Consider the following 144,179-nt stretch of genomic DNA (forward strand, 5'->3'; position numbering starts at 1 on the left):
GCTTCCATTCCCACGCTGTGAAATGACAGCGTGAGCTCGCAGCTGTGATCAGAGGTAAAAAGTTTACCTCCAGTTACTGGCGTCGGCTGATGGGACTACTGGTACCATCATCCTATGCCTGCTGCCGCTAATAACAGTGAGAGCAGGTGGCGGCTGATGAGAGCATTCATCAGCCGCTGCCTGCACTCTAAATAAATAATTAAAAACAAAATGGTGACCCGTGGAAGCGCCTTCTCCGCGCGAAACGATCGTCGTTACTTCCTTTCAGCACCTTTCTAAATTTTTGCAATAAATATATATATAATAATATATAATAATATCTAAAGAAGAATATAATGCTATCTGTTTTTACTGCAGAGTATTTTTGCAAATTTGTAATTTTGTGTTTTCTTGTTGTGTTTCAGCCATTGGGTGGTGTGAGCATTGTCTGATCGACTTGTTCACACTTGTGCATGTCACATATGTTTTTAATCCGTTTTTTCCTTGCTCAGCATGGTTTGGGAGACCCCACCCCTCTCCTGTGTGACATGCACATAAATGAGCTGTCTTACACCACAAGCCCATATACTAGGAGGCGCCTGTCTGTATCCTGTTCATTTAGACACTGTTCACATGTTCAGGTTTTAAATACATTAGATAGGGACTGCTTCATGAAGGGTTACTGTGACGTGGTGAAGCGACTTGGTATACATTATTTGCAAAAAATGTATCGACTAAATACCCTGTATTTGTTATACAGCACTTGCTGATTACTGTCATGTTTTTTACTGCAGAGTATTTTTGCAAATTTGTCATTTTGTGTTTTCTTGTTGTGTATCTGCAGAACCTGCAGGCCATGAATCAGATTAGCTGACAATGGATTAAGGCTTGCAAGAGATGTCAAAAGCAATAAAAAAGTATTTTGGGGATATGTCAAAAGTAAAAGAAAAGTAATAGATGCTATAGGATTTTTACCGGGTGAGAATGATGAAATGGTCAGACAGGATGCTGAGACGGACGAACTTTTAAATTCCTATTTTGCATCTGTTTTCTCTCAGAAAGGAAATGTAACATCAACTGATCTTCACTGTCCTATTAAGGGAATAGAAGAATCCAGGATATCTATAAACAGAAAGATAGTGAGGAAACACTTAGCTAACCTAAATGAATGCAAGTCTCCAGGTCCAGATGAATTACTCCCCTGAGTACTGAAGGAGATAGCAGAAGAAATTTTTGAACCACTCTCCACAATCTTTGAAAATTCGTGGGGAACAGGAGAAGTCCCGGAAGACTGGAGAAGAGCAAATGTTCCTATCTTCAAAAAGGGGAAGAAGGTGGACCCAGGGAACTATAGGCCCGGGAGTCTGACTTCTATACCAGGAAAGATCTTTGAACAAATTATTAAACAACATGTATATAAGTACCTGAATAAGAATAAAGTGATTAAACAGAGTCACCATGGGCTTGTAACTAATAAGTCATGTCAGACTAACTTAATTTCCTATGACAGAATCACTGATTGGGTGGATCAGGGAAATGCTGTAGACAGGGCCGGTCCGAGAGATTACGGCGCCCTAGGCAAAACTATTTTGTTGCGCCCCTACTATTCTTGGCAGTAGATGAAAACTTGGGATATAAATTTAGGAGCAAAATAAACCACAACAACAATGATTAATTAACTCTCTCCTAACTCTTTAATCTTCTGAGAAGTTGTATAGGACAAATATCTACAAAGTAATCAATAACACAAAACAAAAACGACCATAGGTAATTAAAATTTTTGTTTCCTTGCCTTTTTTTTAAAAGGATGACACTAAGTTACCGAGATTAATTTGTTTAGCAACTTCAGATTCTATCGAAATTGTTGCCAACCCAACCAACCTCTCTTGCGTCATATTTGCCCTTAAATATGTTTTAATTAGCTTTAGTTTTGAGAAGCTTCTCTCTCCTGAGGCCACGGACATAGGCAGAGTCAAAAGAATTCTTAGAGCCACCACCAGGTTGGGGACACTTTCTTTCAAGTCAGATTTAAGCAAAAGTTCAAGAACGTCTTTTGGTGATGAATCTTCTGGAACACGTCTTGACATTGCCTGCAGTTCACCACATAGCTCTATGGCATCGATGTATTTTACTTCGTTGTGTGTAAGAGACTTTTCCAGAGATTTACACTTATCCAGAACAAATTTGCTTGGTTTTCCCTGAAGTGAACGGATGTGGTACAAAAATCCAAATTTCAATTCTTTTTTCTCTCGGGCGCCCCCTTAGTGTAGTGTGTGCTAAGTGTGCATTTTTGGTTGTTTTCTTTGCCAACATTTGAAAACTTAGGAGCAAAATAAACGCGCGGGATCAAACACCTGTCAGCAGACGATGCAAACGACTCACGTCCGTAGTTTAGCGCCTCCTTTCCGTGCGTAAATTGAAGCTCAACGGTTTTTCTTTTAAATTTATGGTAAAAAAATTTATGTACACTTTTCTTTCCATTCCTAAAACTTTTTGCCTTTTGAAAAGAATTTTTATAATTTTTTCCATTTTTTCTCTGGCGCCCGCTTTGGGTCGGCGCCCTAGGCGGCCGCCTAGTTCGCCTATACGTTCGGGCCGGCCCTGAGTGTCGGTACACGTAATAAGTGGTGACAGTCTGAGTCCTGCTTCTCCAGTGTCTGTACATGTAATAAGTGGTGACAGCCCCGAGTCCTGCTTCTCCAGTGTCTGTACATGTAATAAGTGGTGACAGCCCCAAGTCCTGCTTCTCCAGTGTCTGTACATGTACTAAGTGGTGACAGCCGGAGTCCTGCTTCTCCAGTGTCTGTACATGTAATAAGTGATGACAGCCTGAGTCCTGCTTCTCCAGTGTCTGTACATGTAATAAGTGATGACAGCCCGAGTCCTGCTTCTCCAGTGTCTGTACATGTAATAAGTGATGACAGCCTGACTCCTGTTTCTCCAGTGTCTGTACATTTAATAAGTGGTGACAGCCCGAGTCCTGCTTCTCCAGTGTCTGTACATGTAATAAGTGGTGACATCCGGAGTCCTGCTTCTCCAGTGTCTGTACATGTAATAAGTGATGACAGCCTGAGTCCTGCTTCTCCAGTGTCTGTACATGTAATAAGTGATGACAGCCCGAGTCCTGCTTCTCCAGTGTCTGTACATGTAATAAGTGATGACAGCCTGACTCCTGTTTCTCCAGTGTCTGTACATTTAATAAGTGGTGACAGCCCGAGTCCTGCTTCTCCAGTGTCTGTACATGTAATAAGTGGTGACAGCCGGAGTCCTGCTTCTCCAGTGTCTGTACATGTAATAAGTGGTGACAGCCCCGAGTCCTGCTTCTCCAGTGTCTGTACATGTAATAAGTGGTGACAGCCCGAGTCCTGCTTCTCCAGTGTCTGTACATGTAATAAGTGGTGACAGCCCCGAGTCCTGCTTCTCCAGTGTCTGTACATTTAATAAGTGGTGACAGCCCGAGTCCTTCTTCTCCAGTGTCTGTACATGTAATAAGTGGTGACAGCCGGAGTCCTGCTTCTCCAGTGTCTGTACATGTAATAAGTGGTGACAGCCCCGAGTCCTGCTTCTCCAGTGTCTGTACATGTAATATGTGGTGACAGCCCGAGTCCTGCTTCTCCAGTGTCTGTACATGTAATAAGTGGTGACAGCCCCGAGTCCTGCTTCTCCAGTGTCTGTACATGTAATAAGTGGTGACAGCCCCGAGTCCTGCTTCTCCAGTGTCTGTACATGTAATAAGTGGTGACAGCCCCGAGTCCTGCTTCTCCAGTGTCTGTACATGTAATAAGTGATGACAGCCGGAGTCCTGCTTCTCCAGTGTCTGTACATGTAATAAGTGGTGACAGCCCCGAGTCCTGCTTCTCCAGTGTCTGTACATGTAATAAGTGGTGACAGCCCGAGTCCTTCTTCTCCAGTGTCTGTACATGTAATAAGTGATGACAGCCCGAGTCCTTCTTCTCCAGTGTCTGTACATGTAATAAGTGGTGACAGCCCGAGTCCTGCTTCTCCAGTGTCTGTACATGTAATAAGTGGTGACAGCCCCGAGTCCTGCTTCTCCAGTGTCTGTACATGTAATAAGTGGTGACAGCCCGAGTCCTGCTTCTCCAGTGTCTGTACATGTAATAAGTGATGACAGCCCGAGTCCTTCTTCTCCAGTGTCTGTACATGTAATAAGTGATGACAGCCCGAGTCCTGCTTCTCCAGTGTCTGTACATGTAATAAGTGGTGACAGCCCCGAGTCCTGCTTCTCCAGTGTCTGTACATGTAATAAGTGGTGACAGCCCGAGTCCTTCTTCTCCAGTGTCTGTACATGTAATAAGTGATGACAGCCCGAGTCCTTCTTCTCCAGTGTCTGTACATGTAATAAGTGATGACAGCCCGAGTCCTTCTTCTCCAGTGTCTGTACATGTAATAAGTGGTGACAGCCCGAGTCCTTCTTCTCCAGTGTCTGTACATGTAATAAGTGGTGACAGCCCGAGTCCTGCTTCTCCAGTGTCTGTACATGTAATAAGTGGTGACAGCCCCGAGTCCTGCTTCTCCAGTGTCTGTACATGTAATAAGTGGTGACAGCCCCGAGTCCTGCTTCTCCAGTGTCTGTACATGTAATAAGTGGTGACAGCCCGAGTCCTGCTTCTCCAGTGTCTATACATGTAATAAGTGGTGACAGCCCCGAGTCCTGCTTCTCCAGTGTCTGTACATGTAATAAGTGGTGACAGCCCCGAGTCCTGCTTCTCCAGTGTCTGTACATGTAATAAGTGATGACAGCCGGAGTCCTGCTTCTCCAGTGTCTGTACATGTAATAAGTGGTGACAGCCCCGAGTCCTGCTTCTCCAGTGTCTGTACATGTAATAAGTGGTGACAGCCCGAGTCCTGCTTCTCCAGTGTCTGTACATGTAATAAGTGGTGACAGCCCCGAGTCCTGCTTCTCCAGTGTCTGTACATGTAATAAGTGGTGACAGCCCCGAGTCCTGCTTCTCCAGTGTCTGTACATGTAATAAGTGATGACAGCCGGAGTCCTGCTTCTCCAGTGTCTGTATATGTAATAAGTGGTGACAGCCCCGAGTCCTGCTTCTCCAGTGTCTGTACATGTAATAAGTGGTGACAGCCCCGAGTCCTGCTTCTCCAGTGTCTGTACATGTAATAAGTGGTGACAGCCCGAGTCCTTCTTCTCCAGTGTCTGTACATGTAATAAGTGATGACAGCCCGAGTCCTTCTTCTCCAGTGTCTGTACATGTAATAAGTGGTGACAGCCCGAGTCCTGCTTCTCCAGTGTCTGTACATGTAATAAGTGGTGACAGCCCCGAGTCCTGCTTCTCCAGTGTCTGTACATGTAATAAGTGGTGACAGCCCGAGTCCTGCTTCTCCAGTGTCTGTACATGTAATAAGTGATGACAGCCCGAGTCCTTCTTCTCCAGTGTCTGTACATGTAATAAGTGATGACAGCCCGAGTCCTGCTTCTCCAGTGTCTGTACATGTAATAAGTGGTGACAGCCCCGAGTCCTGCTTCTCCAGTGTCTGTACATGTAATAAGTGGTGACAGCCCGAGTCCTTCTTCTCCAGTGTCTGTACATGTAATAAGTGATGACAGCCCGAGTCCTTCTTCTCCAGTGTCTGTACATGTAATAAGTGGTGACAGCCCCGAGTCCTGCTTCTCCAGTGTCTGTACATGTAATAAGTGGTGACAGCCCCGAGTCCTGCTTCTCCAGTGTCTGTACATGTAATAAGTGGTGACAGCCCGAGTCCTGCTTCTCCAGTGTCTGTACATGTAATAAGTGGTGACAGCCCGAGTCCTGCTTCTCCAGTGTCTGTACATGTAATAAGTGGTGACAGCCCGAGTCCTGCTTCTCCAGTGTCTGTACATGTAATAAGTGGTGACAGCCCGAGTCCTGCTTCTCCAGTGTCTGTACATGTAATAAGTGGTGACAGCCCGAGTCCTGCTTCTCCAGTGTCTGTACATGTAATAAGTGGTGACAGCCCGAGTCCTGCTTCTCCAGTGTCTGTACACTGAGCCCTCCGGTCCTCACAGCTGACGTCACACACTCTCTACAGCTGATGATGACGTCACGGTAAGTACATAACCCCCTGTTTATGGACGTGGTCTGGAGAAACAAAATATCTGCTACCTATGACGTCACCACGTACTCACCTCCATACCCGCCCCGAGCACCGCAACCTCCAGTCCCCGCCCGTTGCTCTACATGACTCAATCATTGTGATCGAGGGGTGGGAACGATGGAAACGTCCGTCCAATGAGTGCAGCTGTGGGCGGGGCTGAGTAGAGTGCGTGTGCCGGAGAGAAGTGAGTGCGGGTCGAGTAGCTGAAGCGGGGACCGGGCGGCTAGTGCCTGTCTGTCTGCGTCACACGAAAATGCACTCGGATGCTGTCAGTAAGTACAGGCCGCGGCGCCGCAGACTTGTGACCGGAGAAGGTGCGGGCTGCTCCAGCTGAAGTGCGTCATGTGTTATGGAGGCGGTGGCGCCCCCTAGCTGTGATAAGGGTAATAGGGGCATTGTGCAGGAATAGCTGCTGCGTAATAATAGCGGCCGCCATCACCGTCTGGCTCTCCCTCCCCCTCTCGGAGGCTCAGACCTCCTTCTCCCCCCACCCTGCGGGCTGTGAGGCTCCGGGGGTGCGCGGTCCTGCGGGGGGAGAGGTGTTGGCTGTGTTCTTGGTGCTGCCATCTGGTGGCCGGGCAGGGCCGCTCACTGATGGATCCGTCCTTTGTGCGCAGGTTGCTCAGTGTTGATGAGCGCAGGGCACAGGTCGCCTCTCACCAGGGGGCTGTGGGCAGAAATCTGATGTCCAGACACAAGGTGGGGGGCACAGACTGTTACCCTCCATGGAAATGTCACTGTCTGTGGGGGTCCTCCATGGAAATGTCACTGTCTGTGGGGGTCCTCCATGGAAATGTCACTGTCTGTAGGGGGTCCTCCATGGAAATGTCACTGTCTGTAGGGGGTCCTCCACGGGAATGTCACTGTCTGTAGGGGGTCCTCCATGGAAATGTCACTGTCTGTAGGGGGTCCTCCATGGAAATGTCACTGTCTGTAGGGGGTCCTCCACGGGAATGTCACTGTCTGTAGGGGGTCCTCCACGGGAATGTCACTGTCTGTAGGGGGTTCCCCACGGGAATGTCGCTGTCTGTGGGGGTTCCCCACGGGAATGTCGCTTTCTGTAGGGGGTCCTCCACGGGAATGTCACTGTCTGTAGGGGGTCCTCCACGGGAATGTCGCTGTCTGTGGGGGTTCCCCACGGGAATGTCGCTGTCTGTGGGGGTTCCCCACGGGAATGTCGCTGTCTGTGGGGGTCCTCCACGGGAATGTCGCTGTCTGTGGGGGTTCCCCACGGGAATGTCGCTGTCTGTGGGGGTCCTCCACGGGAATGTCGCTGTCTGTGGGGGTTCCCCACGGGAATGTCGCTGTCTGTGGGGGTCCTCCACGGGAATGTCGCTGTCTGTGGGGGTTCCCCACGGGAATGTCGCTGTGTGTTGGGGGTCCTCCACGGGAATGTCGCTGTGTGTGGGGGTTCCCCACGGGAATGTCGCTGTGTGTGGGGGTTCCCCACGGGAATGTCGCTGTCTGTGGGGGTCCTCCACGGGAATGTCGCTGTCTGTGGGGGTCCTCCACGGGAATGTCGCTGTGTGTGGGGGGGTGTCCTCCACGGGAATGTCGCTGTGTGTGGGGGGGGTCCTCCACGGGAATGTCGCTGTGTGTGGGGGGGGTCCTCCACGGGAATGTCGCTGTGTGTGGGGGGGGTCCTCCACGGGAATGTCGCTGTGTGTGGGGGGGTCCTCCACGGGAATGTCGCTGTGTGTGGGGGGGGTCCTCCACGGGAATGTCGCTGTGTGTGGGGGGGGTCCTCCACGGGAATGTCGCTGTGTGTGGGGGGGGTCCTCCACGGGAATGTCGCTGTGTGTGGGGGGGGTCCTCCACGGGAATGTCGCTGTGTGTGGGGGGGGTCCTCCACGGGAATGTCGCTGTGTGTGGGGGGGGTCCTCCACGGGAATGTCGCTGTGTGTGGGGGGGGTCCTCCACGGGAATGTCGCTGTGTGTGGGGGGGGTCCTCCACGGGAATGTCGCTGTGTGTGGGGGGGGTCCTCCACGGGAATGTCGCTGTGTGTGGGGGGGGTCCTCCACGGGAATGTCGCTGTGTGTGGGGGGGGTCCTCCACGGGAATGTCGCTGTGTGTGGGGGGGGGTCCTCCACGGGAATGTCGCTGTGTGTGGGGGGGGGTCCTCCACGGGAATGTCGCTGTGTGTGGGGGGGGGTCCTCCACGGGAATGTCGCTGTGTGTGGTGGGTCCTCCATATAACTGAGGCTGGGCTGGTATAATCACCATTACATTCCTACCTAGTCCTTCCTGTATGACAATCTGAGCAGCTGTCAGTAATGTTACAGCGCAGACATGACGACTCCAGGTCCGGAGAAGTGTGGGTTTTGCCCCTTTATAATGGGGTCTGACCATCGTTGTTACGGTGGACCAAGGCTTGTGTGCCGGGGAGTCTGCCAGTTTATTGAAGGGCAGTTGCCGTGTTCTTATTTGGGGAGAAATGGGGAGTGTTGGTAAAATCTAGTAATTTTGCAATTAAACTCTAACTAAAAATGCTCTGTTCTGAAGAAGTGATTATATTTTTTTTGTTTACTGCTCATTGCCTAGGTTACCGGCCACCTCTGCGGTTTTATTTGCTCGTCTCGTAGGCACGTAGTTGAGCATTTACAAACTCTTTTCTATAGATGCTTGTATGCGCTCTCGTTCCGGTCCTGCTCTGTCGATGCTGTAGAGACCAAGGTGCCTCATGAGAGGGCGCACAGTTCGGGTTGATGCCACTGGTGCCGATTGTCATTCCTGACAACCAAGACGTAACGAGGCAGGGGCGCAATGCACACTCTTTCTGTATATGCTGAGAATAACCCTTTAGGTTTTACCCTGACATTGCTCATCCCACACAAACTGACTTTTGCCAAATTGTCCTCATCTGGTGAATGGAGATCTGTGGCTCCATGTAGCCGATGTGTCGGGAGTCTTCCTGGTGCATCCGATAAGCAGGAATGAAGGACGCCTTGTGGGACCAGCCTGCTGCCATTTCCTAATAGGAGTCCCCAGGGATTCTGACGAGCACGGGGTAGTACTCCGCATTGGCTCTCTATCCGCAGAGTACGGGCTGCTGTTTGTGGTGGTCTATACCTGTCTATTCCACAGCAGGCTAAGGCACAGTGATGGCCTCTGCTAGGACACCACATCATGGAGAACCTGGGAGATCATTGTTCACTGAGATGTCTAAATATTTGTAGGAATATTCCGTCGATTATTTGGTTAGCATTGAATGGATGGAAGGCGCGGCCCACCAGAAGGCACGTGGAGATACTGAATTAGTTTTTAGGATGGGGTCACACTAGAGAGAAATACGGACGAGTGAGAGGCGCAAAAACAACGCATTGCACACGGACCAATGATTCTCTATGGTGCAGCTCCCATCAGCCGTATATTTCTCAGCCATATTTTACGTGCTGAGAGAATTGCAGCATGTCAGCATATTCCTCCAAAAATACGCCAATTCATGTCAATGGGGGCGAGAAAAATATGGATTACACATCGACCAGACGTGTGACTTGCGAGAAATACGCACGGTGTACTTTAGAAAAGCCGGCAATTCAGTGCGCGATACAGTGAAATCACACTGACAGGTTTAATAAAGAATAGAAAAAAAAAAAAAATATATATATATATATATATATATATACACACACACACCAAAAGTTTGGACACACCTCATTCAAAGAGTTTTCTTTATTTTCATGACTGAAAATTGTAGATTCACTCTGAAGGCATCAAAACTATGAATTAACACATATGGAATTATATAATTAACAAAAAAGTGTGAAACAACTGAAAATACTGTATGTCTTATGTTCTAGGTTCTTCAAAGTAGCCACCTTTTGGTTTGATTGCTGCTTTGCACACTCTTGGCATTCTCTTGATGAGCTTCAAGAGGTAGTCACCGGAAATGGTTTTCACTTCACAGGTGTGCCCTGTCAGGTTTAATAAGTGGGATTCCTTGCCTTATAAATGGGGTTGGGACCATCAATTGTGTTGTGCAGAAGTCTGGTGGATACACAGCTGATAGTCCTACTGAATAGACTGTTAGAATTTGTATTATGGCAAGAAAAAAGCAGCTAAGTAAAGAAAAACGAGTGGCCATCATTACTTTAAGAAATGAAGGTCAGTCAGTCCGAAAAATTGGGAAAACTTTGAAAGTGTCCCCAAGTGCATTGGCAAAAACCATCAAGCGCTACAAAGAAACTGGCTCACATGAGGACCGCCCCAGGAAAGGAAGACCGAGTCACCTCTGCGGCGGAGGATAAGTTCATCCGAGTCACCAGCCTCAGAAATCGCAGGTTAACAGCAGCTCAGATTAGAGACCAGGTTAATGCCACACAGAGTTCTAGCTGCAGACACATCTCTACAACAACTGTTAAGAGGAGACTTTGTGCAGCAGGCCTTCATGGTAAAATAGCTGCTAGGAAACCACTGCTAAGGACAGGCAACAAGCAGAAGAGACTTGTTTGGGCTAGAGAACACAAGGAATGGACATTAGACCAGTGGAAATCTGTGCTTTGGTCTGATGAGTCCAAATTTGAGATCTTTGGTTCCAACCACCATGTCTTTGTGCGACGCAGAAAAGGTGAACGGATGGACTCTACATGCCTGGTTCCCACCGTGAAGCATGGAGGAGGAGGTGTGATGGTGTGGGGGTGCTTTGCTGGTGACGCTGTTTGGGATTTATTCAAAATTGAAGGCATACTGAACCAGTATGGCTACCACAGCACCTTGCAGCGGCATGCTATTCCATCCGGTTTGCGTTTAGTTGGACCATCATTTATTTTTCAACAGGACCGTGACCCCAAATACACCTCCAGGCTGTGTAAGGGCTATTTAACCAAGAAGGAGAGTGATGGGGTGCTACGCCAGATGACCTGGCCTCCACAGTCACCAGACCTGACCTAATTGAGATAGTTTGGGGTGAGCTGGACCGCAGAGTGAAGGCAAAAGTGCCAACAAGTGCTAAGCATCTCTGGCAACTCCTTCAAGGCTGTTGGAAGACCATTTCTGGTGACTACCTCTTCAAGCTCATCAAGAGAATGCCAAGAGTGTGCAAAGCAGTAATCAAAGCAAAAGGTGGCTACTTTGAAGAAGTTGAACCTAGAATATGACATATTTTCAGTTGTTTCACACTTTTTGTAAATTATATAATTCCACGTGTTAATTCATAGTTATGATGCCTTCAGAGTGAGTGTACAATTTTCATAGTCATGAAAACAAAACTTTGAATGAGAAGGTGTGTCCAAACTTTTGGTCTGTACTGTGTGTGTGTGTGTGTGTGTGTGTGTGTGTGTGTGTGTGTGTGTGTGTGTGTGTATATATATATATATATATATATATATATATATATATATATGCTCAAAGTGTGTGTGTGTGTTTGTATGTTCGGGATAGGCATCCGCACCGTCGCAGCTACAGCCACAAAATTTGGCACAGTCACACATCTGGACCCCGAGAGCGTCCTAAGCTATGTTGTGAGGCGAAATTTTAACCCCGCGCGTTCCAATTAACCAAACAATGTTGCCCCTATCTACATACTGGGGGAAAAAGTGTGTGCGTCAAACCCCGCCCCTCATTGTGATGTCACAATGCCCCTATTTGCATACTGGGGAAGCAGTGTGTGGGGGCCAAGTCCCGCCCCTCATCATGATGTCACAATGGTTGCCATGGCGACGCTGATGTCATCAAAGGTTGCAAGCTCCGCCGCCGCTCATTATGATGTCATAATGGTTGACTATGAGATGGAGGATGTGTGATGAGTATATGGGCACCGGACTATGGGATGGAGGATATGTATGATGGGTATATGGGAATGGCACTATGGGATGGAGGATATGTATATGGGCACGGGACTATGGGATGGAGGATATGTATGATGGGTATATGGGAACGCGACTATGGGATGGAGGATGTGTGATGGGTTTATGGGCACTGGACTATGGGATGGAGGATATGTATGATGGGTATATGGGCACGGGACTATGGGATGGAGGATGTGTGATGGGTATATGGGCACGGGATTATGGGATGGAGGATGTGTGATGGGTATACGGGCACTGGACTATAGGATGGAGGATATGTATGATGGATATATGGGCATGGGACTATGGGATGGAGAATATGTATGATGGGTATATGGGCATGGGACTATGGGATGGAGGATGTGTGATGGGTGTATGGGCACTCGACTTTGGGATGGAGGATATGTATATGGGCACGGGCCTATGGGATCGTGGATATGTATGATGGGTATATGGGCACGGGACTATGGGATGGAGGATAATTATAATTTGCTACAACTAACCACAGTTAGTTACTATGCCCGGGCAGCGCCGGGCTTTTCAGCTAATATATATATATATATATATATATATATATATATATATATATATATCTCAAAACACGACGTGAAATGGCACATGGTTTACGTACAGTAAATCATTTCATTTAGTTTTATATATGTCTTTGACTAATAATTAGACTAGGGTTTGTGTGTAAAATTTGGGACATGTAGGTGTTAAATTAAGGGGTTAATTCGTTGAGAAAAAAAAATTGCGTGGGCTCCGGCCGTAATTTCTCCACCAGATATTAATAGCCTAGAGAGGGACCATTGTTTTTGCCCCCCCCCCGGCTAAAAAAATCTGCCCCAGCCACCCCAGAAAAGGCGCAATCTTTAACCCTCTTAAAGGTGTGTCTGGGGAATTCTCACATTCTCCCTATTTTAATCGACATATTACTTTTTTTCTCCTTACACGGCGGCACCCTGGATTCCTCCTGCGGGCACTTAGCGCTGTATCTGTTTGCAGAGCCTGCACCTCTAGCGCTGTTAACCCATTCCTGTAGCCCTGCTTTATCCAATCACATTATTCCAACTCCAACCAGTTAGACTTATTAACCCTATAACGGCGACCGCAAAAAAAAAAAAAAAAAAAGCTGCGATTATGCACATTAAATTTCTCTTTCCTCTGATGTGATCGCATATCAGAGGAGAGAGAAATAGGGTCCCCGATCGCCCCCGATACCTCTCCGTGGTCCTCCGTCTCCTCCCGGTGGTCCCGCCGGCATCCTCCGATGGGCGCCGCCATCTTGAATCTGCCGGCTCCGGCTGGCAGATTCCATTAATTATTTCGATCACTATGATAAACGATCATAGTGATCAAAATAAAAAAATAGTACATAAGCCCCCCCCCGTTTATCACCCCCTTATATAGGCAAGCATAATAAAATAAAGAAAATATTTTTTTTTTCAGTTTTCCGCTAGGGTTGGGCTAGGGTTAGGGTTGGGCTAGGGTTAGGGTTGGGGTTAGGGTTGGAGGAAGAATTGAGGGGTTTCCACTATTTACCAACTTTGGGGTCTAAAAATTGGAGTCTAAAAAAATCACTTTTGTGGAAAGATTTTTTATTTTCACGACTCTACGTTATAAACTTCTGTGAAGCACTTGAAGGTTCAAAGTGCTCACCACACATCTAGATAAGTTCCTTAATGGTGGGGTCACTTGTGGGGGTTTCCACTGTTTAGGGTTAGGGTTGGGCTAGGGTTAGGGTTGGGCTAGGGTTAGGGTTGGGTTAGGGTTGGGGTTAGGGTTGGGCTAGGGTTGGGTTAGGGCTAGGGTTGGGTTAGGGCTAGGGTTGGGTTAGGGCTAGGGTTGGGTTAGGGCTAGGGTTGGGTTAGGGCTAGGGTTGGGTTAGGGCTAGGGTTGGGTTAGGGTTGGGTTAGGGTTGGGCTAGGTTTGGGTTAGGGTTGGGCTAGGTTTGGGTTAGGGTTGGGCTAGGTTTGGGTTAGGGTTGGGCTAGGGTTAGGGTTAGGGTTGGGCTAGGTTTGGGCTAGGGTTGGGCTAGGGTTAGGGTTGGGCTAGGTTTGGGCTAGGGTTAGGGTTGGGCTAGGGTTGGGCTAGGGTTAGGGTTGGGCTAAGGTTAGGGTTGGGCTAGTGTTCAGATTTGGGTTAGGGTTGGGTTGGGTTGGGGTTGGGCTAGGGTTAGGGCTCGGATTGGGATTGGGGTTAGGGATTAGGGTTGGGATTGGGGTTAGGGTTATGGTTGGGATTAGGGTTAGGGTTAGGGTTGGGATTAGGGTTAAGGGTGTGTTGGGGTTAGGGTTGGAGGAAGAATTGAGGGGTTTCCACTATTTACCAACTTTGGGGGTCTAAAAATTGGAGTCTAAAAAAATCACTTTTGTGGAAAGATTTTTTATTTTCACGACTCTACGTTATAAACTTCTGTGAAGCACTTGAAGGTTCAAAGTGCTCACCACACATCTAGATAAGTTCCTTAATGGTGGGGTCACTTGTGGGGGTTTCCACTGTTTAGGGTTAGGGTTGGGCTAGGGTTAGGGTTGGGCTAGGGTTAGGGTTGGGCTAGGGTTAGGGTTGGGCTAGGGTTAGGGTTGGGTTAGGGTTGGGGTTAGGGTTGGGCTAGGGTTGGGTTAGGGCTAGGGTTGGGTTAGGGCTAGGGTTGGGTTAGGGTTGGGTTAGGGCTAGGGTTGGGTTAGGGCTAGGGTTGGGTTAGGGTTGGGTTAGGGTTGGGCTAGGTTTGGGTTAGGGTTGGGTTAGGGTTGGGCTAGGTTTGGGTTAGGGTTGGGCTAGGTTTTGGTTAGGGTTGGGCTAGGTTTGGGTTAGGGTTGGGCTAGGGTTAGGGTTAGGTTTGGGCTAGGTTTGGGCTAGGGTTGGGCTAGGGTTAGGGTTGGGCTAGGTTTGGGCTAGGGCTAGGGTTGGGCTAGGGTTAGGGTTGGGCTAAGGTTAGGGTTGGGCTAGTGTTCAGATTTGGGTTAGGGTTGGGTTGGGTTGGGGTTGGGCTAGGGTTAGGGCTCGGATTAGGATTGGGATTGGGGTTAGGGATTAGGGTTGGGATTGGGGTTAGGGTTATGGTTGGGATTAGGGTTAGGGTTAGGGTTGGGATTAGGGTTAAGGGTGTGTTGGGGTTAGGGTTGGAGGAAGAATTGAGGGGTTTCCACTATTTACCAACTTTGGGGGTCTAAAAATTGGAGTCTAAAAAAATCACTTTTGTGGAAAGATTTTTTATTTTCACGACTCTACGTTATAAACTTCTGTGAAGCACTTGAAGGTTCAAAGTGCTCACCACACATCTAGATAAGTTCCTTAATGGTGGGGTCACTTGTGGGAGTTTCCACTGTTTAGGCCCATCAGGGGCTCTGCAAATGCAACATGATGCCCGCAGACCATTCCATCAAAGTCTGCATTCCAAAATGGCACTCCTTCCCTTCCGAGCTTTCCCATGCGCCGAAACAGTGGTTCCCCCCACATATGGGGTATTGGCGTACTCAGAACAAATCTCACAATGACTGTGGGGGTATGATTTCTCCTGTTACCCTTGTAAAAATAAAAGTTTGGGGGCGAAAAGATCATTTTTGTGGAAAAAAAATGGATTTCTTATTTTCACGGCTCTACGTTATAAACTTCTGTGATGCACTTGAAGGTTCAAAGTGCTCACCACACATTTAGATAAGTTCCTTAATGGGTCTAATTTCCAAAATGGGGTCACTTGTTGGAGTTTTCCACTGTTTAGGCACATTAAGGGCTCTCTGAACGCAACATGGCATCCGATCTCAATTCCAGCCAATTCTGCGTTGAAAAAGTCAAACGGCGCTCCATCCCTTACGAGCTCTGCCGTGTGCTGAAAAAGTGGTTTACCCCCACATATGGGGTATCGGCGTATTCAGGAGAAATTGTACAACAAATTTTGTGGTTGATTTTCTCTTTTAACACTTGTAAAAATAAAAAAAATTAGTTCTGAAGTAAATTTTTTGCAAAAAAAAAAAGTTAAATGTTAATTTTTTCCTTTCACATTGCTTTAGTTCTTGTGAAGCACTTAAAGGGTTAATAAACTTCTTGAATGTGGTTTTGAGCACCTTGAGGGGTCTAGTTTTTAGAATGGTGCCACTTTTGGGTATTTTCTGTCATGTACACCCCTCAAAATGACTTTAAATGCGATGTTGTCCCTAAAGAAAAAAAAATGGTTTTGTAAATCTTGTTGTAAAAATGAGAAATCGCTGGTCAACTTCTAACCCTTATAACTTCCTAACAAAAAAAAATTTGCTTCCAAAATTGTGCTGGTGTAAAGTAGACATGTGGGAAATGTTATTTATTAAGAAATTTGTGTGACACATCTCTCTGATTTAAGGGCATAAAAATTTAAAGTTTTAAAATTGCAAAATTTTCGCCATATTTCCGTTTTTTTCATAAATAAACACAAGACTTTTCGAAGAAATTTTATCACTAACATGAAGTACAATATGTCACGAAAAAATCTCAGAATCAGCGGAATCCATTAAAGCGTTCCAGAGTTATAACCTCATAAAGGGACAGTGGTCAGAATTGTAAAAATTGGCCCAGTCATTAAGCTGCAAACTGGCTCTGTCGGTAAGGGGTTAAAAGGCCATGTTTGTCGTGTGCTTTCAGCTGTGCACTATTCTTTGAATTTCTGTAGAAGTGAATGGAGCGAGTGTGGATACAGCTACCTGTCCGTACACAAAAGTAAAATTCTTTAACATAATATGCAAACAAAACAATACAAATATTTTTATAAAATTTGAGAAAGTTATAACGTGGAATACAGACACAGTGACAACATGCAGGATTATACAAGTAAGGCTATGTTCACACGTTGCATTTTTGCTTTTTTACAGTACCAGCAAAAGCTATGAGATATTCATAAATCTCATGCACACGCTTTTTTTTTTTCCTGACTGGTTTGGAAAACTTCGATTTTTGCAAACTGCAGCATGTCTCTTCTTTCGGAGATTTTTCATCCATAGAAAGCAATGAGTAAGTGTAAAAAATGCAGGTATCAGGTTTTTCTACATTTTTTTTTTTTTTTTGTGCCAAAACCTTAAGGAAATTGCTTCACTGTTTTATATTTGTTTTGTTTTTTTTCGTGGGGGGGCGCTAAACTTTAACATCATGCACAAGACAACAGAAACTCAGTAAAACCTTTTTTGAAGCTACTGCTTTACTGCCATGCGAGCAGGTTTTGCCTGCAGAAAGAAAAAAAAAGAAAAAAAACGCAAAGTGTGAATGTCGCCTAAGGCAATCTTGTAACATCTAAAGTATAGTAACCCGGCAATGAGCTGTGTCCCAGTATCACATCTCTAAGCTATAATAACCTCAGGTGCATAAGATTGGATCATGGGTCCATGGTGAAATCATAAATGCATAATAATATATATGATTAGATCATGAATTCATAATGGTTTCTCAATTAACTGTTTATAAGGTTTCACAGAAAATATAGGTTAAACGGTTGACAATGAATGTAGTATATGATCCACCTATATTGTAGGGAATATATCGCACACCTAGTGTTCATATAGTATGGTACATCACGTGTACACGGAACCAAAGGTGATAATGTACCTAATTGCCAGGGCTGAGGAGTCGGTGTTCGTTTTGGTAGAATCGGTATAAAATTGGCTGACTCAAAAAATATATAATACATTGGGTATAATGCAGGATGTCTTGTAAATGTATTCTTAAGAATTTGGGAAAGTTATGAAATGTCCTATAAATGTCTGTTCTGTTCCTGATCTAAGGATCTTGGCTTTTAGCTGAGATCAATCTGTGTTGCACTTTATGTACATGCTCAGTAGTGACCAGTACTGTGGAGTCATAGATGAGATGAATCTGTGCTGCACTTTATGTACATGCTCAGTAGTGACCAGTACTGTGGAGTCATAGATGAGATGAATCTGTGCTGCACTTTATGTACATGCTCAGTAGTGACCAGTGCTGTGGAGTCATAGATGAGATGAATCTGTGCTGCCCTTTATGTACAGTCATGGCCAAAAGTTTTGAGAATGACACAAATATTAATTTTTACAAAGTCTACTGCTTCATTTTTTCTAATGGCAATTTGCATATACTCCAGAATGTTATAAAGAGTGATCAGCTTAACAGCAATTACTTGCAAAGTCAATATTTGCCTAGAAAATGAACTTTATCCCTCAAAACACATTTCAACATCATTGCAGCCCTGCCTTAAAAGGACCAGCTAACATCGTTTCAGTGATTGCTCCATTAACACAGGTGTGGGTGTTGATGAGGACAGGGCTGGAGATCAATCTGTCATGATTAAGTAAGAATGACACCACTGGACACTTTAAAAGGAGGCTGCTGCTTGGCATCATTGTTTCTCTTCTGTTAACCATGGTTATCTCTAAAGAAACACGTGCAGTCATCATTACACTGCACAAAAATGGCCTAACAGGGAAGAGTATCGCAGCTAGAAAGATTGCACCTCAGTCAACAATCTATTGCATTATCAAGAACTTCAAGGAGAGAGGTTCCCTTGTTGCCAAAAAGGCTCCAGGGCGCCCAAGAAAGACCAGCCAGCGCCAGGACCGTCTCTTAAAAGTGTTTCAGCTGCGGGATCGGGCTACCAGCAGTGCAGAGCTTGCTCAGGAATGGCAGCAGGCAGGTGTGAGTGCATCTGCAAGCACTGTGAGACGGAGACTCTTGGAGCAAGGCCTGGTCTCAAGGAGGGCAGCAAAGAAGCCACTTCTCTCCAGGAAAAACATCATGGACAGACTGATATTCTGCAAGAGGTACAGGGAGTGGACTGCTGAGGACTGGGGTAAAGTCATTTTCTCTGATGAATCCCCTTTTTGATTGTTTGGGACATCTGGAAAACGGCTTATTCGGAGAAGACCAGGTGAGCGCTACCACCAGTCTTGTCTCATGCCAACTGTCAAGCATCCTGAAACCATTCATGTGTGGGGTTGCTTCTCAGCCAAGGGAATGGGCTCTCTCTCAGTCTTGCCTAAAAACACAGCCATGAATAAAGAATGGTTCCAGAATGTCCTCCAAGAGCAACTTCTCTCAACCGTCCAAGAGCAGTTTGGCGATCAACAATGCCTTTTTCAACATGATGGAGCACCTTGCCATAAAGCAAAGGTGATACCTAAATGGCTCAGGGAACAAAACACAGAGATTTTTGTTAATCCCATTGAGAACTTGTGGTCAATCATCAAGAGACGGGTGGACAAACAAAAACCTTCAAATTCAGACAAAAGAAAAGCATTGATTTTGCAAGAATGGACTGCTATCAGTCAGGATTTGATCCAGAAGTTGATTGAGAGCATGCCAGGGAGAAATGCTGAGGTCCTGAAGAAGAAGGGTCAACACTGCAAATATTGACTTGCTGCATTAACTCATTCTAACTGTCAATATAACCTTTTGCTACTCATAATATGATTGCAATTATATTTCTGTATGTGATAAAAACATCTGACAAACGCACATAAAAACCAGAGGCCAGCAGATCATGTGAAAATATAATATTTGTGTCATTCTCAAAACTTTTGGCCATGACTGTACATGCTCAGTAGTGACCAGTGCTGTGGAGTCAGAGATGAGATGAATCTGTGCTGCACTTTATGTACATGCTCAGTAGTGACCATTGCTGTGTGGTCGTAGTGGAGATGAATCTGTGCTGCACTTTATGTACATGCTCAGTAGTGACCAGTGCTGTGGAGTCGTAGATGAGATGAATCTGTGCTGCACTTTATGTACATGCTCAGTAGTGACCAGTGCTGTGGGGTCGTAGTGGAGATGAATCTGTGCTGCACTTTATGTACATGCCCAGTAGTGACCAGTACTGTGGAGTCGTAGATGAGATGAATCTGTGCTGCACTTTATGTACATGCTCAGTAGTGACCAGTACTGTGGAGTCATAGATGAGATGAATCTGTGCTGCACTTTATGTACATAATAATAATTTTTATTTTTATAGCGCCGACATATTCCGCAGCACTTTACATTTCAGAGGGGATTTGTACAGACAATAGACATTACAGCATAACAATAATCACATACAGTAGATTATAACAAATACCAAGAGGAATGAGGGCCCTGCTCGCAAGCTTACAGTCTATGGCTGGTTCATACAATCAGGGCAACTGTTACCACCCACCTTTCGTGTCTACCTCTTTCCTCATAAAGTGTGTGACAGTACAGACACAGAGGGCTAATGGATGCATAAAGCATGTGGGAACATGATGCAGGAAATCTGGTTATGGTAAAACTTTTGGCTGTGCCACACAGGGATAGATTAGGTTAATGTGTTGAGGCGATAGGCCAGTCTGAATAAATGCGTTTTCAGGACACGCTTAAAATTGTGGGGATTGGCGACTAATCGTATTGACCTGGGAAGTGCATTCCAAAGAATTGGCGCGGCACGTGTAAAGTCTTGGAGACGGGAGTGGGAGGTTCTGACTATTGAGGATACTAACCTCAGGTCCTCAGCAGAACGGAGGGCGCGGGTAGGGTGGTATACTGAAACAAGGGAGGAGATGTAGAGTGGTGCTGAGCCATGGAGGGCTTTGTGGGTGAGGGTAATAAGTTTATACTGAATTCTGGAGTGGATGGGTAGCCAGTGTAATGACTGGCACAAGGTAGAGGCATCGGTGTAGCGATTGGTGAGGAATATGATCCTGGCTGCAGCATTCAAGACAGATTGGAGAGGGGAGAGTTTGGTAAGAGGGAGACCGATTAGAAGAGAGTTACAATAGTCCAGACGAGAATGAATAAGAGAAACAGTAAGAGTTTTTGCAGAGTCAAAAGTAAGAAAAGGTCGAATTCTAGAAATGTTTTTGAGGTGCAGATGACAAGAGCGAGCCAGTGATCGAATGTGGGGGGCAAAGGAAAGCTCAGAATCAAGTATGACCCCAAGACAACGGGCCTGTTGCTGGGGAGTAATAGTGGAGCCACACACAGAAATAGCAATGTCGGGTATAGGTACATTAGTAGAGGGAGGAAACACCAGGAGTTCAGTCTTTGACAGGTTCAGTTTCAGATATAGTGAGGACATGATATTAGACAAAGCGTTTAGACAATCGCCGGTGTTTTCTAGAAAGGCTGGCGTGATGTCAGGAGAAGAAGCGTATAATTGGGTGTCATCAGCATAGAGATGGTACTGGAAACCAAATCTACTGATTGTTTGACCAATAGGGGCAGTGTACAAGGAGAAGAGGAGGGGGCCTAGAACCGATCCTTGGGAGACCCCAACAGTAAGGGGAAGGTGAGAGGAGGAGGAACCGGCAAAAGATACAGTAAAGGAGCGGTCGGAGAGATAGGAGGAGAACCAGGAGAGAACGGTATCCTTGAGGCCAATGGAACGGAGCATAGTGAGGAGGAGCTGATGATCCACCGTGTCGAATGCTGCAGAGAGATCCAAGAGAATTAGCATGGAGTAATGACCATTTGATTTAGCTGTTAGCAGATCATTAGAGACTTTAGTGAGGGCAGTTTCAGTGGAGTGTAAAGAGCGGAAACCGGATTGGAGAGGGTCGAGAACAGAGTTTTCTGAGAGATAGCGGATAAGACGGGAGTGGACCAGGCGTTCCAGGAGTTTAGAGATGAAGGGAAGATTAGAGACAGGTCTATAGTTAGCGGCACAGTTTTGGTCGAGGGATGGTTTTTTAAGTAGTGGATGTATGATGGCATGCTTAAATGAGGAGGGAAAAATACCTGAAGAGAGAGAGAGGTTAAATATTTTAGTTAGGTGAGGGGTGACAGCAGGGGAAAGGGACTGGAGGAGATGTGACGGAAATGGGTCACTGGTGCAAGTAGTTGGGCGAGAAGATGCAAGGAGCCTGCTTACTTCTTCTGTGACTGGTTCAAAATCAGAGAGTGAGCTAGATGCAGTGGGGGAGGAAGGACAGTGCATGGTATGTGGTGATTGGGAGATAACTTCCTGTCGAATCTGGTCAATTTTTTCTTTGAAGTAATTGGCCAGATCGTCAGCTCGGAGCTCCGTGGTTGGGTCCTGTACTCTTGGATTGAGTAGAGAATGAAAAGTGTCAAAGAGACGTTTCGGGTTATTGGACAGTGAGGTGATGAGGGTGTTGAAATAGGTTTGTTTGGAGAGGTGAAGGGCAGTGTTGTATGTTCTAAGCATAAACTTAAAATGGATGAAATCTTCGTGTAGATTGGATTTTCTCCACAGACGTTCGGCGCACCTGGAGCATCGCTGCAGGAAAAGTGTTTGCACCGTGTGCCAGGGTTGTCGCCGTCTGCGTTGTGGTGTTCTATTTATAGGGGGTGCAAATTCATCCAGGGCACTTTGAAGTGTTTTATTGTAATGCTTCAATGCAGAATCAGGACATGAGAGGGAGGAGATGGGGGGCCAATGAAGACTGCAAGTTCTTCATAAGTTTCTGGGTGTTAATGGCCTGTATGTTTCTATAAGTCTGGACAGTGGGGGTGACCTGAGCAGCCTGGCAGTTCTTTATAGAGAATGAAAGAAGATTATGGTCAGAGAGCGGGAGAGGGGAGTTCGCAAAATCATCCACTGCACAAAGCCAAGAGAAGACCAAGTCGAGGGAATTTCCGTCTTCATGCGTTGGAGAATTAGTAAGCTGCGAAAGGCCAAACGAGGAGGTTAGAGATAAAAGGTGAGTAGAAGATGGGGAGAGGGGAAGAGCAATGGGGATGTTGAAATCGCCCATGATGAGGGTAGGGATGTCACAGGAGAGAAAATGTGGAAGCCAAGTGGCAAAATGATCCAGGAACTGATGGGAGGGGCCGGGAGGACGATACACCACCGCCACTCGCATGGAGAAGGGGGTGTAGAGTCTGACGGCATGGACCTCAAAAGAAGGGAAGACAAGTGAGGGTACTTGAGGGATAACCTGAAAGGTACATTTTGGCGATAGGAGCAGACCAACGCCTCCACCAGCTCTATTGTCTGATCTTGGGGTATGAGAGAAGTGTAGCCCCCTGTATGAAAGAGCAGCATCAGCGGTAGTGTCTGACTGCTGGATCCAGGTTTCAGTAAGAGCCAGGAGGTTAAGAGAATTAGAAAGGAAGAAGTCATGGATGAAGGATAGTTTGTTACACACTGAGCGAGAATTCCAAAGTGCACAATTAAGAGAGACAGATGGCAGGCAGGGAATATTAATAAGATTAGAGGGGTTTCTGAGTGTAGCAGTCGGGGGGTTTGCCTTTCTATAACATGGGGGACCAGGGTTGGGAGCAATGTCTCCTGCGACTAGGAGAAGGAGGATAGAAAGAGTGAGCAGATGGTTAAGTGATTTGTGAGAGCGTCTCTGATGTAGAATGGTGGGACTGACTGGATCTGTGCAATTTAACAACGTGAAAAGAGCGTGAGTGCTATACATAGGAGAGGAAAGAAGCGAGGAGCCAATATGGATGGAGTGTAGAGAGTTAATGCCAGGGCGGTGGATGTGTGTGAATGCAGCGGGCAGAATAAAAATTACACAAATGCATATGGTATATATTTGTTGAACTCCTAATGTACAGGTAGTAGATGTATATAAATGTCTTACCTGTCTCCTGCCCTGTCTAACTGCCATTTTATAACTGCCAATAGTACTTTGATACATGTACTTCGATTACATGTGCATAAATGCTCCCCCTAGCTAGGTCTGAATATATAGGAGGTTAAGGCTAAGTTTTTTGTTTTTTTTTGGCTCTCTCTCTCCTCGTTAATCAATCACACTAAATTGAGACACCAGGACCCAATAAAATGTTGTGGTCAAATAAACACATGTCCAGCACTACATGGATCATAAAGCACTTTGAAAAGTTTCTTGACCTCACAACATAAGGGGACAAGCAGAGTAAGTTGAAAAAACTATATACCAGATATAAGCTTGCAGAGTTGAAAACACAGAGATAGCATTCAGGATTAACTGCTTGCTGACATTGAATGGAGACACAGGAGTGGATTCAGAGCAGAGATTGGAAAAGCTGGTTACATGCTCAGTAGTGACCAGGGCTGTGGGGTCGTAGATGAGATGAATCTGTGCTGCCCTTTATGTACATGCTCAGTAGTGACCAGTGCTGTGGAGTCGTAGATGAGATGAATCTGTGCTGCCCTTTATGTACATGCTCAGTAGTGACCGGTTCTGTGGGGTCTGAGTCAGGGAAATTGAGGAGTCGAAGTCTGAGGTTTGTCTTACCAACGCCACAGCCTTTCTTGTGGCAAACTCTACTGTAAGGAGGATATATGCCCAAGTGGGCATGACTGTATCTTACCATTGTGGTGGTCATAAATACAGAGTGGGCAAGATTAAGTATTACTAAAATAGTAAGTATGACTGTAAGTATAGTAAAAGTGGAAAGGATTACCAAACAGTTGTCAGGCCTTTGACGTGGGTTTTGCTTTGCTTCCTCAGAAGGGGCATCGTGATTAATATGATTTCTTTGGATCATGGTTCAATCTTCTGCACGCGGTATTAGGTCTAATAGAGATTAGGTATGTGATGTTGGGGACACCGCTCATTGATGGGTTATTAAATTTGATATATTGAAAAAACTTGGCAACTGATAACCTGAGATGGGTCAGATATGAAAAAAATCCCTTAAAAATGATCTTTTAATATATCTCTTAGAAGTGTGTATACATATATTCAGTCAAATCTTTTTAAAAAGGGGGAAGATAAGAGAGTTATTCAGAGACTGCCGACGTTGAGCTGGGGCGCCAAGTTGAATCGTTCGGGTGCCAACCTCCGGATAGGCTGGTGAACAGCTAAATGGGGCCTAGGCTAGGGTATGTTAGCCTGTCTATGTTCATATTACCCTGACTTAATTAATCTAACCCATATCTTCATCCTTTTTAAAGCGTTTTGTCTGAATTTATGAATATACACTTTTAAAGGGAATCTGTCACTCCATTTTCGGCCTATGAGCTGCTGGCACCGCCATCAGAGGCTTATCTACAGCATTCTGTAATGCTATAGATAAGCCCCGGATGTAACCTATAAGAGAAGAAAAAGAGTTATATTATACTCACCCGGGGGTCCGGTCCGGTCCGATGGGTGTCACGGTCTGGCGCCTCCCATCTTCTAGAGATGACGTCCTCCTTTTTACTTCTGCCGCGGCTCCTGCGCAGGTTACTTTCTCTGCCCTGTTGAGGGCAGAGTAAAGTACTGTAGTGCGCAGGCGCCGGGAAAGGTCCGAGAGGCCCGGCGCATGCGTCGGAGAAAGTACGCCGGACCACGACACCCATCGGACCCGACCGGATCCCTGGGTGAGTATAATCTAACTCGTTTTTCTTCTCTTTCAGGTTACAACGGGAGGCTTATCTACAGCATTACAGAATGCTGTAGTTATGGCTGTGGCCGCATCTGGTATGACAGATTCCCTTTTAAGAGATATATTAAGTTAATTTTTAGTTGTTTTTTTTTTAATTATATTGGATATATTACATGATTGTCTTATGATCATTCATGTGGTCACTGGGTCTGCATTCCACATTTCATATATAAAGTCTTTTTATTGTATTATGTTATAATAAAGAATTTTGACACCATTGTGCAAGGGAGTCTTTATCGGATTATTCACGGTTTCTATAGATGCTCAGACTTTTGGAAAGGCCAGATAGGATAACGATATAAATCTGGTATCTGTCCAACCGTAATGATTCGCAGAATAAATGTGAAATGTTATTTGAACCATTATAGTGAATTGACATGTGGGAAAAAAACGAAGCAAATAGTGGAATGTTTTTGTTTTTTTTTTCCTTCCAATCTACCCCCCCCCCCCACACCAAAAAAAAAAAAGTGGAACTGTGGACGTGAGAGAAAATAAATATCGTCATTGTTAAAGGGTCATGCCCTCAAAAATATTTATCCATGTGACGGGGGTAATCTTTTTGATCACTGGAGGTTCAATCCCTTGGATAACCAGCGATCCTGAGATTGAGGCTCTGCGGCCTTGTCCTGAATGGAGCAGAATTGTGCATGCTCACCCTTAAGTCCGTTCATTGTGGGTTTACTGGGAATAGACGAGCGCTGTCCCATAAACAATGATTGGAGGGGGGCCGAGCATGTGTCATCCCCATCATTCAAGATGGGCCTGCTCTTGGGGTTAATGTATATGTCCCAATGGCTGTCAGTCGGAGGCCATAAATGTCATGTTGCCAATGACTGAATCTTTGAAGACTTTTCATATTATTAGCAGATCGAAACCTCCCTCCTTTTCTGCAGAAAGAGGTTCTGCAGCAGCAGAGGTGAGAATTTTAAGAAATAATGTTGTCACTAATTTAAATACATGTCAGAAAACATTAGAAGCCATTTTGCAGGTCTGGTGCTTTTACATCATCACTAAACTTGTAGCTTCTTGTAGTTCCGTGATTTACAGCAGAGAGTTCGTTATCTGACATATATTACAGCGTGGTTATAAATGCAGATCACAGGCTGGTGGATATTAACTTGCTCAGATAATCTCACTTCCTTTTGAAAAAATATTTATTTTTCATTGTATCGTAATGTACGAGCTGAGCAGGAATATTCTGAAAGTGAACTCTTGTCTAGTGGGTAAATGTTGTGTGGCCAAGTTACACATCTAGTCCTGTCTGCAATCCAAGTATTTACTCAGGGATAACAATGCAACCTGTAAAGCAGGAATGCACAGCCCCAGCCTCAAAGGGCCTCCATTGTTTTGTGTGGTGATGAGGTGGTTAAAGGGGGTCCCTGCTTTTATGTAGGGACTGGTGATTAAAAGCAACACGTGGGTGTGTGCATCATATGTGGTGTCCATGCGCATCATGTACTGTACGTACAACTCTCTGTACCCACTGCATTCATCAAGTTCCTGTGTATCCACTGCATTCATCATGTTCCTGTGTACCCACTGCATTCATCATGTTCCTGTGTACCCACTGCATTCATCATGTTCCTGTCTACCCACTGCATTCATCATGTTCCTGTCTACCCACTGCATTCATCATGTTCCTGTCTACCCACTGCATTCATCATGTTCCTGTGTACCCGCTTACCAGAATCTCCTCTGGCTTAGTTTCTAGTTTGAATAGAGTGATGGAGGTTGTGCAGGGTATTCTCAGGTTTGGAATTTATCCCCTATCCAAGACAGATCCCAAGGACCGTGGACTCTGAAGAGTCATATGAATGGAGCGGAGGTTGATCATGTGCACTACAGCTCCAGGTATTTATTATAGGAGTGCAGTGTGCTTGGTCAACCACTGCTTGTTTCACATGGGGCTCTTCAGAGTATTCGTTCATGTTTATTTTACCAAAATCATGAAAATGAAGGCCCCGTTACACATAGCGAGATCGCTGAAATGTCACAGATTTTGTGATGCAACAGTGACCTCGCCAGCGATCTCGCTACGTGTGACACATAGCGGCAACCGGCCCCCTGCTGCGATATCGCTGATCGTGCTCGAATGTCTCAGGCCATTTTTTGATTGTTGGTGTCCCGCTGGCCAGCATGCACTGCTGTGTTTGACGCCATACCAACGACGATCAACCTCGTTGGCGACTCAGAACTCGCATCTATCGAGGTCCGAGTCGTCAGAATAGCTGCTGTGTGACAAGGTACCAACAACCGCCAAGGTCGTTATACGGATCGCTGTATTGTTGCTGCGTCGGTGAGTAGATCTGCCTAATAGCTTATTAGCGATCATGTAGCGACGCACCAACGATCCTTACCAGGTCGAATCGTTGTCGGGATTGCTCGAGCGTCGCTATGTGTAACGGTACCCTGATGTACGCGGTTCGTGAATTTGGCACAAAGGTTAATAAAGAAAAACTTCTTTCCTGTCATTTGAAAAGTTTAAACTTTTAGTACCTATAACTACGCCAGGGAGCAGCTGGAGTAGAGTTGAGTCAAATTTTGCGACCTTTTTTAAAAAGTCCCAATTGACGAATCGGCTAAAAACCTCTGGAATGATTACGTGCAACTGTAAAGCGGAAAACATAAAAACAGGCGAGCACATAGAAAATGGACTTAAAAAAAAGGCGCAAATAGAATAAATGGATGAAGAAAAAAAAGTCATAAAGGGATTGTTTTGGCATAAATACGCGGTGGCCAGATGTAGACTGGAACTATATATAGTGAAATACTTAACTCAAGATGTGCGGTACTCTGCAGCTCTGAAGATTTGTGTTTTAATTATGCATTTGTCCGTAGCCATCGCTATAGGAAAATAATGCATATGTGTATTAAAGAAATAACTTTATAAGCAAATGCAATAAAACCATTGATATTTGTAGTGTGGGATTTCTTAAACCGTAAAAACATTGGGATTGCGACTTGTCCTACAAAAATTTTTTTAGCTTTTTTAGTGTCAGATGTGACGCTTGACACCCTTCATGGAAATAATCGTCCACACCGATGTTTTTTCAGTGTGTGTGATGTTTTGAAAAGAACAGCAATAGCAGCTTTGCTTGATGCATACGTCTAAAAGAGGATTTATTTATTTTTTTAATTAAAACCGAGTACCTCATGCAATTGGCACTGCTCCATTCATTCTGGAACAGTCTTTCTTTTGTGATTCTCCATCACAAAGTTGTACCCCCTGGTATAAAGATGCAATTTTTCTGGGCATATACCACAGAACTCCATTTGCTATTTCTCCCCTTTCATATGGCCACATCGTAGGGGGCTTCATCATAGAGGGGAGAAAGCAAACACAGACCCCGCATTTCTGCTATTGGAGTGCCGGAGACCAGAAGAAAAGCAGCACGTTGCTCGTTCCATAGTTGGGTCCATCTCATCTATTCTCCACTGCCGCCATTAGCAGGAAGGGATGCAGTGACTACAGAGTGTGAGCCAGGCTGCAGCTGTGACCTTCTCAGGAAGTTTGCATTTTCCTCTCTATGACATGGCCGTGTTTTCATTGGACAGTGTCGTAGAGGAGAATACATAAATATTCAGAGGGAAGTTCTGTGATTTTTTTTTTTTTTTTTTTTTTTCCCAGTATACGCACAGCACCAGATGAGTGCCTTTTTTTTTTTTTTTTTTGCCAAATAACGTGTACAAAGGCAATCTTTTTTTTTTTTTTTTCTTCCTTTTTTCTTCTCCTGGAATGCAATAGCAAAACTATCCAAAAGTGTAGGCAACAAGCAGGGAGAACTTGTATCTTTCAAGATTACTACTTCTCAACTTTTAATATTTAAAAAGTATGAATCTATTTTAATAGAATCATAGAATGGTAGAGTTGGAAGGGACCTCCTGGGCCATCTGGTCCAACCCCCTGCTCAAAGCAGGATTCACTAAATCATCCCAGACAGATGTCTGTCCAGCCTCTGTTTGAAGACTTCTATTGAAGGAGAAATCATCACCTCTCGTGGCAGCCTGTTCCACTCATTAATCACCCTCACTGTCAAAAAGTTTTTTCTAATATCTAATCTGTGTCTCCTCCCATTCAGTTTCATCCCATTGCTTCTAGTCTTTCCTTGTGCAAATGAGAATAAAGATGATCCTTCTACAATGTGACAGCCCTTGAGATATTTGTAGACAGCTATTAGGTCTCCTCTCAGTCTTCTTTTTCCCAAGCTAAACATACCCAAATCCTTTAACCGTTTCTCATAGGACTTGGTTTGCAGACCGGTCACCATTCTGGTCGCTCTTTTCTGAACTTGCTCCAGTTTGTTGATGTCTTTTTTAAAATGTGGTGCTCAAAACTGGACACAGTATTCCAGATGAGGTCTGATCAATGAGGAGTAGAGGGGGATAATGACTTCACGTGATCTAGACTGCATGCTGCTGTTAATACATCCCAGAATTGCATTTGCCTTTTTTGCTGCTGCATCACACTGTTGACTCATGTTCAGTCTGTGATCTTTTAGTATACCCAAGTCTTTTTCACAGGTGCTGTTGCTTAGCCTTTTTCCTCCCATTCTGTATATGCTTTTCATTTTTATTGCCCAGATATAGTACTTTGCATTTTTCCCTGTTAAAATCCATTCTGCTCCAGTTTATTGATATCTTTTTGAAACCTCTCTTTACTCTAGTATTAGCTATCCCTCCTAGCTTTGCGTCATCAGCATATTTAATCAGTTTCACTGACCCCCCCCCATTGTCAGCTAGGGATTGGCAAAGGGAATGTGTCAGCTCATTTTACCCCCCCACTCTCCAGTCCCATTACTTGTGTAGGTTATAAGAACACAAGTGAATCCGGACCTTTATTAAACCAAAACCCTGCTCTGTCGCATAGGAATCCAGTTTAGACGTGTTCTGTAGTCTCCGAGGAGCAACTGCCTCGGCTCTCAGCTCAATTGTAAGCCTATTTCTGCTGCCTACTTCGCGATTGACGGCTCTGACAAACTGTAGCAGTGCAATCAGTACCCTAGTAGTACAAGGCTAGGAATGAAGCTGGGAGCCAAGGCAGTGAAGGCCTGCAATGCTCATGCATGTGATCTAATAACGCCACGCAAGCAACTGACATTGCTGTTGCCTTTATTTTAATCAAAGAACTCGGGCATTTAAGAAGAGGTTGTCTCAACGGTGGACAATCCCATTAACCAAACCAAGATTTCTGGCAGGGCTGTGAAGTCAGTGTCTGAGTCCATTTTGGTTGAGTCAGTATAAAGTGGACTGACTCCGACTCCTAAAATATATAATAAATTGGGTATAGTAGTTCAATGGAGGATGTGCTGTAAATGTTTTCAGAAATGGGAAAGTTATGAATTGTCCTATAAATGTCTGTTCTGTTCTTGATCTAAGGATCTTGGCTTTTAGTTGAGATGAATCTGTGCTGCACTTTATTCACATGCTCAGTAGTGACCAGTGCTGTGGGGTCGTAGATGAGATGAATCTGTGCTGCACTTTATGTACATGCTCAGTAGTGACCAGTACTGTGGAGTCGTAGTTGAGATGAATCTGTGCTGTACTTTATGTACATACTGAGTAGTGGAGACTGAGTCGGGAGTCAGGGAAATTGAGAAGTCGAAGGTTTGGCTTACTGACTACACAGCCGTGATTTCTCCTTCGCCTCATTGGGGGACACAGACTGTGGGTGTATGCTTCTGCCGCTAGGAGGCTGACACTAAGTGAAAAAGAGGTTAGCTCCTCCTCCACAGTATACACCCTCGCCCCTATTGCGGGCGGAAATCAGTTTTTTGCTTAGTGTCCATGGAGGCACACGTCTTTTTTTTTTTTTTTCTCCAGACTTTTTTCGTCTTTAGCCATGAAGATGTGACAGGGGCAACGGATCCTATTGAAAAGGTCCGATTTCCCCAAACCAACAACGGGCGAGCACGTGCGAGTGTCCCTTCACGTATCCTCTCCCGCGTCGTGAGACACAATGCCGGACTTAAGCCCCCATTACACATAGCGATATCGCTAGCAATATCGCTGTAACGTCACTGGTTTTGTGACGTAGCAGCGATATTGCTAGCAATATCGCTACATGTGATACTTCCGACCGGCTCCCCCGCCGATTAACGCTGATCGCGCGAGAACGTCCTGGACCATTTCTCGTCGGGTGCTACCTGCTGGGCTTCCTGTGGCGACGCGTGGACGCGGGCGGGAGGACGTCAGGATCGCCGCGTCTGACAGGTAAGTAGCATCCCCCGACCCCTGCTATGTCACTGGTGAGATCTGCCTGTGTGGCAGCTCACTAGCGACCACTTAGCGATGCACCAGCGATCCATATCGTTGTCGGGATCGCTGGTGCATCGCTAAGTGTAATGGTACCCTTAGCACTGACTATCGTTAGGTATTGAAACCATGGGCTGTACAGAGGCACAAGACTAGTCCGTGCGGCCCCACTGCTCCACCAATGCTAAGACTGCGGTGCTGCAAGGTGGCGGATGGTCCCTCTCCTCACCCCCTGAAGGGGTTAGATGGAGCTAGGGTGCCTGCACCGTCCTATTTTTAATCAAAGACCTCCTCACATACCTGCGTTCAGGCTGAAGAGGAGCATCGGTGAGAAGAAGGTCTGGGAGGGCTCCTGCGAAGACTTCGGGCTGGAGCCCACAGTGCGGCGACCACTAGCCTTGCAAAGGAGGGCTTGATCCGTCAGGCGGCAGCCTGAGACAAGAACGCCGTGCCAGTCAGTAGCGCCGCCCCCCCCCCCCCCTGGTCAAGGGGGTAAGGGGAAAATTTAGGCCGCTTCTTCGGCTGGAAGTTCCGCCCCCGGGGCCGCACTCTATTCCGGTAAAAATCGAGGCTTCGGAGCACGGCTAGGCCGCAAAGCGGACTTACCGCCCCTAGAGCAGTTTTACAGGCTGGCGTGCACCGGTTTAAAGGAAGCATCCAGGTGGGGGGGCGCAGGACTGGGGTAAGTGATGCCCGAGAGGCCAAGCTACAGGGAAAAGCGAGGTGCTACCTCCTCCCCATATCCCCAGCAGCGGACAGATACAGCATGTCCGAAAAGACAAAGACGCACACGTTCTTTTACGCTGCATGTATCTCTTGTCGGGCTGCGTTTCCGCAGGCGCGGAGCAAGCGGTTATGCAAAGCCTGCGAATCCGAACGTGCCCAGGAGCCCTCCCCTGCGACCAATGTGTCAAATCCCCCGGAGTGCGCCCGATCACTGTCACAGTCCATGACGTCACTTACGAGAGCAATAGAGTCCCTTCAAGCCCCCGATAGGGGCAGGGACAGTGGCTCGCCACCTTTAGAGGGAACCGCCACCTCACTAGAGCCTCCGACCTGCAGGGGCCGCTCTCACTCCAGGCAGACCCGGAGGAAACTAATCCACACGGTGTCGCCCAGTCTATCCGGTGCCTTAGCATCCATAAGCTCTGCTTCTCACTCCCTGTCACCAGTGGTTGATAGCGAGCAGACTTCAGATTGCGACTCAGATGAGCCCCTTGACCTGGACACTCCAGGGTCATGTGAAGCAGTGGACAGCCTCATAGAAGCCGTCAATCAGACCCTGGGGATTGAGGATTATCCCACAGCGGCTACGGGGCATAAGGTGGCATTTAAGCGAGTGAAGCGGCCGCACAGAATCTTTTCCTCTCACCCTGAGTTTGAGGACATAGTGCAGCGGCACAGAGAACATCCAGACTGGCGTTTCTCGGGTCAAAAGGCCCTTTCGAAACGAGATATTCGTTTGCTCCGGACCGCCGTAAAATATGGATGGAATCCCCGATAGTGGATCCTCTGGTTTCACGCCTGGCCATTAAGACCCTGTTATATGTCCCTACTGTTTCCTCGATTAAGGATCTCACAGACCACCTGATTGAGAGCCTAACTCGTTCAGTATATGAGGCATCAGGGTCTGCACTCGCTCCCTCGTTCGCAGCAACTTGGGTAGCTAAGGCTATGATATCATGGTCAGAAACGTTAAGGTCGCGCAGGAGCAGGATCTACCTGCAGAGATTTCGGAGGTCGCAGGTCAGATGGCGATGGCCGGAGACTATATAATTAATGCATCTTTGGATGCGGCCAATTGTTCGGCCCTTGCTGCCGCTAATCAATCTCTATCAGAAGAGCCCTGTGGTTGAGGACATGGTGAGCCGATTCTACTTCCAAGAAGTCCTTGACTTCCCTGCCTTATCAGTGCGGCCACCTATTTGGGGAAAGGTTGGATCAACTTATCTCAGACTCCACAGGAGGAAAGAGTGGGTTTCTCCCTCAACAAAAGGTTAAACCGCTTTTTCGTCACCAGATTCAGGCACGTTTTTGGGCCTTTCGCAACCCCGGATGGACTATTTTGCATCTGTTTTCTCTCAGAAAGGAAATGTAACACCAACTGTTATTCACTGTCCTATTAAGGGAATAGAAGAATCCAGGATATCTATAAACAGAAAGATAGTGAGGAAACACTTAGCTAACCTAAATGAATTCAAGTCTCCAGGTCCAGATGAATTACACCCCAGAGTACTGAAGGAGATAGCAGAAGAAATTTCTGAACCACTCTCCATAATCTTTGAAAATTCTTGGAGAACAGGAGAAGTGCCAGAAGACTGGAGAAGAGCAAATGTTGTTCCTATCTTCAAAAAGGGGAAGAAGGTGGACCCAGGCAACTATAGGCCGGTGAGTCTGACTTCTATACCAGGAAAGATCTTTGAACAAATTATTAAACAACATGTAAGTCAATACCTGGATAAGAATGAAGTGATTAAACAGAGTCAGCATGGGTTTGTAACTAATAAGTCATGTCAGACTAACTTAATTTCCTTCTATGACGGTATCACTGATTGGGTGGATCAAGGAAATGCTGTAGATATAGTATATCTTGACTTCAGCAAAGCATTTGACAAAGTCTCTCATACAATCCTTATTGAAAAAATGACTAAGTATGGAATGGACAAGGCAACTGTTAGGTGGATTCATAGCTGGCTTAGTGATCGGACCCAAAGAGTGGTCGTAAATGGCTTCACATCCAGTTGGAAGAATGTCTCAAGTGGGGTACCACAGGGCTCTGTCCTGGGCCCTGTATTGTTCAACATCTTTATCAACGATTTAGATGAAGGAATTGAGGGTAAACTGATTAAATTTGCTGATGACACAAAGCTAGGAGGGATAGCTAATACTAGAGAAGAGAGAGAGAGGATTCAAAAAGATTTAAATAAACTGGAGAAGTGGGCAGTAACTAACAGAATGGTTTTTAACAGGGAGAAATGCAAAGTACTACATCTGGGCAATAAAAATGAAAAAAGCATATATAGAATGGGAGGAATAGGGCTAAGTGACAGCACATGTGAAAAAGACTTGGGTATACTAATAGATCACAGACTGAATATGAGTCAACAGTGTGATGCAGCAGCAAAAAAGGCAAATGCAGTTCTAGGATGTATTAACAGAAGCATACAGTCTAGATCACGTGAAGTCATTATTTCCCTCTACTCCTCTTTGGTCAGACCTCATCTGGAATATTGTGTCCAGTTTTGGGCACCACATTTTAAAAAAGACATCAACAAACTGGAGCAAGTTCAGAAAAGAGCGACCAGAATGGTGACCGGTCTGCAAACCCTGTCTTATGAGGAAAGGTTGCAGGATTTGGGAATGTTTAGTTTGCAAAAGAGAAGACTGAGAGGAGACTTAATTGCTGTCTACAAATATCTAAAGGGCTGTCACATTGTAGAAGGATCATCTTTATTCTCATTTGCACAAGGAAAGACTAGAAGCAATGGGATGAAACTGAATGGGAGGAGACACAGATTAGATATTAGAAAAAACTTTTTGACAGTTAGAGTGATCAATGAGTGGAACAGGCTGCCACGAGAAGTGGTGAGTTCTCCTTCAATGGAAGTCTTCAAACAGAGGCTGGACAGACATCTGACTGGGATGATTTAGCGAATCCTGCTTTGAGCAGGGGGTTGGACCAGATGTCCCAGGAGGTCCCTTCCAACTCTACGATTCTATGATTCTATGATACAGCGGCCAATTCCGCCGCCTCAGGCCACCCCAAACAGGATAGGGAGTGGCAGGTCTTATATAGAGCCAACCCATTTGGGAGAATGCTTGCTCAACAGGCCAGATCGAGGAGATTCAGATCCCAAAGATCATCGGCCAAATGGCTCGAGGTCTTTACCAGACGACACCAGCAAGGTGGGCGGCCGCCTACTCTGTTTTCACCACGTCTGGGCCAACGTCGCCCACGACGCATGGGTAAAAGAATTGGTGTCCTCAGGTTACAAAATGGAATCTATCAGAGACCCCCCAAAACGTTTTTTCTTTCCCAGCTTCCCAGGGTAGATACCCAGGCAAGGGCTCTATTGGGAGCCATCAAATCGCTCCAGCACAACGGAGTCATTATTCCAGTACCAGAACACGAAAGGGCTGAGGGGTTCTATTCCAACCTTTTTGCAGTTCCCAAAAAGGACGGGTCTGTCAGGCCTGTGTTGGACCTGAAGCTGCGGAACAGATTCATCAGGATCAGACATTTCCAGATGGAGTCTCTCCGTTCAGTCATATCGGCCATGGAGCAGGGAGAATACTTGGCCTCAATAGACATCCAAGATGCATATCTGCATGTTCCCATTTTTCCTCCTCATCAGAGGTTCCTACGCTTCGCCATAAATGGTCATTTTCATTTCATAGCGCTACCCTTTGGGCTAGCCACGGCTCCCAGAGTGTTCACAAAGGTTATGGCAGTTGTTATGGCTATACTGCGTTTTCGAGGCAGTCGTTTTGCCTTATCTGGACGACCTCTTGGTCAAGGGCCCGTCAATACGGGCATGCGAGGAAAATGTCAGCATCACGTTGGATACTCTTGCCCGCTCAGGGTGGTTGGTCAATGCGAAGAAGTCATCCCTTGTGCCAGCTCAGAAGATCTCCTTCTTAGAAATGATCTTCGACACTTGCCGAGGATTGGTGATTCTCCCTCAGGAAAAGGTGCTAGCTCTCCGACAGGGAGTCCGGACACTTCGCCAACCAGTCCCTATGACCATCCGATCTGGGATGAGGATTCTAGGGAAAATGGTGGCAGCGATGGAGGCAATACCATTCGCCCAGTTCCATCTTCGCCCCCTGCAGCACGCCCTCTTGTCAGCCTGGGACAAGAGCCCTTTCACGCTCGATCGGCGGTGTCGTCTGTCCTCTCAAGTCAGGCAGTCGCTCGGATGGTGGATAACCAGTTCCTCTCTGACCCAGGGGAAACCCTTTCCCCCAGACCATTGGCTGGGGAGCGGCGTTTCGCCACCACATGACTTAGGGACGGTGGTCGCCACAGGAGGCACGCCTCCCGATCAATTTATTGGAGATACGAGCAATCCGGCTGGCACTGCAGAAGTTTCATCACTTTCTAGCAGGCCACCCTGTCCGAATTCAATCGGACAATGCCACGGCGGTGGCTTACATAAAACACCGAGGGGGCACTCGCAGCAGAGCAACCATGTGCAAGGTGGGGCACGTTCTTCAGTGGGCCGAAGCAAACCACTCGGTGATTTCGGCAGTTCACATCCCGGGCGTAGAAAACTGTGTGGCAGACTTTCTCAGCTGGGAGGATCTTGCGTCTGGAGAGTGGTCTCTACATCCCGAAGTCTTTCAGCAGATTTGTCAATGGTGGGGAACTCCGGATGTGGACTTGATGGCTTCCAGAGTGAATGCCAAGGTGCCCACATATGTCGCTCGGGCCAGGGACCCGAAGGCATCGCGGTGGATGCGTTGGTTCTACCATGGAGCCAGTTTCGCCTCCCATATCTATTTTCCCCCGCTACCACTACTTCCGAGAGTCGTCAAGAAGATCAAAACGGAAGGGGTCCAGGCAATTCTGCTGGCCCCAGATTGGCCCCATCAAGCGTGGTACGCAGATCTAATGCTGCTGCTTGCCGACGTCCCTTGGCGCCTACCAGAGCGCCCGGATCTACTCTCTCAAGGGCCAACTGAACTCAGGGGCCCTGTGTTTGACAGCATGGCCGTTGAATCTTGGATTCTAACCCAGGCAGGGTTCGGGAGCAAGGCGGTTGCTACAATGATTAGCGCCAGGATGCCTGCTTCAGCACAAATTTACCACCACACCTGGAAGGCGTTCTTCGCTTGGTGTCGAGGCCACGGTGTTTCCCCGCTGAGATTCTCGATCCCCAACATCTTGGCTTTCCTCCAGTCGGGGCTAGATTCGGGCTTGGCCCCAAGTTCCCTCAGGAGACAAATACCAGCCTTATCCGTCCTGTTCGAGCACAGAATTGCTACCAATTTGCAGGTGAAGACTTTTCATTCAGGGTGTCTCCCACTTGGTACCTCCCTATAAGGCGCCTGGGACCTTAACCTGGTCCTAATTGTTCTGCAGGAAGCTCCTTTTGAGCCATTTCAGGATGTCTCTTTGAGGTACCTTTCCTGGAAAGTGGTGGTCCTAGTGGCCATCACTTCTATCAGGCGGGTTTCAGAGCTGGCAGCCCTATCCTGCCGAGCTCCGTTCCTCACTTTTCATAAGGATAAGGTGGTACTCAGACCAGCCCCTCCTTTTCTACCAAAGGTCGTATCCTCTTTTCACATTAATGAAGATGTTGTCTTGCCTTCATTCTGCCCAGCATCGTGTGGAGAAGGCTCTTCACACGTTGGACCTGATAAGAGCCCTCCGGAGGTACGTGTTGAGGACGTCACCCTTTCGTCAGACGGACATGCTGTTCGTGCTCCCCGAAGGGTGCAGGAAGAGACTCGCTGCCTCAAAATCGACCATAGCCAGATGGATTCGTTTGACTATTCAGGAGTCCTACCGCATTAGAGGCACGCCGATTCCAGCAGGAATCAGTGCTTACTCTACTCGGGCAGTGGGCGCCTCTTGGGCGCTTCGGCATCAGGCTTCGACGGAACAGGTTTGCAAGGCAGCAACCTGGTCCAGCCTGCACACATTTGCCAAACATTACAATATCCATACTCAGGCCTCAGCAGATGCGAGCCTGGGTAGAATGATTCTCCAAGCAGCGGTGGCGCACCTTTTAAACAAGAGGTGCATGTAGCTTGGATCGGTGAATTAACTCCCACCCACGGACTTCTTTAGGACGTCCCACAGTCTCTGTGTCCCCCAATGAGGCGAAGGAGAAACATGGATTTTTGTGAAAACTCACCGTAAAATCCTTTTCTCCGAGACGCTCATTGGGGGACACAGCACCCACCCTATTAGCCAGTTGGCTCTTGTTTCGGTTAAATTAATGTGTTTACTTATTTGATATAAGGGTGGTGTGTTCCTTTGGACATGTTGTACCTGTATTGAGGTTAATTTTATTGTCCTCCTACTGCTTTGGTACCAAACTGATTTCCACCCGCAATAGGGGCGAGGGTGTATACTGCGGAGGAGGAGCTAACCTCTTTTTTTTTCACTTAGTGTCAGCCTCCTAGCGGCAGAAGCATACACCACAGTATCTGTGTCCCCCAATGAGCGTCTCGGAGAAAAGGATTTTACGGTGAGTTATCACAAAAATCCATGTTTTTGGTGCATTTAGCTTTAAAAACGGGAGAAACTTACTAATTTACAAGAATCTAAATAGCTCCTGCCATGTTCCCATGTAGTGTAAATACTGTTTTCCCTGTTTTTTTTTTTTTGTTTTTTTTTCTTTTTCAACAGTAATATTTTTGCTTACCTTTAATTGTCCCATGCAAAGCAATGTGATAATTCATGGAATCTCTCTCAGGCAAAACTAACAGATCAAGGAAATTCTTATCCTCTCTTGCTGACAACTTTATCTTCCAAAAGGTAAGGGAGAAAACAAGGGGAACTGCTACCTTGGATCTAATCCTTATAAACAGGGAGGAAATGGTTGAGGAGGTAAAAGTGGCTGGGACCCTAGGAGGTAGCGACCATGCTATTTTAGAATTTTGGATAACTAGAGGCGGAAGACCTGTGAAGACTCAGACGTCAAGGTTAGATTTCAGAAAGGCAGATTTTAAGGGATTCAGAAAGAGAATTGGAGGAATCCAATGGCTGGATATCCTTAAAGACAAAAATGTCCAGGAAGGATGGGAAATCTTGAAAAATGAAATTCTCAAAGCACAGTTGTTAACAATTCCGAAAAGAGGTAAGAATAGGAAGCAGTTAAGGAAACCAGGATGGATGAACACAGAACTTAAGCACATGCTAAAAAGGAAGAAAAAAATGTTTATAAAATGGAAAGAGGGAGGCATATCTAAAGAAGAATATAATGCTGTCTGCAGAACCTGCAGGGCACAAGTCAGATTAGCTAAAGCTGAAAATGAATTGAGGCTTGCAAGAGATGTCAAAAGCAATAATAAAGGATTTTGGGGATATGTCAAAAGTAAAAGAAAAGTCAAAGATGCTATAGGATTTTTACAGGATGAAAATGATGAAATGGTAAGACAGGATGTTGAGAAGGCTGAACTTTTAAATTCCTATTTTGCATCTGTTTTCTCTCAGAAAGGAAATGTAACATCAACTGTTATTCACTGTCCTATTAAGGGAATAGAAGAATCCAGGATATCTATAAACAGAAAGATAGTGAGGAAACACTTAGCTAGCCTAAATGAATTCAAGTCTCCAGGTCCAGATGAATTACACCCCAGAGTACTGAAGGAGATAGCAGAAGAAATTTTTGAACCCCTCTCTATAATCTTTGAAAATTCTTGGAGAACAGGAGAAGTGCCAGAAGACTGGAGAAGAGCAAATGTTGTTCCTATCTTCAAAAAGGGGAAGAAGGTGGACCCAGGAAACTATAGGCCGGTGAGTCTGACTTCTATACCAGGAAAGATCTTTGAACAAATTATTAAACAACATGTATGTCAATACCTGGATAAGAATGAAGTGATTGAACAGAGTCAGCATGGGTTTGTAACTAATAAGTCATGTCAGACTAACTTAATTTCCTTCTATGACGGTATCACTGATTGGGTGGATCAAGGAAATGCTGTAGATATAGTATATCTTGACTTCAGCAAAGCATTTGACAAAGTCTCTCATACAATCCTTATTGAAAAAATGATTAAGTATGGAATGGACAAGGCAACTGTTAGGTGGATTCATAACTGGCTTAGTGATCGGACCCAAAGAGTGGTCGTAAATGGCTGCACATCCAGTTGGAAGAATGTCTCAAGTGGGGTACCACAGGGCTCTGTCCTGGGCCCTGTATTGTTCAACATCTTTATCAACGATTTAGATGAAGGAATTGAGGGTAAACTGATTAAATTTGCTGATGACACAAAGCTAGGAGGGATAGCTAATACTAGAGAAGAGAGAGAGAGGATTCAAAAAGATTTAAATAAACTGGAGAAGTGGGCAGTAACTAACAGAATGGTTTTTAACAGGGAGAAATGCAAAGTACTACATCTGGGCAATAAAAATGGAAAAAGCATATATAGAATGGGAGGAATAGGGCTAAGTGACAGCACATGTGAAAAAGACTTGGGTATACTAATAGATCACAGACTGAATATGAGTCAACAGTGTGATGCAGCAGCAAAAAAGGCAAATGCAATTCTAGGATGTATTAACAGAAGCATACAGTCTAGATCACGTGAAGTCATTATTTCCCTCTACTCCTCTTTGGTCAGACCTCATCTGGAATATTGTGTCCAGTTTTGGGCACCACATTTTAAAAAAGACATCAACAAACTGGAGCAAGTTCAGAAAAGAGCGACCAGAATGGTGACCGGTCTGCAAACCCTGTCTTATGAGGAAAGGTTGCAGGATTTGGGAATGTTTAGTTTGCAAAAGAGAAGACTGAGAGGAGACTTAATAGCTGTCTACAAATATCTAAAGGGCTGTCACATTGTAGAAGGATCAACTTTATTCTCATTTGCACAAGGAAAGACTAGAAGCAATGGGATGAAACTGAATGGGAGGAGACACAGATTAGATATTAGAAAAAACTTTTTGACAGAGTGATCAATGAGTGGAACAGGCTGCCACGAGAAGTGGTGAGTTCTCCTTCAATGGAAGTCTTCAAACAGAGGCTGGACAGACATCTGACTGGGATGATTTAGCGAATCCTGCTTTGAGCAGGGGGTTGGACCAGATGGCCCAGGAGGTCCCTTCCAACTCTAAGATTCTATGATTCTATGCCCAGGGTGCAGCTGATGATACAGTGAACTGTGCGTTTTTTGGGTGCGATTTTTCTTGGTAGAGTGCAGTTGTGTTTTTAAGTGCAGAAACAAAGCTTTTCTGTATTTAAAAATGCATAAACAGCTTTAACCCCTTTACCCCCTGGCCATTTTACATTTTTACGTTTTGTTTTTTGCTCCCCTTCTTCCCAGAGCCGTAACTTTTTTTTTCGGTCATTATGGCCATGTGAGGTCTTGATTTTTGCGGGACAAGTACTTTTGAATTACATCATTGGTTTTAACATATTGTGTACTACTGGAAATCTGGAAAAAAAAATTCCCAGTGCAATGAAATTGCAAAAAAAAAAGTGCAATTCCACAGTTGTGTGAGGTGTTGTTTTTTTTTTTTTTTAGGTTCTTTTTTATTTAAGTGGTGAAAAAAAAAACCCCAAATGGCACCATTTTCCGAGACCTGTAGCGTCTCCATTTGTCGTGATCTCGGGTTGGGTGAGGGATTATTTTGTTTGCGTGCTGAGCTGACCTTTTTATTGATACCATTTTGGTGTAGATACAATTTTTTTGATTGCCTCCCATGCATTCCTATGGCATTCCACACATGCTGTGCTAATGCTGCGCTTTCTTCCGCAGCGGAATTGCATCGCGGAAAAAATCGCAGCTTGCTCATTCTTTTTGCGGAATCGCAAAGAATTGCCGCGATTCCGCACCCATAGGAATGCATGAGAACCGCTTACTTCCCGCATGTGGCTATGCCCACCATGCGCAAAGTTAAGCGTCTCGTGCGGATGGTACCCACGATGTGGAGGAGAGGAGACTGTCCTGGCCCTGGGTACCATAGCCCTGTAAAAAACAAAAAAAAAAATCAAGGTATATTTACCTTCCGGCGTCATGCTCAGCGTTCCCAGTAATGCCTTGCGGCAAGGACCTGTGATGACGTAGTCTCGCGTTACTCTAGCGGTGTCGTGAGATCACTATAGCAATGCGAGACCAACGTCCTCACAGGTCTCGCAAGGCATCGCTGGGAACGGGAGCGTCGCTGAGGCTGCTTGGGACGTCGGAAGGTAAATATACCCCGATTTTTTTATTTTTTTATCATTTTTAACATTCTGTCTTTTACTATTGATGCCGCATAGGTGGCCTCAATAGTAAAAAGCTGGTCACACTTGTCAAACACTATGTTTGACGAGTGTGACCAACCTGTCAATCACTTTCCAAGCGATGCTTCAAATCGCTTGGAAAGTGCTTGAATTTCGCACGCGAAAATTGCGGCAAAAACGCCAACATAATCGTGGTAAAATCGCGTGGAAAAAACGCGCATTTTCTGGGAAGGAGTCCGGTTTTGAGTGTCCGGTTTAAAATGCTACGTGGGCACATAGCCTAAATCTGAATTAAAAATGCATCAAATAAAGGGGAGAATAGATAACAAAAATGCATATTAATGTGTGGGCTCCTGCAGAAAATATGTGGATGAAAACGGCAGTATTTACACTAGATGTGAACATAGCCGTAAGCTATGAAGTCTAAATACTGTTGTTTTTTTTTGTTTTTTTTTATTTAATTCCAAACTGAATTTTTTTTTTTTTTATTATGCAGAAAAGTTGTTTAATTGTCCCAGCAAAGTAGATGTGATTTCATGAAAGCTACTGCCCACAGTGCGGCTAAAGATGCTGCTGAACTGCTTCTTGCTGCATTTTATTCTCTATGGGCTTCTAAGTAGAAACTGGAATAAAAAAAAACACCGACGGTCTTCTTCTATCTCAGTAATTGGAAAATCTGCCTTCACTGAATACAGATTTTACCCCTGAATTGAGAGTAAGAAATCAGTCTGTAGCTTACCTCACCTTTGTTTAAAGGCCAGATTACAAAGGTAAAGTAAATTATTGAAGCCATAGGAAAATAGAAAAGGTGACGGCACACCAAAAAATAAAAAAAACTTTTATTGCGCCAAATCAAGACATTATTAAAACCACAGAGCCTGACGTGTTTCGGGTGCGTCTATTGCACCTTTAGTCCTATGCCTAAGGATGTAATAGACACACCCGAAACACATCAGGCTCTGTGGTTTTAATAATGTCTTGATTTGGCGCAATAAAAGTTTTTTTATTTTTTGGTGTGCCGTCACCTTTTCTATTTTCCAATGGTTACTATGCTTGCTAGTTTGGATGTGCACCCACCCGCTTTGACTATATGGCTTAACTGATGTGATTACATGGACTGAGATGTGGCAGCTGCAAGTCTCCCTTCCTATGCATCAATGATTGAAGCCATGCTGTCTGTGGCCATGTTTCTAATCTTTACCTGCAAACACAGAAGCAGCAGTGTTGCCCTTCAGCCTCTCATCGCCATCATTAACAAGCATGTTGGTAGTGTGTGTCCCCATGAATACTAGTGATAGCAGAGGTTGCGTGTCCCCCACAAATGAGGATGCCAGCAGAATGCTCAGACTTAATAAATCGTGGCATGATTATTGCTTCCCATAAACAATATTTCCAACAGGGTGCCCATTCCTCCATAACCTGGAGCGCCAGTGGTATTGGCTCGCTGAAGAGACACATTCTACCCAGCTCCAATCTGCCACTAGGGGGTGATCAGTACGCGGTAATACAGCTACAGTTCCCATAAGGGTGTGTGCACACGCTGCGGATCCTGCTGCAGATCCGCAGCAGAATCTGCTGCGTTGTACAGTACCATTTTAACCTATGGAAACCGTAGTGCGGACTTTTCCGTGCAGTTTTTGCTGCGGTTTCCAATCCGCAGAAAGAATTGACATGTCAATTCTTTTCTGCAGATTCCGCTGCGGTTTGCCATCTCCATTGTAGAGGTGATAAACCGCAGGGCAAACCCGCAGGCTAATCCACAGATAAACCGCAGGTCTTCTGACCTACGGATTTTTCAAAATCCGCGTGGAAAAATCCGTAGACCAATCCGCAGCGTGTGCACGTACCCTTAATGACACCATTCCATTAGTAGGGATTCTCGGACATCCTATGCACGGTATATCTTTATGGTGTGTACATGGGCTGTATCTAATATCTAGAGTGTAAAACTGTTTTTTCTCATTTCATTGCAGATTTTCAACTGAACTCTCATCTATCAACACTGGCAAATATTCACAAGATATACCACACACTCAACCGGCTGGTAATGACAAGACAGTGGCACGAAGGGATTCTGGAATAGTCGCAGTTTGTTGTCTATGTTGACGGAGAATCCATCCATGTATCCTGTGCATGGATGCCTCGGCATTACACCTGTTACATATGTTGACTACATGTTTCTTATCCATTTGATCTGCTGTTCGATAAAACTATATTGAATTTTGTAGCGCAGCCCCTATAAAATCCCCCTGCCCCATCTGCAATACTGATCCTTCATTGTATGACATGTCAATGGCTGACTATTTTATGTACCATTTCCAGAATTTGACAGAAGACGTGGGTCAAGACGATCACCAGACAGGTAGACCTTCAACTTTTTTATTTTTTTAAGCAAGAAGCACTCACGAGAACTTTTCTTTCTTTCTTTTTTTCCCCCACAGACTTGTGTTTATGTATATACAGTACAGACCAAAAGTTTGGACACCTTCTCATTCAAAGAGTTTTCTTTATTTTCATGACTATGAAAATTGTAGATTCACTCTGAAGGCATCAAAACTATGAATTAATACATGTGGAATTATATAATTAACAAAAAAGTGTGAAACAGCTGAAAATATGTCTTATATTCTAGGTTCTTCAAAGGAGCCACCTTTTGCTTTGATTACTGCTTTGCACACTCTTGGCATTCTCTTGATGAGCTTCAAGAGATAGTCAATGGAAATCATCTTCCAACAGTTTTGAAGGAGTTCCCAGAGATGCTTAGCACTTGTTGGCTCTTTTGCCTTCACTCTGCAGTCCAGCTCACCACAAACCATCTCGATTGGGTTCAGGTCTGGTGACTGTGGAGTCCAGGTCATCTGGCGTAGCACCCCATCACTCTCCTTCTTGGTCAAATAGCCTTTACACAGCCTGGAGGTGTGTTTGGGGTCATTGTCCTGTTGAAAAATAAATGATGGTCCAACTAAACGCAAACCGGATGGAATAACATGCCGCTGCAAGATGCTGTGGTAGCCATGCTGGTTCAGTATGCCTTCAATTTTGAATAAATCCCCAACAGTTTCACCAGCAAAGCACCACCACACCATCACACCTTCTCCTCCATGCTTCACTGTGGGAATCAGGCATGTAGAGTCCATCCATTCACCTTTTCTGCGTCGCACAAAGACACGGTGGTTGGAACCAAAGATCTCAAATTTGGACTCATCAGACCAAAGCACAGATTTCCACTGGTCTAATGTCCATTCCTTGTGTTCTTTAGCTCATACAAGTCTTTTTTGCTTGTTGCCTGTCCTTAGCAGTGATTTCCTATCAGCTATTTTACCATGAAGGCCTGCTGCACAAAGTCTCCTCTTAACAGTTGTTGTAGAGATGTGTCTGCTGCTAGAACTGTGTGGCATTGACCTGGTCTCTAATCTGAGCTGCTGTTAACCTGCGATTTCTGAGGCTGGTGACTCGGATGAACTTATCCTCCGCAGCAGGGGTGACTCTTGGTCTTCCTTTCCTGGGGCGGTCCTCATGTGAGCCAGTTTCTTTGTAGCGCTTGATGGTTTTTGCCACTGCACTTGGGGACACTTTCAAAGTTTTCCCAATTTTTCAGACTAACTGACCTTCATTTCTTAAAGTAATGATGGCCACTCGTTTTTCTTTACTTGGCTGCTTTTTTCTTGCCATAATACAAATTCTAACAGTCTGTTCAGTAGGACTATCAGCTGTGTATCCACCAGACTTCTGCACAACACCACTGATGTTCCCAACCCCATCTATAAGGCTAGAAATCCCACTTATTAAACCTAGGATTTCACTGTGGTTGAGCGCCTTTGCCGGCTGCCGCAGTATTTTCTTTGACTGGTCTCCCTGAGGTCAGTCATTGTTTCGTGATGTTGGTCTACTAGGCATTGCTCCCACCTAGCCAGAATCCTACTCCACACTGATGAGGGGCAACACCACGAAACAGCTGTCTGTGGATGGATACCTGGCCTTGGTATTTCCCTTGTCATATCTGTAAACTCGTAAAGAGCTGGATATTGACTTAAAGGGCCACTTAATATGGTGGTTTCTGAAAGGAGGCACCCCTTGGCTGGGTCCTTCCCTGGAGGATGATCTGGCTAGTACCATGTTTGAGACTCTTAAATGAGGCTCCACGGACTTTATTTGCATATACTTATTAAATCTGACAGGGCACACCTGTGAAGTGAAAATCATTTCCTTTGACTACCTCTTGAAGCTCATCAAGAGTGTGCAAAGCAGTAATCAAAACAAAAGGTGGCTCCTTTGAAGAACCTAGAATATAAGACATATTTTCAGTTGTTTCACACTTTTTTGTTAATTATATAATTCCATATGTGTTAATTCATAGTTTTTGATGCCTTCAGAGTGAATCTACAATTTTCATAGTCATGAAAATAAAGAAAACTCTTTGAATGAGAAGGTGTGTCCAAACTTTTGGTCTGTACTGTATATTGTAGGGTAAGTGTCTTAATTTCCCCGCCTACTGCCACTTTTTCCAGTTTCCAGCGCCGTTCTGCTCCTCTACTCACTGAGACTCCGGATCACGCTGCACTCTCTCTCTGAGACCCAGAAGTAGCTTTTACAATGTAAGTCTTTGGAGAGTCAGAACCAGGCTCCATAGTCTTAAATGGTAAGGGAGATGTCCGGTTCCCACACAGTCTGAACGGTAATGTAAGACAGAAGAGGACCTGAGCAGTGCTGGATCCAGGAGAAGGTGGTAGTTGGACTATATTAACATAACACATGGACAGTACTGATATGCACATGTTTGGGAAAAAAAACAAGTTAATGGGAGTGCTTCACTAATTCTACCACATTGAGATGAATAAAAAACCTGCATAATGCTAGGCTGTGTTCATTCATGTAATGGCTTGTGATATGGTATGAAAGGGGCATTCCTATCTCAGTAAGTGATGACCAGTTTCTAGAATTTTCATCACTTAATTGGTCTGGGTCTGATCGTTAGAGCAAAGGGGATGCAGCGTTAGAGCCCCTGGCCACACGGCTGAGAAGGGAATGGCAGAAAACTGATTCATTTGGAAGGAGCTTTGCCATAGCTGGTAGCTGCGAATGCCCCTTTGAAGATAAAAAAAAAATTTGAGGTTCAAAAGATGAGACTTGAACTGATCGTTTAGTGATGGCATATCCTAGCACAGGGTTTCCCAAACTCCAGTCCTCACGGGCCCACAACAGATCAGGTTTTCAGGATTGCCTCAGTATTGTGCAGGTGGTGGAATTATCAAGCTATCAGAAGCTGTTCAATACGAAGGATTTCCTGAAAACAAGATCTGTTGGGGGCCGTGAGGACTGGAGTTTGGGAAATTGTCCTAGAGAAACACCATCACTTAAGGAGATGGAAATATCTCTACCTTTGTAGTCATAGAGCAAAAGAAACCTTACAAAACTGATCCAAATGTTATGGTGTACCACTGCATATCTTGGCCTTTATAAGGGTCATATAGGGTTTGTGGCTTCTTTGTCAGCAGTTGAAATGTAACGTTCTCCTCAACGTGGCTCAGGAATTGGTGTTGAAAGGAGGAGTTTGGGTTCCTGGCGAACTGGGCCGGGCTTCTCTGTTGACCACAGGCTCTACGCTAAGAATGGGCTGCATATCAAGGCAGCGGGTGCTGCTGGGCTGGCTAGAAGTTTGGAGGAGTGTCTAAACTAGAGACTGGGGAGAGGGAAATTGCTGTACAGGAGGGGAAGATAGTGTAGATGGTGACCTGGGCTTAAGTAATGACATTGTGGGGAGGGATAGAGGTAGAGAGAAATACATGGGAAAATGTGTAACTGGGCTACCAACTGTCTCAGTGATGGGGAGCAAAGAGTTTATTAATGGAAACTGTTAACAGTGGGGTACCACAGGAGTCAGCATTGGACACTCTCTGTAACATTTATTAGTGACCTTGTAGAGCACATATGTCACACTCTGGCCCTCACGGTGACTATATTTGGCCCGCGATGACTCTGGGGTCTATGTGTGACCCATTATATTGTGGTGTAAAGGGCTATGTGGGTCCGTTATACTGTGGTGTAAAGGGCTATGTGGGGCCCATTTTACCGTGATGGTTCAGCACACTTTGCTTAGGGGGGGGGGGGGGGTACAGTAAGGCCGTACATTTGAAGGAATTCACTGTGGGGTATCGTATTGTATTTGGGGGCACTTCTGTTGGCATCATACTTTATCTGTATTCAAGAATGTTTATCCTTTGTTATTACATACTAGATGGTGGCCCGATTCTATCGCATCGGGTATTCTAGAATATGTATGTAGTTTATTTATGAAGTTTTAATAATAATGCACCCCCCCCCCCCCGATCCTGATATGCATGGTCCTCTCACCCCCCCAGTCCTGGTATGCATGGTCCGCTCACCCCCCAATCCTGGTATGCATGATCCCCTCACCCCCCTTTCCTGGTAAGCATCGTACCCCTCCCCCCCTATTCTGGTATGCATGGTCCCTTCACCCCCCAATCCTGATATGCATGGTTCCCTCACCCCCCAATCTTGATAGGCATGGTTCGCTCACCCTCCAATCCTGGTAAGCATGGTCCCCCTCACCTCCCTTTCCTGGTATGCATGGTCCCCCTCACCTCCCTTTCCTGGTATGCATGGTCCCCCTCACCTCCCTTTCCTGGTAAGCATGGTCCCCCTCACCTCCCTTTCCTGGTAAGCATGGTCCCCCTCACCTCCCTTTCCTGGTATGCATGGTCCCCCTCACCTCCCTTTCCTGGTATGCATGGTCCCCCTCACCTCCCTTTCCTGGTATGCATGGTCCCCCTCACCTCCCTTTCCTGGTATGCATGGTCCCCCTCACCTCCCTTTCCTGGTATGCATGGTCACCCCCCCCCCCCCCATTGCTGGTATGCATGGTACTCTCACCCCCCCTTTCCTGGTGTGCGTGGTCCTGTCACTCCCCTCTCCTGGTGTGCATGGTCTCTGTTAAAATAAAAAATAGTTATATACTCACCTTCCGATGGCCCGCGATCTCCACTCCACGGGCGCGGCCTCGCGGTCCCAGTAATGCTTTGCGCGAAACACCGCTAATCGCGAGAGTGACGTCATTTCCGGTCTAAGGCGCAAGGCTTTACTGGGACCGCGAGGTCGGGCGCGTGGAGTGGAGATCGCGGGCCGTCTGAAGGTGAGTATAACCTTTTTTTATTTTAATTCTATTTTTTACAAATGCGCTGCGCCCAACTGCGCCTGCCGCTGATTGGTCGCGGCCTGGCGGCCGGGACCAATCTGCGCAGCGGGATTTCGTTTACAGACAGACATGATAAGATAGATAGATTTAAGTAGGGCCATATGCTTTTACTGCTCTTTTATGACCTATGTTATTCCAGTATTCCCCATTTGTGATTGTGCTAATTTTTATTTTAATTTTATTTTAAGATCTGTTACTGTAATTGAAATGTACTTTGTTCGTAGGACAACCCCTCTGAGTTTGTGTCCATATAAAAAGTTTCATCATTATATTTGATCCGTCAAAATGTCCTCAATTGTAGACTTTTTTTTTTTTTTAATTAATGTCAAGGTTGGCCCTTTGTGCGTCCCTGTTGTAGTGGCATACAGTGTAGAGTTTCAGTATTTGCAGATGATACTAAATTGTGCAATCAAGGTATACAACACAGGAGGATGATATAACATTACAGAGGGATTTATTGAACCTGGAGGCTTGAGCTGAGAAGTTGCAATTAACTTTTATTGTAGATAAATGTAAGATTCTGCAGAGGAAATAAAATGTATTCTGTACTAAATTGTAAAACTCATTGAAAAAGACTTGGGCGTAGGGATGGACAGCAAACTTGACTTTAGTGCCCAGTGCCAGGCAGCTGCTGCTAATGCAAAATAAATAATGGGATGCATTAAAAGAGGCATAGATGCTCATGACAAAAACAAAGTTTGCCTTTATACTAGTCACTAGTGCGGCCACACTTAGAATACTGCGTACAATTTTGGTCTCTGATGTATAAGGAGGACATGACTGATCTAGAGCGGGTGCAGAAAAGAGCGACCAATGTTATTAAGTGAATGGGTGGACTGCAATATCAAGAAAGGTTATCAAACTTGGGATTATTCACTTTTGAAAAATGAATGCTTATTTCAATGTCCAAATATATGACGGGGCAGTGCAGAGATCTTTTTAGATCTAGGCCTGCGATGCGATCAAGGGTCATCCTCTGTCTAGAGGGAAAATGTGTAATTATCACAGACTGCGATTCTTTACTGTAAGAGCAGTGAGATTATTGAACTCTCTGCCACGGTTGATTCACTACAAGTACAAGGAGGCCTGGATGCCTTTCTTGAAAAATATAATATGACAGATTTGGGGTACTAGATTCTGTGAGGAGACATTGATCCAAGGAACTAGTCTGATTGTTGTATATGGAGTCAAAGGATTTGTTACCCTCTATTATGGAGCTATTCGTATCTGCCTGATAGGGTTTTGCCTTCTTCTGGATCAACATGTTACTTTATAGCCTGAATGTATGCCCGTGTTATGTGTTTAGAGAGAGGATTTCTTCTAATTTCCTTTTTCTTGTCAGGGAGTCTGCATTCCTGCAGCACCTCAGACTGTTTTACTAAGACTATGCCCCCACGAAAAAAGAGAAGACCCGCTGCTGGCGACGACCTGTTGGCTAAGAAGAGTAGACATGACGGGTAGGAGATTACCAGCCATATCACTGATGAGCACATTTCTGGTTTGCCGTTTACTACGTTCTGTTACTGAGAATCGGTCATTTGCATGACCCGTATCATTCCGGATTGTTGCTGCTTCTTCCCCCTCTGCTTTTAAGTGGAGGAGTGGACCGCCTGCACCTAGGACCTCCGACTGGTGTCAGAGGAGCTGAGGTGGCGGCATCGTGTGCGTTTGTCCGTCCATCGAGAAGCAACATGCACTTTTTTCTCCTCACCAGGCATTTTTCAAAGTCTTAGGCCTGTTTCACATTTCAGTTATTTGACGTCAGTCAAAATCCGCCAGGTTGTAAAAAAACGGATCCATTTCCGTTGTGGCCCAAACGGATGCCACCGGATTCGTTTTTTGACGGATCCGCTTTAGTAAGTTAGTGACTGAAATTTAAAGGAAAACAAGAGAGAGTTTCGGCGCTTCCAGGACGGTATTTCAGGGTTAAAATGTTTCCTGGAGCAAAGAGTCCGTCCGGGTATGCGCACTAAAAAATAGCGGACCGTCAACCGAAAAAAAAAAAACGTTGCAGGGTCCGTCTGGTCCGCCCGGGAACCGCTAAAATTTTCACGGATCCGTCAAAAAACTGATCCAACGGACAACCGTCAGTCAACATCCGCCACTAATGCAAGTCTATGGGGGGGGGAAAGCGGATCAGCCAGAAAAGGGGCGGATCCGTTTTTTTCAGAAACTGGCGGATTTTGACTAACATCAAATAACTGAAATGTGAAACAGGCCTTAAGCGGCCAAAAAGACATAAAAGACTGAACATATAGCCAAGTGGTTGTACAGTACAGTGGGTTTTTCTTTTTGTTTGTTTTTGATCTGATTGACTGGTCAAAAACACCGCTATAATTCGGCATGCAAATCTGCAACGTGTGCACATACCCTAAGTGGTCAGTTCAGCAAGAAAGCTAACTATAGGCAGCCCCCAGCTATGGTGTTACTGAACATAATCCTTTTTTTTTTTTTTTTTTTTCTTCTTTTTAGAATGTATAAGAAATACGACCCTTCTAGAATACGAGCAGAGGATGAAGTGTTTTCCAGCAAGAGGTGCCTAGAATGGTTTTATGAATATGCAGGTGCGGTCCCATTATTTTATATAGCCTTGTATTTAAAGGGGAAAATGTTTTCTGATGTCTCCTAGGCTCCTGTACTGTGGCCCAACCGCACCACCCCTGGTGGACCCGGCTTATTTCTTTCAACACCATAATCTTTGGGTAGGGTTGTGCTGAAGTTTCTTAGGCCATAAACACGTAGGAGAGTTTATGCACGGAATTAAAAAAGCAAACAAATAAAAGTCCTTGTGACTTTGCACCATGTAAAAGTGAAAAATGTGCATATAACACAGCAGAAGGACTCTGCTTAGCTTTTCTCTAAAGATCAGATGACTGCATTAACCAGTAGGTGCATCGAGCTACAGGAGGGCCCATTAAAAGCCATGTGAGCTTGAAATTGTCAATGTTTATTTCCTGCTACAGGACAGTTATGTCAAAGGAAGTGAAAGGCTTAGAAAAGAAAAAAAAAAATTATTTATATATATATATATATATATATATATATATATATATATATATATATATATATATATATATATATATATATATCACACACACACACCAGCAGAAAAAGAACAATAGAGTCCGGGTGCAGAGCTCCCAAAGGCATGAACCAAACCTTGCAATGCAGGAGTCCAAGAAATAGGAACAGCACACCGGTTTTTCAAAAAAAAGGTTCGTTCTTTGATCCGAAACGTCACACTTGTGGGCTAAATAAAACTGCTCTAATTCACTCTGAAAAAATGGTGCGCTGTTCCTATTTCTTGAATTCCTATAGAATATATAATATATATGTGTGTGTGTGTATATGTGTGTGTGTATATATATATATATATATATATATATATATATATATATATATATATATATATATATATATATATATAGACACATACTAGCTATGAACCCGTTCTACTCCCCGGTGGCGAGCATTTTAGTTGCTATATGGTCTCCCATCCTGGTATGTGCTGCCTCCCTCCTATCCTGGTATGCATGGCACCCCTCATCCCTATCCTTGTTTGCATGGTACCCCATTCCTCATCCTGGTATGCATGGTCCCCTCACCCCCCAATCCTGGTATGCATGGTACTCCCTCATCCCTATCCTGGCATGTATGGTCCCTTCACCCCCTGTCCTGGCATGCGTGGTACCCCTCAGCCCCCAATCCTGGCATGCATGGTACCCCTCAGCCCCCAATCCTGGCATGCATGGTACCCCTCAGCCCCCAATCCTGGCATGCATGGTACCCCTCAGCCCCCAATCCTGGCATGCATGGTACCCCTCAGCCCCCAATCCCGGCATGCATGGTACCCCTTAGCCCCCAATCCTGGTATGCATGGTACTCCTCAGCCCCCAATCCTGGTATGCATGGTACTCCTCTGCCCCCAATCCTGGTATGCATGGTACCCCTCAGCCCCCAATCCTGGTATGCATGGCCCCCTCCCCCCCCCCCCCCAATCTTGGTATGCATGGTCCTCTCACCCCCAATCCTGGTTTGCATGGTCCCCTCACCCCCTCTATCCTGGTATGCATTGTCCTCTCACCCCCCTATCCTGGTATGCATTGTCCTCTCATCCCCCTTTTCCTGGTATGCATGGTCCTCCCATCCCCAAATCCTGCTATGCATGGTCCTCTCACCCCCCCCCCCCATCCTGGTATGCATGGTCCTCTCACCCCCCCCCCCTATCCTGGTATGCATGGTCCTCTCACCCCCCTCTATCCTGGTATGCATGGTCATCTCACCTCCCCCCCCCATCCTGGTATGCATGGTCCTCTCACCCCCCCCCATCCTGGTATGCATGGTCCTCTCACCCCCCCCCCCAACCTGGTATGCATGGTCCTCTCACCCCCCCCCCATCCTGGTATGCATGGTCCTCTCACCCCCCCCCCCCAACCTGGTATGCATGGTCCTCTCACCCCCCCCCCCCAACCTGGTATGCATGGTCCTCTCACCCCCCCCCATCCTGGTATGCATGGTCCTCTCACCCCCCCCCCCCATCCTGGTATGCATGGTCCTCTCACCCCACCCCCATCCTGGTATGCATGGTCCTCTCACCCCCCCCCCCCAACCTGGTATGCATGGTCCTCTCACCTCCCCCCCATCCTGGTATGCATGGTCCTCTCACCCCCCCCCCCATCCTGGTATGCATGGTCCTCTCACCCCACCCCCTATCCTGGTATGCATGGTCCTCTCACCCCCCCTATCCTGGTATGCATGGTCCCCTCACCCCCAATCATGGTTTGCATGGTGCTCTCACCCCTCAATCCTGGTATACGTGCTACCCCTCACCCCCTAATCCTGGTATGCATGGTACCCCTCACCCCCCTTTCCTGGTATGCATGGTCCCCTCACCCACCTATCCTGGTGTGCATGGTCCCCTCACCCCCTAGTCCTGGTATGCATGGTCCCCTCACTCCCCAAACCTGGTGTGCATGGTCCCCTAACCCCTCTTTTCGTGGTATGCGTGGTCCCCTCACTCCCCTTTTGTGGTATGCGTGGTCCCCTCACTCCCCTTTTGTGGTATGCGTGGTCCCCTCACTCCACTTTTGTGGTATGCGTGGTCCCCTCACTCCACTTTTGTGGTATGCGTGGTCCCCTCACTCCCCTTTTGTGGTATGCGTGGTCCCCTCACTCCCCTTTTGTGGTATGCGTGGTCCCCTCACTCCCCTTTTGTGGTATGCGTGGTCCCCTCACTCCCCTTTTGTGGTATGCGTGGTCCCCTCACTCCCCTTTTGTGGCATGCGTGGTCCCCTCACTCCCCTTTTGTGGCATGCGTGGTCCCCTCACTCCCCTTTTGTGGCATGCGTGGTCCCCTCACTCCCCTTTTGTGGCATGCGTGGTCCCCTCACTCCCCTTTTGTGGCATGCGTGGCCCCCTCACTCCCCTTTTGTGGCATGCGTGGCCCCCTCACTCCCCTTTTGTGGCATGCGTGGCCCCCTCACTCCCCTTTTGTGGCATGCGTGGCCCCCTCACTCCCCTTTTGTGGCATGCGTGGCCCCCTCACTCCCCTTTTGTGGCATGCGTGGCCCCCTCACTCCCCTTTTGTGGCATGCGTGGCCCCCTCACTCCCCTTTTGTGGCATGCGTGGCCCCCTCACTCCCCTTTTGTGGCATGCGTGGCCCCCTCACTCCCCTTTTGTGGCATGCGTGGCCCCCTCACTCCCCTTTTGTGGCATGCGTGGCCCCCTCACCCCTATTAAACTACACACATACAAAAAAAACAACATTTATACTCACCCTTCTATCCTGTGCTCCAGCGCTGTCACGTTCTGCTGGAGGCCGGGGGAGGAGTGTGGTGCCGGAGAGCGCGCATGCCCATTGCGCTGTCCGGCGCCATATTGCTGAAGACACACTGCAAATGTGTCGTCAGTAAAATGGCGCCGGATCGCGCTATGCGCATGCGCGATTCCGGCCGCACTCGTGCCCCGGTATCCGGCCGGAGAGAAGCGCCGCGACAACGCTCCTCCCGGTCAGGTAAGTATGGCGCCGGAGATGGCGGTATGCAGTGTGTACGGTACCGCCATCTCCGGCGCAATACACACTCCTCACCGCTGGATGCCTCATTCTATCTGGAGCCAGACTGCGCAGGCGCATCGCGCTTGCGCAGTCTATAAAGGCTTCGGACTGAGTGACGCTTACAGCGCTATACATTAGATGAAGACCTGCACCATGACCTAATAGTGTGGCACACTTATATGTACTACATCCATATAGAAAGGTAAGCTTGTGAAAGGAAGTCTGTCACCTGAAAAAATTAAAATTCCGCTACAGAGCAGCACGTTGGCTCAGTGGTTAGCACTGCAGCCTTGCAGCACTGGAGTCATAGGTACAAATCCCACCAAGGCCAACATCTGCATGGAGTTTGTATATTCTCGCCGAGTTTGCGTGGGTTTCCTCCGGGTACTGTGGTTTCCTCCCACATTCCAAAGACATACTATAGGGAATTTTAAATTGTGAGCCCCATCGGGGACAGCAAAGATAATGTGCGCAAAACTGTACAACGTTGCGGAATATGTTGGCACCCTAAACTCAAATCCTGCGTGGGCGCACTGACACTTGAGCACAGCGGTGCACTCACTTTGTCAGGGGGCCACTCAGTGCGGGAGAGTGCTCGCTTTTATCTCTGGCTCCTGCTTGTTAAACCTGGAAGTGTCGTGATCGAGTGGCTTCAGAGCGGAGCTGGAAATAAGGGTGTATGCAATATCCCCAATGATTAGGCGCTCGCCCTGACCCTGAGTGCGCTGCTTGGCTTCTCCAGTGTCAGTGTGCGTACGCAGGAATTGGAATTTAAGATTAGGGAGCACTCTCTTTGATAAACCCAACACTATCAATAAAGATCAGGGACAGTGCAGGATATGCAAATCTGAGGGCATAATGGTGCACCGAGACATTGACCATGGATTAAAAATGTATTTATTTGCAGCTACAGCACTAAAATATATACTACATGGCTTTGATTTTTATAGCTGCTAAATCATCTTTATAAATGTTTAAAGAGGACCTTTCAATAATTTGAGCATGTTACACTGTCCATATCATGGATTAGTGGATGCAGAGCTGAATAAAACCTTGTACATTTTAGCTTCTAATTTGTGCAAAGACCATAATGGCATTAGCAGAGGTTTGGTTCTGGGGGCATTAATATTTTCTCTCGTTTGTTGTATTTCGTCCAATCATCGGTCAGAAAACGGTCAGAAAAGCTTAAAGAGTTTGTGACCAAACGTTGTGACCAGAAATGTACCAATAAAAACGTCAACTTGTCCCGTAAAAAATAAGCCCTAACATGACTCTGTCATCAGAAATACGGCACAATTATAGCTGCTAGAAAAAAAAAAGCAATGGAAAATCTTGGTTTTGCAAAACAAAAAGCAAACACTTTTGTGGCAGCAACCAAACAGTTTTTTTTTTTTTTTTTTATGAATTTGGTAACGCTGTAATCACACCGACCCAAAGAAGAAAGTCATCCAATCACTTGTACCGCACAAGGAACAGCATAAGAAATGAATAATACCAGGCAGATTTGTCTGCGCTAAACTCAATATTGAGGGGACGACTTACAATGTGGTTAACATTTATGCACCAAATACACCCGATCTCCAGTTTCAGGCCTCTGTGTTGGAATACATTTCAGGTTGGGATACAAACCCTCTCATAGTGGGCGGAGTGTCATGGGGTCCTTCTCTGGTATCACACAATCAACAGAGCAAGCAAAGAGTGAACAATTCCAAGACCTTTATTCAGGCAAAAATACGAAAAGGTCCATATTCAGTCCACCACACAAAGGATAAGATAGTCCAGAATAAGAATGCAGTCCAGTAACAGGATAAAATGTCCAGGGAAACGAGATTCCAAACCTCTAGCACCAGAGGATAAAATGGGTCCTTCTCTCTGAAATGCAGTCTTTACACGATCCTGTCCACTCCGGAACTGACTTGCCCAGCTCCTGTTCTCCCCCGACCCCCTTCCTTGTCCAGGGAAAGTCAACCAAGTTGGGGCGGTTTCCAGGCCTCCCAGAGGAGAACAAAGGGCCTTGGAGATTAATGCACTACAGGGGGTCATTAAGAGACAGATACAGTGAGGCTGTAGACTTACAATGTAATAAGAAAAACACTATGAAAATAACTGGAATTGTTAAAAATAGGAATATACAAAAAATGATATCCACATAACATATCACACCATCACAACCTCTCCCCCCCCATAATAAATGAGCACGCCATGAGGTCTACACAGACCTCTGGCCTGCTCACTTTAGTCCACATTGCTCAGTTATTTATAATTCCTTGTACAGTGGCAGGGGTAGGTCGGCCTGGGGAGCCTATGATTCTTCTTGTCGAGATAGTCCACCGGCGTTCTGGTGTTGGCTTCCCCGCTTGTATTGGATGGAGAAGCTGTAGGGTTGTAAGGACAAGCTCCACCGCAGCAATCTTCCATTGTCCCCTGATACGCGATTCAGCCATGTGAGGGGGTTGTGGTCTGTAACGATTGTAAAGTCTCTGCCATACAAGTATGGCTGCAATTTTTTTAGCGCCCATACGATGGCAAGGCACTCCTTTTCAATGGTGGCATAGGCAACTTCCCGATCCAGTAGTTTCCGACTGGCAAAAGCAACAGGATGTTCTTCTCCGGCGGCGTTCACTTGGCTAAGTACTGCCCCAATCCCAAAGGTGGATGCATCTGTCTGCACGAGGAACCTGCGTTTATAATCCGGGGCAGCCAAGACAGGAGCAGTGACGAGGGCAGTCTTTAATAACGCTGAAAAGGCATCCTCGCATGCCATCGTCCACGTCACATTCCTAGGCATGTTCTTGCGGGTCAGGCCGGTTAGGGGCTTGGCCAAGGTGCTGAAGTTAGAAACAAATTTGCGATAGTATCCAGCAGTTCCTAAAAATGCAAGTACCTGCTTTTTAGTCTGAGGGCTACACCAGTTGCTAATGGCTTCCACCTTGGCAGGCTCAGGCCTTAGTGTCCCACCCCCTACTCTATGCCCGAGGTACTGCACCTCAGCCATCCCTATTTGGCACTTATCAGGGCGAGTGGTCAGTCCTGCAGTAAGGATACAGTCCAGCACTATGCCCAAGTGTTTAAGATGTTCCTCCCAGGTTGTGCTAAAAATGGCAATGTCGGCTAAGTAAGCACAGGCAAAGTCCTGACATTGTTGTAACAGTCGATCCACCAGTCTCTGGAATGTAGCGGGGGCAGTTTTCATCCCAAAGGGCATTCCCAGGAACTCATAAAGCCCAAATGCAGTAATGAAGGCTGAGCGCTCCTGAGTGTCCTCCGTTAGGGGTATCTGCCAGTACCCCTTGCTCAAGTCTAGCGTGGTCACAAATTGGGCACTGGCCAGACGATCCAATAGATCATCAATCCTGGGCATGGGATAAGCATCACTCTTGGTGGCATCATTTAGTTGTCTGTAATCAACGCAGAATTGTGTTGTACCATCCTTCTTGGGGACCAGGACGACAGGAGAGGCCAAAGAACTGTGAGATGGCTGAATAACTCCCAGTTGTTTTATCTCCTCCAGTTCGTTCTTTATCATGCCTTGAACAGCCTCTGGAACCCGGTAGGCAGCCTGCTGGATGGGTCGTTGTCCAGGGGTTTCCACATGGTGACTGGTGAGAGTAGTCTTCCCCGGCTTTGAGGAGAAAGCAGCAGCCCTCGGCCTTAGTACGGCGACAATATCGTCCTTTTGTATATCTGATAAATGGGAGCCCAGGGGCACTTGTTCCAGTGATCCTCCCGCTTGGGCAACCTGGAGGAGATCTGGGAGTTACTCGTCGTCGGCGGTATCACTAGGGGGGTGGCAGACAGCTAGAACAGGCAGAGATCGGTCGTGGTAGTCTTTCAGCATGTTAATGTGGACAGTTTTCTGTCGTCGACCACTAGAGTCCAGGGCAATAACATAGTGTCATTAATTTTCTTGACAACCTGATAAGGGCCTTCCCACACTGCTTGAAGCTTGTTGGCAGGGGAAGCAGTAATCATAAGCACTTGCTGTCCTTCCATAAATTCCCGGTTCCTGGCATTACGGTCATACCAGGTTTTTTGTCTGGACTGGGCCATTCGCTGATGTTCTTTAGCGAAGGTAGCTAGCTGGGCGAGACTGTCTCTGAGCTCTAGAACATAGGGAACGATGGTCATTCCGGTATCTGAGATGTCTCACTCCAAATGTTCTTTCTGAAGAGTGAGAGGCCCACGGACCTTCCGGCTAAACAGTAGTTCGAAGGGAGAGAACCCTGTGGACTCTTGGGGAACCTCCCGATAGGCGAAGAGGAGATGTGGCAGGTAGTTTTCCTAGTCTTTCTCAACGTCAACAAAAGCCCTCAGCATATTTTTTAGGGTTCCATTAAAGCGTTCACATAGTCCGTTGGTCTGCGGGTGGTATGGGGTGGTGCGAATGGCTCGAACACCACAGGTATGCCATAGGGACTGGACCAGATCTGACATGAACTGAGTGCCTTGATCCGACAATATTTCACTAGGAAACCCTACCCCGGTAAAGATGGTAACAAGGGCCTCGGCTACCTATACTGCTAGAATACTGGACAGGGCCACAGCTTCAGGATACCTAGTGGCATAGTCCACCACGGTCAGGATATATTTTTTCCCTGACCTGCTGGGGTGGGCCAGAGGACCTATGATGTCGACGGCTACACGTTGAAATGGTTTCTCAATTATGGGCAGGGATTGCAGGGGTACCTTATGTCGAGCTCCTGGATGCCGCATTCGCTGGCACACATCACAGGTGCGGCAATAATGGGCTACCGACTGCGAGACGCCCGGCCAGTAAAAACTTTGGGTGAGTCTCTTTTCAGTCCTTTTTCTCCCTTGATGCCCAGCCAAGGGGATGTCATGGGCCAGTTGAAGTAGCTGTGCCCTGTACTTCTGAGGGACAATGAGTTGCCTGGTCGTTGCGTCAGGGTTGCCCTGATCACTGCCCTTTGTTACACTATAATACAGTCCGTTTTCTCGAGTGAAGCCATCCCCATTATCTCCCATGTGCCCAGTTTCTGCCTTTCGCCTAAGGGCTGCTAAGGTACTGTCACCCTCTATTTCTCTCCTAAACTCCTCTCTGTCCCAAGACTCTCCCAATGTAGTGGCAGCGAAAGTATTGCTTACCGACTCTGATGCGGTTCGTGGTGGTTGCTCCCCGGTGGGGTCTGGATGATGTAGTGCTTGAAGGGCCTGTAGTCGGGTGACTGCTCCCACAAATTGGCACTGTAACTCCCCAATGTCGTTCCCAAGGAGGATATCTGCAGGAAGTCCTCCCATAACTCCAATCCAACACAACTTTTCTCCACAACCATAATCCAAACGCACAGAAGCTCGCTGTATATATTTGCGGGCACCCCCCGCCAGGACAATGGGAATTCCCGGACCCTGGTAAATTGCCTCGGGTCGAACCACACGGGAGTCAGTGATAGTCAAGAATGCCCCCGTGTCTCTAAATCCTGACACTTTGTATCCATCAATAACGACATCCTGCAGGTGGCGTTGCCGTTGCTCTGAGTAGCTAAAGGACAGAGGCCGGAGTCCGTACACTCCAGGAGGGGTATCTATGGTGCCGTGGTCGGTGGTCCACTCTGGTGGGGGTGGTGGTAGCTCTTCCTCAGGTGTGGTGGCGTGTACAAGATGCACTGGACGAGGTGTGGCTGCGTGGGGCTCCCTCCGAATCCTGGAGGGACAGCCAGACTGCAAATGTCCAGGTTGCCCACACCCATAACACCTCCTCTCTGTGATACCCCCAGGTTGTGGTCGGAACTGTTGGGGCCTAGGATTGTGAGGCGTGATTGTCATCGGCTTGCGACTAGGTGGAAGGGCAGATATAATTGGAGGGGGACGGGGCGCGGTAGCAGGCCGTGGTTCATTGTCCAGAAGCCTCCTCCATTGCGGCCGGATAGTAAGGGCTTCATCGGCCAGGGCTGCAGCTCTATCCATGGTACACAGCGTGCGCTCCCGGACCCATTCCCGTACCTCTGCAGGGCACTTGGCAAGAAATTGTTCTATAAGGAACGCCTGTATAACATCTTCCACAGTAAAGGCGTTTTCTGCTTCCAGCCATCTTCGACATGCCTCTGACATCTTATGTGCATACATCCTAAACGATCCCCCCCCATGGTGCATGGGAGGTCTCGGAACTTGGCCCTATATGAGTCTGGGGTGATAGCATGGTAATCCAGGATAGTCCGCTTTACAATGTTATAATCCTGATTCCGCAGTGCATCAATGGTTCGGTAAGCCTCAGCCATGCTTCCGTTCAGGAGCCCCACTAACAAACGCATCCAGCTAGAGTGGGGCACCTCCATCACAGCACACTGCTGCTCAAAGTCCTTGAAGAACCCCTCCACATCTCCGGAAGCCTCATCAAATGGCTTAAACTCTGTCCGGGTGATCCTTACAGGCTCCCGGATTGTTGGGGTTACACTCCACATTGCGTTGCTCCATTGCTTCCTGTCTCCGCTGTGCCCGGCGGGCAGACTCCTCCTTGTACTCCTGAGAGATGCCGGGGCCCAGAACCGCCATCTCTTCTTCGTACCACACCAACCACTGGCTTTTCTGGAAGAGGATCCCTTTCTCCAGTGCTCGTCCTTCAGACATCTGGGAGGAGGTGGCCGGGCTAGCGCCCACTAGTAGATCGATTAAGGCATCTTTAGTCAGTCCCTGGTAGTCCAGGCCCAGGTCTTTGGCTCTCTCCTGTAAACTGCATACAGTCCAATTTCTGTACTCACTCTGTGGGTGGTTCTCCATTGGGTTACGCTCTGTTGATCCCACTGCTGCCACCAGTTGTCACGGGGTCCTTCTCTGGTATCACACAATCAACAGAGCAAGCGAAGAGTGAACAATTCCAAGACCTTTATTCAGGCAAAAATACGAAAAGGTCCATATTCAGTCCACCACACAAAGGATAAGATAGTCCAGAATAAGAATGCAGTCCAGTAACAGGATACAATGTCCAGGGAAACGAGATTCCAAAACTCTAGCACCAGAGGATAAAATGGGTCCTTCTCCCTGAAATGCAGTCTTTACACGATCCTGTCCACTCCGGAACTGACTTGCCCAGCTCCTGTTCTCCCCCGACCTCCTTCCTTATCCAGGGAAAGTCAACCAAGTTGGGGCGGTCTCCAGGCCTCCCAGAGGAGAACAAAGGGCCTTAGGGGTTAATGCACTACAGGGGGTCATCAAGAGACAGATACAGTGAGGCTGTAGACTTACAATGTAATAAGAAAAACACTATGAAAATAACTGGAATTGTTAAAAATAGGAATATACAAAAAATGATATCCACATATCACACCATCACACAGGGATTTTAACGAGGTATATGATGTAGACTTGGATAAATCTAAACACCAAGCGCCACCTACACGGTCCTCGGGGAGCTTCCTACAGTCTCTCTCTCTGATCATCTAGATCTAGTGGATGTATGGAGGTTACAGCATCCGCTGGAAAAGGATTTTTCCCATTATTCACATGCACAGGACTCCCACGCCAGAATTGACTATTGGTTGTTGAGCACTACACTTTTGTCTCTCATTCAACAGACAAAAATATTAGATATTTACATCTCAGACCACGCACCAGTCACCTTTCACCTCAAACTAAAGCAGCCTGTTCATTATAATAGAAGATGGAGATTCCCCTCATATTTATATCAGTCGGATCACTTCAAGAAACATCTACATTTTGCTTGGAACACATTTAAAGCAGACAACTCAGAACACATTGAAACACCACATTTGTTTTGGGACACCTCCAAAGCAGTTATGCGAGGACAAATAATATCCTTTGTGAGCAATAAAAGAAAAAACCTATTACGCTTAACTTTAGAATCACAAACCGCATTGACTCTTGCATACAAAAGATTTAAAGCCAATAATACGCCCCTCACGAGAAGCCAATACCTAGAAGCGAAGAGAGCAGCGGACGTTCTTGCCCATGAGAGAGCAGTCTTTAATCTTGACTACCAAAAACAAAATATTTCAAGTGGGACAACAAACCTGGCAAACTGCTCGCATCACTTGCTAGGCCATACCGTAAAGCCACAAGAATTCACAAAATTAAAAACAAGCATGGCATCGTCTGGACTGGCAATGAGGAAATTATTGAAGAGTTTAGAGCCTTTTTTGAGTCTCTCTATAGTGCAGCGCCAAAGACGGGGAATGGTGCCTCTGAGTTTTTGAAGCCGGATGTACTACCTAAATTGACAGAGGAGCACAGAGAAACCCTGAATGCTCCGATATCCATAGCGGAGGTCGTCCAAACCATAAGTACCTTAAAAATATCTAAGTCCCCTGGCCCCGACGGATATAGTAATGAGTACTACAGAAAACTGGGTGGAGCACTAGGCCCTCACTTGTGTGCGGGTTTTAATCAAATTGTCCAAATAGGACGGCTACCCAACGGGTTTACTGATGCAGATGTAATTGTACTTCGCAAACCGGGCAGGGACCCATTGCGAGTAGATGGATACCGTCCGATCTCGCTGCTGAACTCTGATTTCAAAATGTTCACGAAAATATTAGCAAACAGAGTCCAAAAACTAATTCCCCAATTAATATCACCACAACAGATTGGCTTTGTCCATGGGAAATCAATAACGTATAATATACGCATGGCTCTGGGGGCTATTTCTTATGGGAGGGTGAGTGGAGATTTGGGGGCTATTGTGGTCAGCCTGGATGCCGACAAGGCATTCTACAGGGTCGCTTGGGACTATCTCCATGATGTCTTGGCACTTAGAGGCTTTGGGTCATGGTTCTGTAAGGCAATCACTATGATATATCATGAACCAGTGTCCAGGCTGGCCATAAATGGGTCGCTATCATCGGCTTTCAGGATTCACCCCTATTATTTAACATAGCCTTGGATCCATTGATTAGGACCTTGCAGGGTATGTCGGAGTATGAGGGAATGACCGTAGGGAACGCTACAGTTAAAATTGCTGCGTTTGCCGATGATATCCTATTTATTTCCAACCCAGCCAAGGCACTTCCCATAATAATGGACGCACTCAAAAACTTTAGCCACTGTTCTGTTTTTAAAATTAACTTTACTAAATCCGAGGCATTGGCCTTGTTCAAACAAGGAAGATCGATCCCTCCCTTCCTTTCAGATGGTGCACGTCCTCTATAAAATATTTAGGAATCCATCTTCCGGCTGATTTAGCTGACTTATACCAAATAAATATAAAACCACTGATTGCTTCGATACTTGGTCTTTTAACCTCTTGAAAACATTACACTCTGTCCTTCTCCGGATGATGCCATCTGATCAAAATGGTTATATTTCCTTTTCCAAACATTTTATTGGGGTTTTAACAATATAAAGGAAGGGAAAGGAGAGAGGGGGAGGGGGAAATTAGGAAATGGGGAAAAGGACCAGGTGGCCCAAAATGTCAAAATAGACAAAAGATAACAAGTCATATAAAACACTTGTAACATATAACAAAATGGTTATATTTCCCAAACTCATGTATTTATTTCAGACCTTGCCTTTATTATCTAGCGCGGATGTTCATCTGCTGAATAAAGCATTCCGTTCATTCATCTGGGGAGCGGGGAAGAGGGCTAGAATTGGTCTGCCAAAATTACAAGCCCCCAAGAAAGAGGGAGGTATCAACTTTCCAGATATTGGGCGGTATAATTTGGCTGCAAATTTACAATATGCTATTGATTGGTTGCGGGGAACTTCTCACTTTGCTAATGTGGATCTGGACCAGCAGTTCTCCCCACACATTGCGCTCTCTGCCTTGTTACACTTAAGAAACGACAGCCTTCCTACCGACGTAGATCAACACCAATCCATATGGCACACTATACGGGTATGGCGAAAATGTAGGAAAATATGTCATATGCACACTGATTCTTCACCTTTCATGCCATTTTTGGGCAACCCCAGATTTCTGCACGTAATCCGCCCTTACTTTATGCAGCTCTGGCCAGACAGGGGTGTGCGAGGGCACTGGACTTGCTGGACGATAAGTTTTCCTTACTTACGTTTAGTAACGCAGTACATTGATTCCCTATATTTGCTAATAGGACTTTCCTCTTCCTTCTGGCTCAAAGTCTAGCCCAAAAGAGCTTGACGGATGGTTAATAGGGGAAGGGGAGCTACAAAATGAACAACTTTCTAAGGAACACTAAGACACAAACCTCATCAACTAGCAGCATCTACGCTCTGATACGTAACAGATGGTCATGAGAGAGTAGAACCACGGGTCTGGCGAGATGGGCGGGGGACATACATGAGAACGGTTGGCGATATTTTGGAAGCCACCAACATACAGAGACAGGTTGTTTCATCTAGTAGTTATACAGACATGGCCCTTTTGCTCCTTCATAGAGCCTATGTCACCCCATATACTAAATCCAAGATGTCGCCCCCAGGGCACGTTCGCTTGTTATTTATCCCGACACTACCTCAGGACACTAGGGACCAGCTCAGATCCCAATTTAAAAATACTCCATGGTACCTTTTTAAAAGAATTGGTGGTCATACACCAATACCATAAACATCTTCTAACCAATCAGAGTGCAGAGGATTATGAAGGGGGTTAGGGTGGGAGGATGGAGGGAAAAGATTGGGTATTTGGGGAATTTATAAGATACTAATGTCTGGCATGTCCAAATGAATTGTATACCTTGAACTTGTATACCTTGAACTTGTTTTGAAATGCCATTTCCTTTCGATTCTGTATGTTATTGAAACCAATAAAATATAATTTGAAAAAATTGATTAAAACCAATTGTTCACATGCTGTTGACTTGTTCATTCTGCCTCCAAAAAATCGCAGTAAGGCTCGATTCCATGTAAATCTCTGAAATACACAGAATCAGATTGAACTCTCTGGCGGAAGATTCCCTCTAATGATACAACTGGAAACTCCGATATAAGTGTTCAGCGTAGAGCACCGGATAAATGTGATCCCGAGCGTTACGTAAAATTTTCCCAATAAAAGCTTCAACTTAATCCCCACAAAGAAAAGCAAGTCCCTACTCAGGTCTCTCATCTGTTAACAGAAATATAGGGGGGCTTCCATGTTGCTGGTAGCACAAAGGCTCTGGAAAGGCAAAATGGCCCTTGCTCCCCAAAAGAAATTTGGCAAATCCAAATGCCCCCTGTCCCTTTTGTGCCCCACAGTGTACCTAAACCACATTTAGTGTCCACATGTTTGGTATTTCTGTGGTGATGAGAGCCCGCCTAATTTACAGATGCGTGTCTCCAGAAACATGAGCTGGGCACTACAATGTACAGTCACTACAATGTACTGGTCACTACTAGAGTTGAGCGACTTTGGTCGGATCGGGTTTCGTGAAACCCGAATGAAACAAAATAAGTTTCAGATGAAACTCGTCCGACTAGAGCAAAACAAAGTCGGAGTTTCGTCCGAAACCCGACCCCAATGCAAGTCAATGGGAAATAAAAGTCGGACGAAACTCCGACTTTTTTTGCTCTAGTCGGACGAGTTTCATCTGAAACTTATTTTGTTTCATTCGGGTTTCACGAAACCCGATCCGCCCAAAGTCGCTCAACTCTAGTCACTACAATGGCAGATTTGCAAGTTTCACTCGGCAACATCCACTGCTGCTTGTTTCTCAAAAACGCCATGAAGTCAAATCGGCGCTACACCTGTAGATAAATTCCCAAAGGGGTATAATTTCCAACATGAGGAAGGTATTCTGCTCTTTTAGCACTGTATATTGCTCTGTACTCTGTCGAGTCCGCAAATTATTCTAGGACAATCTGTGCTCCAGGAGGAAAATAGCGCTCCGTCCCTCGAGTCTCGTGAGTCTCAGTATCTGGATAAGCAGTGGTACTTTACAGACACATATGGGGTATTTCTACTTTCAGCAGACATTGTGTGACAAATTTTGGTGCCATTTTTCCTCATATCTTGCGTGAAAATGTAAAATCTGGGGCTAAAACAACATTTTTTTACTGCCAACGATACCTGTGGTGTCAGTATGTTCACTGGACCCCTAGATAAATTGGGAAGTGTAGTTTGTAAAATGGGGTATCTTATTTGGGTTTCTGTTGTTCTTGCACCTCAGGGGCTCTACCAATGTGACATGGCACCCGCAAACCATAAAAGCAAAATCTGCGTTCCAGTATTCCTTACAAAGCTTTGCACGGTGCCTCAAAAGTAGTTTTCGATTTACTCAGGAGAAATTGCACAACAAACTTTCTATTCCATTTTCTCCTGCTATCTTGGTGAAAATTAAAAAAAAAACAAAAAAAAACAACTTTTGGCTAAAACATTTTTGTGGGAAAAATATACAGGTGCATCTCACAAAATTAGAATATCATCAAAAAGTTAATTTATTTCAGTTCTTCAATACAAAAAGTGAAATTCATATATTCTATAGTCATTACAAACATAGTGATCTATTTCACGTGTTTATTTCTGTTAATGTTGATGATTATGGTTTGCAGTCAATGAAAACCCAAAAGTCATTATCTCGGTAAATTAGAAATTTATAACACCAGCTTGAAAAATTATTTTAAAATCCGAAATGTTGGCCTACCGAAATGTATGTTCAGTAAATGCACTCAATACTTGGTCGGGGCTCCTTTTGCATCAATTATTGCATCAATGCGGCGTTGCATGCAGGCGATCCGCCTGTGGCGCTGCTGAGGCGTTATGGAAGCCCAGGTTGCTTTGATAGAAGCCTTCAGCTCGTCTGCATTGTTGGGTCTGGTGTCTCTCATCTTCCTCTTGACAATACCTCATAGATTCTCTATGTGGTTAAGGTCAGGTGAGTTTGCTGGCGAATCAAGCACAGTGATACTGTCTTTAAACCAGGTATTGGTACTTTTGGCAGTGTGGACAGGTGCCAAGTCCTGCTGGAGAATTAAATTTCCATCTCCAAAAAGCTTGTCGGTAGAGGGGAAGCATGAAGTGCTCTAAAATATCCTGGTAGACGGCTGCGCTGACTTTGATCTTGATAAAACACAGTGGACCTACACCAGCAGATGACATGGCTCCCCAAACCATCACTGATTGTGGAAACTTCACACTAGACCTCCAGCAGCTTGGATTATGTGTCTCTCCACTCTTCCTACAGACTCTGGGATCTTGATTTCCAAATTAAATGCAAAATTTACTTTCATCTGAAAACAACACCTTGGACCACTGAGCAACAGACCAGTTATTTTTCTCCTTGGCCCAGGTAAGACGCTTCTGGCGCTGTCTATTGGTCATGACTGGCATGACACAAGGAATTCAACACTTGTAGCCCATGTCCTTGTGGAGTCAATGATTGCCTTCTGGACATCTGTCAAGTCAGCAGTTTTCCCCTTGATTGTGGAGCATACTGAAACAGACTAAGGGACCTTCTAAAACACTTAGGAAGCCTTTGCAGGTGTTTTTTTTTTTAAATTATTCTAATTAACTGAGATAATGGCTTTTGGGTTTCCACTGGCTATAAGCCATAATCATCAACATTAACAGAAAAATAATTTAAATAGATCACTGTTTCTAATGACTCTATATAATGAGTTTCACTTTACAGTTCAACTTTGTAAAATTCTGTGAAGCACCTGTAGGTTCAAGGTGCTCGCCACACATCTAGATACATTCCTTGAGGGGTCTAGTTTCCAAAATGGGGTCACTTGAGGGGGGTTTCCACTGTTTAGGCACATCAGGGACTCTCCAAATGCAACATTGCATCTGCTTTCGATTCCAGCCATTTTTGTGCTCAAAAAGTCTCTGAGCCCTGCCATGTGCCCAAACAGTAGTATTTCCCCACAAATGGGGTGTATTGGGGTCCATTTTCTCCTGTTACCCTTGTGAAAATAAATTTTACTTTAGCCCCAAATTTTTTTTGTTGGGGGGGGGGGGGGACGTCTTGGATGTGGTTTTGAGGGCTGCAGGTTTTAGAATGTCGTCACTTTTGGATATTTTATTTTATATAGGCCCCCCAAAGTAACTTCAAATGTGATGTGATCCCTAAAAAATTAGTTTTGTTAATTTGGTTGGAAAAATGAGAAATTGCTGGTCAACTTTAAACCCTTCTAACTTCATAACAAAAAATTATGTTTGAAACAAAACTGATGCAGATGTAAAGTAGACATTTTGAAAATTTTATTTATGAAATATTTTGTGTGACATTGCTCTTTGGTTTAAGTGTATAAGAATTAAAAGTTTGAAAATTTCAAAATTTTCAGCAAATTCCCAATATTTTCACAAACGCAGTTCATACTGAACAAATTATCATGAAGTACAATATGTCGCGTTGTAGCGTTCCATAATGTGACACTGGTCAGAATTGTAAAATTTGGCCTGATCATGAAGGTGAAAACAGGCTCGGGGGTGAAGGGGGTTAATATGCTCAAACTTTTGAAAGGTCCTCTTTAAGTGGCTACATTTGCATTTTGTGAGTGACACAAAGTTTTGGCACTGAAGTTTTGTAATGACAATGCCATGCTTTCCTTTTCAGGAACTGATGATATAGTAGGTCCTGAAGGCATGGAGAAGTTCTGTGAAGATATCTGTGTAGAACCTGAAAATGTAAGTCTTTCTATTGTATGGACGTAATTTACTAATGGGGGGACCACATACATAAAGTAGTGTAGGTAAGAGCAGACAACTGTGATTCCAGCTGTTAATCTGATGCTAAACATTGGGAGCAGCCATCTGCTGTAGTTCTTAGAAATGCCCCCACCCCTTGTGCAGAATAATAGAAAAAGAAGCTGTCTTGTAATGGCTTGTAAGTCAGTGGTCCCCTGCCTTTCTCTGAAAGCCACATTAACGTCTGAGAGATGGACGGCAGCCGCATTCAGGCCCTCTTCTCTCCCTATAGTAGTGACACCCAGAGCCCCACATTACCGGTATATTGACAGCCAAAGCTCCCTTGTTGGCAGTATATTTAAATCTAGGGGCTCCCACTTTACACCCATTCGGTATTCTTCCCTCAAGCACTCCCATCACCCTATTGCATATTCTTCAAAACCACCTTTAACTGGCAGTATACTCCTAACCCAAGCTTACCATATTACACAGTTACATAGGTAGAAAAAAAGATCTGGGTCCATCAAGTTCAATCTTTCTCCACCAATTATACAATTATTTTGTCACCAAATTATAAGCCACAATGTTGTATACTAAAGAAATCATAGTACAAAAGAAGCGGGCGGCACCGCTGTTACCGTGCTTGGATCCGTGACTTGCAGCCGGCGGTGAGCTCACATCCAGGATCCCGGGTGCTTGACCTCGTAGCAAACAACTAAGGCAATCCAGAAGAAAAGGGTCGCACTCAACGGGACCCGTGGAAGCGCTCGAGTAGCGCGAAACGGCCGTTGTCAGCCCTTTGACACTCTTGATATCACATCCCCAACGTGACATGTAATTTTGTGTCATTAAATACTCACATTAATCCCGTTGAGTGCGACCCTTTTCTTCTGGATTGCCATACTAAAGAAATCATCCAGCCCTATTTTTTTTAAAGATATTATAGTGTCTGCCATTACTAGCCCTTGTTGTTGGGCTTTCCACAGTCTGGCTGCTCTAACTGTAAAGATCACTTTCCTATTTAGCTGCCGGTATCGCCTTCCACCCGAAATGAGTGCCCTCTGGTCCTTTGTATGGTCTTTGGAAGGAATAAGAACAAAACCGTTGGCACAACCCTGAGAATTGTAGGTGGTGCCCAAGTAGGATCCCAATCCGTGAACTAAATATATATAAACTTGGCACACACCAAAGGTTTCTGATGCAGAAAGGTGATTTTTAATTATACAACAGTACATACATACACAGACGTTTCGGTCTAGGACCTTTATCAATGTACGATATATTGTACTGTGAGATTCTTAGTGACTGGGCTTTGTGAGATAGACCAATCCTGTGAGGAGGCACATGAAGCCGTCCCACTGCGTGGTGGTTTGTGGAGTGTGGACGCAGTATCCGCCGCGAATCCCAATGTACATTGATGAAGGTCCTAGACCGAAACGTCTGTGTATGTATGTACTGTTGTATAATTAAAAATCACCTTTCTGCATCAGAAACCTTTGGTGTGTGCCAAGTTTATATATATTTGGAAGGAATAAGTCATGTAACAGTCCTTTGTATTGACAACACATTTAATCCCCGCATACCCTCAGATCTGTTCTTATGTGCAGGACTACTCACAAAACTCACCATCTGGAGTCCTTCTCTTCATAACTGTTTGATACAATCCACAGGTTGAGGACCGCCGATATAAGGGATCGCATTGGTCATGACCAATAGCTTTGTTTGACATTGTCTTTTACAGATTGCCTTACCATAGTTCTGGTAGTCTGCTGTATACATGGTGTTACGTTAGGGCAGTGACGGCGAACCTATTGCACATATGCCAGAGGGAGCACACAGAGCCCTCCCCGTGGGCATGTGCACCATCTCCTCAGGACGAGTGCCGCCACCACTCTTCTAAGCCCACTCGCCATCTCCCTCATCACTAGCACTGTGGCCATTCTCCTATGCGTGCTCCCATCAGGTCACGCATCCTCCCATCAGTCTGCGTGTGGGCTGAGTGGTGGCGCTTGTGCACACAGGTACGATTCTGATATATAAAGAGACCAGATCAGTGTTGGAACGGGCTGAAGTGAGTAGTTACTGTATATACTTGTGTATAAGCCGAGTTTTTCAGCACATTTTTTGTCCCAGAAGACAGCGGGGAAGGGGGAGCGATGGAGCAGAGGGTCACAGGAGGCTGAAGCTGCGGCTAAAGCCTGTGCCCACTGCTAAAGAGAAATGAATTTTCACTGCACTGGCAGTGAAAATTTTTTTCTCGTAGCGCGATCAGTGTCAGCAGCAGTCGCCGGCTTCAAAGCAGCTGCCGGGCTATCATGGGTACCCGCTCATTAAGGTAATGAATATTCACCTCTCCACTCCCATGCTTTTCTCATGGGGGCCATACATACAATTATGGGGTTGAGGAGCCATGCAGACACGGAATGGGGATGAGGAAGCGGTGCAGACACGGAATGTGGATGAGGAAGCGGTGCAGACACGGAATGTGGATGAGGAAGCGGTGCAGACACGGAATGTGGATGAGGAAGCGGTGCAGACACGGAATGTGGATGAGGAAGCGGTGCAGACACGGAATGGGGATGAGGAAGCGGTGCAAACACGGAATGGGGATGAGGAAGCGGTGCAGGCAAGGATGGGGATGAGGAAGCGGTGCAGGCAAGGATGGGGATGAGGAAGCAGTGCAGGCAAGGATGGGGATGAGGAAGCAGTGCAGGCAAGGATGGGGATGAGGATCCAGTGCAGGCAAGGATGGGGATTAGGGGACAATGCATACCTGACTTATACTCAAGTCAATAAGTTTTCCCAGTTTTTCGAGACAAAATTATGTGCCTCGGCTTATACTCGGGTTGGCTTATACACGAGTATATACGGTTGTTTTTTTGTTTTTTAATGTGAGGCCATTATACTGTATGAAGCACTATGTGGGCACATTATATAGTATGGAGCATCATGTGAGGCCATTATACCGCATGGAGGATCACATGGGGCCATTATACATTATGGAGCATTGTGTGGGGCCATTATGCAGTATGAAACTCTGTGGGGCCATTATATGAGTTAAAATATGGAGCATCACGTGGGGCCATTATATGAGTTAAAGTATGGAGCATCACGTGGGGCCATTATACAGTATAGGGCACCAAGTTGGGCCATTATACTACATGGAGCACTATGTGGGGCCCATTACACTTTATGCAGGACTATGTGGGGGGCCATTAAACTGTATGGAGGACTATGTGGACCCATTGTAAAGGATGGAGGACTTTCTGTGCCCGTTATGCTATATGGAGGACTGTGTGGTGATTACAGTTGGAAAATCATACTGTGATGGGGTCACCATTCTTTGTTAGTGGAACTGAGGGAGGGGGATAAAGTAGGGTCATCTACTGTGCGTGTGGAGGAGTTCACTGTGGGGGTATCATACTTTGTCTGGGAGCACTTTTGTTTGCATCATACTATATTATCTAACTTAAATAGGTACAGTTGGGCTTCAGTGCATAAGAGTTTCAGCAGCATAAACTAGACATTTGTCACCCCAAATGTCAAAATGATAAATCAAGTAAAACCCAAAACAGCATGCGCATAAAACACGAATATAATGGGGTAATATCACACATAAATGCACAGTAATTAGCAAGAGAATAAAATTTCCATAAAAAAACTGCCAAATAGTGCCACAAAAGTTCAGGTATAGTGCGCTTATGTTTAGTCCCAAAAGCGGAGTATGAGTCCAAAAGACGTTAGTCATGTAAACTGGTTTAGAAACTATGCGTCTTCTATACAGCGAAGACTCAACTTCATATCCTAAGGAGGACTTCTGCTGCACCACCAATAAAGGTACATTTCATTAAAAAAACCTCTGGTATGACTACCTGAGGTTCACTCTAATGTGCAAGACGCATTGTTTCTAAACCAGTTTACATGACTAACGTCTTTTGGACTCATACTCCGCTCTATACCTGAACTTTTGTGGGACTATTTGGCAGTTTTTTATGGAAATTTTATTCTCTTGCTAATTACTGTGCATTTATGTGTGATATTACCCCATTATATTAATAAGTGTTTTATGCGCATGCTGTTTTGGGTTATACTTTATGATCTGTTTTATTGAAGATTTTTTATCCTTTATTACATATTTAATTTAGGCCATTGGGCCATATACTTTTCACTGCTTTTACATAACATTATATTTTTCCACTATAATTCCAAAAGTTAATTGTTTCATTTGATAAGGAAAAACGTCCTCAATTGTAGACTTTTTATTAACAAATATCAAGGTTGGCCTGCAACTTTCTGCAAGCTTTTAACTTTGGCCCTTTGTGTATTTGAGTTTGATATCCCTGCCTTAAAGGGTTTGTTCTCATCATGATAAAGGGTTACAATTGCAAAGAGGTTGTAAAAACAACTCTACAATTTTACTTTTGATTAAAAATCCGCTACATTCTCAAGAACCGACCTTCGCTACAATTGGTGGCTAGTATCTTAGGCTTGGAGTGCAGCGCTTACAAGCTCTTTGATATTGACTCTCTAGCTAATGTACGAGTTGTCTTTCTAATCTAAAATCTCAGTATTCAGGGCACTTTGCGAAAAATAAGTGGGTTTTGGATTGTAGTTTGGGCACTCTGTCTCTAAAAGGTTCTCCATCACTGCCTTAGGGGCATGTCAAGGGGGTTTGTGTGTTTTAGAATTGGCTCCCTTATGTGGGTATAAGTCTTTATTCTGTGAGCAGCCCATCACTGTAATTTTTTATTCTCCCACAGGTAGTGATGCTTGTTCTAGCCTGGAAATTGGATGCACAGAATATGGGCTACTTTACATTACAAGAATGGTTGAAAGGAATGACTTCCCTACAGTAAGTCCTTATCTATACATGACCTGTCAAAATGAAATTGCCCACTACTCTGCACTCACAGCTCAGTCTGAGTGGTTGTAATAAATATACCATTACCAAATTGTGCCAAAGCTGGATATATTTATTTTACACAACTGCCTATAAAATGAGAAACTTGCTTAATGTTAAATGACAACTTTTTTTTTCTTTAACTACTTAGGCCCTCAGTTTTATTTTTTTGCGTTTGTTTTTTCTTTCCAATAGCGATAACTTTATTTTTTGCTTTTTTTCCATCAGCATTAGCTAGATGGCATTTTATTTTTTGAAGGAGGCAAAGGGAGTAATTTAGACTTTTATATAAGGGTATTGATATATAGTTGGCCCAGTCTAGACTAAGGGTCCTGTTACACATAGCGACGCTCCAGCGATCCCGACAACGATACGACCTGGTAAGGATCGCTGGTACATCGCTACATGGTCGCTAGTAAGCTGTCAAACAGGCAGATCTATTCAACGACGCAGCAACGATCCGGCGATCCGTATAACGACCTCGGCGGTCGTTGGGACCTTGTCACACAGCAGCTATTCTGACGACTCAGACCTCGATAATCGTGCTTCAGCATTGCCTTTTCCACGCCCCTCTGCTCCAATTGGTGGCCACTACTGCGCTATCACTACTCGGTTTGCTTCAGCGTCCATATGGGTCTGAGTCGCTAGTGCGCTGTTTATAGTCTAGAGTCTGTGTAATACTAAGGAAACCCTAAAAACATGATCTCTCAATGGGTCTAGACTGTAGACCCATTGAGAGATCATGTTTTTAGGGTTTCATTAGTATTACACAGCTGATTAAATGATCGCATGTGAAATATTTAGGACATGCTGAAATCATGATCTATTATTGGTCCATGAGGGCTGGAAAACATGAGAGTTGGGGTGCATTGCTCTATCGAATATGTACGTCAGTTAACCCCTTCTGTGAACAACATTAAAAAAAAAAGCCAAACAATGTTTTATCATACCGCCGAGCAAAAAGTGCAATAAAGCGTGAACAAAAAGACAGATATAAATAAAAAAAGTCATCTTGTCCCGCAAAAACAAGCTGCCATAGAGCTCCAGCAGCAGAAAAATAAAAAAAAGTTTTAACTCTCAGAATAAAGATATGCAAAAATAATTTTTTCTATAAAAGTTTTTATTGTGTAAAAGCGCCAAAACATATAAAAAGGAGGTATCGCTGTAATCATACTGACCCGAAAAATAAAATTGCCTTACCAATCTTACCACATGCGGTATAAACGGAAAATAAAAAGCAATTCCTGAATTGCTGGTTTTTGTTCATTCTGTCTCCCAAACATAAAAACCCGATATAAATCTGGTATCGCTGTAATCTCACTGACCCGAAGAATAAAGTCACCTAATCACGTATACCGCACGAGGAACGTCATAAAAAATAAACCAATTCTTCACATGCTGCCTCCCAAAGAGTGCAGTAAGGCTCGGCGCACATTTATCCTGCGCTCTGCGCTGAGCGCTTACACGGGGGTTTCCGTGTAAATCGCTGAAATACGTGATTCAGACAGAACCTCTGGCTGAAGTTTCCCTATAGTGAGGCAGATTGGAGGTACTGTGGCCACCGTTTGGCCTATGATCTGGCGGTGTCCGTCTTTTTAGGACTGCATAAAAGTGCCATCAGCCACAGTTTTGTGCACTTCTGAAAAGGACACCGTGAAACAGAGGCCAGACAGAGTCCAGAGTAACTCTGCTGCCTCATTATAGTGAATGGATCCATCGGGGGGTTTCATCTGTCTTGTCACTCAGAGATTTAGATGGAAACCCCAAAGTAAGTGGTCAGCATAGAGCGCCGGATAAATGTGATCCCAAACGTTATGTAAAATGTTCCCAATAAAAGCTTCCACTCAATCCACAAGAAAAGCAAGTCCCCGGACTCAGATCTGTCATCTGTTAACGGAAATATAGGGGACTTCCACATTACTGGTAGCACAAAGGCTCTGGAAAAGCGAAATGGCTCTTCACCCAACAAAAGAAATTCAGCAAATTCTTCTATCCCAAATCCAAATGCTCCCTCCCTTCTGAAGACCAGTGTGCCTAAACCACATATAGAGCCCATATGTTTGGCATTTCTGTAGTGATGAGAGCTCACCTAATTGGAAACCACCATGGAGTCAATCGTCACTACATCTGTAGATAAATTCCTAAAGGGTTATATTTTCCAAAATGGGGTCACTTGAGGGTGGATTCTGCTTTTCCAGCACTTAGGGGCTCTTTATATGGAATCCACAAACTAGTCTAGGAAAATCTGCGCTCCAGGAGGCAAATAGCGCTCTGTCTCTCCTGAGTCACTCCGTATGGCAAAGTAGTACTTTACAGCCAAATATGGGGTAGTTCTACATTCATCAGAAATTGCAGGACAAATTCTATTTATATTTTTACCCAATTTCCCAGTGTGAAAATGTAAAACTTGGGGCTAACACACAATTTTAGTGGTAAAAATGTAATTATTTTTTCTTCACTGCCCAATGGTATTAAAGTTTGTGACACACTTGTGGTGTCAGTATAATCACTGCAGCCCTAGATTAATTCATTGAGAGGTTTAATTGGTAAAATGGGGTCACTTATGGGGGGTTCTGCTGTTCTGGCACCTCAGGGGCGCTCTATAAATGTAACATGGCGCCGTCAAACAAGTGCAGTTAAATCTGCACTGTAATATGGTGCTACTTCCCTTCTGAGCTTTGCACTGTGCCTCAAAAGTAGTTTTCGACAACATATGGGTGTACTCAGGAGAAATTGCACAGCAAAATTTGGGGTCCATTTTCTCCTTTTGCCCTTGTGAAAGTACAAAATTAGTATGTAAAGATTTTTGTGGGAAAAATGTATTTTGTTTTTTTTTTATTTTTTTTTCACGTCTTAAAATCATAAACTTCTGTGAAACACCTGGGGGTTCAAGGTGCTCAATACACATCTAGATAACATCCTAAAGGGGTCTAGTTTCCAAAATGGTGTCACTTGTTGGGGGTTTCTACTATTTAGGCACATCAGTGGCTCTCCAGACGCGACATGGGGCCCGCTAATTATTCTAGCATATTTTACATTCAAAAAGTCAAATGCCGCTTCTTCCCTTCAGAGCCCTGTAGATTCCCCCACATATGGGGTATCGGCATGCTCAGGAGAAATTGCTCAACAAAATGTATGGTCCTTTTTCTCCTGTTACCCTTCCGAAAGTGTAAAAAAAAAAAAAAAATTAGGAAAACTTTTTTTGTGAAAGAAAAGTACTGTATATATTAGTGTATAAACAGAGTTTTTAAGCACATTTTTTTTTTGCTGAAAACGCCCCGTTCGGCTTATAGACGAGTTAATTGTCCCAGAAATACGTCGGGGGAGGGGGAGCGGCGGAGCAGCAGATCAGAGGCAGGAGCCGTTGGCTGTGGCTAAAGCCTGTGCCACTGCTAAAGAGAAATAAATATTTGTTTCTATGTAATAGCGCACAGTGACAGCCACAGCCGCCGGCTTCCAGCACACATCCTACTTGCCTTACTGCGCTCCCTCGCTGCATCTCGTTCGTTCCGGCACCAGCAGCTTTTCTGGCCGAGCGATCACGTGGCCCCGCTCATTAAGGTTATGAATATTCATGCCTCTCCACTTCCATAGGCATGGAGTGAATATTCATTACCTTAATGAGCGGAGCCACGTGATCGCTCGGCAGGAAGAGCTGCTGGCTGGTTCTGCAATGAGATGCTGCAAGGGCGCGCAGGCAAGGTAAGTGTTTTTTTTTTTGTTTTTTTTTTTAATGTAGGAACCACGCATACAAGGATAGGGGGGATAAGGTGCCATGCATACAAGGACAGGGATAGGAGAGCCATGCATGCCAGGATAGGAATGAGGGGACAATGCGTACCCGGCTTATACTCGAGTCAATAAGTTTACCCAGTTTTTCGGGGCAAAATTAGGTGCCTCGGCTTATAATCAGGTCGACTTATACTCTAGTATATACGGCAAAAGTTTATTTTTCCTTCCACTTTCCAAAAATTCCTGTGAAGCACCTGAAGGGTTAATAAACTTGAATGTGGTATTGAGCACCTTGAGGGGTGCAGTTTTTAGAATGGTGTCATTTTTGTGTATTTTCTGTCTTATAGGCACCTCAGTCACCAAGTGTGAGGTGGTCCCTAAAAAAATAGTTTTGCAAATTTTTTTGTAAAAATGAGAAGTCGCTGGTCAACTTTTAACCCTTATAACTTACAAAGAAAAATTGTTTCCAAAATTGTGCTGATGTAAAGTAGACATGTGGGAAATGTTATTTATTAACTATTTTGTGCGATATGACTCTGATTTAAAGGCATAAAAATTAGAAGTTTGAAAATTGCAAAATTTTCAAACATTTTTGCCCAATTTCTATTTTTTTTTTTTTTTACAAATGAACGCAAGTCATATCAAAAAAATATTACCGCTATCCTAAAGTACAATATGTCATGAGAAAACACTCAGAACCAGTGGCATCTATTGAAGTGTTCCAGAGTTATTACGTCATAAGGTGACAGTGGTCAGAATTGTAAAAATTGGCCCGGTCAGGAAGGTGAAAACAGGCTTCGGGGTGAAGGGGTTGATGTACTCGCCACTCCCTCCAAGGTCCAGTGCCGGTCTGCTCTGCATCTTGGTGACATTACGGCTCTGCAGACTGTCAGAATCACACTGCGCTCTGTGTGACCTGGAAATCTTTTACAAGGAAAGCCTATGAAGGGTCACCTGAGGGGAATCCTGACAGTGTGACCATTACACACTGCCCCAATTTGGTAATTTGCAGTCAAAAAACTCCCTTAATGGTTTTGATGTCTTTGATTTCTCTGTAGTGGTCGTAAGTAATATGTTCAAATGAAAATGCTCAAATATCCATTTAAAGCTATACCATGCACTGATCCTTGACTTTCCTGTGGCTTTTTTCCCTAAAGCTGGATTCACACCTTGTGCACGTGGTGCTGGTTTTTACACGCAAATTTTTAAACTGAAATCTACATAGTGTCTACGACAGAAATCCATTCATGTTTTCTGATTTTATTCATGTATTTGTATGTGCAATTTTTTTGTTGCGGAAACCACAGGCATAGAAACAAAGCCAAAGGTGGGATTGTTTCTGCTGAAGAAATGGACATGCTAAGGTTTTTAAAAAGTGATGCAAAAATTAACATGTAACAAACATGTGGACGAGATTGAGATAAAACTCATCCACTTTGTGGCTTTAACGAGTGTAAAATCCGCACCAAGTTCGCAATTTGTGCTCCAGTACAGCATGATTGCATGCAAAATCCATGTGATTTCATGTATTCTCCAAATAGGTTTTTTAAGACTGATTTGTAAAAACCAATGCCAAGATATCCCATTCATTAACATACGGACAGTGTAATTTCTTAATGCAAAGAATGTTTCTCTGCTGGTTGTGTTCGTCATTATTGGTATTAGTGAGGTACAACATGAAATGCTTATCTGGGCTCGTTGGCATAGTTGTTTGGCCACCTTTTCTGTGTGGACTTTTCCCATGTTTTCTTGTGGTGTAGTAATGGTGGGGCCCTCATCACATCACCATCGCCGGGTCCCCACACTGTAACTGCTCATATATGACTGTCTCACATTTCATCAGACAAAACTCAGACTGTGCCTTCTCTTTCAGATGTGACGCCACTGAGAAACTTAGGAATACTTTGGATTACTTGAGATCTTTGTTAAATGAGCCAGCTAATTTTAAACTTATTTATAGATATGCTTTTGATTTTGCACGGGTAAGTAACATTTTTTTAGAAGGGTCACATTAGCCATAGATATGCAGGACTGCAATCTAGTGTAGAATTTCACAAGGCTAGGAGCAGAAGACTGAGCGGAGACGGCTAATGATCAGCTTCATGTGATACTGTAATATGTAACATGGATCTGATTGTGCACACGGCACACCTACTGCAACAGCGACCGCAACGTGCTCCGATCCCTGTTGGGTAGCAACGTCTGACAATGACATTTCCTTGTCTCAATCGTGTGGCGTAATCATTCTAGCGCCCATCAGCTTCCCCTACTACGGGGTGACTAATAGTCGATGGGCTGTCAAGATATCTGCAGCTCAGCTTCACAGGAGCCAGTACTACGGTATTACTATATACTGCAATTGCAGTATAGCACACAAACTGTCGCAGCTTCAAGTCCCCTGTAGAAATTAAAAATGTATAATCGGCCCCCTTTTTACAGATCACGTGTTTGTCTTGTTGTAGTAGTCCAATCTATCAAAATGCACAAAATATATACTACACACACATACACGTGTGTGTGTGTGTGTATATATATATATATATATATATATATATATATATATATATATATATATATATATATATATATATATATATATATATATATAATATATTACATACATATAAGACCTGCATGTCCACTGACTGAAAAACAACTAGTCACCCAACGTTTGAATATCATAAAGAAAGCTATTATCACAACTTGAGATGGATCAACTGCACTGCAGATCCACCCCATATGAAGACCTGGAAGAATAACAACCCCCTGAAGATCCTGATCCAATCCTGCAACTAGACAGCACTGTAGCTGATCTGAAAGAGAAGATCTTAGATAAACTAAATACCATCAATACCAGAGATCAACTGCCAAGGCCTAGCAAAGAAACGCCAGCAGACAGTAGAAGAGTAGAAGATGCCAATAGAGCACTTGCATCAATACCTACCACCACCACAACTCAAACTAATAAACTGATCTATGCTACTGCCTCAGAATCATGGAATTGCTTGGCTATATAACCAGCAAGAACAACATAAGTATGTGGGAAAAAAAGACTGGAGACAAAAATCAAGGTGACACGAAGGGAAGTCAGCCAACTAACTGAAATACAGAAGGGTGGAAAAATCAAGAATAAGACCAAACTGGAGAAGTACAAAGGCCTGACCCCAGCTGAAGCCCTAGCGACTGTTAAACAAAGGCTCACAGCACTCACTGCAGGATTAGGGAGATACACTAGAGATGCTGAGACCAAGAAGATAAATGCCCTGTTCTTCAAAGAACCATCCAAAGTGTACTCCCAACTACAGCACAATAGCTGCAACTCCACCAATAGCAGAGGCTGAACAATACTAGAGGAACATATAGGTGAAGGAAAAAACACACAACACCAGTGCAATGTGGCTGCAAGATCTGAGAATGAAACCCAGCAACCATCTAGAACAAGAACCAGTCACCATTACAGAAGCAGACATACAACAGCGGGTTAAGAACATGAAGAGCTGGACAGCACCTGGCCCAGACATGATCCACACCTACTGGCTAAAGAAATTAACAGTGGTACGTGAACGCATGGCAAAGCAGATGAACCAACTGCTAGAAGAAGGCCACCACCCAGCTTGGCTAACACAAAGTAGAACAGTGTTGTTCTTGAAGGATCCTCACAAAGGAACACTTCCATCCAACTACCGCCCAATAACCTGCCTTACAACAACATGGAAACTCCTGTCAGGCCACCAAGCTACAGAACCATATGAACCAGTACCTGAATCCAGCTCAGAAAGGCATTGGGACTGACACCAGAGGCTCTAAGCACCAGCTCCTTTTATAGAGCAGTCACTCAGGACTCAAGATCCAAACAGACCAAACTCAGCACAGCCTGAATTGACTACAAGAAAGCATATGACTCAATGCCACACACATGGATCTGTATATGCTTGGCTCTCTACAATGTCAACAGGAAATAAAGAACCTTCCTCAGAAACAATGGGACAATGGAGAACAACATGGGAAGTCAACTCAAGACAACTAGCTCAAGTGACCATCAAATGCAGCATATAACAAGGTGATGCACTGTCCCCATTGCTGTTCTGCATAGGCTTGAACCCTCTCAGGTAATTAGAGTGTGGCTATGGATACAAGTTCAAGAGTAGACGCACCATCAGCCACCTCCTCTACATGGATGACACCAAGTTGTATGCAAAAACGAACGAGACATCGATTCATTGATCCACCTGACAAGGATCTACAGTGAAGACATCGGGATGTCCTTCAGAATGGAAAAGTGCTGTTGGTTGGTAATAAAGAGAGGCACGGTAGTCAAGACTGATGGAGTGGAATTACCAGCAGGGTACATAGCAGGTTTACAGACATGCTACAAGTACCTCGGCATCCCACAGGGACACGGTAACCATTATGAGGAGGCAAAGAAAGCAGTAATATCCAAATATCATCAAAGGGTAAGGCAGGTCCTGAAGAGCCAGCTCAGTGGGAAGAATAAAAATGTGCGCCATTAATACATATGCCCTGCCAGTTATCAGATTCCCTGCTGCCATAGTGTGCTGGCCAAAAGAAGAGATGGAAGCTGCAGATGTGAAGACATGAAAGCTCCTCACAATGCATGGAGGTCTCCACCCTAAATCTAGCACCCAAAGATTGTATACCAACAGAAAGGAGGGTGGTCGAGGCTTGATAAGCATCCAAGCCACCATCACAAATGAAACAAGGAGTATCCAGGAATGCATCAGAAAAATGGCACCAAAAGATGAGATGCTGAGAGAATGCCTAAGGCAGCAACAACAACAGATCTGGAAGGAAGAACAGGAACATGAAGCGCCATGGCAAGACAAGCCGCTGCATGGGATGTACCATCGACAGATAATGGAGGTGGCTGACATGGAGAAATCCTACCAATGGCTGGAGAAAGCTGGACTCCGAGACAGCACAGAGGCACTACTCATAGCGGCACAAGAGCAAGCACTAAGTAAGACAAGACCCAAGGTGCAGACTATGCAAAGAAACCTCAGAAACCGTCCAACACATAGTGGCAGGATGCAAATTGCAAGCAGGAACAGCGTATACCGAACGCTACAACCCAGTAGCGGGAATTGTATACAGGAACATCTGCACAGCATATGGGCTAAGCCCTCCTAAGTCCAGGTGGGAGACCGCAGAAAAAAGTGGTAGAGAATGAAAGGGCAAAAATCCTGTGGGACTTAAAGATCCAGACGGATAAGCAGATGTTGGCTAACCAACCAGACATTGTGATAGTAGACAAGGATCAGAAGACTGCATTGGATGTGGCAGTGCCAAGTGACAGCAACATCAGAAAGAAGGAATATAAGCATCTGGAGAAATACCAGGGCCTCAAAGGCTGTTTTCTGATCCTTGTCTACTATCACAATGTTTGGTTGGTTAGCCAACACCTATATATGCGTTTTTATAGTGTAGGTATCTTTATTTTGTAAGATTGGATGTTTACAACATGACAACCACCAACTGTGTTTAAATTTTGTTATTTTAATAAAGGGAACCTGTCACCACCCCAGGGCGTTTTTCACTTTAAAGAGCCACCTTCAGCAGCACTAAGGCTGCATTCTGTGAAGGGGGCTCTTCTTTTTCTGACCCCTAGTAACACTGAAATATCTACTTTTATAAATAGCTCCTCATACCTGTAATGTGTCCCATAGGTATGCTGTGTCCCCCTGTATCAGCCACCTACCCATCCGTCCATCATGCCTGTCCGGTGTCTCGGCGCCGCACACCATCTGTCCATCATGATGCCCCTCTGTGCGTCGCTGCCTCCTTCTGTTTTGAATGCAGGCACCTGCGCTGTGACTAGAGTTCTCGGGCATGCGCAGTGCGCGCTGCCCGAGAACCGACATTAGGCTATTGCGCCTGCGTGTTGTATAGGCCCCAGATCCTGCCCCGCAGTGTGTTATGATGTATTCACACTGTGGGGCTGGGGCCTCCGCAACACGCAGGCGCAATAGCCTGATGTCTGTTCTCGGACAGCGCGCACTGCGCATGCCCGAGAACTCTTGTCACAGCGCAGGCGCCGGGATTCAAAACAGGAGGATGCAGCGACGCACAAGGGCATCATGATGGACAGATGGTGGGCGGCGCCCACGCACAGGACAGAGGCATGATGGACGGATGGTAGTCAGCTGATACAGGGGGAAAAACGCCCTGGGGGGGTGACTGTTTCCCTTTAATACAAATGTGTTAAAAGATTCAAAATAGGTCGAGGGGCTAGGACCTTGCCAATTTCTAATTCTCATTTTAATGTAGTAACAAGTAGGATTAGGTTTCTTGATCATGCCATCTACAGACTTTATTTCTTTTCTATTAAGCCCATGTAATAGTAAGATGACTGGTCGTTAGTGGTAATCTGTACTTTTTATTTCTGCCGTAAGTCAATAATTATAAGTAAGATGCTTATTCTGCACATCACTTACTAGGGAATACTGTGAATGCATCTCTAGCTGTCTTAGTTTTATACGTGTAAGATTTTGTTTTCTCTCCTTATTTCTTACATTGTTTTCTCTTTTTTATATTGTTTTTTTTTTAGGAAAAAGATCAGCGGAGTTTAGATATGAATACAGCAAAGTGTATGTTGGGACTCTTATTAGGAAAAACATGGCCTCTGTTTCCAGTGTTTCATCAGTTTCTAGAGGTATGATGCTGTTTTTGAAATCGATAATCTACAAAGTTTTGTTAAGACTGGGTTCACACATTGTGATAGTTGTGCGTGGACATAAAAACACACATTGCTATGTTTGGGTGATGTAGGCAGTGTTCACACTTAGGGCCCCGTCACACATAGCGATGCAACAGTGATCCCGACAAGGATATGACCTTGTCAGGATCGCTGGTGTGTCGCTACATGATCGCTGGTGAGCTGCCAAACAGGCAGCTTCACCAGCGATCAGCACCAATGGCACGCGGGTAACTAGCGACGCATGTCGCTTAGTTACCCACTGTGTACCTTGGTTACCAGCGCGCTGGTGCAGGGAGATGGTAACCAAGGTACACATCGGGTTTCTAAGCGGCGCGCGGCTCTTAGAAACCCAATGTGTACCATGGTTACCAGCTCCCTGCACACATCGGCTTTCTAAGCACTGCACGCCGCTTAGAAACCCTCTGTTTACTTTAGTTGCCAGCGCCTGATCGCTGGTCTCCTGCCTGTCACGCACAGCGATGCGTGCTGGCCAGCGGGAGACCAGTGATCAAAAAAATGTCCTGGCCATTCCAGGATGATCAGCGATAACCGGCAAGGAGGCCGGTCGCTGATAAGTGTCAGTTCACATCGGGTTTCTAAGCACTGCATGCCGCTTAGAAACCCTCTGTTTACTTTAGTTACCAGCGCGCTGATCGCTGGTCTCCCGCCTGTCACACTCAGCGATGCGTGCTGGCCAGCGGTAGACCAGCGATCAAAAAAAATGTCCTCTCCATTCCAGGACGATCAGCGATAACCGGCAGGGAGGCTGGTCGCTGGTAAGTGTCACACACACAGCGATCTCGCTGGTGAGATCGCTGTTGCGTCACAAAACTTGTGACTCGGCAGCAATCTCGCTAGCGAGATCGCTGTGTGTGACGGGGGCCTTAGGAGTTGCGCCGCAGCTTGAAACCGCGACACCCCTGTGCTGCAGGGGTCTTATCACTGTTTCCCTGCACAATCACTTACTTATACAGGGAAACTGCTGTCTATCATAACAGACCGCATAGCCTGTTGTAACGACCACACAAATTTTCAGCTGAATGAGCTGTGTGCCTGCAAGATTGTGATTGTGCAGGGACACTGTATATTCCCCCAAAAAATTTTTTGAAACTCTCCTACGAGCTATGTAAATCCTGCCTGTCCGGTCCCTTAGGCGTCCTTGCTGAGATCCCTCCTCCCAGCCGCTGATCGCTGTCCTCGTGCCCAAGAGCTGTGGTATGATCAGACTATGTCCCTGTACGGTCAGACACAGCCATTACACAGTACACAGCAGGGGCACATTTATAAGATTATCTCGGCACAGGAACATTTTATTTAAACACATCCAATTGTGGAAGTTATCATTCTTCCAAAATATATTGATTAAAATTAACTTGGGAATACCTCTTTATATTAATAAAGAATCATAAAAAAAAATCTTGAACCAGGAGGTGGAAGTGGTGGTGGAGGAGGTAGCCAACACTGTTTTTGTGGGGTGTTTTTTTTTTTTTTTTTTTAATTTGGGTAAGCCCCAAAACTTTGGGAATGGCAAACACAATGAACAAACTGTGGTGGAGTATAACAATGGCTGGATGCGACTGGTATACTTCTCTATTCAGCCAAGGACAAGTCCTGTGGGATCCACGCCTGGTTCCTTTTCATGAATGTTAGGTTACCCACGTTGGCTGTGGACAGGCGGATGCAAAGTTTCAGAACTTTCTATGCTGGATAAAATTCTTAATGGGAAAAAAGAAAATTAAAGTTACTCTTTAAATGTTATGGAGTAAAAGAAAAAACACTATAAAAAGTCATCAATTGCAAACTCTTTTCAAAGGCATTTAAAAAAAAAAAAAAAGTAGAAAAAATGGTGTGAAGCCTGCAAAATCTCCGCTTCCTTGGTTGAGAGTGGGGAATTGGGATTAACTGCGGTTACATTGGGATTTTTGGGTCATATTTATCAGCAACCGGAAACGTGAGCAGCAGACCTCTATGTAACCATAAATGCTGTGACTGTTACGCAGCTTGAGAAAGGCTCATCCAGAGCTGAAATGTCACGCAAACATGGGAGCATCAATGTCCACTTTGTTCCCAGTGACTTGCCTGGAGCAATTCTTGCCTGCATTGCTTTGCTTCCATGAACCTAGATTTCGAGCTCAACTACTGTGTCCTGTCGTGCCTGTGAAAGTCTGAGACTTCAATAGAAAAGATAGATCATCTATAGATAATACCCAATGAACGTTCATGGCTTAGGCCAGTGTTCTGGAGCACAGACCAGAGATGTACGAAGTGTCACTATGCTTACACGTCTGTTCAGCAAAATCTGATCGTAGGACATTAGTTAGGAAATGCGTGATCAGGAATTACTCATGTAATGGATGATAGTACTGTGCCTAAAGCCAGCGATGTACTGCCCTTTGTCCTGACATTTTCATAAAAAAAAAAAAGATCTAAGCGCAGATCTTGTACTATCATGTTACCAGCACTCGCCGGTCTTGTCCGTTTTGCTGCATGTAATACATTTTACCTGACATGGTCACTGCCTGGTTTAATGATCAATTTTTGTTTTCAGCAATCAAAATACAAAGTTATTAACAAGGACCAATGGTGCAATGTTCTAGAGTTCAGCCGCACAATTAACCTGGACCTCAGCAACTATGACGAAGATGGGGCTTGTAAGTACATGACTTTCTTCATACTCCTGATCGTATTAGTAGTTGTAGTAGTGTTTCCTCCATTATAAGTGATCACCTATCACTGTTTTATGAGGTCAGTTTTGGATTAGACGAGGTAAATTCTGCTTAGAGTAGTCAAATAATTGTCTCTTTAATATTCTGTTGATACATCAACTGCTTTATATGCGGAGGATATTTTTTTAGTGAAGAAGGGAATTTAATTTCCGTCTGCACAATATAATTTCTTAGATGATTTCCTTCCAGCCAGTAAACCAGTTTCACGTGCCCAACAATAACTGTCGAGTATGGGCTGCAATGACCCGACCATCTACAGGTCTCCTGACCGAAACCCAACAGACTCAGAGGCCTGTGAACCTCTTGAGTTTGTCAGGAGACCCGCTGCCAGTCCAGATATCATGGTTTGTATTAAAACCGTGAATTCTGGATTTGTTAAACTGGCATAAATTTGTTTAACTAATCAGCATTTTATGATATGAAGTGTAAAAAGGATCCATTCAGCTGTACGCTCCAGACAGTTCAGCACTAAGCCTGTTGGCCTCAATGTGTAGGTGGGCCTTTGGGCCAAAAGCTCCCAGAACCTGTAGCAACTCCTATAAATGCAGCCCATGTATCTCTGACTCTGGTGTTGATACCCCACGGTTGTTTTTTCCCTCTATTGGCTCCATAGATTTTTTTCTTAATAGAACATTAGTGCCCATGCTCAGTTTCTGACTCATTTCAAACATCTCACTTTGGCTGTATAGTGAGGAGGAACGACTTCCTGTCTGTTAACTTTCCAATTCAATTAAGCTTAGATGAGCATTCAGAAGATGGGAGAAAACGAAAACGGAAGGAGCAGAAAGAGTGTGGACTGTTGTGATTTACACTGAGCAGGATTGAGCAGCTTGCAGTGTATCCTAATTCATGCACACTACAGGATTCAAGTTAAAACAAATTAGAGATTTTATTTTGGTTACATAATGCACCTAAAAAAAAAAAAAAAAATCTACATGGGGTCTTAATATTTTACAATGAATTTTAATGCGCTGTTGTTTTTCCCCACAGGGCCAGTATTGTTGGATGAGTTTGTGGAATGGTATAAAGAAAAGCAGATGGCATAACAGATCCACTATGCATTGCAGCTGAAGAGTCCATTGTTAACACACTTGCGTCAACCATTAGCCATAAATTGCTGTTTGTATCAAATGCATGTTGCTTATTTGCACATTATACCCCTCCGGCCGGGTCCCCCCATCCCGGTGTGTTAGCTGTTGGACAGGCCTGGCTTTACGTGTAGCACTGTACTCTTTACAGGCTGCTCTGCAGTTCGTATTCACACTACAGATTGGCGAATATGCCAACGTCCTCACTGTGATAATGTGTATATTGCTGTTCATTTTTTTTGTATATGCTTGTACATAAATGCTTATCTTTTAAACCTTTTTGGTTGCTCACAGGACGTTGTACAAATAGCTTTTTGCCATATTTTGGTTACATTTTTTTATTTTCTTCCAGTTTTCCTTGATGGGGAAAAAAAAATCTTTAAGTTGTTAGAATGTTTATCAGTCTCTTCATATGTTAGAAACCATTCTCTCAGAAGTCCTTAAATTCTTTAACAAATATATTTTTACAGGAGACATACGTAGCGGAAGGAAAATTGGTTGAATAGGGTTAAGTAGGCTGTGTGGCACAGATGCATGGGGAAGGGATTGTCTCACTGCTGAACTGGGCACATTTTCTGGAAAAACTGTGCAGGAACAGTAAAGCTGCAGCTACTGAGATGGGTCTGAAATGCAGCAAGAGCCACTCTGACATATAGTTTTACTTCACATCGACATGGATGTAAAAACGAAAGTGTCTGTTACTTTAATATTGATGGCCTGTCCTTGGATATGGCCTGTCCTTGGATGTGGCTGGAAGGGCGCAGTTGTGGAGCTGGATGGCGGTCTACTCTAGTTGCTGTGGTCCCAGGTTCTGCACGTCTGCTCCTGTTCTAATGAATAAGGGTGGCTCTGCGGTGACCTCTGTGGCCACTATGCAGTAAGCATATCCAGGCGGCATTGGAACAGCTGATCCGTGGTGGTGCTGGATGTCGCACCCCCACCCATCTGGTTTTGATTACCTTTTCTTAGGATAGACCATCAGTATCCCAAGTCCCGGAAGACCCCCTGAATATTAATGGCTGTGTATGGTATCGGTAAAACTACTGTTCACCTGCAAAATTGTGCGACGTTAACAATAAGTTTGAAAAAAGGCAAAACAAGTTTTTGCAGTAAAATCATATATCTGTTTCTTGCGGCTGCTACAAGTGCTGCCATATTAAGTGCTACCCAGATTTGCCTGAATGTCTTATGAAGGCCTTATTCATGCAAACACTTCTTTTTTTGTGTCATCCATTTTTAACAGAGACTGATATACTCCAATTCTGATACAAAGTTTTAAGACCTTATTGTGTAAGAATAGCTCCATTGAATTGTTTGGGTCTGTGTGCTGTCGGTTATTAAAATTGGCAATGCATGGATAAGAAATACTGAGTGTGGACAAGGAGGTCCTGAATGTCTCCTGCCATGGCCCCTGCAGAAAACATTGTATTGTACGGCAGCCATTCACATGCTCACAGGGGGAAAAGCTCAGACTTTGCTCTGTCTCATACAGAAGGATCTTCCAGTTATATTCATCTGCCCTAATTTCCATCTTGTGAAACCACCCAATTGAACAAATCTTTTACGGTTCGGTCTTGAGAATAAATTCAGGATTTCTATGTACCGTCCTTTTTGTTTTGTTTTTTACTGTAAATGCTCTAAGTCACAACAGCCTATGTTTCCAACATATTGAATTAAAGCACTGTGGCACAATATGACACTGAATCTGTAGACCTTTGGATATGCGAAACCTTGTAGTTTTGTTCTGTGCAATTAGTTACTTGTCTTTTCTAACACCCTGCAAAAAGTGCTCTTGTTCTTTGCATACACATTAATACATTTTCCAGATTTAAAGCTGGTCATCCACATTAGGTGGCTGTCGGCCGAACGATGTTTCGACCAGTCATTTAGCTTACAACCATCTCAGCCGATACACCATATTCTCCCATACCCTGGAGTGTTTGTTCAGCCACGCGCTCCTGTGTTCTCTATGAGAAAGCCGCCGGCTGGCATCTTTGACGGTGGCTTAGCTCCAAGAGAACAATGCAGTCGGGACTCGGAGATGTGCAATCAACATTTCCCCTGAGAATCATTCAGGTGGCGCCCTCATACACGTTAGACCATTGGCTCAATCCCATCTATATCGGCTCGGCCACCATTAGCCTATAATGTATATGGGGGGTCTTAACACTGTTACATAGTTTATCAATATGAGACCAATCTGGGCTCGGCACTCCCTCTGATTATCCGATTGCTTACATCCTGCTGCTCCCGAAGCAGATAATCACTTGAATGGGAGATAAACTGCCGCAGCCATTAAATAATAGATGGAGCTGTGGTAATTCGTTCTGTAAATACCAGCTCCATATGTAAGAGATCCTGCCGCCAGATGGAAGCAATCATGTGCATAGGTCAATAGTTGTTTAGTCCCGGACAATTCCTATTAAAGGAGCCATTTCACGAGTTGACCGTTTATTCAGCTTTTGGGTTCGTAAGAAATACATAATTTCTATAGCTAGCCAAAGACCTAGGAAAGTGGAGCTGATCCTGCATGTTCATTCTGCTGGTGAGTAGACTCCCAGAGACTATATTGCGGAAGAAAATAAAGCATGGCTAGGATTCAGAGTTTTTCTTTAGTTTGAGTAACTAGAAACCTCTATGCTGTGATCTGCCATCTAAAATATATACGGTAATTTAAAGAGTGATCCTTTTAAAAGGAACCCGTCATGTGAAAAAACGCCTATTAACCTGCAGGGTAATAGCATTCATACACCTGCCCGTTGCTGGCTTTTAGAGCCCCAGTGTTGGGAGGAAATCAAGTTGTGCAAGCATTGGACAAGTTCAACCTGCAGGTTAATGGCGTTTTTTTTTTTTTTCACGTGACAGGTTCCCTTTATTTAACATCTAATGAATTACTTGGATTAACCTGGTGAACATCCAGATTAGAGGAAAATAGTTGTCCAGACTGAGCAAAATGCAAGGCCGCAAATTTTTTTTTTTTAATATGGCTGTGTGAGGGCTTATTTTTTGCGGGACAAGTTGTATGTTTAAACAACACCATTGGTTTTACCATGTCATGTACTCGAAAACGGGAAAAAATTCCAAGTGTGGTAAAGTGCAATCTCACACTTGTTTTTTGTTTGGCTTTTTTGCTAGGTTCACTAAATAATAAAACTGACCTGCCATTATGATTCTCCAGGTCATTACGAGTTCATAGACACCAAACATGTCTAGGTTCTCTTTTATGTAAGTGGTGAAAAAAAATCCAAAATTTGCTAAAAAAATAATTGCGCAATTTCCCAAGACCCGTAGCGTCTCCATTTTTAGTGATCTTGGGTTGGGAGCGGGCCTATTTTTTTGCGTGCTGAGCTGACGTTTTTAATGATACCACTTTTGTGCAGAAAAGTTCTTCTGATCGCCCGTTATTGCATTTTAATGCAATGTCTCGGCGCCGGAAGTGCATTTAAATGCCCGCTGTCAGAGTTTGACAGTGGCATTTAACTACTTAATAGATGCGGGTGGATCGAGATTCTGCTCGCGCCTATTGGGGAAACACGTCAGCTGTTAAAAACGGATAACATGTCGCGGCTTTGAGGTGGGCTCACCGCCGGAGCCCACCTCAAAGCGGGGGATACTGCCAGCTGACGTACTATTCTGTCAGCTGGCAGTAAGGGGTTAAGAAACAACAGTTTATACATTATGACGTCCGAGACACTACATACATATGCACCGATGTAAGTAGCAAAAGCAATTGTTCAAAAGTGTTTTGCAGACGACTTTCGATTATAATCCGTGTCAGATGCTTCTCGAATAAGATTCCAGCAATAGTCAGCCAGCATTGACGTACTCCACTTTCCCTGGTACCTTTTCTCCATTCGCGCAATGTCTTGGTGAAAACTTTAACCCTGTTCATCGCTAACGGCACCAAGATTGCCTGGAAAAAAGTCCAAGTGAGAATGTAGAAAATGCATGTTTAGTGACATATTTCATTTCATCAAATGATGTGCTGTGAGCATGTTGTTCAAAGTTTGGTGCCCTGCTGTTGCCAAGGAAGTTGAAGGTCACATCTCCATGCCACTTGTTCAGCACCTTGCAAAAGACCATCAAAGCTACTGCCATTCATTATATCTCTGATCTGTGGGCCAATGAAAATACCTTCTTTAATCTTTGTTTACTAAATACCCTTATTATTATTATTATTACCTTTATGCATTATTTGCAGTTTATTTTTTACATTTTATTTGTGTTTGCTTTTTGTTTTCTTCTTTAATCTTTGCATCACTTATTCTTGGAAATTTCTGTTGCAAGTAAGAAAAGGCTTCAGATTCTTTATTCATTTCTTTGACAAAATTCTTCATAAACCCAAGTTTAATATGCAAACAAGAGAGAAATATCTTTGCTGGATCAATGAGAGGATTGTTTAACATTCTTCTGTCCAGCAACCAGGTTTTTGCGGAGTGGCCAGTCCTTTCTGAAATAGTGCACTTCTCGTGCACGACTGTCCCACTCACAAACAAAACAACAATACTTGGTATATCCAAGCTGCAGTCCAAGAAGAAGTGCAACAACTTTAGATCACCACATATGTTCCAGTTATAATTTCTATAATTAATGTGGGTCAACAGTAACTCCATATTCTCGTACCTTTCTTTGATGTGTATGGCATGTCTAATAGGTACAGAAGGATAGATATTTCCGTTGTGTAGTAAAACAGCCTTCAGACTTAAAACTGAGGCATCAATGAACAGTCGTCATTCCTTCGGGTCATGTTCTCATCCAAGAGCACCAAACAACTCCAAGATGTCGTTGCAAAAGGTTAAACTGTCGACATGGTTGAAAAATTGATTAAGGTCTTCTTGACGACTACGAAACACAGAAACTCTTGTTCCTGGTAATATGAGATTCCATTCTTGTAGCCTTGGTCCCAATAATTCTGCCTGCCTCTTTTACAATTTCAAATATCTGACCAAGTCACTCAGATCAGCTTGACTGAACAGATGTGCATTAGATGTAGAAGGCTCAAAGTCTAGGTCTGCAGCTGTTTCATTTCCATTAACATTGTTAGTTCATCTTCGTCGTCCTCCATTGTCCATACTTTGGGCGGCTTTGGAACACGAAGACTTTCATTGTGTGGCTGCAGGAAGATTAGGATATTCTATTGATTTCTTGTTCTTTGCTGAATATCCTGTTGCATTTGTAAGGCAGAAGTAGCAATCTGTTACATGATCTCTGCTCTCTCCATGTCATTGGGACAGCGAACGGCATTGAAGGTCATGATCCATTCAGCCATGCTCTAAGTATGTCAGTATTGTCTTTTGATTCCTCCCCTGCCCATGAGATGTGGTATGCTCCGTACATGGTCAGCCGAATGATTCACTGCGCCTGCGTGGAATTCGCATAATAAATGTTTGCATATGTGTAGATCAGCGATTTGTAAATTTTAGTGGAAAATTCAGAATATACTGTTTCAGAAAAAGTTCACATATAAGTTTTTAGAATTGTAACAGAATATTATGTTTCTTATCATTTCTCAAAAACCTTACGTGATAGGAAACATCTAGTTATTTGTGAAATCCGCATGAAAAAAATCTATCAGGAACACTCAAAATTGTCCGAGGAACAAAACCTTGGTAACACAGTGAATTGATGGTGTAAACTTAAACTGGAGCCTCAGTGATGAATTTGACGGTCTAGTCTAAATTTACACTGTTGAGGGGAAAAAGATTGTTTTACATAAACATTTCTTTGTAAAGTACAAGTTTAAAAATCTACAGGGAGTGGGAGAAGTGGCCCTTGTGTGATTCTCCTCTCTTAACCACACCCAACCTGGCCTGGCTTCATTGACTGATTTTTTTGAATATCAGGTGTGATCAGTTGATCTAGCTGAGTCGGGTGCTGGATGCTTCTCCCGCTGTCCAGCTCATTTTTAGGGTGCAGTCAGAGGGCCGTATTACTCGTGCAAGGATAGCACCGCAATCCTCACACTGGCTGTTGGCTCTCCTGACCTGAGCGTGACCACTGCATAGAAATATATGCGGTCAGATTCCAGTCAGGAGAGCCAACAACCAGTCCAAGGATTGCAATGTGATCCTAGCGCGAGTAATGCTGCTGTCTGACTGCACCCTTAAACTTTTTTTTAGGATGCACAGCAGCGTTGCTGAATAAAACGTAGCTCTTTGTAACAAGGAACCTTCTTGAGGTTTTGTGCTTCTTGAGGTTTCGGCAGCATGGACTGGTCCCCTTTAGGCTTGAAGCTACACGTTAACCGATAAACACATTACATTTGTTTTGTTTCTTTTGGTTTGTTTATGTCATTCATATAATTAACCCCTTAAACGACCAGGGGTATTTTTGGTTTTACATTTTCATTTTTCCCGCCCCTTCTTTCCAGAGCCATAACTTTTTTATTTTTCTGTCTATATGGCCATGTGAGGGCTTATTTTTTGCAGGACGAGTTGTACTTTTAAATGACATCATTGGTTTTACCATATCGTGTACTCGAAAACGGGAAAAAAATTCCAAGTGCAGTGAAATTGCAAAAAAAGTGCAATCCCACACTTGTTTTTTGCTTGGCTTTTTTGTTAGGTTCACTAGATGCTAAATCTGACCTGCCATTATGATTCTCCAGGTCATTACGAGTTCATAGACACCAAACATGTCTATGTCCTCTTTTATCTAAGCGGTGAAAAAAAATTCCAAAGTTTGCTAAAAAAAAAAAAAAATTGCGCAATTTTCCGAGACCCGTAGCGTCTCCATTTTTCATGATCTGGGGTCGGGTGAGGGCTTATTTTTTCCGTGCCGGACTGACGTTTTTAATGATACCACATTTGTGCAGATACATTCTTTTGATCGCCTGTTATTGCATTTTAATGCAATGTCTTGGTGACCAAAAAAACGTAATTCTGGCGTTTTGAATTTTTTTCTCGCTACGCTGTTTAGCGATCGGGTTAATGCTTTTTTTTTTTGATAGATCGGGCGATTCTGAACGCGGCGATACCTAATATGTGTATGTGGGATTTTTTTTTTACTGTTTTATTTTGATTGGGGCGAAAGGGGGGTGATTTGAACGTTTAGTTTTTTTTAATTTTTTTTTTCATTTTTAAACATTTTTTTTTTTTTTTTTTTTTTTTTACTTTTGGCATGCTTCAATAGCCTCCATAGGAGGCTAGAAGCTTGCGCAACCCGATCGGCTCTGCTACATATGGGCGATGAGCAGATCGCCCATATGTAGCAGATTTACTGCTGTGCTTTCAGTGCCGACCACCGTCACGTGACGGGGGTCGGCGATGACGTCATTTCCGGCCCGGCGGCCGGAAATGCTATTTAAATGCCCGCAGTCAGCTTTGACAGCGGCATTTAACTAGTTAATAGGCGCGGGCGGACGGCGATTCCGCTCGCGCCTATTGCGGGCACATGTCAGCTGTTCATAACAGCTGACATGTCCCGGCTTTGAGGCGGGCTCAGCGCCGGAGCCCTCATCAAAGCAGGGGAAGTGTCTGATGACGGACTGTGTCCGTCATTGGACATTAAGGGGTTAATTAAAATACAGAATAACTGATGCGGTATTGAAATTGAAAATGTATTTGCTTTGACAAAAAAAAAAAAATGTTCAGCTAAATTTACATGGCCTTCTATTGTCAGCTTGTTTCTGAAGACTTATAAGACTTACTGGTTTGTTAAATGGATGGTGAGGTCAGAATAATATTGATGACCTATCCTTGCAATAGGTCATTAATATCAAGTCAGTGGGTGGTTGTATACCTGGCACCCCCACTGATCAGCTGTTTCCAACTCAGGCTATATGTTGAAAGGAGCTTCCACAGCAGATTGGTGGGGAAGCCAAGTGTTGAACTCCCACCAGTCTTATATTCGTCACCTGTCATCAATATATTGTAATGGGTACAAAGTATGTTTTCTGCCATTGTCAGGTGCATATGCTCAGGAGATAGGAGTCTGTCGATGGCCACTGTCAGGCTGAATGCCTTGGCATCCAACCACCTTAGTGACCCACTGTAAAGAAACCTGTACCCCATGCTATACGTTTTTTTTTTTTCAGTGTCTTTCTGTCGTTCTTTCCTATACAGTTAGACTGTTTAGCACATGTTGTACCGTATATGGAGTCAACGTTACAGTACACATCACAAAACGTTCTCGTCATATACTGTATGACAAGTGAAACAAACGCGGTGTGCACCACCTAGCCTAGGCGGGTTCAGCTCCTGTCTGTACAGTGCCACGAGGCGAGTTTGCTAGAGTGATTGGTCTTCCACATGTGCTCTGCTGGCATTTACTAACAGTGTAGCAACATTTAATTTATAGAGTCTTTAGAATTTTTTTCACGCATTGATTGTTTTCATTTTATTTATTTGTACATCAAAGTAATGAATCATAAATGTAAGGTGTAATGGCTGTTTTGGTGATCGTATTTTTCCTGGGTATTTCATGAAGTTCTGTCTCCTTCAGTGGCAATGCAGTTGCCACCAAAAGGCAGTTAATTTTTCGATAATGTGATCTACTATTAAGATAAATATAAATGTAATCTGTAACATTGGTGTAAGCGTCATCAATGTGCTAGATTCAATCTTCAAATTCTATGGAAGCTATACAGGAAAGATATATATCTTTGTACCGTGTTAGCCAGTAGATAGAAGAATATTTAGAATTGAGAGTCCTCAGTGGTTGATACCTTTTAATGGCTAACTATAAAGATGGTAACACATTGCAAGCTTTCGAGACTACTCTGGTCTCATCAGGCTAGACTAAGGGTACCCTTCCACCTAGCGATGCACCAGCGATCCCGACTAGCGATATGACGCGGTCAGGATCGCTGGTGCATCGTTAGGTGGTCGCTAGTGAGCTGCCACACAGGCAGATCTCACCAGTGACATCGCTGGGGACGGGGATCGCTACTTACCTGTCAGACGAGGCGATCCTGCATCTGCCCGTGTCCACGCGTCGCTCGTCGACGCCACAGGAAGCCCCAGCAGGAAGTGGCCGACGAGGAATGGTCCAGGAGCTTCTCGCGCGATCAGCGATAACCAGCGGGGGAGCCGGTCTGAGGTAAGCATCACATGCAGCGATATCGCTGCAACGTCACAATATCGGTGACTTTACAGCGATATTGCTAGCGATATCGCAGTGTGTAACGGGGGCTTAATACAACATCTGTAGAATCACATATTTATGCACAAAACAGCACAGAAATAACGCAATAGATAAGACAAGTGATGTGAAGCAGAATTGTCATTATGGGAGAGAGATAAGCATAAATATTGAAACAATTCATAGATAAGGAGTGTGAAAGCTATATTCTCCTCTGATTGGTGTCTGGTTCTCTGTTGTGTGATGACCCCAGAAGGTCTGAAGAGCAAATTCCTTAATTGATGTAAAAAGACAAATCCATGCGACACATTCATTCCTGCACTGAGTGTCAAAGGTCGTCATAAATTTATACTCCCAGACTCTGAGACTTGAAGTTGCCTTTTAATACAAGTAATTTAATGTCCATCATGCTATGACCGGGGATACGAACTGGTAGATCCATTCTTTGCATAGATCCATTGCATGTCTCACACAGATCTGTGTCCGGCCCGTAGATCTTAACTGCTCATTTAGATATAAGGAAAACATGGACGTCTCTCTGGAATAAGGCAACTGATCATAAATATCAAGGTATAATTTAAGTCAGCTTTTTATGACCTACATATAGATGGCTTAGTAGGGTTGATCCCACTGACAAAATCCCTTTTAAGTGCGGATTGAAGAAAGTAGTTAAGGCCCCCCCCATACATTTTAGACTAAAGTTTACAAACCTTCCCAAGTCAGGCTACTAGACAGATGTCTAGGGATGGAAAGATAGAATTCTGAGTCAATCGGCCAGTCAATTTCTTCTCTCCTGCTCCTGTGTATGGGGTATTTGGGAGAGATGACTATCAGCCACAGGATTGTTCGTCTGTCTATATACATATTAGATAGTTGTCAATCGGTTGCAGAATGTGGTCAATAATCGACTATTTTACTATGGAACCCTGACTATTTATGTGCATGGTTAGGCCAGAAGCGTATAGCTGCAGCGCTAGTAATGCAAACGTCTGTATACGGTAGTAGGAATACTTTTCCTGTAGCGGTTTAGTGAATGGGTCAGGCCTGCACATCCATTCTTGTATTCAGTAGTTTTTCTCTTTGTATGAATGTGTGTTGGATATATAACAGCTCAAAATGGAGTTCTGAAGGAAATGGGGAACCGCTGCGGTCACTGACTAACCAAATAATGGCTCTGTAATTTTGGTCAGAAAAGCTATTTTTTTTATGATTGGAAGGTCTATTCGAATAGGTGTATTTTAGAAGAATTGTGTCTATTTTGGATTTTTATTCTCCTGGTAAAGCAATTAAAGGGACACAACTTATATTTGTAATCATATCCACCATTTTTCACTAATTGTGATGTTTAGTGCATCTCCGCTTTGTTGAGCTCGTTATAGGATGAGTCCCTATAATAGTCAAAGTTCTGTTCAAAATGGCTAGCAGTAGCAAGTCCATCAGATCTCTACCTTTAGTCTCAAAATAATTGTTGGAGACATGTTAATACATGTGGGCTCTTTGAATCAGGACATATCTGAAAATGTCGACATATAGAAACTTCCATAGGTCTCAGTGAGACCAGAGCTTTGTGTTCATGTACATTATCTACATGCAATCTTAGCAGATGGGGTAACAATTTTATTGGACGATGTTTCACTTCTATCTTCTGAAGTTTAAGAGTGTGAAAATGGTAATAAACAAAACCTATTTCTTTTTTTTTTTAAACTGGTGACATTATTTACTGATAACTTTAAAAAAAAAAAAAAAAAAAAAAACCTCATCTGCCTAGGGATATTCTTCAGATAATCCTGGTTACTGCTGTATTCTCATGTTGAATGTACTTGTAATTGGGTCTTTCATGCCTCTGCTGTATTGTAGGTGTCAGATAGACCTTATCTCTAGCCCAGACCTAGGTTACTTACAAGTTTAGGATTGACTCACAGTACTGTATACACTGGGCAAAGGGTGTCTGTCAGCACAAAAAGACTGTTCAAACCAAGCACAGGCGCTTGTGCATCCTTGCCATGGCAAAATCGGTCAGTACACTTTCTCCCTCCCTACTTGGTTTCCATCTCTTGATTGACCGCTCTGGCTTCACAGGAGATGGGCTGAGTGGGATGGAAATAAAGTAGGTGGAAAAGATGTAGTGAACTATTTTGCCACGTCAAGGAAACGCCAAACACCTGTAGTTGGTTTGAACAGTCTTTATGCTGATAGGAAAAGATGCAGTTAAAGGAAGCTATATGACCCACAAGACCCAAGATGCAGTTAAAGGAAGCTATATGACCCACTACATCTACTACTACTACTCTCTACTATGACCCACTACATCTACCCACTACATAATATGACCCACTACATCTAGACCCACAAAAGCTAACTGTTGGACAAACATGTTTTACTTTTTGGAAGTGATTGCACATAATCTAATTTTCCATCCCATTAGTTTTCTGCCATCAGTGGTCAGTCAAGACGCCCCTATGCACATTCACTGAAATTGTAATATTCCTGCTATATTAAAGTTAAAATGGATGTTTTGGGCTATAGTAAATGTTGGTTGTGTGGCAGGTAACGTAACGTAATGCCATTTTAACCATCACCGTCTATAAAGTTGGTTAAATTTTACATTTTGTTTTGGCTTATAGTCAGCTGAAAGATCGTGGCTCTGATCTGTTAAGACTGGCATTTCACACACCAGTCTTAATGAACAGGGGCGACTGGATAACATGCGCCTACTACTTCATTAAGAGGTGTACCACACTTATTGAATTATTCCCACCTTAGAAGTGCCAGGCGCCTCCGGCAGAAGTGTCACAGGCTGGAGTACAATTCTGGAGCATGTGACGCCTTAGTGACGTGACTTTTCATTAATATGATGGGTGGGTGTAGCTATGCGCCGTCTCGCCCTTGTGCCACCAATATTGGTGTAGCTGATCCAGGCTGGCGTATAAAGACAAAAGTTGGAATACTTCATCACAGCTTCCATGTTCTGGAATTTTGGCTTAAATGCCTTCATAAATTGTCTCCTTTATGTTTATAAACATTCCTAGAAAGATTTTTTTTTTTTGACCTTCACTTGTCCCAAATGTTTATGACCAGAGTCGATCGACTGTAATAGCCAATGGACTATAATGTGCATTGCTGCATCTGCAAAATGTTTGTGACCTACCCTTGTGTAACACTCATCGCCACCTGTGTGGTTTCTATTTCTCCAGCTGGAAGACTGTTCACACATTCAGGATTTGACATCAGTATTTCTAAGCCAAAACCAGTAGTGGGACAATCAGAGGAAACGTATAATAGACACACTTCTGCATTTCTCGCCCACTCCTGGTTTTGTGAACGTGGCCTAACACTCACAAAGTAGAGCTCTTCGTTTAATCTATACAGTAAAGAGAACATCACATGGGTGCAACTTATTCTCGGTGCTTCTGTCACCAGTTCCATCCCTGGTTCATAGTTTTGCACCACAAGACCAATAGCATACTATATGTTGGACTATAGCTGTAGGACATGTGCTTCAGTGTGCCCACATATATGGAACAAATAGCCGATACCTTATACGAGTGACGTACATATGATCGTATGGTTCTCTATGTCTGAGATTGTTGACTGGTGCTGGTCTAGCTACCTCAACACCTTCTGTCAAACGTGTACAACCAATCTCTATATCATGTTACACATTTTATCAGTTTCTTAGTAAAGTTTCCATCAGTGCAAATATAAGGGACCAAAGTTTCACCTAAATGTTAAGGAGTGGACTCTTCTTGCGTCACAAATTAAAAACTCAAGGGTTTTTCTCCTAAATGGGTGGCTAATGTTAGAGTTTTGGCACTCCAGACAATCTTCCGGTCAGGTAACCCCAGTTGACTTGTGCCCATGAGTTGAATGAGCAGTGTGTAATCCTTTGCACTCGCCATATATCTCTCGAGAGATGCAGCTGTTGGTTTGGGTTTTTATTTTATCTTTCTGAGTTTGTATGGTCTATATAAGGGAAATCGCTTGACAACCTACTAATGGAAGCTATTACAATGGTCACTGTGGTAGTCACCCAGATTTCCAGACACTGAATCACACACACCTTTACATTCAGGTCTTTCTACAAGGGGTATTCGTTGTTGAATACAGTCATTCTTTTACTTGCATGCTTTTTGCTGTTGGACCCTCTAACTGTATGGAAGTAACACTTTAGAAATAGTCATTTTAAGATGATGTAACCCTCTGTGAAGTCTTCCCTATCCTTGTTCTCCTGTTATTACGATAGCTGCTACTTCCCCACACGCCTTAGAAGTACTTTAGCCTTATGACAGAATGTGTATCCGGTGTAAATACAGGATTTTTTTCTACCTGCAAAGCTGTCTAAAAATGAACCAAAATGTTGTTGGATTTTTACAATTCTATATAACCGTTTCTTCCAAAGCTGCTACATTGTTGCTGTGGAAAGCAGTTCCATGCTTCCGTGTCGAGTCCCCTTCATCGAGTACACATTGTGGGCCAACGTAATGCGACTTGAAAACTGTTCATCATGATATTGGCAGCTTTAGTTTTATTTCCAAAACTGTTCATTGTACCCACAAATAAACTATATTTGTGAATGCTGTTCTCATGTAGTTTTTATTTGCGGTTTTCTCAGGTCATACACCTGCTAGAATTTATCCTTTCATCATGACTGTTGAAATACATTGTAGCCAAATACAGCACATTCTAGAGGTTGTCTGAGTTGTAAAATTCACTTTTAAATGTCCTATTACACTATTTTTAGTTAATGGAAAGGAGTCCCTAATTCAGGACCCTCATCTATTAAATGGAGAGTAAATTGGTTCCAAAAGACATAACTCATCCAAGCATTGCATATATGGCTCTATTGTTTAATACTTCAATTTCTCTTTCCCCTATGACGGCACTACGGAGAGAGGGGATCCACCCCACAGGGACAGGAAACCTACAGATAAAAAGGCGGTACCTCTCTCCCGCATCAGTTGGTTTCCTGTCCTCATAGGGAACCTGCAGACTTACCAGTCGTTGTGATGCCGGGGCCGACCAGTTTGGAGGACGCCAGCGGGAACCCCCTGTCCCAGCTGGGGTGGTTACTCGAGGCGCCACCGCTGGGGTCAGCGGGCCTCCAGGGTGTGCGGGGGGGAGAGGCGGCAGAAGACACTCCAGAAGACTGCTTCTCCCGAAGATAGTGTCCCCCCTCAGAAGGCGATATAGTGGCCCGAGGCAGGTACTGGAGGCCAGTGGGTGCCGAACGTGCGGGGCAACATAGGAGGCTGCACCAGCCTCGGCGCAGGCGTGAGGCGGAGCGGCGGCCGGCCACGTGGGGCGGAGCGCTGCTAGTCACGTGGGGCGGCGCAAGGCATTACTGGGAGGCCCGGGAGTGCGCACGCGTGGGGCGCCGCTGGGTCGCGTGGGGGTAGCGCTAGGCATCGGTGCCAGGGAAAGGGAAAAAAAACGCCGACCGCTAGGTTAAAGGGCACAGGATGCACCACGTTGTGCAGGAAGAGCAGCAGCTGCTGGATATGTCCTCGGACGCAGGACCCCAGCAGCAACAGCGGCAATCGCCGCAAAAAACAGCATGAAGGATCCCACGGGGAACCACTCACAGCAACGCAGTAGCAGCCGCTCGGAGTCCCGACGCAGCAAGGAGTATACGACGTGAACGTATATACTGTAACCAGGGCCTGTCCTCTTATAGGGGAAGACGTGCAGGATGCACCACGCTGTGCTGTTCCTCAGAAGATGAGTTTGGCACAGGAAGAGCAGCAGCTGCTGGATATGTCCTCGGACGCAGGACCCCAGCAGCAGCAGCGGCAATCACCGCAAGAAGGATCCCACGGGGAACCACTCACAGCAACGCAGTAGCAGCCGCTCGGAATCCCGACGCAGCAAGGAGTCTGGTGGGACAGGGGACCCAAAAGACAAGCCTCTTGCAGATCCGGGAGCCCCTTCAGACTCGGTATCCTTCGGTCTGGTGGGTAAGTGGACTACGTGAACGTATATACTGTAACCAGGGCCTGTCCTCTTATAGGGGAAGAAGTGCACGCAAAAGGCCAACCACAAGATTTGCCCACTTTGTAAAGAGGAGCTTCCCGCAGGGTGGGGGAAAAGGCTCTGCCAATCCTGCATTGAGCACACTATATGCAAGGAATCTTCAGGTTTCGCCTCTAACCTTAGAAACCTAATTAAACATCATGTAGAGAACACCCTCAAATCCCTCGATGGAGAAGGTAAAAAGCATAGAAAGCCTAAAAGCACGGACCCCGAGTCAGATCACAGCGATAGGGAGAGCGATTCTTCTGCATCAGACACAGACAGCCAGTCATCCGACTCCTCGTCCTCTGCTGAGGGAGGTCGCAGCTGTTTCCTTTTAGAAGAAACAGATAATTTAATAAAAGCAATCAACCACTATGGGACTAGTAGACACCAGGCCCAAAAGGACCATTCAGGATGCTATGTTCCGTGGGTTAGAGCAGAAGAAGAGATCATGCCCTATGAATGATAAAATTCAGGTGCTAATACAGAGGGAGTGGAAAAGACCAGAGAAAAAAGGCCTCCTAGCCCCCCCAAAAATACCCCTTTGAAGACCCTAGCTGTTCATTTTGGGACAAAGCACCAAAGGTAGACGTAGCCATCGCAAAAGCATCAAAAAAATTCTCTCTGCCGATTGAGGACATGGGGACACTGAAAAACCCCATGGACAAAAAAGCGGATACGTTCCTGAAGGGTTCCTGGGAGGCAGCTGGAGGAGGGCTGAAACCTGCCATTGCCGCCACTTGCACAGCTAGAGCCCTTATGGTGTGGCTAGATCAGTTGGAGGACCAGCTAAAAAACAAAACCCAGAGAGGCACAATTTTAGACTCCGTCTCATTGATGAGAGGAGCGGCGGCCATTTTAGCGTACGCATCCGCAGATTCAATCAGGCTAACAGCCAGGGCAGCCTATTTCTCGAACGCAGCTAGAAGGGCTTTATGGCTAAAATGCTGGACGGGAGACCTACAAACAATCAAAACTTTGCTCCATTCCCTGTGAAGGTGAATTCCTTTTCGGACCTACGCTAGACGACATACTTGACAAAGCGGGGGATAAAAAGAAGTCTTTCCCTAACCCATCCAATTTCCCCTTCAAGTGCTTTCGGAGTAGGAAATTTATCCAGAGGAAGCCACCTAAAAATTCCCAGGACAAGAGGGAAAACAGAAGAGGTAAAGGAAAGAGTTTCAGGTTTTGCAAACCAGCAGACAAGAAGCCACCCCAATGAAGGTGTCTCCCAGGTAGGAGGAAGATTGGCCCTCTTATTCCCAACCTGGGAAAACATATCAAACAGTCAGTGGATCTTAAACATCATAAAAACAGGCCTCAAATTAAATTTAACAAGTGCCTGATACTCCACCCATTCAAAATGGAAACAATAAAATCTGCAGTGAAGATGCTGTTTCCGCCCTGTTACATGACTGTACTTGACCTAAAGGATGCGTACTATCACGTCCCCATACCCACGGACTATCGCCAATTTCTCAGGATAGCAGTAACCATGGGGGAGAAATAAAACACTATCAATTCAAAGCTCTCCCATTCGGGCTGGCCATCGCCCTGAGAGTATTCACAAAAATCATAGCAGAGGTCATGGCACATCTAAGGGAGCAGGACGTCCTAATAGTCCCATATTTGGATGATTTCCTGGTAATAGGCAACTCCCCGTCACACTGCAGGGACCTGTTGAGCAGGACTATGAATTCTCTGACCGACCTAGGTTGGCTGCTAAACCTACCAAAATCCCGGACGGTCCCGAGTCAAGTACAAGAGTATTTGGGCATAACCATAGATTCCCTCAGGCAGGAGTGTCGACTCCCAGAAAGGAAAATGCTACACACAAAGCAAATAGCAACAGGGGCAATAACTCACACGGTAACAACACTGAGGAAGGCCATGTCCCTGTTTGGGTCAATGACTGCCTGTATACCAGCCATACAGTGGGCTCAAGCCCATACAAGGGATCTACAGTTGGAAACACTAGCGGCAGAAATTTCCCTTCACTGAGTTTTAGAAGGGCGGTTAGACATATCACCCGAAACAGCTCATTCACTACAGTGGTGGACGGAATCATCCAACCTATCCAGGGGGGTCCCTTGGGTAATACCGGTATCTCGAGTCCTCACCACAGACGCAAGCCCCAGGGGGTGGGGGGCTCACTTGGACAATCAGGGGTCTGGACAGAGGACGAAAGGGCAGCCTCCTCGAACATGAAGGAGCTGCTAGCGGTAAAGCTCGCCCTCCTGTACTTTGTGGAATCTCTCAGATCCCAACACGTAAGGGTGTTTTCAGACAACAGCACGGTAGTGGCTTAAACCATCAGGGGGCACAAGATTCCGCGCCCTAATGACAGTGACAAGATCAATCCTCCAGTTTGCAGAGGGAAACCTAGGCTCACTGACTGCACTCCACATAAAAGGGACAGACGTCACGGCGGACTTTCTAAGTCGCACACAGCTGAGACAGGGCGAGTGGGAGTTGAACCAGGAAATTTTCAACCAGATCACGAAACTATGGGGGAAACCCGATATAGATCTGTTCGCCAACAGGACGAATCGGAAGGTGGAAACCTTCTGTTCCATTGACCCCTCCGGGAATCCCGTAGCCCTGGATGCCCTCATGATCCCCTGGCACTTTCCTCTTGCTTATGCGTTTCCACCAATAGCCCTAATTCCATCAGTTCTGAGGAAGATTCGGGAGGACAAAGCAAGGGTAATATAGCCCCCTTCTGGCCGAGAAGGACGTGGTTCTCGTGGTTGAGGAGAATGTCCATCTCCGATCCTTGGGTCCTCCTGGATATCCCGAACCTACTCTCTCAGGGGCCGGTACTACACCCTCAGGTGGAGAACCTACATATGACGGCCTGGAATTTGAAAGGGCTCTATTAAGCAACAGGGGCTTCTCCCAAAATTTAGTATCCACTCTCCTACGAAGTAGAAAACCAATAACCACTAAACAGTACGGGAGGGTCTGGAGGAAGTTCCTTTCAGTATCAAAGGCCAGTCCAAAGGGGAAGGTACCCGTACCAAAGATCTTAGAGTTCCTGCAAAAGGGTTTAGAGCAAGGTCTAGCTACCAGCACATTAAAGGTTCAAGTGGCGGCCCTAGGGGCCCTATACAACTGTGACTTGGCAGGGAATCATTGGGTGTCCAGATTCATTAAGGCAGCCGGTAGATCCAGGCCTGTGTCTTCCCTGGGATCTAAACTTGGTGCTCTCAGTCCTGACCAAGCCCCCCTTTGAGCCTTTGCAAGAAGCACCGCTAAAATTAATATCTCTCAAGACCTTCCTCTTGATAGCCCTCATATCGGCCCGTAGAATTAGTGACATCCAGGCCCTGTCAGCCTTCCCTCCATTTACACAGATCCTGGATGACCGGGTGGTACTTAGGACAGACCCAGCCTATCTGCCGAAGGTAGCGTCTCAATTCCACATAACTCAAGAAATCTCCCTCCCCTCCTTTTGCCCCAATCCCAAAAACAAGGGAGAAGAGACCCTACACACACTAGACAGGAGATGCCTAATGGAATACCTAGCGGCCACCAGGGAGTGTAGAAAGGATAGGTCTCTTTTTGTCTGCTTCCAGGGGCCAAAGAAAGGGCGAAAGGCATCAAAGAGCACGCTGGCGAGGTGGATAAGAGATGCCATCACCTTGTCGTACTCGTCACAGGGTGCGGACATTCCAGGCAGAATAACAGCCCATTCCACAAGAGCGGTGTCAACTTCCTGGGCAGAGAGAGAGCAGGCGTCTCCATTGAACAGATATGTAGAGCCGCCACTTGGTCCTCTCCTTCGACTTTCTTTAACCACTATCGGCTGGATCTAGTCACATCCTCAGACCTAACCTTTGGTAGAAGGGTACTGGAGGCAGTGGTCCCCCCCTAATAGATAGTCTCTGCAATTCTCTCCGTGGTGCCGTCATTGGGGAGAGAGAAAAGTGTAGTTACCGTTAACGGTATTTCTCTCAGCGCATGACGGCACCCGTATAATTCCCTCCCTACACGCGTGGGGTGCGCACTTATTGTAAATACAGTTTAGTCAAAAAGTCACGTGGTGTCTCCTCTACGCAGTATTAATGATCATAAAAAAAAAAATTCTCTAAGTTGTTGTGTTAGTATTAGGCTGAAGTTCCGTTAAATGCTCTGTAAAACAACTTATGCTGGAGAGAGGTACCGCATTTTTATCTGTAGGTTTCCTGTTCCCATGGGGCGGATCCCCTCTCTCTCCGTGGTACCGTCATGGGCTCAGAGAAATAAAGTTAACGATAAGTAACTGCGCTTTTCACTGTAGAGAGTGAACACATGATTCACACACAGAATACAGCTGATTAGTGACGGTCTAATCAATGGGATGCCTCATGTTTAGCTCGTCTAGGCTCCCTTTCTAACGCTGTGTGCACACGCTGCGGATTGCTCTGCGGAATTTTCCGCGCGGATTTAATGAAAACCTGCGGTTTATCTGCAGTTTTTCTGCGGTTTTCCCCTGCGGTTTGACACCTGTTATGGAACAGGTGCCAAACCGCTGCGGAATCCACACAAAGAATTGACATGCTGTGGTTTTGCAACCGCAGCAAATCCACGCGGAAAAATCCGCAGTGTCTGCACTGCGGTTTTCATTTTACATAGGTTATAATGGTACTGTACACCACAGCAAAAACTGCTGCGGATCCGCAGGACCAAAACCGCTGCGGATCCACAGCAGAATCTGCAGCGTGTGCACACACCCTTAGGACTCGCTCACATGAGACTATAACACAGCTGAGTGCTAAAACCTTGCATAGCATGGAGACCAGTGTTATTCTATGGGGAAGCTCAGATCTGCAATTATTTTCTCATATGGAATCGGCATGAGAAAACAATTGCAGGATGGTGTGATCGCATCCGGAAATCGGATCAGACGCACCCGTGCAAGCCTATAACTGCGTGAAACATTAGACTTCCCATCGTATATCATCCGAGTGCAGACTGATTACGACGGAAGTTAGCAATGGAGAAGTATGCTGACACTCGGTTCTCGAGTCAAGTATCATTTGTATAAATGACCCCAATTCTGTCGCACAAGACAACATACACTCGTGTGACTGCAGCCTAATAAGAATAAGGGACTGTCCAAGCAGAAATTTTTTTTTTTAGATCACGTTTCGCGCATCCAGCATTCATGGTCCGAGTATGGACCACATTGCTCGACTGGCCATTGGTCTCTTTACCTGAACTCAACAGCTTAATTTATGCTTATCAGACTGTTGAGTTCAGGTCAGGAGGCCATCATATGGTCCATAGTTGCACTGTGAATGTTGGATGAGTAAAACCAGCCTTAGTTTGATCTTTGGTCATTGAGAATGACTGTATTCCGTGTGTTCTAATCTAAATCTGTATTCTAAGTACTGAACATGATAACAGTTAATGAATACAGATATTTTGTTTCTTCAAAATAACTATTCTAGGTTATGCCCATGCTCCGGCAACTATTAGGATCTAAAATTGATAATATTCTTATTCTTGAGTTGACCAAGCTAAGAACTAGAGATGAGCGACTTTGCCTTTTTTAGGGTCGAGTCGGGTTTCATGAAACCCGACTTTCTCAAAAGTCGAGTCGAACGAAATCGGACGACTATCAGGTAAAGTCGAAGGTCCGACTGAAACACGAAACCCAATGCAAGTCAATGGGGAAGCAAAGTCGGCAGGGAGTGGAGGATAGGAAACACACCTACATGTCGGACCGCTTTTTTAAAGTGCGCAAAATCCCTCTCGACGCTGCACATGTCATCTCGTTGCAAGCATTTATGGAAATCCGACTTTGCCGCTCGTTTTGCCGACCGCATGACCGACTTCACGCTGTTGTCTGCTTTCGGTCGGCGAAACCCGACTTTGCCATAAGTCGGCGACTTAAGAATCTGGCCAACCTGTTTCACTCAACTCTACTAAGGACATTTATGTATACTGTGGCCCAATTCATCATTTGCGTTCTTTAAGTCTCTCCTTTTTTGTGTTTCAGTATTAATTGTCATTTTTAGTATCAAATTCATCAAAATGATGCACACGATTCATGAAATTGGAACACAATAAAAAATTAGCTTTACTTCCTGTCAATTTGGGTAAAAAAAAAACAAATTGACAGAAAAAAAAAGCTAATTTTTTACAATTTTTGGAGCCAATAATTGCACCAAAGTACTTGCATATTGGAAATAAACCAGGGGGGGATATTGAAGTGACATTGCACCAAGGTTTGCAAATGTTTAAAAAGTTGCTATTGAGGAATCAGCCGAAAACAAAAGGAACTGCTAGACTCTGCCTAAGAAGAATGCGCAAATGGAATAAAGAATTGCGTGCAAACAAAAAAAATAAACAGCCATGAAGACGATGAATTGAGGCCTGGTCTAAATATCAAGAATATTGTAAGTTGGATTCATGGACAAGAACCATTACACACAATTTTCCACTTTTCCTTGAAATTTAATGCTGAAAACTCATCATCCATATATTACAGATGAAATCTGAACTCTACAGGTCAAAACTAGAAAGGCCACAAGAAATGATAGAACTGAATAGTGGAAGGAGCATTACTAAAATTAAAAAAAAAATAACCCATAAAATAATTTTACTTAACATAAACCTATCAGACTATAAGCTGACGGCAGTATAAGGTAGCTACGGACTCTTGATGTCAGCTTTCTATCGCTTAGTGGTTTATATGCAATAGTTTAGGACTTGCATCTTAGGCCTGTTTCACACATCCGTTTGTGCCCATCAGTCAAAATCCGCCGTTTTGCAAAAAAAGGATCCGCCATTTTTCTTGGCGGATCTTTTTTTTTTCACATTGAGTTGCATTACCGGCGGAGCTTGACGGATGGCCATCCTTTGGATCTGTTTTTTTGCAGATCCGCCAAAATTTTGACGTCCGCCGACATGCCCGAACGGACCATGCAACGTTTTTTCAGGCTGCAGGATCCGCACTTCTCACTGCGCATGCCTGAAAGATTTCACTCAGCCGGAAATTTAACCCTAAACTCTGTTCTGGCGGCTGAAAAATTCTCTCTCACTCTCTCGGCAGCGGTTCCTTTAAAATTCTTCCTTTGATGGATCCGTTAAAATAACGGTCCGGTGACAAATGTTATGGTCAGTACAGGAACGGATCCGCTATCCGCCATTTTAGCGGATTTTGACTGAAGAAAAAAATTGATGTGTGAAACAGGCCTTATGCCTCGCGGTGTCTATGAGAGTGCTATACCACTCAAGTCCAATGATTTATCTCTATGTTCATTAATATCTATAAACGTGTAATTTAGCAACATGAGGGCATTGGATGCCTTAGAAGTAGACCCCCAATGCAGTGCAAGGCATAAGAGGTAATTCATGTGACTACTTTATGTCGAGGAATATACCTTTAAAATAAAGCCATCACAAAAATGTAATTGCCACTTGCTGTGCAATCAATTCAATCTTTGTCTAAGCAGCTGTTTCAAGCTGACTGCAGTGTTCAATGAGCAAGGTCAGAAAAATATCCATTCCCTTCCATTTTGTTATGTTCACTTATTTTTTCAGCTTATCTTCAGTCCTGAGAATCTTCAGAAATAAGCAAATTTCCTCTTCAGAGAAGAAGAGGACTTGAACTTCATCACCACCTGCTGGAAATGTCAATATCGACCCTTTAACGAGCCTTGCTATATGACTTTAGGCTGCTTTCACATATCAGTTTTTTGGCGTCAGTCACAATCTGTCGGATCAATGGATCGCAGATTGTGAAAAACTGATGCGACTGATCCATTTTTTCACTGGATCCGACTGCCGGATCCATAAAAAAAATGGATCAGTCGCATCCGTTTTTCATTCGTTTCTTCCGTTTTTTGACGGATTCGTTTTTAAAAACGCCCACAGACAGATAGACAGATCTATAGATAGATAGATATATCTATGGATATATCCATAAATATAACTACCTTTGATATATCTATGGATAGATATAAATAGATAAATAATATCAAGGCCGATGTTTATTAATGAACAATATTTTTCATTTAAAAAAAACAAATGTCGTGGGCTCCCGCGCATTTATCTGCGCCAGAAGGGGAAAGTCGACGGCCAGGGGGTCAATATTTTTTTAGCCTGGGAAGGGGATAATACCCATGGCCCCTTCCCAGGCTATGAATATCAGCCCACAGCTGTCTGCATAGCCTTTACTGGCTATTAAAATAGGGGGACCCTCCAAAAAAATGATGTCAGGTCCCCCTATATTTTATAGCCAGAAAGGCTATGCAGACAGCTGCGGGCTAATATTCATAGCCTATGAAGGGGCCCCCACCTGGCTTCAAATACCATCCCGCAGCCGCCCCTGAAATGGCGCATCTTAGATTTCTGGCACTTATCCCCTCTCTTCCCACTGCCGTGTAGCGGTGCCATATGGGGTAATAAGGGCTTAATGTCACCTTGCTATTGTAAGGTGTCATTAAGCCCGATTAATAATGGAGAGGCATCAATAAGACACCTATCCATTATTAATCCTATAGTAATAAAGGGTTAAAAAAACACACATAAGAATAAAGTATTTTAATGAAATAAAATACAACACATTTTTTCAAAATTTTTATTTTACGCCTATCCAGTCAAAGCCCTCGATCACCTGCAAAAAAAATAAAAAAACAAACCATTAATATACTCCCTGTCTGACGTAATCCCATTAATAACGATTGTCCCACGACAATCTCCCCTATAGAGCTGTCACATCAGCAGATGCGACCTCTCTATAGGCCTCTGATGACACACTGACCAGAGATAACCCTCCGTCAGTGTGTCATTGGAGATAAGCCTCTCTCTTTACGGCACTACAGCGTGAGAAAATTCCACGGGAGATCGTCGAGGGACAATCGTATTAATTGGATTACGTCGGACACAGGGAGTATATTGCTGGTTTATTATTTTTTTTTTTTCAGGTGGTCAATGGCTTCGGGGATTAGTATATGGTGAGTATGAACTATATGTGTACTGTATGTTTTTTTTTTGCTGTTTTTTTACATTCAACACATTAGCCGGATGATGGGACTACTACTGTCCCATTATTGGCTAATGTGTCATTCACTGTCATTGCAGGAGGCATAGACCAATGGGACTTGAAGTCCCATCGGACGATGCCTGCATACACACACACAAACACATACATGCAGGCCCCCACACAGCCTTACATACCCCCGCACAGACCCCCCCGCACACACCCCCACACACCATACAGGCACACAGTGTTGGCGCATGCGCAGTTAAAAAAAAATGGAATCCAGTGACGGATTCCATCATTTGTCGGACAGCAATGGATCCGTTGCCCATAGGCTTCTATTCTAGCAAAAAATCGGACAGCATCGGATCTGTTGCTGTCCGATTTTTCAACGTAGACAAAAAACATTCCTATATTCATTGTCTCCGGCCGACGGACAAAGAATTTCCAACGGATCTGTCGAACGATGGATGAAACGTGCGGCCATCCGTCGCTAACACAAGTCTATGAGAAAAAAACAGATCCAGTGGATCCAGTGGAATCAATCGCTGGATCCGTTTTTTTGTGACTGATGGCAAAAAACTGATAAGTGAAAGGGGCCTTAGGCTTGTTAAAGGGTCGATATTGACTTTTAGGATTGCTATTTCCAATAGGTGGCACTAGAGTTCAAGTTCTCTTCATCACTAAAGATGCAATTGGCATATTTAATTTCCCAGAGGAGCATTGCATGACTTATAAGCCTCCTTACACTGGCATGTCAAGCATCTCACTCTCCACAAGGAGAAACATTACCCCTTGGATTCCATAAAATATGAGCTTCAATATGTGAATGACCTTAGTAGCTTTTCATAAACTTTGCATTTCACTATTTGGTGATTGATCATAAGTAGCAAATATTAACAATTTGAGTGGCGAAGAGATTAATATACAGGTTTATGATATCATACTTTACAATATATCTACATATACTATAGTGTCCAATATGATGGAGTTGGAATATACTTTGCATTAGATTTTTTTTTTCATTCAAGGATTCAGAAAATAAATAAAGCTTTCTTATGTTTGAAAGCACTGCCTTTGAAAAGTTGGGATGGAATAGTCCATTGTGGGTGAAACCTCCTTTTGTACAGATATATCCAAGTATTGTCATGTGTCATTGGTAAAATCAATCAAATTTCCATCGGTGCTTGTTTCACCAAAATCTGGTAAGAAATAAGTTGGCATGGAAAGGTTCTCTTTTTTAACAATAGTCCTTGTTGTCCATCCTTGGTTGTTCAGGTCCAGCACAAGTTCTTGCTCCGATGTTTGTTTGGTAGGGGTTTTTCTTCTTGTGAATTCAGTATTTGGTCTGTCATTTGTATTAGTGTTTAACCAATGAAGAACATCCTTAGCTTTATTTGGTTCATATTCACCACCAGCAAAGTCTTTAAGCTTTTCATCCCTGTAGACCATATCAGTTTTGGGGTATGTTGTACCATGTTTTCCACTTTTTGCAACCTTTCCTTTGTCCATCTCTTTTTTGCTATTGCGTTTGACTGCCTTTGTATCTATCCTCTCAGATTCATTTGATAATGAGTTGGATTGACTGAAGCTGAAGAAGGAACCATCATCTGATGAACTATCATTGATGGTGTCTGTGTAATATTCAGAAACGGTATTATGTGATAGTCGTTCTGATACTGGTACTTTTGCTGGACTCATCACTGCGTCAGTTGATAAGTAGTCTGGAACTGCAATGCTAATTGGTTTTAACAGGGACATTACATGTCTGAGGTTCAGTTTGTGGCTTGTGTTGTCCCTTTTGGCTGAAGCTGTCCATCTTGGAAGTGGAGCTGAATCTTTTATATCACCCATGTATGAAATGTGACTTAACTCATCTACGGGGAACCTGTTGTAGAAAGAAAAGGCTTCTTCTGAATTAGAGCTATTGAGGCCTTTATAACTTGTATTGTTTAGTTGTTTTTTAGAACTGTCTCCATCAAATTTATAGTCTTGATCATGGTGATGATATGTATAGGCATTTTCCATTCCTTCTCGTGGTTGATAGATGTTAGAAAAATATGTCTGCTCAAGGTTATTCACAGCCACAGTAGTGGTGAAATCTGGAGCTACAATATTAATGGGTTTAAGAAGAGACATTTTATATTTTAGGTTTACTTTCTGATTCGGATTTTCACTATTTTCCCATGTTAACAGCTTTGGATTAACTTTAGTGGCATCAAAATCCTGATTTATCTCATAAACAAAATGTTTTGATTCATTGTCGCTCATTGACTCAGGGCTTTCGAGTTTAGGTACAGGAGGATCGTTATATGTTTCATTATGTAACTGGCTTACTGCTTTATATCTACGTACTTCAACATTATACTTTTCCTGAAAACGTCTTAGCGCTTCAGTCACAGTGCTGTCTGGAGCTTTAATGTTAATGGGTTTCACCAGAGACATTACGTACTTGAGGTTCACATTTGGACTAATATTTTCTGTGTTTTCCCATGTACCACTCATTGTTAGAAGTAAATCAGAATTCATTCCACCATCCTGATTGGAAATGTTATCTTCTCCATTATCGGAGTCATCATCAGATGAAGTGCTGTTAGACAGTACTTCTTTATATCCTTCGTGTTTTGTAGGTTGCCTGGAAATTTCTGAATAAAGGTTTTCATAGTTTGAATCTTGAGGTTGAATTTCAACTCCTCCTTGCTGTTTGATATACTCATGATGATGTGGATAGTATAATTTCACATCTGTCATTGACTCTGGAAATATCATATTAATAGGTTTTAAAAGAGACATTACATACTTGAGGTTTACTGTACGGCTAACATTTTGTTGCTTTTCCCAAGTTGCTTCTTTTATTAAAGAAACAGTAGGAATTCTTCCTCCATCATCTGTACTGTGATCCTCCTTTGATTCATTGTCTGATGAACTGCTGTCAAAAGATGTTTGCTCATCTTCCACATAGTTTGTTTGCCTTGTGGATGGCACAAAACTGTTTTCATTTTCTATATCTTCCTTTCTGTGATCTGGATATCTAGAAATACTTCCTGGTAAACAGTCTGATTGTGAAGGTCTGTTTACTAGATCAGATTTTGGAGATTCTGAAATTGTGATATTAATAGGTTTTAAAAGAGACATTAGATACTTAAGGTTTATAGTAGGGCTAACTTTCTGTCTTGTCCAAGTTTCTTGTGTTGTAAGTGAAACAGAAGGAATTATACTTCGATCATCTGAACTGTGAGCCTCGTTTGATTCCTCATCTGATGAACTGCTGTCTGAAGATGTTTCCTTACTTTTCAAATAGTGTGTTGGACTTGTGGATGATACAAAATGGTTTTCATTTCCTAGATCTTCACTTGAGGGTTCTGGAACTTTAGAAATGCTCCCTGGGAAAAAAAGGATTTCTGAAGGTCTGCTTCTTAGATCTGATTTTGGAGATTCTGGAAATGTGACAATAATAGGTTTTATAAGAGACATTACATGCTTGAGGTTCACTGTGGGACTAACATTTTGCTGCTTGGCCCAAGTTTCTTGTTTTACAAGTGAAACCGAAGGAATTATAAATCCATCATCTAAACGGTAATCCTCCTTTGATTCATCGTCTGATGAACTGCTGTCAGAAGATGTTTCCTTACTTTCTATATAGTCTGTTGGACTTGTGGATGAAACAAATCTGTTTTCATGTTCTTCATCTTCACTTGTGTGTTTTGGAAATTTAGAAATGCTTCCTGGGAGAAACGGTATTTGTGAAGGTCTGATTATTTGATCAGGCTTTGGAGAGTCTGGAATTGTGACATTAATAGGTTTTAAAAGAGACATTACATGCTTGAGGTTCACTGTGGGACTAACATTTTGTTGGTTTGACCAAGTTTCTTGTTTTACAAGTGAAACTGAAGGAATTATAAATCCATCATCTAAACGGTAATCCTCCTTTGATTCATTGTCTGATGAACTGCTGTCAGAAGATGTTTCCTTACTTTCTATATAGTCTGTTGGACTTGTGGATGAAGCAAATCTGTTGTCAGGTTCTTGATCTTCACTTATGTGTTCTGGAAATTTAGAAATGTTTCCTGGGAAAAACTGTATTTGTGAAGGTCCACTTATTAGATCAGATTTAGGAGATTCTGGAATTGTGACATTAATAGGTTTTAAAAGAGACATTAAATGCTTGAGGTTCACTGTGGGACTAACATTTTGTTGGTTTGACCAAGTTTCTTGTTTTACAAGTGAAACCGAAGGAACTATAACTACATCATCTAAATGGTAATCCTCCTTTGATTCATCATCTGATGAACTGCTGTCAGAAGATGTTTCCTTACTTTCTATATATTCTGTTGGACTTGTGGATGAAACCAATCTGTTTTCATGTTCTTCATCTTCACTTGTGTGTTCTGGAACTTTAGAAATGCTTCCTGGGAGAAATGGTATTTGTGAAGGTCTGTTTATTAGATCAGACTTTGGAGATTCTGGAATTGTGACATTAATAGGTTTTAAAAGAGACATTACATGCTTGAGGTTCACTGTGGGGCTAACATTTTGTTGGTTTTCCCAAGTTTCTTGTTTTACAAGTGAAACCGAAGGAATTATAAATCCATCATCTAAATGGTAATCATCCTTTGATTCATTGTCTAATGAGCTGCTGTCAGAAGATGTTTCCTTACTTTCTATATTGTCTGTTGGTATTGTGGATGAAACAAATCTGTTGTCAGGTTCTTGATCTTCACTTATGTGTTCTGGAAATTTAGAAATGTTTCCTGGGAAAAACTGTATTTGTGAAGGTCCACTTATTAGATCAGATTTTGGAGATTCTGGAATTGTGACATTAATAGGTTTTAAAAGAGACATTAAATGCTTGAGGTTCACTGTGGGACTAACATTTTGTTGGTTTGACCAAGTTTCTTGTTTTATAACTGAAACCGAAGGAATTATAAATCCATCATCTAAACGGTATTCCTCCTTTGAGTCATCATCTGATGAACTGCTGTCAGAAGATGTTTCCTCACTTTCTATATATTCTGTTGGACTTGTGGATGAAACAAATCTGTATTCATGTTTTTCATCTTCACTTGTGTGTTCTGGAAATTTAGAAATGCTTCCTGGGAGAAACGGTATTTGTAAAGGTCTATTTATTAGATCAGACTTTGGAGATTCTGGAATTGTGACATTAATAGGTTTTAAAAGAGACATTACATGCTTGAGGTTCACTGTGGGACTAACATTTTGTTGGTTTGACCAAGTTTCTTGTTTTACAAGTGAAACTGAAGGAATTATAAATCCATCATCTAAACGGTAATGCTCCTTTGATTCATTGTCTGATGAACTGCTGTCAGAAGATGTTTCCTTACTTTCTATATAGTCTGTTGGACTTGTGGATGAAGCAAATCTGTTGTCAGGTTCTTGATCTTCACTTATGTGTTCTGGAAATTTAGAAATGTTTCCTGGGAAAAACTGTATTTGTGAAGGTCCACTTATTAGATCAGACTTTGGAGATTCTGGAATTGTGACATTAATAGGTTTTAAAAGAGACATTACATGCTTGAGGTTCACTGTGGGACTAACAGTTTGTTGGTTTTCCCAAGTTTCTTGTTTTACAAGTGAAACCAAAGGAATTATAAATCCATCATCTAAACGGTATTCCTCCTTTGATTCATCATCTGATGAACTGTTGTCAGAAGATGTTTCCTCACTTTCTATACATTCTGTTGGACTTGTGGATGAAACAAATCTGTTTTCACGTTCTTCATCTTCACGTGTGTGTTCTGGAAATTTAGAAATGCTTCCTGGGAGAAACGGTATTTGTAAAGGTCTGTTTATTAGATCAGACTTTGGAGATTCTGGAATTGTGACATTAATAGGTTTTAAAAGAGACATTACATGCTTGAGGTTCACTGTGGGACTAACAGTTTGTTGGTTTTCCCAAGTTTCTTGTTTTACAAGTGAAACCGAAGGAATTATAAATCCATCATCTAAACGGTATTCCTCCTTTGATTCATCATCTGATGAACTGTTGTCAGAAGATGTTTCCTCACTTTCTATACATTCTGTTGGACTTGTGGATGAAACAAATCTGTTTTCACGTTCTTCATCTTCACTTGTGTGTTCTGGAAATTTAGAAATGCTTCCTGGGAGAAACGGTATTTGTAAAGGTCTGTTTATTAGATCAGACTTTGGAGATTCTGGAATTGTGACATTAATAGGTTTTAAAAGAGACATTACATGCTTGAGGTTCACTGTGGGACTAACAGTTTGTTGGTTTTCCCAAGTTTCTTGTTTTACAACTGAAACCGAAGGAATTATAAATCCATCATCTAAACGGTATTCCTCCTTTGATTCATCGTCTGATGAACTGCTGTCAGAAGATGTTTCCTTACTTTCTATATAGTCTGGTGGACTTGTGGATGAAACAAATCTATTTTCAGGTTCTTGATCTTCACTCGTGTGTTCTGGAAATTTAGAAATGCTTCCTGGGAGAAACGGTATTTGTGAAGGTCCGCTTATTAGATCAGATTTTGAAGATTCTGGAATTGTGACATTAATAGGTTTTAAAAGAGACATTACATGCTTGAGGTTGACTGTGGGACTAACAGTTTGTTGGTTTGACCAAGTTTCTTGTTTTACAAGTGAAACCGAAGGAATTATAAATCCATCATCTAAACGGTAATCCTCCTTTGATTCATCGTCTGATGAACTGCTGTCTGAAGATGTTTGCTTATCTTCAAAATCATTGGTTGGTTTTGTAGATGTCAAATTGTTTTCATATTTTGGATAGGGTGACTGATATCCAGGTTCTTGAAGATCTTTATCTTCCATTTTCTTTTCAAAATCTGGAGCTATGATACTGATAGGTTTAAGAAGAGACATGGCCTGTGAGAGGTTTACTGTAGGTCTAGTATCAATGTTGTGTGTCCAAGATTCTTCCTTTCTTGGAAGCAAAACAGGAGTCATTTTAACCCCCTCATTGAAAATGTCATCATAGTCAAAATCTGACCCATCATCTGATGAACTACTGTCAGTAGACTTCTTTTCTTCCCTATCATATATGAGAAGAGTTGGAGGTTTATTGTTTTGTTTGTTTTCTGGTTCTACTTTGAAATCGTCTGTACTGTGCCCTGGATATCTAGGTACACTGGTTGGGAAGAACGGTATTTGTGAAGGTCTTTTCACTAGATCAATAGCAGTAGATTCAGGAATTATAATATTAATAGGTTTTAAAAGAGACATTACATGTTTAAGGTTCACTGTAGGAGCAGTTTTTTCCATTTTTGCCCAAGCTTCTTGTTTTGTAATCGAAACATAAGGAACTAAACTTCCTTCATCTGAACTGTGATCCTTATTTGATTCATCTTCTGAACAACTGCTGTCAGAAGATGTTTGATTACCATCCAAATCTATTGTTGGTCTTGTGGAAGATACAAAATTGTCTTCATGTGTTGGATTTGTTGACAGATTCCCAGGATCCTGATACTCTTTAAGAACAATATCTCTTTCTTCCATTTTTATGTCAAATTCTGGAGCTATGATGCTAATTGGTTCTAGAAGAGAAATGACTTGTTGAAGATTCACTGTAGGTCTAGTATCAATAGTGTTCGTCCATGATGCTTGCTGTGTTGGAGACCAGCCAGAATTCAGTTTAACCTCCTCATCTGAACTGTCATCATAATCAAAAGATGACCCCTCATCTGATGAAGTGCTTTCTTCCTTTATATCCTTTGGTGGTCTTGATTCATATGGGTAAAACATATCCTGTGAAAGATTTCTTTCTACCTCACTTACTGTAGATGGGACTATGATGTTAATAGGTTTCAGTAGAGACATTACTTTTTGAAGGTTCACTGTAGGACTAGTATCTGTTTTGGTTTTCTGTGGTGCTCGCATTGTTGGGAGCAAAACAGGACGTAATGTAAATGCCTCATCTGAACTATCATCATAATCAATCGACCCATCATCTGACGAAGTGCTGTCATAAAATGTCTTTTTACCTGCTGTATCCTTTGTGGCTTGATTTTCAGGAGCTTGATTAGAATAATAATCCATATTATATTTAGGATATCTTGGTAAAACAAAAGGAAACATTTGCTTCTTTGTTGGACTTTTTACTATGTCGTATGCTGTAAATTCTGGTACTATTATATTAATAGGTTTCAGCAGAGACATTGCATGTTTAAGATTGATTAAACAGCTGTTGTTTTCTTTGTTTGCCCTTATGATGAGTATAGATTCTTTTTTGGAGTTGTGATCATCAACAGAACTACTAGATCCATCATCAGACAAACTATTATCATATAAGTCTTGATCACTTAACTGACTAGAACTATTTGAAAAATCTTCATAATGGTTTTTAGCTATCTCTGGTTCTGTAGTTACTGGAACAATAAAGTTGATAGGTTTCAATAAAGACATGACGTGTCGGAGGTTTACTGTAGGAATAACATGTTCTTTACTTGTAGATCCTACTTGCTGTGTGGAAACATATTTCACTATAATATCTTCATCTGGAAGCCGATCTTCTGCATCCCAAAACTCCGAATCATTGGAAGAAATGCTGTCTGAAAAACTTCCTTTAGTTTTTTTGAGAATGTCAGATGGCATTGTGTTTTGATAATGGTTATCTGTATTCTCCATTTCACTTGCTGGAACTATGATTTTAATAGGCTTTAGTAATAATATTACACTTCTAAGGTTGACTTTAGGGCTACTCTCTTTATCACTTGCCCATGTTACTGTTTTTGAATGTGAATTACTTGTGGAATGGACATTTTTATGTTTAACCACCACAATTTCAGGTGCGTCACTTCTCTTTTGAACTTCACTATGTGTGGGTATCTGAGTGTCGAGATCATACGGTTCATCTTTGTAGTAGATTTCTCTTTCGTTATATGTAACGTTCTCATGTTTACTACCGTCTGGCTCTTCAAAATCTGAATCACTTCCAGAAGACTTTTCTTTAGGCACGTGCATGGGCAACCTACTACCTGCACTATTTGAAGAGTGCCTCCTTGATACATTTTCCTCTGAAAAACCTTCATTGTCATAAGCCTCGTCTGAGGTCTTATTCTTTGAGGCTTTGGATTTGCAAAGCTTATTCCATAATTTTTCCAAGCAAGGTCTAAGAAACACACCAAGTACAAAGGCACATATAAATGAGATGACTACAGAGAGGACAACTGCCCGAGTGAAATCTTCGTCTGTTCGTATTCTGGTGTCCAGTTGTAGCACATCACGTGGCCTCCTTATAGGTGTCTCTGCTTCTGTCTGGAAATGTACCTGGTACACAATTCTTTCCATGCCAGCAATGCAGATATAATGCCCTTCACGAGAACGGTCAGGCCTAGTTAGTATGAAGTTATTCATGTTGTCAATGTAGTGGTTTGTTACAGAGGGTTCTCCTGAGATAATACCTTGTGGTGTCCACCAAAATGTTTTCATACATCCTGCAAAACAAAAACGTATAAATACATTCGATCATACATTTTTACTTTCAGAAACTTAAAAAACAGGGTGATCCATTTCTATGGATACACCTAAATAAAATGGGAATGGTTGGTGATATCAACTTCCTGTTTGTGGTACATTAGTATATGGGGGGGGAACTTTTCAAGATGGGTGGTGACCATGGCGGCCACTTTGAAGTTGGCCATTTTGGATTCAAGTTTATTTTTTCCAATGAGAAGAGGGTCATGTGACACATCAAACTTATTGTGAATTTCACAAGGAAAACAATGGTGTGCTTGGCTTTAATGTAACTTTATTCTTTCATGAGTTATTTACAAATTTAGGACCACTTATAAAATGTGTTCAAAGTGCTGCCCATTGTGTAGCATTGTCAATGCAACCCTCTTCTCTCACTCTTGACACACTGATAGCAACACCGCAGAAGAAATGCTAGTCTAAGAGGGTCAGATTCCTTGTAGGAATGCTCCAACCTGACACCCATAATGTGGTGGTGCACCATCTTGCTGGAAAAACTCAGGGAACGTGCCATCTTCAGTGCATAAAGAGGGCAACACATCATCATGTCAGTAGCGTTGAGGATTCCCATTCAAAATAAAACATAACCTTTAATAATTCATTAAAACCTGAGACATCACATAAACAACACATAAACAGGCATAATAGTGCTCGTGCATATCAGTGCTCATTTAAAAAAATGGTTAGGTCTCACCATTACTCATGGACATAGACGCCCTGCGTATTTTTCAGAGGTCCCCTGCCGGGTATTCGGGTCCATATAGCAGCACAAGACAGCGTGTGGAAAAGGAGGTTAAAGGGTTACAGGTGTGCAGTTTTCCCTATCCTCCCTGTCGTGCCCAGGTATTACTCCTGCCCTTACAAGGACAGGGCCCAAATGGACCCTATAGTGTCACCCCCATTTGTCAGAAGGGGTATTTGCTCCCTACGCGTTTCCTCCCCAATAGCGGGGATTCATCAGGGGAGTTATACAAATAGATATAAGGTGTTTTTTGGCAGTGATATGGACAGTCACTCTGCTAGTTGAGGCACCCAGCCATTGCGGGGCCTTCTCTTTTTCTTTATGGACAAATATATATAAACCCCCTTATATCTATTTGTATAACTCCCCTGATGAATCCCCGTTATTGGGGAGGAAACGCGTAGGAGCAAATACCCCTTCTGACGACTGAGGGTGACACTATAGAGTCCATTTGGGGCCTGTCCTTGTAAGGGCAGGAGTAATACCTGGGCACGACAGGGAGGATAGAGAAAACTGCACACCTGTAACCCTTTGACCTCCTTTTCCACACGCTGTCTTGTGCTGCTATATGAACCCGAATACCCAGCAGGGGACCTCTGAAAAATACGCCGGGGCGTCTATGTCCATGAGTAATGGTGAGACCGAACCATTTTTTTAAATGAGCACTGATACGCACGAGCACTATTATGTCTGTTTATGTGTTGTTTATGTGATGTCTCAGGTTTTAATGAATTATTAAAGGTTATGTTTTGTTCTGTCCAGCCATATAATTGCTGTCTAGAAGGTCTAGTCATTTTTTATGTCTTCGATTATTACAGACATTGTATTTTTGTGTGTATTAATCCTTCATATATTTTATACTGTAAGGTAACAGCACCACCTGCTGGCCGTTTAATGCATAGATGCTAGTTTAATTTGCAATGTATTGTGGGATTGTTCCTGTTACATCATAGTCTTGTTTATGACACTGTGAGGGGAACAGCAGCCATTATTCCTCCATGTGTTTTAGGAGAAACTACACCATTCGTCTTCTTCATGCTTCTTAAACAGCCTGCTCTAAGCATAGTTGGTAAGCACTAGCTAGGTGTTATAATCCTGTGTTTATGATGTTTGTTGTATTAAATAGGTAATCATCAGCTATGTATTACCTCATGGTACCTATGTATTACCTCATGTTACCTATGTATTACCTCATGGTACCTATGTATTACCTCATGTTACCTATGTATTACCTCATGGAACCTATGTATTACCTCATGGTACCTATGTATTACCTCATGTTACTGTGTATTGCAGACTATCTGTATTTTATGCTCTGTGCAGTTATATATTCTGAAATGCTCCTGTTATTGCATCCTATAGTTTCACCCTTTCCTGTCACATCTGCAATCAATAAAAGAAGGTAACAATTTTACAGCCTCTTTTTTTAAAGAAGACAGGGGGTTTAGCTACATGTCTCATTGCACACCCTGCTAACGTGTATGAGGACAGTATAGTGAAACAACTGCTGAGAACAAGCTCAGAAGATCTGACATTACAGAGCCCGCCATTATCTAAGCATATGGTTATTGCATACGGATATTGCAGCAACCTCCTAACGGTCGGACCGAATAATCGGACCATACGGAGCCCGCCATTATCCACGCAGAGCCGACAAAGGGATATCACAGCGGTCGCCTAACTGTTGAATCATGTCTCAAGGACGAGCATCCTCTTTCAAGATGGGATCATGAGTTGGTTCCTCCAAGACATCATCTGTCAGCAATGCTGCCGCTATTGCCCACGCAAAAGCAAGAAGCAACTTTGCTGAGCAAGAGATAGAATTGAAACTACAACAATCATGCCTGGATGCAGAAAAAGTACGCCAACAAGCATGCCTGGATGCAGAGAAAGTGCGCCTTGAAGCAACATTACAGAAACTTGCTATTGAAAAAGAAACAGCAGTTGCCATAGCAGAAGCCTTAGAAGCTGCCGTATATTCTGACGACGAACACAGCAGACGCAGCAGTGTGCTAGGCCTACAACAAGTTACTCACGATCCATTGCAGCGTACTGCAGAGTACGTCCATCAGCATTCCAAATCAAATGACGATCCAGACCCACAGGCGAAGACAGAGCATTTTGTCAACAAGTCAAGCCAACCAGATAATTCGGACCCCCAGAAAGCCAACTATCAGTCTCCCTACCAAAAGCAAGGAAATACACATTGGGATGATACTGACTACAATAATCTTTCTCCAGAACAGAAGATCCGGAATCTGTCCCGGCTTAAAGAGAATCCCTTCGCTTCAGAAAGGTACTACAGCAGTTGGACCAAACCAGAGACATCTAACAGGTATGATTGCACAGCACACATGTACTCTGACAACACTCCATCAGCTGGCATCAGTGCCAATCAAGCCACGATGGACTTTGCCAAGTTCCTTGCTCGACGTGAGTTGGTCACTAAGGGACTTGTAAAGTTCAGCGATCGCGCTGAAAACTACATGGCTTGGCGAGCCTCCTTCAAAAATACCATAAGAGACATAGGTCTATCATGTAGTGAAGAAGTGGATCTCTTTTTAAAATGGCTAGGAAGTGAGTCTGCCGAACACGCAAAGAGAATCAGAGACACTAATGTAAATTATCCAGATGTCGGCCTCAAAAGAATTTGGAATAGACTTGATGAATGCTATGGCTCAGTAGAGGTTATAGAAAGTGCCTTGTTTAAAAGAATAGAGGACTTTCCTAGAATAGCGAACAAGGATTATTCAAAGCTCAGAGAATTAACTGACTTGTTAATGGAGTTGTGTGTAGCAAAAGCAGAAGGAGATCTTGTGGGGTTGACATATCTCAACACTGCTAGAGGTGTGAACCCCATAGTTCAAAAACTCCCATATAACCTGCAAGACAAATGGGTTACATATGGTTCTAGGTATAAACAGACTTACAATGTACCATTTCCTCCATTCAATGTGTTTGTAGATTTTGTCTCAGAACAAGCAAAAATTAGAAATGATCCTAGCTTTGATTTCATGCTGTCATGTGCCAATAACTCTGTTAGTAAACCTCGTAGAACAACTGTAGAGGTCCACAAAAGTGTCAGCCATCATAAACGCCAGACCGTTGACTTTAATTTCCAGTGATCCTGATGACCCAACTGTTCTCACCCCAGCCTTGCTGCTTACGCAGAAGACCGACCCTAATTGCTCTCCACCTGGAGAATTTAATGTTAAAGACTGTTACAGGAGTCGATGGAGACAAGTACAGAGTCACTCCAATGCCTTTTGGGACAAGTGGAAAAAAAAACAGTACCTGCCTACTCTGCAACAGAGGAGAAAGTGGCAAACCAGCAAGCCTAACCTCCAGCTTGGCGGTATACACTGTGTTCCAAATTATTATGCAAATGATATTTTTCTATGATTTTCCTAACTAGTCAGTGCAAATGACAGTCAGTCTAATAAAAGTCATCACCCGTTAGAGTATACATCAAATTTTATTGAAGAAACCTCCCAATGATAACAGTATAATCTCCAAAATGAATAAAAACTCAAATTGCACTGTTCCAAATTATTAGGCACAGTAGAATTTCTAAACATTTGATCTGTTTTAAAGAACTGAAAATGTTCATTTGTGGAATTTGCAGCATTAGGAGGTCACATTCACTGAACAAAAAGCTATTTAACTCCAAAACATCCTAACAGGCCAAGTTACATGCTATCATAGGAACCCTTCTGTGACATCACCTTCACAATTCTTGCATCCATTGAACTTGGGAGTTTTTGGAGAGTTTCTGCTTGGATTTCTTTGCATGAAGTCGGAATAGCCTCCCAGAGTTGCTGTTTTGATGTGAACTGCCTCCCACCCTCATAGATCTTTTGCTTGATGATACTCCAAAGGTTCTCAACAGGGTTGAGGTCAGGGGAAGATGGTGGCCACACCATGAGTTTATCTCCTTTTATGCCTATAGCAGTCAATGACTCAGAGGTATTCTTTGCAGCATGAGATGGTGCATTGTCATGCATGAAAAGGATTTTGCTCCTGAACGCACATTTCTGCTTTTTATACCATGGAAGACAGCTGTCAGTCAGAAACTCTATATACAGTACTTTGCAGAGGTCATTTTCACACCTTCAGGAACCTTAAAGAGCCCTACCAGCTGTTTCCTCATGATTCCGGCCCAAAACATGACTTCTCCTCCTCCTTGCTGAAGTCGCAGCCTTGTTGGGACATAGTGGCCATCCACCAACCATCCATCTGGACCATCCAGGGTTGCTCGACACTCATCAGTAAACAAGACTGTATGAAAAATAGTCTTCATGTATGTCTGGACCCACTGCTACAATTTCTGCTTGTGAACACTTTTTAGGGGTGGCCGAATAGTAGGTTTATGCACCACAGCAAGCCTTTGAAGGATCCTACACCATGAGGTTCGAGGGACTCCAGAGGCACCAGCAGCATTAAATATCTGTTTGCTGGTTTGTAATGGCTATTTAGCAGCCGCTCTCCTAATCCGATGAACTTGCCTGGCAGAAACCTTCCTCATTCTGCCTTTATCAGCACAAACATGTCTGTGCTCAGAATCAACCACAAATCTCTTAACAGTACGATGGTCACGTTTAAATTTTTGGGAAATATCTAATGTTTTCATCTCTTGACCAAGGCATTGCACTATTTGATGTTTTTCAGCAGCAGAGAGGTCTTTTTTCTTTCCTAAATTCCTTGAAACCTGTGCCCTGCTTAATAATGTGGAACATCATAAGTAGTTTTCCTTTAATTGGGCTCACCTGGTAAACTAATTATCACAGGAATTTGAGATTGATTTCAGTGATCCAAAGAGCCCTGATACACAATACCATCTATGAGTTTATTTGAAAAACAAAAAATAACATCTTTATGACACTTAATAATAATAATAATAATAAATTTATTTTTATAGCGCCGACATATTCCGCAGCACTTTACATTTCAGAGGGGATTTGTACAGACAATAGACATTACAGCATAACAATAATCACATACAGTAGATTATAACAAATAACAAGAGGAGTGAGGGCCCTGCTCGCAAGCTTACAGTCTATGAGGACTGTAAGCACTTAAATCCAATTTGCATAATAATTTGGAACGCAGTGTAGTACTAATGAAAGACTGTCCGTCTCGAAGAAATGAATGGCCATTAGGTCTCATTACCCAGACATTCCCAAGTAAGGATGGAATCGTACGTAAGGTGGAAGTAAAAATAGGAAAACAAGGCGAGACCAAATTGTTCCTCAGGCCAGTAGGGGAATTCGTTCTGCTGTTCTCGTCCAACAAACACAATAGTGACGTCAGCTGACGTCAAGCGGGGAGTGTTCTATCCAGCCATATAATTGCTGTCTAGAAGGTCTAGTCATTTTCTATGTCTTCGATTATTACAGACATTGTATTTTTTTGTGTATTAATCCTTTATATATTTCATACTGTAAGGTAACAGCACCACCTGCTGGCCGTTTAATGCATAGATTCTAGTTTAATTTGCAATGTATTGTGGGATTGTTCCTGTTACATCATAGTCTTGTTTATGACACTGTGAGGGGAACAGCAGCCATTATTCCTCCATGTGTTTTAGGAGAAACTACACCATTCGTCTTCTTCATGCTTCTTAAACAGCCTGCTCTAAGCATAGTTGGTAAGCACTATCTAGGTGTTATAATCCTGTGTTTATAACGTTTGTTGTATTAAATAGGTAATCATCAGCTATGTATTACCTCATGGTACCTATGTATTACCTCATGTTACCTATGTATTACCTCATGGAACCTATGTATTACCTCATGGTACCTATGTAATACCTCATGGTACCTATGTATTACCTCATGTTACCTATGTATTACCTCATGGTACCTATGTATTACCTCATGGTACCTATGTATTACCTCATGATACCTATGTATTACCTCATGTTACTGTGTATTGCAGACTATCTGTATTTTATGCTCTGTCCAGTTATATATTTTGAAATGCTCCTGTTATTGCATCCTATAGTTTCACCCTTTCCTGTCACATCTGCAATCAATAAAAGAAGGTAACAATTTTACAGCCTCTTTTCTTAAAGAAGACAGGGGGTTTAGCTACATGTCTCATTGCACACCCTGCTAACGTGTATGAGGACAGTATATGTTTTATTTTGAATGGGAATCCTCCAAGCTACTGACATTTAACCCCTGAGGGTTGTACATGTGGTATTAAGCATTCTTTGCCACAGCTGATCTTGTCAACACATCATCATGTAGCAATTACAGATCTCCAATGGCATTGAGGTTTCCATTGATGAAGAATGGCCCCACTATCTTTGTACCCGATATACCACACCATACCATCAATTATGGGTGTCAGGTCCAAGCATTCCTACATGAACAGCTTCCTGGAAAGTGGATTGGTCATTGTGGACCAGTTGAATGGCCACCAAAGTCTCCCGATCTGACCCCATTAGACTTTTATCTTTGGGGTCATCTAAAGGCAATTGTCTATGCTGTGAAGATACGAGATGTGCAGCATCTAAAACAACGGATACTGGAAGCCTGTGCTAGCATTTCATCTGCGGTGTTGCTATCAGTGTGTCAAGAGTGGGAGAAGAGGGTTGCATTGACAATCCAACACAATGGGCAGCACTTTGAACACATTTTATAAGTGGTCATAAACTTGTAAATAATGCATGAAAGTATAAAGTTACATTAAAACCAAGCACACCATTGTTTTTCTTGTGAAATTCTCAATAAGTTTGATGTGTCACATGACCCTCTTCCCATTGAAAAAAATAAAGTTGGATCCAAAATGTCCGACTTCAAAATGGCCACCATGGTCACCACCCATCTTGAAAAGTTTCCCTCTCCCATACACTAATGTGCCACAAACAGGAAGATGATATCACCAACCATTCCCATTTTATTTAGATGTATCTATATAACTTGCCCACCCTGTAGATTATTTTACAACTTTCCCATTATTTAAAAAAATCTATTTCCCTTTTTGTGCAATAATACTTGTATTCTGCATTATGAATTAAGCAATAAATGCTGTATCTTTAAAGATATGGACATGATTGGAGGCATTGCGTTTTACCTAAATGCATGTATTATTGTCTGAAAGGCAATTTGCAATAAAGTTTTATGATACATTTTGATTTGCCTGGGATCTGCAGCTTCTATGTATCACAGTACATAGTAAACTGTAGAGCACTCATCTGATGGCAGGATTTGTCATCTTTATCCCTTTTCCCCTGATCCATCTTCCAACTTTATTTATTAACAAATCAGAGTTGAACCTTGATTTGGGAAGAATCAGCATAGAAGATCATTCAGGAGAGGAGAGAAAGAAATGACCCCCAAACCTATACATAGTAAATAGAATGAAGATCATAGGATTTCACAGGGAATTTGTCAGCAGGTTTTCACCATGTAATCTGAGAGCAGCATGATGTAGGGGCTGAGACCCTGATTCCAGTTATTTCTTGCTTAGTAAGGCTAGTTTCACACTAGCGTTCTCAGGCACAGCGCAGGGCCACTGCTTAGCTCCGCCCCCGGCTGCGCCCCCTCCGGTCAGCTCCTCCTAGGACCGCATGACGCTGCATGTTATCAGCATACTGTATATTTAGCGTTGGGTACGCTGACCTTGCGTTGGTCGTGCGCTGGTCTGATTTTGCTGGCCCTGCGCCCTTTTGGCGCCGCGCCCAGCACACAAAAACGCGCTGTGTTGCATTTTTGTGCGCTGGGCGCAGCGCCAGCAAAATCAGACCAGCGCACGGTCAGCGTACCCATCGCTAAATATACGGTACGCTGATCGCATGCAGCGTCATGCGATCCTAGGAGGAGCTGACCAGAGGAGGCGTGGCCGAGGGCGGAGGTAAGCGGCGGCCCTGCGCTGCGCCCAAGAACGCTAGTGTGAAACTAGCCTAAACTGTGAGCAAAAAAGCACAAAAAGTTAAATGAGAGTGGTACTCGCCACTGTTATGTGGAAAAAAGCAGCGCTTTATTGTGGTCGTCACATGAGGAGAGGAGACATAGGAAGTTAAGTTTCCCATAAACTATGCTTCTTCCAGCTAAATACAACATAGAATACACACCCGTTTTATATTCTACTCCCAATGCTGTGTGCAGAAAAGAAAAAAAAGGGGAGGTAGGGGGGGGAAAAGGGAAAATCAAAACAGAATAAGTAAAAAAGAAATTTGAATAAACAAACATAAAAACATTCGATATCAAGTACTAAGCACAATAAAAAAAATTCAAGAAAAAAATGGACTTAAATCATGTCAGTCATTTAGTTAGTGCCTCTGTGATACAGAGATGCTTTAAATCAAGAAGAATAGCACAAAAAAAAGATTACTGGTGTAAAAGTACTGAAAGGAAACTATATGTGTAAACACTGAAATTAGTGCAAATATATGTTTTCAGGTAACCAAATTAAATTAGGCAGGTATGTTCATAATATTAATGACTTTTTCAGCTGTCAAAGCAAATATGTGTTTTATGCTGTTATTTGTGATCGAGGGAGATTTTACATAGGTAACATTATTCTTCCTCTACGTCAGGGATGGGGAACCTCAGGCCCCAGGGCCATTTACGGCCCTCGATGACCTTTTATCAGGCCCCCGAGCAGATTCTCAGGGACAGCATTCTTGGGCAGGGAGCTGTATTTTGTTTGCCACAAGCTCATTAATTTCTTCTTGCTCTGTGAGCAGACATACGCAGTGTTCACTACTGAACACTGAAGGGCATGCAATGAAAGATTAAGTCATGAAACCAGAGCCAGAGTCAGGATCTACTTTGTGGGCGGAGTTTGTACGACCCCCGAAGGATGGTATAAATATCCAAATGGCCCTTGGCAGAAAAAAGATTCCCCACCCCTGCTCTACGTAAACATTTTAGTGAATATGTACATTTGCTGGCCTCAGATAAAGGATCTGCCAGACTTATTGCACACATGAGAACCTTAGTAATCCTAACTGCATGCGGTTCCCAGGCTTGTGGTCTAACCCGGCACCTATAACGGGCTCTAGAACCTAAAGGTTTAATAACTGTCATGATTTAAGTCCAATTCTATCTTGAATCTTTGAATTGATAATATAGAATGTTTTTATGTTTGTATATATTATGTTCTCAAATTCCTTTTGTACTTATTGGGTTTTGATTTTCCCTGCTCTCTGATCTTTTTTCTTTTCTGCGCTTAGAATTGGGAGTAGAGTATAAAAGTGGTGAGTATTTTATGGTATTTTATGGTGTAATTAGCTTGAAGAAGCGAAGTTTATGCGAAACAGCTATCGCTTACTTACCTCCCTTTGTCTCCTCTCCTCATGTGACGACCATAATAAAGTGCGGCTTTTTCCACATACCAGTGGTGAGTGCTGCTCTCGTTTACTTTTTCATGCTTTTTGCACACAATTTTGTACTGCTTTATCTCAGGCTGAGCACCACTATATCCGGTAATCCTCAATTAATGTTTGCCTTAACGCATTCCTGGAGGGAGTGTTAGCAGTGCCAGCATTTCTGCTTTTTATTCTTTATGTGCTGGACTTTGACATTGCATGCTAGGGCACGGGAAGGACAATACGGGAGCAAATTTCGACTATTGCAGATGATCTGGCAAACAATGCGGGAGCACTAATAAAAGGTCGTGAGGATGTGGAGACTTTTTCAAACTAAGAGGAATTGCAAGTTTTAAGCACAAAAGCATTGGAATTTCGGGTAATGACTCTAGCAGAAAAAAAAAGAAGTCCGATTATTTTGGACTACAAAGTCCTTAAAATCATACTGTGATGGCAGAAGATCTCCACGTGGATTAAGAAAATATAAAGAAATTAGCAATTTCAGGATGATATGGATTTTGTAGCAGAGTGGATGGAAGCACATGTGCATTTTTTTGTTGGAATTAGCACAACTCATCCTAAGATGCACTGAAATCTAATAGACTATGATAACAGAGGAGCGAATCGAAACCAAAATGGAACATCTGAGATTCATTACAATACCATTCTAAAAAAAAAAAAAAGGATAAAAAGCCGATTGTGGTACAAGCTGAAGTTAAAGAAAATAAAAAAGACACATTTTTGCATAGCAAACGAGATTTTTGGATTCTAATAAGATCTTTCAATGGCAAAATAATAAACACAATAACACTATAAAGTAGGAAAAAAAACAGGAAAATGGATATTTGACCACTGACTCAGGATCCGACTCTAGTACTACAGAGTATTTGTCTCACTATATTCAAAAAAATGGACATCACAGATAATGTGAACTGTGGCAGACGAGATATCCCATTAGAAAATCCATTAGAAAGGGGTGCCAAAGGCAAAAGAGGCAACAGAGGGGGCACCAAACGCAAACAAGTGTCTTAGAGGCATTAAATTATCGTATGCATTCTGTGCAGCCTTTTAAGCATATTGAAAATATACAATCTTCTGTTGTGAGTTCATTTTCCCCTCCGTCACTGAGGCCTGGTGAACTCCCTATTCTGATGAGGGAAGGTAGTGAGCCTGATTATCAGGTACCTGGGACTAATGAAGACGATTGGCTGAGTGGAGTCACTGACTGGATTTAAGGCAGCCTACGCCCTTTCTGCCCTGCGGGTGATTTCTCTTTGGACTCTTGGACACCAGTCTGATTCCTGCTCTCCTAAAGCTAAGTTTTCTGTTTTGCCTTTTTGCATTTAAGATTTGTTTTTGTTTTTCTTGCTTTTTGGATTCTGCCACTCCCTGCTGGAGTGTGCAGTGTTCCGTTAGCTCTGTCTTCTGAAAGTACCTTAGTGCTGATTTAGTTTTTGAAGCTTAGTTGCTTCAGGGCCATTTTTATATCAGCTTGTTGGCTTTTGTCTCTGATAGGGTTTTGGCAGATTGCAGACAGCAGCCTTCCTATCCGTTCCTATCTAGGTAGTTTTTGGGCCCCGTCTTTGCTCAGCCTGTCTTTCTGTCTGTGTGAGTGTTTTTGTCTTGCTTCGCCGTCATTGTGTGTGGGGGGCTGCCTATTGCTTTGGGGTTTGCTCTGGGGCAGTTAGATTTCCCCTTTCCTTCTTTAGGCCTATGTATCTCTCCGGCTGTAATCGAGAGGTCTGGGTCATCGTGGGGGCCCCCCATGGCTACTGCTAGTTGTGTTGATAGGTTCAGGGGTCTGCAATCTGATAGTTGCCAACTTCTCTGGTTTTCTGGACTTAGCTAGCATTTCTGTTTTTGCCTCCTACGGTGACTCAATCATAACAGAATCACCCGCCAAACCGCAGATCCTGGGGTACTCAATAGCAGGAAAGAATTGTGTTTAAAAAAAAAAAAAAAAGTGTGTATTTTCTTTCCTCTATATCTCTGAGGCCGTAGGGGGAATTTTTTTTTTCTCTCAATGGAGATAAAGCAAGTGTCTGATCGTGTGGAGCAGCTCGCTGCTGAAGTGCGAGGAATTTCCGCCTATCTTGCTCGTTCACATGCTGTTGAACCAAAGATCCCCACACCTGATGTATTTTTTGGGGATCGATCTAAATTTTTGAGTTTCAAAAATAATTGTAAATTATTTTTTGCTTTGAAGCCTAACTCGTCAGGGAGCCCCGCACAGCAGGTTAAAATTGTCATCTCTTTGCTGCGCGGCGATCCCCAGGATTGGGCGTTTTCTTTGAAACCAGATGACCCTATTCTGACTAATGTGAACGCATTTTTTCAAGCCTTGGGGTTGCTGTACGACGAACCTAATGCTATTGATCAGGCTGAAAAGACCCTGTTAGCATTGAACCAGGGTCGAGAATCTGCAGGGTTGTACTGTCAAAAGTTCCGAAAGTGGGCGGTCCTTACTGCCTGGAATGATAGTGCCTTGGCTGCTCTCTTTCGGAAGGGTTTGTCAGAAGCCGTAAAAGATACTATGGTGGGATTTCCTGTTCCCTCTGGTCTGGACGATTCTATGTCTTTAGCCATTCAGGTTGATCGGCGTTTGCGTGAACGCAGGATTACACGAGAGGTGTTGCCACCGGTTGAACAGACGTCTGAACCTATGCAATGTGATAGAGTTTTGTCTAATGCGCAACGTCAGGAATTCAGAAGGCGCAATAAGCTGTGTTTTTTCTGTGGAGATGCCTCACATATTATTTCTGTTTGTCCTAAAAGTGAGAAACGCTTTGCACAAACGTTTTCTGTTGGTGGGGTTCAGCCTAAGTTTCTTTTGGCGATTACTCTGATCTGTTCCCTGTCCACATTTTCCGCCAAGGCTTTTGTGGATTCGGGAGCAGCGCTAAACCTAATGGACTTGGATTTTGCTAAACGTTGTGGATTTCCGTTGACACCTCTGCAGACGCCTATCCCTTTGAGGGGGATTGATGCTACCCCTCTGGCTAAAAATAAACCTCAGTTTTGGACCCAGTTGGTCATGCGGGTCGCCCCAGACCACCAAGAAAATTGCAGATTTTTGGTGTTGTATGGTCTGCATGATGCCGTTGTTCTGGGGTTTCCCTGGTTGCAGATTCATAATCCAGTTTTGGATTGGAAGTCTGTGTCTGTGGTGAGTTGGGGTTGCCGGTGTACCTTTAGTGAGGCTCCGTTTTTTTCCACCTCTCCTCAGTCGCATGAGGTTCCTGACTATTTGGCGGACTTCTATGATGTATTTAGTGAGAATGAGTCTGCATCCTTGCCTCCTCATAGGAGTTATGACTGTGCAATTGAACTAAGCCCGGGGTGTAAATTTCCTAAGGGTCGGCTCTTCAATTTATCTGTACCCGAGCACGAGGCTATGCGGTCCTATATTAAGGAGGCGTTGGAGAAGGGTCATATTAGACCATCCTCTTCACCCTTAGGTGCCGGTTTTTTTTTTTTGTGGCCAAGAAGGATGGTTCTTTAAGGCCTTGTATTGATTATCGTGCCCTCAATAAAATTACTATTAAATATCAGTATCCGTTACCCCTGATTTCGGATCTATTCTCTAGAGTCAGAGGTGCTTGCTGGTTTACCAAGCTTGACTTCAGGGGGGCGTATAATCTTTTCCGCATTAAGCAGGGGGATGAATGGAAGATGGCGTTTAATACTCCGGAGGGACATTTTGAGTACCTGGTGATGCCTTTTGGGCTCACTAATGCCCCTTCTGTCTTCCAGTGCTTCATGAACGATATTTTCCGAGACTTTGTCGATAAAATTTTGATTATCTATCTGGACGATATTTTGATCTTCTCCAAGGATTGGGATGCTCATGTGGAACATATTCGGACTGTGTTCCGGATCTTGAGAGAGAATTCTCTGTATGTCAAAGGATCAAAATGCCTTTTTGGAGTACAGAGGATTTCTTTTTTGGGATTTATTTTGTCTCCGTCAACTATTGAAATGGACCCGGCCAAGGTACAGGCCATTTATGATTGGGTTCAGCCCACTTCTTTGAAGGCCCTCCAGAAGTTTTTGGGTTTTGCTAATTTTTATCGGAAATTTATAGCAAAATTTTCTAGTATTGCCAAACCATTGACTGACCTGACCAGGAAGGGTGCGGATGTGTTGAATTGGTCTCAGGAGGCGGTTGCTTCCTTTCAGGAGCTGAAGCGTAGATTTACCTCCGCCCCGGTTCTGCGGCAACCTGATGTCTCCCTCCCGTTTCAGGTAGAGGTGGATGCTTCTGAGATTGGTGCAGGAGCAGTGTTGTCCCAAAAGGATCCGGTAACATCTAAAATGAATCCCTGTGCTTTCTTTTCCCGAAAGTTCTCTTCATCTGAACGTAACTATGATGTGGGGAATCGGGAACTGTTGGCCATGAAATGGGCATTTGAGGAGTGGAGACATTGGTTGGAGGGAGCTAAACATCAAGTTGTGGTCCTCACTGACCACAAGAATTTGATTTACCTAGAGTCGGCTAAACGCTTGAACCCTAGACAGGCTAGGTGGGCCTTGTTTTTTACACGTTTTGATTTTGTAGTCTCTTTCCTTCCTGGAACTAAGAATGTCAAGGCAGACGCCCTCTCTAGGAGTTTCTTTGCTGATTCTCCTGTGGTGACCAAGCCTGCTACCATCTTAGGCGAAGGGGTAGTTCTTTCTGCCATCTCGCCCGATTTGAGACTTGCTCTGCAAGAGTTCCAGGAGGACAAACCTGAGCGTTGTCCCAGTGGAAAGTTGTATGTTCCTGACCAGTGGAAGAAGAGAGTGATGTCTGAAGTTCATTGCTCTGCATTGGCTGGTCATCCGGGTATTTTTGGTACTAGAGATCCGGTGAGTCGCTCTTTTTGGTGGTCCACCTTGTCTCATGATGTCAGGAATTTTGTGCAGTCCTGTGGGACTTGCTCCCGGTCTAAATCTTGTTCTCGCTCTAGTGGGTTGTTGATGCCTTTGCCGGTCCCCAGGAGGCCATGGACCCATATTTCAATGGATTTCATCTCTGATATGCCGGTCTCTCAAAGAATGACTGTTATTTGGGTGATTTGTGATAGGTTCTCTAAGATGTTTCATCTTGTACCACTCCCTAAGTTGCCATCTTCCTCTGAGTTGGTGCCCCTGTTTTTGCAACAGGTGGTTCGCTTGCACGGGATTCCTGAGAACATTGTATCTGACAGAGGAGTTCAGTTTGTTTCTAGATTTTGGAGGACGCTCTGTTCCAAGTTGGGAATTCAGTTGTCCTTCTCCTCTGCTTTTCACCCTCAGACCAATGGGCAGACAGAGAGAACAAACCAGACCTTGGAGTCGTATTTGAGATGTTTTATTTCCGCTGATCAGGATGATTGGGTTTCATTTTTGCCCTTGGCCGAATTTGCTTTAAATAATAGAGCTAGTTCTGCCACTTTGATGTCACCTTTTTTTTGTAACTTTGGGTTTCAGCCTCGATTTTCTTCAGGGCAGGTGGAGCCCTCTGCCTGCCCAGGTGTTGACACTGTGGTGGAGAGAATGCACCAGATCTGGGACCAAGTGGTGGATAAGTTATCTCTCTCCCAGGAAAAGGCCCAGCGGTTTTCCAATCGACATAGGACCATTGGTCCCCAGTTTAAGATTGGTGATATGGTGTGGTTATCATCAAAAAATATTGCTATGAAGGTGGCTTCTCCTAAGTTTAAGCCTAGATTTATTGGACCTTACAAGATTTTGGAGATTATTAATCCGGTCTCTTTTCGTTTGGCCCTTCCTGTCACATTTAAGATCCATAATGTGTTCCATAAGTCCTTGTTGAAGAGGTTTGTTGAGCCAGTTGTGCCTGAGGTGGCACCTCCGGACCCTGTATTGGTTGAAGGTAACTTGGAATATGAGGTAGAGAAAATTCTGGATTCCCGTGTGGCTAGACAGAGACTCCAGTATTTGGTTAAGTGGAAGGGTTATGGTCAGGAGGATAATTCCTGGGTCTCTGCCTCTGATATTCATGCCAAAAGATTGGTGCGTGCCTTTCATCGGGCTCACACTGATCGTCCTGGTAGCATTGTTGAGGGTTCGGTGACCCCTCCTCAAGGGGGGGTACTGTTGTGAGTTCATTTTCCCCTCCGTCACTGAGGCCTGGTGAACTCCCTATTCTGGTGAGGGAAGGTAGTGAGCCTGATTATCAGGCACCTGGGACTAATGAAGACGATTGGCTGAGTGGAGTCACTGACTGGATTTAAGGCAGCCTACGCCCTTTCTGCCCTGCGGGTGATTTCTCTTTGGACTCTTGGACACCAGTCTGATTCCTGCTCTCCTAAAGCTAAGTTTTCTGTTTTGCCTTTTTGCATTTAAGATTTGTTTTTGTTTTTCTTGCTTTTTGGATTCTGCCACTCCCTGCTGTAGAGTGCAGTGTTCCGTTAGCTCTGTCTTCTGAAAGTACCTGAGTGCTGATTTAGTTTTTGAAGCTTAGTTGCTTCAGGGCCATTTTTATATCAGCTTGTTGGCTTTTGTCTCTGATAGGGTTTTGGCAGATTGCAGACAGCAGCCTTCCTATCCGTTCCTATCTAGGTAGTTTTTGGGCCCCGTCTTTGCTCAGCCTGTCTTTCTGTCTGTGTGAGTGTTTTCGTCTTGCTTCGCCGTCATTGTGTGTGGGGGGCTGCCTATTGCTTTGGGGTCTGCTCTGGGGCAGTTAGATTTCCCCTTTCCTTCTTTAGGCCTATGTATCTCTCCGGCTGTGATCGAGGGGTCTGGGTCATCGTGGGGGCCCCCCACGGCTACTGCTAGTTGTGTTGATAGGTTCAGGGGTCTGCAATCTGATAGTTGCCAACTTCTCTGGTTTTCTGGACTTAGCTAGCATTTCTGTTTTTGCCTCCTACGGTGACTCAATCATAACAATCTTCTATTGTAAATATATTAGTGACACATTGCTTGAATCAGGGTCTCTGTTTCTACAACATGCTGCTCTTAGATTACATAGCAAAAATCTGATCATAGATTCCCTTTAAACCTCTGACTTTATCATTTTATATGTGTATAATAATGTTAGTAATAATAGTATCTATAATTGATTTCCTTACATGAAACTATTGTTTTAGTTTCGTTAAACAGGGTGATTCACTCGCTACTTTAGCCAGAAAAATTGCTGTAACTTCTAAAAGTCATGGTCGACCATTCTGAAATTTGGACTGTACATACTTCGGTTCATGAGACGTGAGAGTGCAATGAACCTCAGCAACAGTGATGAGAAACATCCTATCGCCGAGGGTCTCGCTGACTTGTCACCCCACCGGTCGTTTCCACTATGAGGTAGACTTGCTGCACGCCTTTCTGCACATCGGTAGTTTGTGTGTGGTGCTTGCATTTCCTGCCAAATTCTTTCTTCATTTGTTTACAATGTACAGATACAGTTTGGAGGAGCGTGTTTTCATTGTGAAAATTTATTGGAAAACTGAGTCCTTAAAGAAGTGCCAAAGTGAGTTTCTAAAGAAGTTTGGAGGTCAAAATCCAGCATTCAAGTCGTGTATTCTGTCATTGGTGAATAAGCTAGAATGTACAGGAACATTACTGGATAGGCTTGATGGAGGACATTCCCTTTTGGGTCAGGAGTACGGTAAGAAGCCATGAACATTACAGGTGCTATGAGAGAACATACAGTGAGAAATTCAGGCTACGACCCCAGACTTGCTGTTGAAGACATTCAACAATATGGAACAGCGCCTGCAGGCGTGCTTGGATGCAAAAGGTGGACATTTTTAACACCTGCTTTAAAACATCAGTGTGTCATGTACCAAGGTATATACTGTCCAAATTTCAGTACAATAGATGGTGTCTTTTAGAAGTTACAGTAATTTTTCCAGGTAAAGTAGTGAGGGAATAATCACCCTGTACAACATGCAATCATTGTAATATACACAAAACTAGCTTTTTTTTAAAGGCAATATTAAATACATACCAGTTTTGTCTGTGATGTTACAGGGCAAATATATATTTTCCATTTTCTTAACTACAATTTTTCTGGCGTAGATATATTTGTCCACAGGCAATCGGCAGGATCCATTTATATAGTCTATTGAAAGAAGATGAGTTCCTGCCCTTGATAGCGGTGTATTGCATGTCACGTTCCACTCTTTGCTTATACCCACAGGCAAAGTAGTAAGTAAATGCTTCAAAGGCAGAATTCTACAATCACAAGCCCAGCGATTGTAAGATAGATCAATATCTGCCCTTAAAATGTGGCCGTACAAGAAGACCAATGGGGTAATGCTGACCAGCGCATTGTTGCTAAGCCTCAGGATCTGAAAAGTAGAGATGAATAATATAAATTAATATTTAAAGACATATAACACTTATTTATTGCGCATTTCTACTAGATTTGTGCAAAAAAAAAGTTTTTAATGCATTCAAAAATTTTAATTTATTTCTTAAAGGTGTTGTCCACTCCTGAAAATTAGCAGCACACTGTTAAACAAAGAAGTAAAACGTGCTCACTAGTGTTGAGCATTCCGATACCGCAAGTATCGGGTATCGGCCGATACTTGCTGTATCGGAATTCCGATACCGACTTCCGATATTTTTTCAATATCGGAATTCGGCATCGGAATCGGAAGTTCAAAATGATTGACAGCCTGACGTCATCATGATGCGCGGTGTGTGCGCATCATGATGCGCCGTCATTTCGGGCCTTCCGGGGGTCTCTGCCGGCCTGCCGGGGGGCTGTGCCGGCCTGCCGGGGGGCTGTGTGGACTGCCCGGGGTCTGTACCGGCCTGCCGGGGGGCTGTGCCGGCCTGCCGGTGGTCTGTGCACCCTGTGGGGGTCTGTACCGGCCTGCCGGGGGGCTGTGCCGGCCTGCCGGTGGTCTGTGCACCCTGTGGGGGTCTGTACCGGCCTGCCGGGGGGCTGTGCCGGCCTGCCGGGGGGCTGTGCTGATGTCCGGGGGTCTGTGCAAGCATCGTCCGATGGGACTACAAGTCCCATCTGGCGATGCCTGCTACCATGACAGTGATTGACACATTAGCCAATGATGGGACAGTAGTAGTCCCATCATCCGGCTAATGTGTTAAATGTTAAAAAAAAAAAAAAAAAAATACTACATACATACTACATACATACTACATGCATGCTACATACATACTACATGCTACATACATACTGCATGCTACATACATACTACATGCATACTACATGCATGCTACATACATACTACATACATACTACATATATACTACATGCATGCTACATACATACTACATGCTACATACATACTACATGCTACATACATACTACATGCTACATACATACTACATATATACTACATACATGCTACATACATGCTACATACATACTGCATACTACATACATACTACATACATACTACATGCATACTACATACATACTACATGCTACATACATACTACATGCATGCTACATGCATGCTACATACATACTACATGCTACATACATACTACATGCATGCTACATGCATGCTACATACATACTACATGCTACATACATACCACATACATACTACATACATACTACATGCTACATACATACTACATATATACTACATGCATGCTACATACATACTACATGCTACATACATACCACATACATACTACATACATGCTACATGCTACATACATACTACATATATACTACATACATACTACATACATACTACATACATACTACATACATACTACATGCATGCTACATGCATGCTACATGCATGCTACATACATACTACATGCTACATACATACCACATACATACTACATACATACTACATACATACTACATGCTACATACATACTACATATATACTACATGCATGCTACATACATACTACATGCTACATACATACCACATACATACTACATACATGCTACATGCTACATACATACTACATATATACTACATGCATGCTACATACATACTACATACATACTACATGCTACATACATACCACATATATACTACATACATACAATACATTCATACAAAACATACATAGACATACAGTACATATAACATAGAGTAACATACTTACCAATACTTGTCACATTGTTCCCCGAAGCCATTGTCTTTTCCGGAATAAATATTAACATAACAAACCACAAAAATACTCACCCACGATCCGAAGCAGTCCACGAGTGTGTCCCACGACGATCTTGGGTAGAGAACGGCAGCATCAGCTGTTGCTGCCGTTCTCTACGGGCTGCAGGAATCCAATGACGGAAGGTAGGTATCCTTCCGCACTGTATTCCTCCGCCACTTAAAAAAAAAAAAAGTCCCTAGTCTCACTTTATGCCATTGCTGCGTGGGAAATTCCCACACAGCAATGGCATAAAGTGAGACTAGGGACTTTTTTTTTTTTTTTTAAGTGGCGGAGGAATACAGTGCGGAAGGATACCTACCTTCCGTCATTGGATTCCTGCAGCCCGTAGAGAACGGCAGCAACAGCTGATGCTGCCGTTCTCTACCCAAGATCGTCGTGGGACACACTCGTGGACTGCTTCGGATCGTGGGTGAGTATTTTTGTGGTTTGTTATGTTAATATTTATTCCGGAAAAGACAATGGCTTCGGGGAACAATGTGACAAGTATTGGTAAGTATGTTACTCTATGTTATATGTACTGTATGTCTATGTATGTATTGTATGAATGTATTGTATGTAGTATGTATGTAGTATATATGTGGTATGTATGTAGCATGTAGTATGTATGTAGTATGTATGTAGCATGCATGTAGCATGCAGTATGTATGTAGCATGCATGTAGTATATATGTAGTATGTATGTGGTATGTATGTAGCATGTAGTATGTATGTAGCATGCATGTAGTATGTATGTAGTATGTATGTAGCATGCATGTAGTATATATGTAGTATGTATGTAGCATGTAGTATGTAGCATGCATGTAGTATATATGTAGTATGTATGTAGCATGTAGTATGTATGTAGCATGCATGTAGTATATATGTAGTATGTATGTAGCATGTAGTATGTAGCATGCATGTAGTATATATGTAGTATGTATGTAGCATGTAGTATGTATGTAGCATGCATGTAGTATATATGTAGTATGTATGTAGCATGTAGTATGTATGTAGCATGCATGTAGTATATATGTAGTATGTATGTAGCATGTAGTATGTATGTAGCATGCATGTAGTATATATGTAGTATGTAGCATGTAGTATGTATGTAGCATGCATGTAGTATGTATGTAGCATGCATGTAGTATGTATGTGGTATGTATGTAGCATGTAGTATGTATGTAGCATGTATGTAGTATATATGTGTTATGTATGTAGCATGTAGCATGCATGTAGCATGCATGTAGTATGTATGTAGTATGTATGTAGTATGTATGTGGTATGT

The 144,179-nt window shown here is 43.9% G+C and overlaps 1 protein-coding gene across 1 annotated transcript; it reads left to right on the plus strand.

Moving 5' to 3' along the window:
- Positions 1 to 6,153: 6,153 nt before the first annotated feature.
- Positions 6,154 to 102,881, plus strand: DCUN1D4 (defective in cullin neddylation 1 domain containing 4). Its single transcript, XM_073583516.1, has 11 exons — positions 6,154 to 6,362; positions 44,273 to 44,343; positions 44,622 to 44,661; positions 50,855 to 50,969; positions 51,985 to 52,076; positions 69,995 to 70,065; positions 74,826 to 74,917; positions 80,571 to 80,679; positions 85,263 to 85,367; positions 87,961 to 88,063; positions 89,129 to 102,881. Exons 1-11 carry the CDS (start codon positions 6,344 to 6,346, stop codon positions 89,182 to 89,184), a joined length of 873 nt encoding a protein of 290 aa, XP_073439617.1. The 5' UTR covers positions 6,154 to 6,343; the 3' UTR covers positions 89,185 to 102,881.
- The last annotated feature ends 41,298 nt before the right edge of the window (positions 102,882 to 144,179 follow it).

This window comes from Dendrobates tinctorius, unplaced genomic scaffold, assembly GCF_039654945.1.
Source record: "Dendrobates tinctorius isolate UK_male_01 unplaced genomic scaffold, ASM3965494v1 ptg000079l, whole genome shotgun sequence".
Lineage (NCBI taxonomy): Eukaryota > Metazoa > Chordata > Amphibia > Anura > Dendrobatidae > Dendrobates > Dendrobates tinctorius.

Bases quoted from the DNA above. Each gene is read 5' to 3' on its own strand.
- DCUN1D4 (XM_073583516.1), top strand. The intron at 52,077-69,994 runs GTGCGGTCCCAT...TTTCCTTTTCAG, and splicing joins ATGGTTTTATGAATATGCAG to GAACTGATGATATAGTAGGT. The intron at 88,064-89,128 runs GTAAGTACATGA...TTTTCCCCACAG, and splicing joins CTATGACGAAGATGGGGCTT to GGCCAGTATTGTTGGATGAG.